At 31.1% G+C, this 109,137-nt stretch overlaps 7 protein-coding genes and 1 pseudogene across 7 annotated transcripts; 1 reads left to right on the forward strand and 7 right to left on the reverse strand.

Moving 5' to 3' along the window:
• Nucleotides 1–984: 984 nt before the first annotated feature.
• Nucleotides 985–2,478, reverse strand: LOC108488728 (probable 2-oxoglutarate-dependent dioxygenase AOP1). Its single transcript, XM_017793015.2, has 3 exons — nt 1,831–2,478; nt 1,428–1,749; nt 985–1,332 (listed from the first exon to the last, which is right to left on the reverse strand). Exons 1-3 carry the CDS (start codon nt 2,202–2,204, stop codon nt 1,084–1,086), a joined length of 945 nt encoding a protein of 314 aa, XP_017648504.2. The 5' UTR covers nt 2,205–2,478; the 3' UTR covers nt 985–1,083.
• A 4,891-nt stretch (nt 2,479–7,369) lies between these two features.
• Nucleotides 7,370–8,693, reverse strand: LOC108488996 (probable inactive 2-oxoglutarate-dependent dioxygenase AOP2). Its single transcript, XM_017793236.2, has 3 exons — nt 8,297–8,693; nt 7,888–8,212; nt 7,370–7,798 (listed from the first exon to the last, which is right to left on the reverse strand). Exons 1-3 carry the CDS (start codon nt 8,668–8,670, stop codon nt 7,556–7,558), a joined length of 942 nt encoding a protein of 313 aa, XP_017648725.1. The 5' UTR covers nt 8,671–8,693; the 3' UTR covers nt 7,370–7,555.
• A 6,299-nt stretch (nt 8,694–14,992) lies between these two features.
• LOC108489729 (pleiotropic drug resistance protein 1-like) lies at nt 14,993–22,295 on the reverse strand. Its single transcript, XM_017794439.2, has 24 exons — nt 21,577–22,295; nt 21,345–21,465; nt 21,159–21,247; nt 20,977–21,061; nt 20,699–20,858; nt 20,509–20,585; nt 20,268–20,321; nt 20,074–20,164; nt 19,682–19,983; nt 19,311–19,592; nt 18,908–19,224; nt 18,626–18,786; nt 18,422–18,525; nt 18,176–18,332; nt 18,006–18,074; nt 17,755–17,906; nt 17,331–17,663; nt 16,854–17,144; nt 16,684–16,767; nt 16,446–16,579; nt 16,125–16,352; nt 15,863–16,034; nt 15,507–15,761; nt 14,993–15,425 (listed from the first exon to the last, which is right to left on the reverse strand). Exons 1-24 carry the CDS (start codon nt 21,897–21,899, stop codon nt 15,168–15,170), a joined length of 4,299 nt encoding a protein of 1,432 aa, XP_017649928.1. The 5' UTR covers nt 21,900–22,295; the 3' UTR covers nt 14,993–15,167.
• Nucleotides 22,296–32,370: 10,075 nt separating this feature from the next.
• On the reverse strand, nt 32,371–36,148 carry LOC108489661 (uncharacterized). The gene is made up of 2 exons (XM_017794344.2): nt 35,951–36,148; nt 32,371–35,848 (listed from the first exon to the last, which is right to left on the reverse strand). The coding sequence occupies exon 2, from the start codon at nt 35,678–35,680 to the stop codon at nt 32,492–32,494; it is 3,189 nt and encodes a 1,062-aa protein (XP_017649833.1). The 5' UTR covers nt 35,681–35,848; nt 35,951–36,148; the 3' UTR covers nt 32,371–32,491.
• A 3,538-nt stretch (nt 36,149–39,686) lies between these two features.
• On the forward strand, nt 39,687–42,237 carry LOC128282003 (inactive disease susceptibility protein LOV1-like; annotated as a pseudogene).
• Nucleotides 42,238–43,276: 1,039 nt separating this feature from the next.
• LOC108489665 (molybdate transporter 2) lies at nt 43,277–45,302 on the reverse strand. Its single transcript, XM_017794348.2, has one exon. It carries the CDS (start codon nt 45,206–45,208, stop codon nt 43,790–43,792), a length of 1,419 nt encoding a protein of 472 aa, XP_017649837.1. The 5' UTR covers nt 45,209–45,302; the 3' UTR covers nt 43,277–43,789.
• A 20,810-nt stretch (nt 45,303–66,112) lies between these two features.
• On the reverse strand, nt 66,113–68,320 carry LOC108489102 (root phototropism protein 3-like). The gene is made up of 2 exons (XM_017793386.2): nt 67,269–68,320; nt 66,113–66,817 (listed from the first exon to the last, which is right to left on the reverse strand). The coding sequence occupies exons 1-2, from the start codon at nt 68,001–68,003 to the stop codon at nt 66,287–66,289; spliced, it is 1,266 nt and encodes a 421-aa protein (XP_017648875.1). The 5' UTR covers nt 68,004–68,320; the 3' UTR covers nt 66,113–66,286.
• A 651-nt stretch (nt 68,321–68,971) lies between these two features.
• Nucleotides 68,972–73,449, reverse strand: LOC108489101 (ADP,ATP carrier protein 1, chloroplastic). The gene is made up of 5 exons (XM_017793385.2): nt 72,332–73,449; nt 70,806–71,060; nt 70,099–70,242; nt 69,650–69,997; nt 68,972–69,561 (listed from the first exon to the last, which is right to left on the reverse strand). The coding sequence occupies exons 1-5, from the start codon at nt 73,082–73,084 to the stop codon at nt 69,223–69,225; spliced, it is 1,839 nt and encodes a 612-aa protein (XP_017648874.1). The 5' UTR covers nt 73,085–73,449; the 3' UTR covers nt 68,972–69,222.
• Nucleotides 73,450–109,137: the final 35,688 nt, after the last annotated feature.

Raw genomic sequence — 109,137 nt, forward strand, 5'->3', positions numbered from 1 at the left:
ATTCTACAATTCAATCCCTTTTCATTTCTAACTTAAAATTCTATCAATTTAGTCCTTATTACTTAAAATATTCAACATGGACAACATCTAAAATTTTAATAATTTCTAAAATTTCAACATAGGTTGTATAGGATTTAATGCGAATTCTAAAACATAAAAATTACAAAAAAAAAAAGAAAAACTAAGTTAACTAATCAATTGAGCTTAAAATCTTGAAACCCTAATTTTCCTTCTTTCTCCTTTTCTTTCCTTTTTCTTTCTTTCCTTCTCTGTTTCGTTTTTGCTTTGTTCTTTCAATTCTTTTCTTTCTTTTATTTTATTTAGTTATTCTTTAATTATTATTAATATAATATAATATAATATACTTAAATATTAAATATTTCATATATTATTATATATATGTATTTTATTTTACACATGTACACACAATCACCATACACTTGTTAATTAAGGTTTAATTTCTTATTTAGTCCTTTCATTTTTTCTCTAATTTATAATTAAACTTTTACTTTTTTGCAATTTAGCTCTTTTACCCAATTACTCTTAATTCAAGCTAATTCACCTAACCATAACCTAATTAACTAACCAACTAACTTCGTAATTATTTTAAATAAATATTTACGAATCCGTTTTACGAAAACAGAGACCTGAAAATATACTTTTCGATTACCTGTGACTATCGTGCCATTACAAGTTCACTTTATGTAACTGTTGAAAAGAGCAGATATATCTCATTGAGTAAGCTACGCACCTTTTTATATTATGTTTATTTGTTGTTTTCCGATTGGTGCTTGAAAGAGTCCCCACCATCTCAGACACTAATTTGATTGTGATGCTTCTGTTCTTAGCAACACCTTTTTTCCAACTATATTTGATTTTCAACTTTTATATATTTATGATGCTTTCAATTCATAATTGTTTGTTTATTTGGATTTTACACATTATAGTTTTTAACGGAAGCTCAATTTAAAAAAAGGAACAAGCTAAATTAACCCTTATTTCATCCCACAATTTGTTTATTTACCAAGGGTTTGATCATCGATATTAAACAAGTAAGAAACTATTGTAAAGAGAAATCAAATACTAGACACCACAAAAAACTTTAAGAGCAGATTCAGCTTTTTGACCAGCCTCCGTGTAGTAGAACCGCAAGAAGTCAACGTGATCGAAGGGCTTAAAGAGCAAAGGGTGTGCTTCATCCACTAGCTCATCTGGTGCCTTTATTATGTAACCTGCTTTCGGGACCGAAAACAGTCCGGCTGAGTACCTTGCCTTGTCCCCGGTCATCATGACACGATGATAAGGAGCGTGCAGTCGACCATTTAACCATGCCTGCAACATTCAAGGCACAAATTTTGATATGAACTTAATTAAATTTATTAACTTTTGTCGATGATCCAAATTAGTTAAAACTAGAAGAGACTTACATAGAGAGATTCCCCAATCATAACAGTGAAAGAGTGTTTGGAGGGTTTCACATTGATCCATTCTCCTTGTTTGCACAGAACCTCCAATCCATCAACCTCATTTTGGTACAATATTGTCACAATGTTTTTGTCGGTGTGACTGTTTAATCCAAGCTTTGTTTCAGTGGTTTTTGGCCCTTTATATTTCATTACCCTGAGCAGGTAGTTGGTTGAACCCATGTGTTCATCCATATATTTTTCAAGATCAAAACTCTCCAATATCATTCTTCTAACAATTTGATCTAACTCCGATAATTGTTCTGAGAAAGATTGTATAGTGTTGCTGTCAAGAAAGAGGAAACATTAGGTGACAAATTAAAAGCAAAAGTTAAGCCGAGTTTGGTTTAAAATTATTGGAAAGAACCTGAAACTTGAATTCCCTTGAGGCCATAAGGTAGTAGTCAGGGCTTCAACTTTTTCAGTAATGTTTGCATCATCAACGCCCATGCTTTCATATAATGGGACTTGAGGGTATTGGCCGACGTAACCATGATAAGGCTTATTGGAAACATTCCGAATTTTGGCTTGTAAAGGGAGATCGAAAAGCTCTTGCAAGGATCCGAATATTGCCTCTCGAAGGTGGAGAGGGATCTTGTCGAACAAAGCCTCGAAGCAACCGTACTCTTGAAGTGCTTGCTGGACTTGCCCTTTCACCAAATCCCACTCATTGCTGCCTGCTTTTAGGTCTGGCTTACTGAAATCAATGACTGGGAGCTTTAGAGGAGTTTGGGACCCCATTTCTGATCTAAACACAATTTTTTATGTATGTAGTACTATTAGGTTTGAAGAACTGTCTTGTAAGAATGAACCATTTATAGAGCTGAGCTGATGTTTGTATACTTAGGGGACAAATCAAAGATGATGATCAATTTCCATCCAACAATAAAATCAAATCTGAAAAAAGAATATTATCTCAATGAAATATTATTTTAGGTTTAAGAATCGGGAGAGAAAAGATTCCATCTTCGAACAATGTCCTGTCCTGGAAAGTTTACTCAATAAGAGATGAATAGATAAATAATATCTATGTACTATAAATTATTATTTTTCTCAGACAACTATTCCAAATTATACTATATATTCTTAAGCCTGATAGAGCCTTTGGGGGACCAAAGAAGAATGGGTTCAACTGGGGCACAAATAGAGGTGTTCATGGGCCGGGTCGGGCCGGGCCTATAAAAAATTTGACCCATTTTCAAGGCCCGGGCCAAAATATGGGCCTAGAAATTTGTCCAAGCCCGACCCGGGAAAAATAGTAGGCCCGATCCTAGCCGGGCCCGGCCCGGCCATATTAAAAATAATTTGCTTTTTTTTATTAAATAAAAACCCGCCATATTAAAAAAATTGCTTTTTTATTAAATAAAAACTTTAAAATATAATAAATCAAATACATTTAAAATATAAAAACAAATATTAAAACAAAAACAAATAAAAATAAGACTAAAATAATTCTTAAAATAATACATAAATTAAAAATAAAATAAAAAGTAATTATATTAAAATTGAAAAATTGAAACAAATTAAAATTAAATTAAGAACTAAATTATATTAATAACAAAAGTTTTACAATATTAAAATAACATTAAAAACAACAAAAAAGAGTAAAGTAAAATACTAAAGTTACTTAAAATTAAAAATAAATTTTTTTAAAAATAATTTAATATTAAAATAGGGCAGGGCCGGGCCAAAAAAATCTTACCCGAGGCCCGGCCCATTTTCTAAATGGGCCTCGTTTTTTGTCCAAGCCCATTTTTTTGTACCTATATTTTTACCCAAACCCTCCCATTTTTTGGGCGGGCCTTCGGGCCGGGTCGGGCCGCCCGGCCCATGCACACCTCTAGGCACAAAATGCAGGCCTAACCTATTAATTTAATCACCAATCAATCAAGTTAAAAAATAATGATGCCATCTCCGTTAGGATCAATTTTTACGATCAGCTAAGAAGGATTTATGGATATTGTACATAACAACATTGTATAGTTTAAGTAATATATATATATATATATGTAAAACTTGTGCTTTTTGCTAATATTATTTTGACAACTTTATAACTTTTTTTCAACATTAATTTATATTTAACTTAGTTTTAATTTAAAATATATCAATCATTTTTTTTAAATTTGTTGTAGAGTTAAAAAATGCCACGGCTAACTAATTTTTTAGCATAATTAGTTTTTTTAATTAAAACATATAACGGTATGATAGTTCAATTACCAAAACGAAATAAAAAATTTTAAATGTTAAAATGAGAAATTAAGTATGGTTCAGAGCCAAAATGAAATCTTTAGATTTCACAAATAGAGTTAGGGATTGACAAGTATTTTATAGTGTATAGTAATATATTTAAAAAAAAGACACATGACAAATTTTTATGATTTCATATGAAATAAAAAAATATATATTACCAATTTACCAAATACTAACTCTCTATATAAAAAGATTACTTATATTAGTCCAACATTCTTTTCAATGAAAGAGACAATCCTACACATACATCTTAACAAAAAAAAAAAAACTTGTTGGTGAATAGATTTGATGCTCTAAGTGTGAAACCTTTATGAAAGTCTAAAATCTATATTTTATAAACTTAATTTGAGTGGTTAAACTCAACAAGGTAATCTTTCACATATTAAAAGGATAAAGATGCATAATAATCCCTTAAAATCAATAATCTCATAATAAATCAACCATATTTTTATCTGTGAATAAATATATATATATATATATATTTATATATATATACATATATCTCACTAATTAAGGACTCTGTAATCTACTCCCTACTACAAATCAAATCACTTCATTTAGTGTCAATAAATCTTGAAATGGATAAACTACTAAAATAGTCACTTTTATTTATCTTAACTTACATTTTAGTCACTTCTGTTTAAAATCTTACGTTTTAATCACTTACGTTAACGTGTTGTAACATTTTAATCACTGGACTATTAATTGTCGTTAATGATGTAATGATAAGCTGATATGTCACGTTAAATCATCATTTCAAACAAAAATTTTAGAGTAAATCCCATATTTTTTCGTTTTGAGAAATTTAATTTTTTTTCTTTTATGTTCTTTTAACTTTCTTTTTTTTTCTTTATTTTCTATTCTCTTAAGCTTTTCCCTATATTCCCCTCCCTTCTCCATCTCTTTTAACATAGTTTTCCTATATTTTCCATTTGTTAGAACTTTTTTATTTTTATGAAGAAAGAAAAAGGTGAAAGCTTAAGCCAAAATAAAACTTGTTTCGTATATTCTCGCCCCACAATTATAAACCCTTATCGTCCATCATCTCTTTAATGAACCAATTTGGATATCTCAATGACCTAGTCCACAAGCTAGCCTCACTTGAAGACCTCGCCAGCTGTAACTTATGGCAATCTACCCTCAACAAAGTTTCTTGATCCCATTCTCTTAACCTCCTTACCAACCCCACGACCACCTTATCTATCTTACCTACAACATTCTCGCCCTCTTGGAACTACGTTGTTTCACAGATTCTTCAAACGAGCTCTACACTCTCAATGACTAAAACGACCACCATGCGAAACTTACCCTCAACTTTACCCAAACCAGTTTAGTTCCATGCTCTCTTTCTCTATCCGGTTCATCCGTGCTTGGCTTCCAATCAAGTTTGCTTGGGAATATCCAAGAAGGTTTAAATTAATTTTATCGTTTGCTTAATTTTATTCGTCAGAACATTTTTTTAAAAAAAAAAAAAGAAATGATCTACATAATTCTATAAAAGTTTGGAAACGAAAAAAAATTATTTTGAATATAAATAATTCAATTTATGTTTAGATTTGATTAAGGATATGATTTTTTTATATTGATTAATTAGATCCAATTTTAGTCTCAAAATTAGGTTGTATTCAAATTAAATTTGATTAAGAATTATTGCTATTCAGTTTTGAGTGAAATCCAATTTAAGAATCATGTGAAAGAAACAAGAACTTGGTTTATTTGGTGGGTAAAGATTATGTTTCTGAAGTGAAGAATATGAGAAGAGAGAAAAATAGACAGGAAGGAGAAAAGAAAAAAATAAAAATAAAAATTTAAATTGCTCAAAAAAATAAAAGTATAGAGAATGGTCATATAGAAAAACTAAATTAAAAGAAATTGAAAAGGGAGACAAACAGAGTGAGAAGGAAAAGAGAATGAAAAATAGTAATAAAAAAAAAAGAGGAAAGTTCAAATAACATAAAAGAAAAAATTAAATTTCTCAAAACGAAAAAAATATAGGGATCAATTGTATAATTTAACTTAAAATATTTGCTTGAAATGATAATTTAACGTGACGACAATTAATGTTCAATGACTAAAATGTCATAATACGATAACGTAAGTGACTAAAACGTAACATTTCAAACATAAATGACAAAAATATAACTTGAAACAAACAAAAATAACTATTTTAATAATTGATCTTATCTTGAAATATATTAAAAAATAAACACAAGTTAAAATTGCCGACATAATTATAACACTGTTGTGTTACATTAATTATTCTATAAAAAATTATTGTTATTGTAGTAGCAAGTCGCTATATAGCAAGCAATGCGGCAATATTTTGCATTAACATATACTTGTAAATTTAATATTGAAGCTGATCAATTATTTCATTAAACATAATTTGTAAATAATTATTAGTACCACGTTTTTAAAAAGTACAATGAAAAAGAATTAAACAATATCATATGAATTGATGGAAAACCAAACAACATTATTACATATTAATTTCGCTTTTCTCCATCTTTTTTTTTTTTTTAGTATTAACCGGTTAATGGTGATTAGGTAGAGAGTCATTGGGATAAAATGTTTTTAGAGGAAGAGTTAGGAAGAAGAAAAAGACATAGCGTGAGTTGTTGCATGAATTTTTTATGATCGGAGATCATATTTGATATGAGTTTAAAATTATTGATAATGAAATTTGATTTTGTTTCTTAATAATAATAGTGATGTGATATCTTAAGATATGATGTCTTAAGATAATTAGTAATTAATGACTCTAAATTTTTTTATGTCAACCTCATATATGCTTAGCAAAAATATGCGATACATATGAGATTTACTTAATTAAGGTTCAATGTTTAGCGAGTTAAATATGCGTGATTTATTGAGGTGTTAGTTTTATTGGAGGACACATGTTGAGTTTCTTAAGAGACACGTAATAAGATTCGAGTATAAGTGTAACACTTTTTTTTTTTAACATAAAAGACAAAATCTGATGATCACCCCTAAAAAAAAGAAAGGAAAATGTGATTCACAGCATGATTTTACCAGTAATTAGACATTACCGTGCCTTTGTTTTAAGTCTCTAATTTATGTTTCGTCTCGGCATATTTGTCAGTGGCACTGTATACCTTTTATTCTTTTGGGTCGCCTTTAGAAACCTTTATTTCAAATATATTACAACTTGTGTGGTAAATAAATTACACATAAATACTACTTATGATTATTTTAAAATGGTTTAATTTATAATTTAATTCTTATTTTTTATTACTTTAGCATTTAAACTTGTTTATCCCACTTTCATATTTAAATTATTATTTCTGTCTAAGTTATTCTTAAAATGAAAAAGTTATCATAACATCGATCGATAATTTTTAATAAAATAAAATGATGGTTGAAATACTAATACGAGAAAAGAAATATAATTGAAGGACCATATGTTTATTTGGTGATAAGTATGAAATTCTTCTTCAATTTTCAACTAGTTTGTGTATCACATGCATATAGGTTTTATATGTTCATGTTAAATCAAAATCTTTCAAATTTATTTTTTTTCCAACATATCAAAATTTTGCTGATAAATTCTTTATTATTTGTTACCTAGTTGAGAAGCAGAATAAAAGAAAAGAGAAAATAATGATAATCCATAACGGCAGTAAAAGTGAAGTCTACCAATTTTTTGAAGTCCTTTATTATTGCAATATAAAAGTTTACAAAGCCATTGCAGCATTCATACAAGTTTGAGGACATATGCGGAACCAGAGCCACACCTAGGAATTTACGAACTAGACATTAGAGATTTCACACGACAAAGTTCTATTATTACATCAACTATATCTATATATATATAAAGAAAATCAAACACCACAATAGGCTTTAATAGGACATTTGGAGTTGTATCCCTCGTCTGTGCGATAGAAGCGAAGGAGCCCCAAATGGTCGAAGGTATTATATTTGAGGGGATGTAGGTCGTCAACAAGCTCTTCAGGCACTTGAATTGTTCCATTGTTGAAGGCAAATAGCCCCAGTGAATATCTGTCTATGTTCCCGCTCATTACTACTTGGTGTCTTGGAGAAAGTACCCGGTCGTTACTCCATGCCTAAATTAATTAACACACCAAAAAGAATAATGATAATCAGTAGGAAGAGTAAGATTACAAGTAGCATATAATATGTTACGCAGACTCACCATGAGTGCATCGCCCGCAATGACCACAAAGGAGGAAGGAGATGAGAAGTCAACATTAATCCGATTCCCATCCCTTGTTTCAACCTCTAAAGCATTGACTTGGTTTTGATGAAGTATCGTCGTAAAACTCTTGTCAGTATGAGTAATAAACCCTAGAGTAGGCTCACTTTGCTGTGGAGCTCGATTCTTCAGCAGCCGTAGAAGGTAGGTTGTTGTATCAGTATAAGCATCATGGTATCTCTCCACACCATAACTCTCAAATATCATTCTGGTCACCATTTGATCCAACCCCGCTACTACCTTTGCATACTTGGAAATATATTCACTAAGTAGCAATGCAATAAAGAGAAAACCCAATTAGTAACAAATCAAAACATACTTGAGAGAGAGAAAAATTTTTGATGAATACCAGAAACGATCATTTCCTTGGGGCCACATTAAATTGGTGAAGAACCGAGTTCCCTCTATAGAAGTAGCGTTATCGATGCCCAAGCTTTCATGGAGAGGTAGCTTGGGGATTTGTCCGACATAGCCATTCAAGGGCTTTTCGTATCGGTTCTTCATTTTCGTTTCTGTTGGGAGAAGGAACAGTTCTTCCAAGAGGGAAAACACTTGATTGTGAAGTTGTAATGGAAATTTATCGTATTCTATTATAAAACAACCATACTGTTCAAGTGCATGTGTAACCTTTTTGCATGCTACCAACCAAGAATCTGTTCCAGGCTTCAATTCTGCATTGGAGAAATCTAGAATTGGAAGAGTGGGCGTTGATTCGGAACCCATAATTAATGCCTTCAAACCCAGATAAGATTAAGATTTCTTCAAGTTTCATGATTCTTATAAAGGACCATAGGTGTTAATAAAAAAACAAACAAATTAATAAAATTCTAGCAAATCCTTGAATGTACTAAGTACCGGTAGGTAATGTTTTTTTTTTTTCCCCCATTTTTTACCTAAACTATTATTTTATTATATGCATTTTTAAGGTTAAATTATACATATAGTCACTTAATTATCAAAAACTTTTATTTTAGACACCAAAAATAAAAAAAGTTTGCAATTTAAGCACCCACATTACATAATTCGGTCATTTTGATCACTCTTATTAAAATTATTACGTGACAGTTAAAAAAATCAATATAATAACAAATTTAACTCTCAACTTATATCTGTTTAGTGCCATGTAATATTTTTAACTCTATATAAAATGAAAAGTTAATTTTATAACTTTTAAATTAAATAATATATATATATATGTGTATGGTTAACTGGTTATATCTATAACTTATAACGTAGATAATATAATATTACATGTAGATGTGGTTGAAAAGATGGAAATGGGGGAAATCTTTCTAGTTTAAAAGATGAACTCCCTGGGAAGTTAAGGAGAGGTTCTTTTACAAGCATAAGCAAGGAACAGTTAAAAGGGGTGAGGGCATTTTTTTTGTACCAAAGAGGAGAACTTAGCATCTTCGTCTCTAGACTTTAAAACGCAACGATGCAAAGGGAACCTTTGAGCCGTGTAAAAATGTAACAGTCCAAGTTTTCAAATTTAACTCCTCTACAAGCATTTACCGTCTCACTCTTTTGTTTTTTATGTTGTGACTTGGCTACTTGATGTTTTTTTAAGATATTTTAATGCTTTAATATTAAAGTGTGATTTCATGTTAATGCATGTATCTTCATAGGCATAGCCCTTGTATCTCAATATTTTAATGGTTTTTTTCTTAGGTCTCAACCAAATTATACTCTCATACCATCCCTCTATTTCCATTTAGCTTTAAACATTGTATTTTATCCTTTTTTTTTTAATAGGAAGAAAAATCTGATTTGTCATTCTCCTATTCAAAAAGGATAAAGATGACGTAGAATTACAGTTTCATACAACTTCTTCTCTTCATTGCAATACTAATAAACACACCATAAAATAAAAACAATTACTTTCTTTTCTTTTCTTTTTTTTTGAAATATAGTCGAGTTTAATGATATTTGTTATTTATTTGGAGCTATTAAGTTTGTATGTATTTAATCGCAAAGTTAAGCATATTCATTAAATATTTTTATTTGTTTTCAAATAAGGCAACATGTCAATATAAAAAAAACTTAAGCAGGTCATTATCAAAATTATTAGAAGATGATAATATTGATTGTTTTAAACGATATAATGTGTTTTCCAAACTCAAGTGAATAAAAATATCTTCATTAATTTGTATTCATTCTAATTAATTAAACTCAATCTTGTTTTATTAATCAAAATTTGAAATTTAGCGAGGAGCAGGTTCAATTTATCATTTTAGGCGTAAATATAATTAAAAGGATGTTAATCATGTGTTTTGTTTTTAATAATTTTAATCGTTGTACAAAGAATAAAGTTTGTTGAAACAAACTAATTAAATTTCTCTCCATTTCATCAATCTTGTCTATGACTCATCTTTCACCATACATAATGATCTGGCGAAAACAACCAAATAGTACATGTTGCACAACTACAAAACATATTCTTCTTCTTTTAAATCTTATTTTATAAATTTTATATACAAAAATTTCTCCATAATAATATTTAGGCTCCGTTTGTTTCATGAAAATAATTTCTTGTTTGGATGAATCATGTAAAATATTTTTGTTGTTTGGTAGATTTCTTAAAGATATTTCATAAAAGTTGTTAAACATACATTTGAGATTTTCTTTTTTTTCATTGTTTAATTGAATTTACTTTTATCTATAATTTTATATTTTACATTGTTTTTGCATTTATTAAAATATTATGTTAAATTCAGATTCATTACAACATCATTTTTAATTGCATGACTACTAAGTGAGTATTTTTATTTAAAAATATGACATCAACAAAAATTGACCAAAAAATTAATGATGTCAACAATTGGACTTGATTTTCAAATTTGAAAAGTACAGGACTAAATTCTTGAAAATAAAAGTACAAAGACTAAATTACAAATTTGTGAAGTGTACATAGACATATGACATATTTTAAACTTTATACTACAAAACATTTATTATTAATATATTTATAATTGTAATAAACATTTATTATTAAAATATTAATATTAAATATTTTCAATAATATGTGAATAATATTATTTAAAATTATTATTTTTAAAATTTATTATTAAAATAAAATTTAAATATTAAATAATTTATTAAAATAATAAATTATATTTATTATATTAATAATTTATTATAAGACTAAATATAAATAATTAAATATGTTTGTTTAATAATATTAAAAAATATAATATTTTAAATATTTTAAAAATAAAAATAAAATTTATTATCAATATAATAATTTTAAGCTTGATTTAAGTTAATTTTTATAAAAATAAAATAAAATTATCTATAGATGAGCTCTTTTCCGGAAAATGACTTACGCTTTTCGAAGGGTAAGTCATTTGACAGGAAAAAGAGCTTATTTTACCTTGACCTATAAGTCATTTTTCATTGACCAAACTATTTTTTGTGAAACAAACACAGAAAAATGCAGAAAATATTTTTCGTAAAATCTTTTACATGTAAACAAACGGACCCTTATTGAATGTTTAAGTGAGGTCGAATTTACTTGTGATACTAATTTTGTCATACATTTAAGTAATATAAATAAATTACAAGATTTAGATTAATAAGATTAATAAATGATCAATATATTAACAAATAATTAAAAAGATTGCATTGACATATTAATACTATTGTAATAAATAATGAATGTCATAGATAATAATTTATGTTAAGGCAGTTATGGGACGAGTGTCACGAGCAGTACTTAGTAAGATAGTTAGTATCGCATTGATGGACGCACCATTTTTTTATTAGAATTTATAGGTATCGAGATCGTTTTATTTCAATGTATCATTTCAAATCTCTTGACATTTTAAAAATATTTACAAATATTAAATAAGTGATATTGACTAAATTTTTAATATGAAATATCCATCAATAATATAAAATATTCATCAATAGACTCTACAAATAAAAATTATCATTCAATAAATTCAAAATTAACAAGAAAAAAAATTCAATGGGTAAGAGGATTTTTCAATAAATGAAATGAATGATGAGTGATGATTTTTTTCCTTTGATAACCAGGTGATTGGGTTATTTTATTATATTTTTATTTTTATATTTTAAATGTAAAAGTATATAACGTTAATTTTTTTTCTTGTGTAATCTTTTTTATTAGTCAATTCCTTCCAATTACGTTTTAGCATAATAATAAATAGTTAAGAATTTTATATTTTTAATATTATTTATGCATTGACCGATACATCATGTTCCACCCGATCGAGTACCAACCAAACTTTCACCGGTCTGAGAAAGGAGTGTTGCTTGTTCTCTTTTAGCACTAGAACAATGTGCACCAGTCAATATGACCAGAACCGATACAAAATTTACTACCATGGTGCCCATTAGAGGTGATAATGAATCAGGTCGAGTCAGGCCTAAATATGATATTAACATACTTTGTACTTGTCCAAACTCGCCCATATTTGCAAAAAGCTAACCCAAGCCTATTTTAGACCCTCTCATATTATTTTTATTTTTAAAAAATATTAATATTATATTATATTATATTAATGTTTAATAATTTTCTACATTTTTTATTTCTTTGAAATTTTTATCTGATCATCTTAACATTATTTTAATCTTTACATTAGAATAGTATTATATATTTAGTATAGATTTATCTTTTTAATGTGTTCTAAATTACATAATATATAAAAATAATATAATATAAAGTATTATAAACTTAAAACAAGCCGGGTCAGGCCGAGCTCAAGCCTTGAATGTTCAAGCCCGAGCCTAGCTTATATTTTTAATGGGTCTAATTTTTTTGTCCAAGCTCATTTTTTTTAGCCTAATAATTTTGCCCAAACCCTCCTAAATTTCAGGCTTGGTGGGTAGCTCGACCAATGAACAAGTCTAGTGCCCACTACATCTAGCACTGCTTAGCCTCATAACTTGCCATATTTACAAATTGACAATTTTTGTAAACAAAACCTGAGTTGTGATCTTTGCTAATATTTTCAGTGTGTGCAAGCTCATCTATGATGTCCAAACTGTTTATAGAAATATAACTTAAAGATTGCGTTGGATTGGATCAAGAAAATTGACTTCACTGCTTTAAGAGATTGGATTGGATCGAATCGGGTAACTTGGTAACATATCTAGAAGATTTGAAGACTTATCCTAGACTTATTGAAGATATTCTCCGTGTTGATTATCTTCCTACTTTCCAATGAAGATTGATTGTAATTAATATAGTATGTTAGTAAGTTGAAAGTAGTTTAAATATTTGAGATTTGTATAAGTTTTCTATAGAGAGTTTTAGCACTTATACATTCATTAAGGAACTTATAATCGACAGTGCATTGAATGCTAAAACGAGCAAATTTACTTGGTTTTCAAGCTATGTTTGTAATAGGAAAACTTAGAAGAGAGATCCAGATCTTTGATAACAAAGTGAAGTTGCTAATTTGGTGAGTTGGGTCACTTGTTGTAAAAGGTATGGAACTTGGCATCGAATGAAACATATTGTTGTGGAGTTTCACTTCAGTTGCAATTTGGTCTTTTGTATGCTACTTGTGGGGTGTACTTTGTATATTCAGCCGAATAGACGATGACGTCACGAGGAGAAGTTTCCCGATGTTGTGATAACATGAATGGGGACGTTGCAACATGTTCCCCCACATAAATCAGGTTTCTTCTCCCAGTTAAACTCTGCTATTTTTCTCAGTTAAACTCTAATTACTCTAAGGATATTTTAGAATGATTAGACCTCTAATCTTAGTCTATTTGAAGGGGTCTTGTATCCTTACTTTGTGATGCCAATTAAAAAGGCCATTAGTAGTACTGTAGAGCTTTTTTTTTTTGGGGGGGGGGGGGGGAAGGGGGAGGCAACAAGATGTAATCGCAGATAAGTTTTGGCAAGAGTTTTTTGTAATAAATATTGAGGGAATTTTATACTCCTTTTTGGAGAACTCTATAAGAGTTAGAGTTTTGTTTCCGGGGTCTGGATTTGTATGTTTAGTACATTTAAGTTTATTTTTTCTATATTATACTATTGTTTGTTTATTCATTTAGTGAAAAGCTGAAACTTTCTTTACCCATGATTTTTATCCTCTTCGGAAGAGTTTTTTATGTAAAATTTGTGTTCGATCTTCTCCACATTTTCTATTTTGTTGTTTATACTTGTTGATCCCCAACAAGCTGATCAGTTAATAGATACATTCACCAAGCTACTTGAGAAACCAGCATTTGATCGCCATCTATTCAAGCTAGACATTGCCGCATACTAAGCATCTTGAGGGGGGGCATATTGGTGTAGACCAAGTCTTTGAATGCAAGATCTCTTGAACCTGTTCTACAGCTGATGTTAATTGTCGTTTGAGATTGCTTTTTATTTTATATTATTATTTTCTATTAAGCTTTTTATAATCATCTCATTTTCTATCCAACTCCATCAATAATAAGTCCATTAAAAAGATATAATTTTAATTTTTGACCTGTTATTTTATTTTTATTTTTGATAATTGTGATGGAAAATAAATTGTTTGGGGTTCAACCCAAATTATTATATTTAAAACATAATATTCTTAAAAATGTTGATATTAGTTTTAATATTTCTACTTTTTCATTTAAAATAAAGCCTCATTTTTATATATAAATATATTTGTTAAATAATTTATTTTGGGTGTAGCATAATTTTATAAATAATATCAATTAATAAATACACAATTATCAGATTGAAAAGTGAACATTATGATGAATATTTGGTCAAATAATTAACAAGTACAAAATTTTCTTTTAAATTCATTTAAAAATTTCATCAATATAATTATTTAAGTATAAATTATTATAAAAATCAACTGATCTCAGAACTGAGTCAAATTCAAATTATTAAACTTTTTGGATTCGAATTTTTTTTTCTTTTTTGAAACCTTAATCAAAGGTTTACCGATAAATTTGGATTTGATCATAATTGGACAAGACAGTTCTCATAGCAATAAAAAGAATCTTCAGCCATGAAGTTGCTTCTTTTATCATTTACAAATACAGAAATGAAAAAAAAAAAAAAGAATAAGACTGCATTGGATTTGTTAAATAAAAACAAAAGAACTTTTAATCATGGATTAATGGTATACATATGTCACAATGGAAGTAAGAAATTGTAGCTTGTAATGAAAAAAATGTGTAGACATGCTTCTTTTCTAATATCTTAGCATTATAAAGATGGATCTGCTAAACACTAGAAAGATTGAAAGAAAACTCTAGCGTATTTGGAAATTAAACAACCTTACGGAGACAGTGAAGATTGCACCAAAGAGTATTGTGAAAGCAATAATTATAACTGCTACAATTCCAATGAATTCATGTTTGAAGCCCAAATAATTTCTCAAGTATTGTTCGACCGTCTGACCATTCTCAAGGACATCCTGAATATCTCCAAATTGTGAAACAACCAACCCATACAAGGTCCAAGATACTGGGCAAATATAGTAGTACCATCTCCACCATATAGGAATTCTCTATAAATTAAGGAGTGGGGAAAAAGTTAGTTATCCGGAAAATGAGTGAATATATTAAGAACTTGAGAAAACAACACTTACCGGGCGTGGGATGACGAATCCAGAGAAGACATTCCATATTCCATAGAATGCTGAGGAAACTATGCCTGCAATGTGGTGATTTGGAGTGACAGCCACTGCCATCATGCCGTAGAAGGTGAAGTACAATAAGGTGAAGTACATGAAGAAGAGATACCACAAGAACTTGGCAGCAGTCCATTCGAACCCAATCATCACATACACTATAAGGCCATACACAACAGCTTGAACAAAAATATAAGGTATCTCGATTAAAACCTGCAGTTGCAAGATGTGAAAGTCAATTCTAATGCACCTATTTTTAAACAATTTTCTTTCCAGAGTGAGAACTCTTCAACTAAAAAAGGAAAAAGACTTACCTGAGCAATTGCATATGGCATGGCAGAATACATTCCAGCAGCTTTTTCTCTATAAAAGACTGTCCTTTCAACAGCCACCACGGGCTGCACGGATGCAGCATTTTGGATACCAAGGAAAAGAACAGCAGCATACATTGAACCCATTGCATTGGCCAGATCTTGCCTTTTTCTCCTGTAAATTTACAATATGACAATAGATATATGAATATGATAAAAGTCCAACGATGAAGCTGAGCATTTGTACTTGCTTGTTATAGCTTACGTTTTAGTGCCGAGGTCCCAGAATAGTGTCCCAAACATCAATGCTATGACAGTAGTAAAAAGTAATCTCACAGCAGTATAAGCGGGGTTGCGCCAATATGACCACCGTTGCTTCCATAAGCAAGCAGCACACTGAGTCAAGAATGGCTGAGAGAACTGAGTTGGAAAATAGAGTTCCTTTGAACCAGGAGCCGGTTTGCTTAAATCTTTAATAAGAGTTTTGTTTCTCCTAAACAATTGACATTCATCAGTTTTAAATTCAAGCTCATATAATCTTATGTTGAGTTAAAAGTAAACAGATTCTTGCAGTGTTGATTATTACTTGTATAACTCTGACTTTTTGTAGGTATCAGCAAAATCAACACCTAAAGCTAATTCCTGTGCTGTTGTGCTAACTTCCAACATCCATGTTGCTGGATTGTAGCTATCTTTGATTTTGCTAACTCCTTGAATTCCCTGAAGTAGGTGAACATATATCAAGTTATAGATATAGTAAATATGAACAGGGAAATGACTACGTTAACAAACTTTGTAATTTTTGGTATTTCATTTTATCTCACCTCAAAATAATCAATAAGATGTTTGGAATGGTGTCCTAATGGCCCCACATATATCTCTTGTCCTCCCCGCTTCATAAGGAATAGCTGCAATGGCATGTTTTCTCAGTAATACAATTAAGCAAAGAACCAACTTATTTTCAAACTAATATTTCATAGTTCTCACTTCTCACCTCATCAAATGCTTCAAATATGTCGATACTTGGTTGATGAATGGTGCAGACAACTGTTCTTCCAGTGTCCACTGTGTTCCTAACTGTCCTCATAACAATTGCAGCTGCTCTTGCATCAAGCCCTGAAGTTGGCTCATCCATGAAGATGATAGAGGGGTTAGCCACAAGCTCAACAGCTATAGTAAGCCTTTTCCTCTGCTCGGTTGATAAACCATTTACACCAGGTAAACCGACTTGTGCTTGCTTTAATGGATTCAGTTCCACAAGATCCATGACTTCATCTATAAACATCTAATAACACAAGGTGAAATAAAACATCAATATAATTCAAGCCAAAGTAATCATTAGGAAAATGCGTTATTTCGTTTGCCTCTGCTCTTAGGATCATTAATGTGTTATTGCCTCAGTAAAAACCTCTAACTTGTAACAAAGTAGAGTAAGAGACTTGAAAAGGCTTAGGATGCAATGAATGCCAACCTTTCTGGTTTCAGCGTTGACCTTTTTCGGTAGTCGAAGCCAAGCAGAATAGAGCAAGGATTCATACACAGTGACATGAGGAGAGTGAATGTCATTTTGCTCGCAATATCCAGATACTCGAGCAAATGTTTCTTGCTTCTTTGGAAAACCTGAAACAGTGATGTTCCCCTCGATATAACCACTAGTTTTTCTGCCAGCAAGCACATCCATCAGAGTGGTTTTGCCAGCACCACTAACACCCATGAGAGCTGTGAGAACTCCTGGTCTAAAAGAACCACTAACACCCTTTAATAGCACCAATTTATCTTCATTGACACCTTGTTCTTTTATTTCCTGTATAGTTTCAATCCAATCAAATACACTCTTTTATTAGGACATAAAATGAACAAACATATGATATTCATACATTGGAAGTTTATGTTACCTGTGGCATATCAACTGAATAGATAATGTCATCAAATGTGATGGAATGGGGTTCAAATGGGAGAACCATTCCTTTTTTCTTGTTCCCAGTGGTTACTTCATCCATAGACGATGACTTGGATGAGATGCTTGTTTTAGTGTCATCTTGAACCTCTGCATTTCAATTATATTTAGAACAAACACATCAACTTGTACACAAACACAAGGATGTAAAAACTAAATGAGCTCTAATACTTGAACTAGTTAAACCACCTGAGCTAATTTCGGCTTTCTCTTTTTCTTCTAGTTCTTCTGATATTAGAGGCTGAATCTTCTCAAAAGCTGCATATTTATTTGCAAAAACGAGTAAGAAAATAACACTTAATTTAAAAGAAATATAAGTTCTTAAGACTATAAGTAGCTGCCAATAAAGCTATACTCACGCTTTAAATAGGCAAGCGCCATAGTATAAAAGAAGTTGAACAATACTATGAATCCAAGCAATCCCCCTACTCCAAACCAATACCACCGTGGATCTCGGAAGAAACCCCTAGACTTTAAAATTGAAATTCCAAGTGGTTCATTTGAGCCCGGAAGAATCTTCAATATGAAAGAAAACATAAAATATCAATAGATTATTAGGAGATGAAATTCAGAAATCAGTAGACATTACAAATTCAAAACATTACTCTTCTCCATTGGTTTCCAAGGAATTCATTAACCATCAATGCATTTTGTCCATACATCATAGGGGAAATCCAGTAGCCCCATATCCACCATTTCTTTATATCCTCTGTGACATTGTGACATTGAACAAAGAAAATCAATTACAAATTCCATTTTCCATCAAAAGTTCAATCTTTTGAGCTATTTTTAGGACTTCTCATATGTACCTCGTGATAGGACAAAGCCACCTAATGCAAAAAGTATGAGCAAAGCAAAAGCTCCGAAAGTGTTAGCGACAACCATGTTTCTACCAGCTGCAGCAATAAATCGGAACAATCCTGAAGACATTTGGGTCACCAGAACAAGGATGAGGTATTGCCTAAACAACCTGTGCCAGACAAATCACTTTCACATAAATTTAGATCAGAGCTAATAAACAAACAACTATACTATAAATGGTACTAGTCAAGTTCTCCTCGATATTTTTATTGTCAATTCATTTTCTTTACCTTTCAACATTCGGATCAAATCCAATGACATAGTAGGTAAGAAACACCCATAAGGAAACTTCTAAAAATGAGATGGGGATCTTGAGTATACATGTTGGTAAAGCATATGCCCATGAAGGAAAGAATAGGAGGTCTCTCTGCTTGAAAAAGACAGGAAGCTTAGCAATGGTCATAGAAATCTCAGACATCCCATTAAACATGATTGCGATCAAGCCAAAAAACAAGGCCCCCATATAGATTCCTCCCCCTTCAATTGAATCATTTCTCATCTCAGTCCTAAGGAAGAGCGTCATAGTAATGAATGCCATTATTGATAGCTGGTAGCACAAAGAAAATAAAGTTAAAAGTCGTTGTTTCAACCTTGATAATTGTAGTACAAGAATCGAGTTTCATTAGTACATACTTGTATAAACTTGAAAATGTACACGAAAGAGTTTCTCTTCATCAGCAGATATTCCCTTGAGATGCAAGCTTCGAGCAACTCTTTCCTTCCAACACCATATTTTTTGGTTGTCAAAGCAGCTGGGTGGCTCTTTGTCTTTTCATATGGAACACCAAGTTCATCTCTAAGTTTCTTTCCCACATGAAATGATTGGAATGCCTCAGAGAATTCGTTGGCTGTGACAAACCTATAAGGTTGATCTTTATGTACCCAATACTGTTGTTGATCTTTCCTTGATGTAACCTGCAAATGAACAAAGTCAAGGTAAACGCGATAGAAGAGCAACTTGGTCCCAATGGAAAAAAAGGATCAAAACCTCCATCAAAACTTACTTCTTGCAAGAAGTCAGCCACTCCTTTTCTCTCCGGACACTTGAAGCCCATAGATTCAAAGAAGCTCAACACATGTTCACGAGGACCCTGATATACTATCTGGCCATCAGAAAGGAGAATGATGTCATCAAAAAGATTATAAGTCTCTGGAGCTGGTTGGAGAAGAGAGATGATTGCAGTTCCATTAAGGATGTGAACAGTTTGCTTGAGGGAGTTCACAATTTGGAAAGTTGTGGAGCTGTCCAGGCCAGTAGATATCTCATCCATAAACAGTACCTTTGCTGGTCCAACCAGCATTTCACCTAAATGGTTTAACAGATTCAAATTTCATGATAAAAAGTTTAGGGAAATTTACATATCGAATGAATGGATTAATTGATATCATGACTTACCAGTCGTGACACGCTTCCTCTGTCCTCCAGAGATACCCCTTAACATTTCATCTCCTACCATAATGTCTGCACATACTTCTAGTCCTAAAACCTATAAAATTTATAGCAAAGTACTCAATAAGTAATGAAATTTTCATTTATAACAGTGCTTCTTGCAAGTCTTTCAATATACTTCAAATTTTTATAACTCTTGCCTTTAGAACATAATCTGTGATTACATTTGCTTCCTGACCTTCTGTTGCTACTGCCTGAAATATTAGGAAAGACAAGTAAATGATGAAGAATACATGGTTCTCTCAAATATATGGAAATCCTTGTCATACAGATTCAATCTTAATTTAAATCCCAAATCTGATTATCAATCAACTCTTTCCTGTTGTCATGAATGAAAATGTCAATCCATAGTTTATAGTACAATGGCATTTTAGTTCTTACCTTCATGTAAACATCCATATCAGGATCAGGTTTAATGTTTGCTTGTTTCTCTCTTCTTGACAACTCCGCTAACAGCTCTGTAAACCCCCAAAACAACAAATTTTCAAGATTTAAAGTTTTAAAAAACAGCATTCATATTGTTCCAATAGTGGGAAAAAGATCAAAAGGGCTGGAAATCAATCAAACTTACCATAGCGGTCTCCAACCCCTTGGCATCTTGCAGAAAAGGCCAAAGTTTCCCTCACAGTCATTTCTCCATTGTGAAGATCATGTTGACTGATATAGGCAGCTGTTCTCTGTGGCACAAACTCATCCAAGCCATGCCCATTATATGTCACTTTCCCCGAACACTGCGAAAGAATTCCACTATCAAATTAGATATCAAAACAATGACAAAGAAGTTAACGCAAAAGGCAAGAAGCCAAGATAGGAAAGCGATTAAAAGAAAAAGGTAAATTTCTCAAGCACCTTGAGAGCAGGATCAAGTTTTCCAGCCAAAGCTAACAAAAGAGTGGTCTTCCCAGAACTTGGAGGACCCAAAAGCAATGTCAGCCTGTAATAAGTACATGAGAACAATGACAGAGTAAATCTAGAATCGCCACAACTTTTAATTTCATAATAAAAATAAAAATTAATATCACCATTGTTACCTGCTCGGCTTAATGATGCCACTGACATTATTGAGGATGGTCAGCTTTTTCTTTCTACTAGAAAGAATACCCACATCAATCAAGAAACCCTGTAATTTACAATACAAAGTGAAACTTGAGAAATGATCCTAAGAAAACAAAACTCTTAAATGGTAAAAAGTAGAGAGTATGTTTCCAGGTTGCTACCTCAAATAAACTAGTAATGAAATTAAGAATTGTTGGCAAAGCATTGGTCCCAACAAAAGCTTCAGCTTCAATATTTAGATGTTCAAACCGGACTTCAATTGTGGGAAAATCAATGCCAACCCTGAAAAAAAAGGACTCATTTCATACCGTTATCGTTACATGAGACTGGATCTTTAATTCTTTCCATTGCATTTTCCTAGTAACCAAACATTAAAAAGAAAAAGTTGTATACCTAGCTACACGGTTCTTGAGCTTCAACAAGAACTTCTCATTATCTTCCTCTGCTACTTTAACCAACCGCTCAAGCAAAGCCTTCCGTTCTACCCACCCAAGGTCATGAATATTGATTTCACTGGCACCACCTTCAGAACTAGTCAATATACCTTTCCTGAGACGAGAAACAGTAGGTAGTTTCTCAAGTACTGCCCACTTTAAAGCTTCTTCATCATCCTCTTCTCGAGAAGACCTTGAAAATACCTCCAGGTCATTGTTTATCCATGCCGAAGGACTCCTACGTAAACTACCACTAGCTCTATAAATATCAGCACCCTGCATTACCAAAATACGCTAACACCCTCCAAAACTTATCAAAAACTTCACGTTTTAGGAGCTCAAATCAAAGCAAAAAGAACGTAGTTTTAACCAAGAGAAAAACGAGAATTTAAATTGAGGAAAAACACTACAACTTTGAAAACTGAAACAACAAAAGAAAACAGAAACAGGATGTATGTTGTCAAAAAATTTTGTTAGTTCTTGCTATATATATATATATATTCAAAAGAAGTCTGTTAGTTTTTGTTATACATTTCTTCAATACTTCCCAACGTGTTTTCTTACGTATACTCATAAAACAAGGAATTTTCCCAAAAAACTTGTGAAAGTCCATGTGTCTGTCGCGTAATAAAAACACTGTGGAAACTGAAGAACCGCCCATCTTTGACTCATCTCTTTGCCACCACTCGATGGTTCATTTTTAACATTTATTACTCACTCAAAATCTTTATTTTAGTTGTTACTAGTAGAAACCAAAATAATTTAGTATGGCTAGCTGTAAATGTAATCTAATGTTTATAATTTTTAAATATTTTATTTAAAATAAAATATTTAAATAAAAATTTAAAACATAAAAAGATGTTTCTAATTTCTCTCGATTTCGATATTAAATAATAAAATTGATAATTATTGTATAATCAAAATTAAAATGAGGAATGTCTTCCTCTTATATATATATGGTAGTGTAGATATGCGATCTTGTCTTTTTCCAACATTTATCTTAAAATTGAAAATAAGAGGAACTATTTTATTTAAATAAATATTCATAATTTTATATAAGACACCAATTATTTATTTTTTATTTTAGTAAACCTTTAATCTTTAACTTAATACTTGAAGAAGTCCTAACATTTAATTTGCACTCAAACAAACTCCAAACTGATCTTAAGATAAATTAACCTTTTACTTGAAAATAATAAGGATTTATTAAGTATAGAAAATATATAAATACTTATTTAAACAAAGCAATATCTTTGAGGGACTTTTTTAAAATTTTACCCAAAATAAAAAGTCAAACTCTTTTGTACGATGACTGCCACCATGGGATGGTTTTAGTGGTACTAAATAAAGTTATACATTCACTTGTTCTAAAGTGCTATGTGCCATTCGAAATTTAAAATTTCCATAGATAATACATAAAATAAATTTTATTAATAAAAATAAAAGTATAATTAATATTTTATTTTATTTTTAAAAGCCACTAAAATGAATAATTAATTAGGATTTTTAACTAGTGAAATATTATATTTGAGCTCATATAAATTTGGACTAGGTTGTCTTCAAATTCAAATTATTTCGAGTTTCGATTAGCTCGGACTCGATTGTTTTTAGGCACAAATTTTTATCAGGGTCAAATTCTTTTCAAGCTCAAGTTTTTTCAAATTCAAGCCTTTTCAAATTTAGATTTTTTTAACCTTCGATTTTTTCAGATTCAGTTCAAGTTGAACAGGTAAACTTAAATAGATTCAAATAATTTTGATGTTTTATAAATTATATTTCAAACCTAATAACTACTTTTACTTTAACATTATGATAACACCTACAAATTCACTTCTTATAGATAAACAATTATATATATTATTGTAATAGAAAATTGTATATAACATAACTAAAAATATAAGATATAATAATTTTATAAACATAATTAATATTATTATATGATATGTATATGGACTTTTATGTAATATTTTTGTTTATTTGTAGGTAATATTTATGGTTATATGATACATATATAAATTTTATTTATTTGAATTATTATCTAGAATTTATATAAGGCACAAATTTGGATTTCGGTAAAATTTTTAAATTAACAAAAATAATCTTTATTATCTATTATATTACTAAATTCACATTTGAATTTTTTATTATTAAATTTTAAATATTGAAATATATTTATTATATTTAGTCTTAAGAGTTAAAGAATTTTTAATTTTTTTTAAAAATCAATTAAATTCATAAAAGATTCAAGTCAATTAAGCCTTTAATGATTAAAAAAAATTACGCCCTTCTGATAATGAAAACTGTCATTAATCGATTTAACTGTTAATAGACACATGCGATTGGCAAAATAAATTAGAAGCCAACATGTGGCATGCCACATACCATATATATTAAAAATTTTATAAGGAAAGAAATTAAAAAAATACACGTAGAATGAAACTGGAAGTTTATTTGAATATAGACATCTATTTGTTAGTTCATTGAAGATGTCCTTCAAGATATTATAAAAAATGCTAAAATTATTAAGAAGTTGCAACAAATTATTTAAAAATATAAAATTATCAAAATTATTAAATAATTATTAAAAATCATAATAATTATCAGTAATTAATAAAAAATTCTAACAAAAATCATAAAATGTTAAAATATGATAACAAATTGTCCAAATTTAGTCCATGTACCCTTTTATACCCCATTTTGTCTTGTTATAAAAGTTTTAGAAGCTACTAAAATGAATACAAAAGTCGTGTTCTTTGATCAGTTTCATAATTCAAATAATTTAATATTCATCAAAATATCTCAAATTAACAAGAAATATTATTTTAAGAGGGTTTCATGATATTTTTCATATGAATTATGGGTACAATAAATATATGCAAATTTTAATTTTCATTAACCCAAAGTTTAACAAATTTGGTAAGTAAATTTGATTTCATATATTAAGTTAATTTATTGGATCATTATATATTTTATGTAATAATTAAAATTAAATTTTGTAACTTTGAATATTTATTATGCATATATAATAATTGCTTTAGAATTTATTTTATATTCATTTTAAAATTTATTTTAATTTATAATTTAACACAAAGGATTTATTGTTAATTATAAATTTAAATATAATTATATAATATTTAAAATATATTTTGATAAATTAAATAGTTATCATTTTTTATTTTAAATATCATCATATAATTAGATTAATTATTAGGTTAAATAGGCTAGGAGTCCCTATCCGTTGTAAATTTATAATTTAGTCCTTGTTCTTTTTTTAGAAATTTAGTTCTACTTTTCAGATTTCAAAATTCAAGTTTAATCATTAAAATCATTTTGTTAAATTTAAATTCATTACAACATCACTTTTTAGTTACATGACTTACAAGTGAGTATTTTTTATTTCAAAATATCACATCAATAAAGTTAACAGAAAAATTTAACATGTTAATAATTAAACTTGAATTTTGAAATCTGAAAAGTATTAGACTAAATTATTGGAAATAAAAATATAATGACTAAATTTGAAATTTGTGAGAAGTACAAGGACTTATGACATATTTTAACCTAATTATTGATATTAATTTATTACAAATTCAGACTTTTTGAGTTTTAGATTGGATCTCTCTTGAGTTTGGGCTGAAATCAGTTGTAGACTTGAGGTCTCTTAAATTCAAATTTTCTCATATTCAAATCATTACAATATCAGATTAACATAAACGAAATTTCAGGCCGGTGCTTGTTTTGCCGTGATTATAGATAAAGAGAGATATATTTAAATGTTAATTTGTCCTTAGCTTCTACATCTTTACATACCTTTTCAAACGGCCTTACAAGTCACGTGAGCAGGTGATCATATCAATATGAACATTAAGAAAAAAACAACAAGAAAAGGTAGGAAATTAATGGAAAGCACAACCACTTCATTTTCTTTACTTTTATTTTCCTCCCAATTAATACTCCTTCCCAACTTCCATCTTGCAAATTAAATGGAAGTCTTCATAATTTATATTTTCTTTTTCATTTTTTGCATTTTTTTTCCATTTTCCATTTTATTTAATATAAATATTTTTTGGTATAATCACAAATATAGTTTTAGTTTTAATTTTAATTTTTTTTAAAAAAATATTTTTAATATATCTATATTTATTTATTTTTATACATAGAGAGGAATAATAAAAACAGGATTTGAACACTACGACGATGATGATACCGACAATGCCTTCTTGCAATGTAATTGATTTAACTTAACCGTCCTCCTCGTTATTCATGGGAGACGAAATTAAATTGTGGTTGTTTGGGAATTGCCATTTTGCCAACCCTTTAAATTTAAACTTTTAACTTTTAGGACTATATCAAATGCACCCAAATCCAACTCATCTTTCATCTAACATTATAAACTAATTATATAAGAATCGAATTTTTACGAAAGTGATTAAATGAAAGCTAAAGTTTTTAAAGTGTTCAAATAATTGTCAAATTTTTTTAAGTGTTTAAATAAGAGTTTTTCTAATGTAGTATATCATGTTTCAATTTATATTTATATTTTCTTTTTTTCTTTTAAAGTAATATATGATTTAGCTGTTATATATTTTATTTTAATTTAACTTTTAATGCATGAAAAGCCTTTATTTATGTAAAGAATTGAACTTTAAAAGTTTGGCCTTGTAAGTAACACCTAAAAAATTGGGTTCGCATTACCTTTTAACTTGTTAAAAGAAATTCAAACCCCACCCTTCTCTCATAAATTTAATTAGCTTGCACAACTATAAATTTTAACTATTTTTAAATATTTTAAATATTTAAAAGATTTATCGATACTATATGTGTAGTAGCTCAAATTTGACTGGGCTTAAACAGAAGAAAATAAATGGGCAAATAAATATTAATTTATTAAGAGTCCATTTACAAAGCACCAGAATACAACAGAGCCCAAACATTTAATCCGGTCGCTACCCGTGTACCCATTTACATCCGAAGCCCAAATATCTAAACACTACTGGCCCAAGTACTTAAAACCCAGCAACCCACTTGCGCTCGTGACCCAATTACATTACACGGCAGTTTTAACCCATCTATCAGACTAGCCCAAATTTAAAACAGCCCAAAAGGCCCAAAGGACTTAAGGGAAGCAGGAAACCCTAGGGTTTCCTAAACACTATGGCGCCGCAATAGGTTCTAGAGGATTCGAGGAGCGTCTGTTCAGTCTCCGAAATCGAGGCCGCCATTAATGCGCTGTCCCGAGGGCCTTCAATGCCCACCAGTGCCCCGGTCACCAGTCGTCCCTCTATCCAACCCCGAATCGCGTCACGAACAGCACGACCATCACCGAGATCTTCGAGGTACCTGCAAAATGGAAAAGGAAACACAACAAATACGAAAAAGCAGAGCAAGAAAAAGGAAACTAAGGCAAAGGAATCTCAGCAGATCACGGTCAAAGATACGGTGGATACAGCAGGCAAGAAATGGAAAGAAATTGCTTATGTAATGAAACACTGGCTATAAAGCCATCTTTGTAACCTGTAAAAGGGGATCCTTTTTAGAAAAAAACATACACATAGAGAGAAACAGACCACAAAGATATTGTACTCCAAATATTTTTGCAATAAAATATCAGAAGGATTTCGAGAGAAACGAAGGTGATCTATTGTTTCTACTTTTATTTTATTGCTTTACTGTAAATAACTTATATATAATACATTAAAATAGAGGAGAGAAAGATACCTTCGAGATTCGCCGAGAAAAGCGAAGCTTTTCGGATCCCGACTGCCGTGTGTGGCGGAGTTGGTGACGGCGCGTGAGGCTAAGCACAGAGGTCCGATGAACGGAGCAGACCGGCCTAGGGCCGGAGCTCAGAGGGCTGGGAAGAATTTCAGAGGATTTCTCTCTTTTTTTTTTCTAAACCAGGTGCTAAATGATTTTGAAGCTTAACATTTGGCTTATATAGCCTCTAACGAAACGACATCGTTTCTGCTTAATCTAATAAGCCCAAAACGGTGTCGTTCTAAAGCTTCCAAGGTTCGCGTGTTGACCCGATTACCCGGGGAGGATCAGCGTGTTTTCGTAAAGTGGGTTAATTGCCCAATTGGCCCTCTTATTTTTTAATTTTTATAATTTCATCTTATTTATTTTTAATTTAGCCCTAATTATTTAATTTTGTTTCAATTTAGTCCCCTCGATGTTTTTAAAACAGTATTCGAAAAACGGTGTAGTTTAGGACTAGGGCAAATTGCCTAGTGAGTCCTCTGAATTTAACGCGCATTTCAAATCAGGTCCAGAATTTTTATTATTATTTTGCAAATTAACCTTAGATTTTCTAATTAAATTCAAGTTTAATCCTTTTTATATTTTAATTTACTTTAAATACTTTATATATTTTTTATAAATATTAGCTATATATATTATTATTATTTTCCATTATTTTTTATTATCATATATTTTATCCATAAATTATATAATATTGTATATCTTATTTTATATATTTCTTTATATATTTTTTAAAATTGTATTATTATTTGCTAGATTTTTAAATGGCAAATAAATTTTTAAAAAATTATTAATAAATAATAGTATATATTATCCTTATTTATAATAGTATTCATATTCCATTTATATATATTACACCTTTTCTTTATATATTTTATATATTATTTATTTTATAATATTCTTATGAAAATTACTCATATTCTATTTATTGTTTTATATTTTACCTATAATACTGAGCTATACATTATATATTTTTAAATTCTATTATATGTTATACATTTTATATACTATGTTTCTATATGTAAAATATTTGTTACTTTATTATTATTATCGTATACCACGTTATATTTCATTATAATTATTTATTAATTTTTATTACGTACTATATTTTTATTATTTAATATTCCTTATAATATCTATCTTTCTTATATTTTTATATATTATTTATTTTGTTTTTTATACTATTTATTTTACCATATTTTTATATGCAAAATACTTATTATATTTTATTATTTTATATTATATTTCCTTATATTTTATTCATATTATATTATTATATATAGCTTATTTTAAACATTTTTAATTTATATTTTAGGTATTTTTTTATCAATAATTACTCACTTTATTTTATATTTTAATATATATATATTGAACCTTTCTTTATATTATGTCAATATATTAGATGTTGGTCTCATAATTTTATTAAATGTTGAGTGCTATTATTATTTTTATTGTATTTTTTTATGTGTCAAATTGTATATCATGCATCATTTTTATTATCAATATGTTTAAATATATGATGAATTACATGTTTATGTGTTTTACCTATTCTTCTTAAATATATATCGTGTTTTATGTATATTTTACTTATTTAAAATTTGCCATGTTTCTTATATGTATATGTTAGTTAATGTATGATATTATCCTATTGTGCTTTTATTTACCTATTATTATAACATGTTATCTCGTATGTTATGTTAATATGCTCCTTCATGCATCGATTTTAAAAAAACGAGACTCTAAAGTTTTCAAAAAAATAAAGGCAATACTTGGTGTTTGGAAATTTCGAGAAAAGTAGTGTCCTAACTTATTGGGTTGCAATTTTTCTCGTTGAGTTCAAATAGTCAAGCACCCTTCTAAGTTTTTTAAGGTTTTCAAAATACGAGCAACTGTCTTGGAATTTCAAAGCGTTGCGTCCTAACTTACTGGATGTGGCGTTTTGTCATTTTGAGATAGAGATTTTCAAAAAAGCTAGTTTAGTTTCGAATGTCTTAAAAATATTGTGTTCTAACTTACTGGATGAGATATTTTGATTCCTTTGATACAAGTGAACCCCAATTTTTCAAAATCAAAATATTCTAAAGAGGATTGCATCTTAAATTTTTTAAATTTCCGACCTTAAAGACATTTGATAATTAATTAGGTACCAATTTTTGGGCATTACGAGGGTGCTAATCCTTCCTCGTACGTAACCGATTCCCGAACCCGTTCTTTTTATTTCGTAAACCAAAACTAATGATTTATTGGTGATCTAATCACACCTAAAAAGATTGGTGGCGACTCCCGTTTTCGTTTTTCTTAAAGTCGATTCCCATTTTCGAAAACTTGATTTAAAAATGGTCTCGACAATATGTTTTACTGTTTATTAAATTTGTGTCACCTACTAAATTATAAAACTATTAAAATTATTTATGTTTTATAAAATAATAAATTTTATTTTGAGGTAGCATTCTTCTTTTATATTTTAATTTACTCAAAAGCATTTAAAACATATAAAATTTTAAGTTTATAATCTAGAAAATCTAGATAGATTGTGATGATTTTCAATGTTTTGGTTTTCAAAACTTATGTTTTCGGTAACTAATTTTAAGAAAACAATTTTCGAAGTTTTACTACTGTATTTAATTTTTAAATTCATTTTTATATTGTCGAAATATCAAATAAATTTTGAGTTTTAATGGTTTCAAGTAAGCTAAATAATCATGAAGTTTAAAATTTATAAAAATTTTTATTTTTAATTGTTTTTGTATTAAAATATATTTTATATATGTTTACAACATTACAGGGTACTTTGATTTTTCATGATTTTGAATTTGATCTAAATATGATATTTTCTCGCCCTATCAATAGGGTTAAATGTTAGCTATATTGACATGTATTTTGTGCTTAAAACTGGTTGCAACTATGTCATTGGTTTAAGATAATGGTTTTCAACCCACTAATACTAGGGTAAATTGTAGTTTTTGTTTCAACCTAGTGGTTTTCAACTCCTTTAAAAAGTTTGGCCTTGTAAGTAACACCTAAGTATTTCGAGGTTTCTTAACTTACAAAATTTATAAATGTTATATGAAATTATGGTTATAATTTCTTTTAAAATGTTTTAGTTATTATACTTCAGTCTAAGGCGTAACAATTTTATATAAAAAATATATGTGCTCGATAGAATCGTTATATTTATAAATTTAACTTCTGTTATTTAAAGTAAAGTCACATTTAATTTTTGTTTCAACTTTTTATAAATTTATTATATAGGCTTTTTTTTTATCCACTATAATCCAGTATTATTTATATCTATTTGGTTTGATTATCATATTGTGTATTCATAGGAGAATACAGAAGTTGTGAATTCATAGGAGAATTGTTGGCTTTGTATTAAGAATTGGAATGCATTTTGACTCTTCTACTAAAAAAAAGACAAATTAGTTATTGTATGTTAAATTAAAGAACAAATTAATTCTTCTGTTTAAAATTTCATTTATTTCTTCTATTAAAAATTAGTCTCTATAAGTCAGAATGAGGTAGACATGACGTTGGCATGCTACGTGTAATTTTCTGATTATTTTGTCAACCATGCTAATTTTTAACTATAAAAATGTTTAAAACTTTTTACATAAATGATCAATTTGTCCTTTGATCTAATATACAATGACTAATTTTTTGAATATAGGGGGCAAAATAAAATCTAACTCCTAGTAAAAGGACCTCAATGATACTTTTGCATAGAATTGTTTTCCTTTTTCTTTTCTTTATAGAATTGTCTTTTTTTTATTAGTTATACTTTTTTAAAAGGGTTAATATTTAATACAGTGTATTTTTAATTCCCAAAGAACTTAAAAAATTGCCATGTGTTTCTTCTTAAAAAATTATTTTTAATATTTGACTAAACTATTAACTTATCAACTTCCTAACCCTACTTGTGAAGTTTGCATCAAATAATTTTCCTTTTTAAAAATGTGTTTGTTATTTTGTATCATGATTGTGTTTATACTATTTTATATAAGGGAAATATTTAGTACACTACTAGTGGAATATTTAAACTTCACAAGTAGAATCAAAGTGTTAACAAGTGTTTTATAAAAGATATAATAAAATATTAAAAATAAATAAATATTAAAATATATAAAAATAATATTTTTTAATTCTATTTGTGGAATAAAGAAAATATATTTTCGCTATACTAAATATAAATTAATATAATTTCTTAAGTAGATTTTGACACATTTCCATATGAATGCTATATTTACGTTATTTTTCATTAATTTGCATAGCTTGTTGTGGTTAAATTTGAAAACTAATTTGTTTATTTTTTTGTGTTTGTGTTGTACTTATTGGTTACATGTTTTATATAATTTGTCATAGTAATTTAGTTTTGAGAATAGAGTTCTTTGAATTAAATAATTAGATTCACTTTCGTACATATATTTTTCTTTTAGATGATAATATGATATAATATTAATGTGTTATATCACTAAAATTTTATATTTTTCAAGTTCAAAGACCATTAAAATAGGTTTAATTGTCAAGTTTAGGTATCAAAAAGACAAAAAATAATAATAATATTAATATTTTTAAAACATTACATTATTTAATTTGAATTTGGATGGAAAAATGCCACCAAACCCATAAACTGGTTTATTCATGTCATGATTAATGATTTGTTTTAATTAAAATTTAATAAGTTTATTTTATGTTTGATGATAGATTTCGCTAAGTATAGCAAGTGATATTTGGGCTTACACATTGCAGTCTATCATAAAGCAAGTTTAGATTTCCAGAGAAACAGAATATATATGGATTAATTTTTTATAGAACACATTCACTGCCTGGAAAAAGTAACCATATCATCAACAATAGATCATAGCATAATAGGTTTCATATTGGATAGCATTTTAATTATTGTTAGATACAACTCCAAGTAGAATTTGCAAATACACCCTCAAAAGTGCAGCAATAATATGATGATATTAAACAAAAGATAAAAGGCAAGGTCAAGTTCAGAAAATTGTTCTTGATTTCTATTGATTAAAATATGCAGGATAGATGCCAACATGTTATACTTGGAAAACAAACACATTCACACATGTTTCTGTCAGTAATGTTGAGAAGGAATTTAACTATTCGTCATCATCCTCATCCTCTAGCTTTTTTGAGGTACTCTGGTTAACATCAGAGGCAAGCTCAGCTTCAAAAGGCTTCGAAGACAACCTCTCATAAGCTCTTGATCTTGCAGGAAGAAGCCTACATTGCCTGAAGGTCAGAATCTGGCTAAGCTGATCATAGTTCCACCTTTGCTGACAATAGATGACTGCTGCAAGCAAAACTGCTGTGATGGGAATGGCAACATCCCCAAAATTTGAGAAGAAGTCCAATGTCGGATTTACAAACTCGTACTCCTCTGCAAAGTAAGGATTGGGAACTGGAGCTCTTATATAGTCGTATAAATGAGGGAGAAGTCTGACCACTGTAATCCCAATGAAATAGAGTTTCCTCAGAGGTTTACAATCGATTTGCCACATCAAGTTACCAATGACTTGGGGGAGCAAGAAGAAATCTTGAACCAGGCCAATATACTCCTCTAGTTCAATTTGCCATTCCCGTAGTGTTCGGGAATGACCCCTTGAATCTATAAACCTATCGGTTTGAAGCGGCATCTGTCTGGTTTTAACAGCATGAATGATCAGAACAATTATGTACCCAATGCCGTGTATGGTAAGGGTTGCAATAAGTACTCGCTTGTCACTTGGGACACGATGTGATTCGAGTGGGGATCGTGAAAGTAATCTGATCCGAGATTTCCACACCTTCTGGCAGAGCCTCAGAGTCAAAAGGAACATCACCAGCTCAAGAAGCTTCACCGTGTAATCAATCAAATTCAACCACTGACTCTTCTCAAGGTCATAAGATTGCATTTCATAAGAATCAGAAGCCTCTCTTTTGAAGAGAGCTTCGGCACCAGTAATAAGAGGAAGACAATGCCCAAGGGCTTGGACACCCAGCATAACAAAGGAAATAAAAGGAGAGGAATCAACATCCTGATTGAGGTAAAACAGCTGACTAGAAATGCAAGCAACTGCAAATGAAAGAGTCAAAACACAGAGGATTCCCTCAATACCCCGCCTAGAGAGAATATCTTCCCTCTGCTTCCTGTACATAATTGGAAGAGTCTGAAGCTTAATCATTCCAAAATATAGTGGGTCATCTTCAGGTCTCTGACTAGATATGGAGATTCTTGCAGTTGGGTTGAACAACCACCGTGCAGTAGTTGGTGGGTAAGACACTATGACTTCGATCAAGCAATCCAACCCCGATTCTAGATCAATGGTCTGAGATAAGATCTTCCATGAAGCTCGAACATCCCTGCAGCCAACAAGATACATCCTTCCAAAATGCGGATCATAAAGACCCTCCAGAAAAAGAACAGAAAAATTGCTATAATCTTTTCCAATAATGGTTAGTTGAGCTGATACATTCAAAAGGAGCTGCTTTTCTGTGTACTCAGCTTTACTGAGGTAAGGTGTCTCTCCTGCAGTTGTTTCATTTCTTGAATACCAATAGCGCCCGAACAAAGGACCAATTGAGAAAATATCCATCTGAATATCAACTCTCAGAGGATGAGAATTTGAAAAAGGATCAGGAACTGCAGAAATTTGAAGGGTCAGATCTTCTGCAAGAAAAGAAAGACTGGATAAAAAGTCATCAGTGTCGTCTAGTTTAGGAAATTGCAGCAAGGATTTCTTGACTAGAGCTCCAAAACTGAAGGGCTCATTTTTTTCTAGGATTGCACCAGCTGATTGGATTTTTGAGTAACTATAATAAGGATGTGACACTCTGAAATAATTCCACAGCTCTGAGGGCCTCACTAACCTTTCAAATGATAAAGGGTAGTATAGCTTATTACTTCTATCAATACTCGAAATACTCCCAAAAATAATGCTTCGTTGCTTTAAGGAGAACGACAGAGGAACATACAAACATATACGAGAGTTACAGCTACTCCCTTCTGCATCTACTATGCCAAGACAACCAACCATGCAAAGCTGCCCGCTGGAAGAATTCCAGATTCCTTCAGCAGCTAGAGTCATGTTGCTAAGCCCAGACCTCCATTGCACTCTATACCGATCCTCCAATGCAGGAGTGGCCCGAAAAACTGCAGCAACTCTTGCCACACTATCATTTTGATGCCCACTAGTTGGCTTGCACCTGACATCCTGCATGTAAAGCATGACATCCTTGAAGCTCCCATTTGTGGCTTTAATCTCTTGATCTGATACAAAAGGACCCAGCTTACTACAGTAGTCATCTGCGCCATCGCATTTCCAGTTTGGCACAACAGTGAAAGGTCCACTATTAGTAACTTTCTCAAGAATTGCACAGAAACTACCTCCTTTGTAAACATTGATGCCAGAACTCATCAAGTTATCTCGATATGGATAAGGATCACATGCCTTGGATACAATCTTCTCAGACCCAAATTCATATTTTGTTGACTTGAGCATCTGTCCCAAAATGTGAACCTGATCAAAGTACTTAGCATTTGACTTTGGATTTAAACTTTTCAACTCCCCTCGTATCACCTTATTTGTCAAAGTATGTGTCAAGGGGTAGCGAAGAACAAGCAACATTTGATCATCTTGCAAAAGGGGTACCTGGTTGTTGTTTTGATCAGAGTCCTTCACCCATTCCCATGGATTGCTTGAGTCAGACTCCCGAGATGGCAACATTGCATCCCCTAACAAACAAATCACTCTTTCTCCACCATTCCGTTTGTTTTCCATATAAATCCCTTCGAATGAAATTGCAAGCTGAGTATGAGCAGGCCATATCTGAAATCGAGGACTACCCTTGTATGGCCTCTCCGCAAATGAAGTATCCAATGTTATGCCCAACATCAAAATGCCACTGACACTTACATACTTCTTAGTCCGATGTTTGTGATCGACATTTGTGATCCAGAAAGAAGATATATTAGAGGGAGGCTGTGACAAATTCTTAGGGATATCTCTATCATCAAATGGCATAATAGGAGCATCACCAACATCCTGCCACCAATCCCCATACCCGAAATTGAGCTCCTCTTTTATATCAGCTATCCTATTATCTTCAGCTTTGAATTCAGAAGCTGATGATAGAATTGGTTTACAATGTTTCTTTACCTCACCGATTCTTTCATAATTGTGTTCCACTTCCATAGAAGATTCTTTTTTAAACTCAAACTCCACTTCTGGAACATAATTTGTCAACCCTAAGATAAACATCTCGCACATTATACAAACAACAACAACAGTCACATATACACTCCTCATGGTTCCAAAAATTTTCAATAATCAATCTCTTTTCTCAGCTACCCACTTCCTAGAAACCATTAAAAATCAAAACCCAATTTCTCAAAGAACAAAACGAAGTTTACAAATACAGCAGTTTTGCTACGTCCGCATCAAAACTGAAGTTGTAGTCACTACATAAGCGTTGATCTACAGCAAGAGCATCGGATTCAAGCTTATAGCTTGGTGGGTGGTTTTGCAAATTCAATGAACAAAATTTAGTAGAATAAAAAGAAAAGAAAAAAAACAAACCTGAAATTTTGGTAGTAACAGTTAAAGCTGTTGCAAAGATTTGTGGGAAATTCAGTTGGTGAAACTTTGGATCTAAGAGAATGCTTAAAATGAAAGACTTGGAAAGTAGTTGTAGCGTAAGAGGTCAACTTCTATTTCTGTTTGTCTGTCTTTTTTTCTTTGTTTGCCTTCCATATTCATACTTCATACCCTATGTTGAATCATAAATGATATATATTTTAAATGCTTATATCTCACCAAAAAAATAATTAATTTCCTTTATTAAATTTCAAACATCTATCATTAATTAATTTTTCTCATTGATTATGTTAAAATAAATTTCTAGATCAGTAAGATGGTATCACTAGCTACTTTTTTTTGTTTAACCTAATATTTTTATCATAAAATTATTAAAAATCACAAAAATTATTAAAATATATAAAAGTAATCAAAAATTATAAAAAATTTAATATATATAAATTTATATAAACTTATAAATATTAAATAATAAAATGTATTTAAAATTTTATAAAAACATATTAAAATTCTATAAAATATTAAAATTATAAATGTATATATTAAAATTGATATAAACTTATAAAATTACTAAAAAACATAAAACTTGAATTGGATCGGATCGGATCATCGGTTGGACTGATCGATGTAAATTGACAAGGATATCAACCATTAGACCGGTTCAACTTCTCAATTCCCAAGTCAACCGGTCTAATGGCTTTCCCCAAACCGGTACCCTTGTCGATTTTGGGCTAACCGATCTAGTTCAAGTTTTAATATATTTTATAATTTTTACAATTTTATTATTTTAAAGAATTCTAATAAATTTTTTATTTTAAATAAATTTTATTAATTTTATATTTTATAATATTTATAAGTTTTTATATGTTTATAATTTTAATAAGTTTATATCAATTTTAATATTTTTAATAATGTTTCACGATTTTTATAACTTTTTGTTTTTTTTATTTTTATAATTTTTATGAGAAAAATATTAGATTAAACCAAAAGCTATCATGTGTCACCATGTGATTGGTCCGTCAATTTATTTTAACATCAACATGATCATGGTGAAAATCATTAACAACAGGACTTAATTGATTATTTTAATCAACAACAGGGGGTTTAATTAGGTACGAATTTGATACAAGAGTTTAATAGATTTTTTTTTTTTTACATTTTTAAGAACTTTATGACAAATAAGCCTATTTTTTAATAAAATTATAAAATTAAATAAATTTATAAATATATATATCAATCATCAAATTTAACTCTTTTTTTCTCATTGGGTTTTGAAAGTGGACAACAAATTTTAAAAACCCAATAACAAGAAAATTGAGCCCAAATTCAATCCCAAGCACCCTTTATCTCCAGCGTTAAATAATAAAGCTTAAATAGTAAAAAAGGCCTTCTAATATAATTAAAAAATAATCAAGCCTATGATTGAAAGCTACAATCAATTGAGTTATTGGTCAAAAGTTAGCAATTAATTGATCTCTTAAAATATAATTTTCTGATGAAGCTTTAGGTTGCTAAGTGATGATATGGCAGTTAACATAGAAAAAATAATGATGTAACGATTGACTTACCGTATGACAAGAAAAAAAGTTAACATGAAGAACTTAAAAGATATTTTAATAATTTTACTAGGGGTTAATTGATTCTTAAAGGAGCAACTCTTCATCAACAACAAGCTTCTGACACGTTCCAATATCATTTTCAATGAAGCCTCTTAAGGCTTTAGTGCCTTATTGGGCGTAGGCTTTCCAAAGGCCCTTTGTCGTTTTTTGGTGAAGCCTCTTAAGGCTCCAGTGCTTGTTCATCAAAGCCTCTAAAGGCTCTAGCACCCTATCATGCACCCGTGGCCTTTTAAGGCTTCGGCTTGCTAAAAAGCAACTGCTAGCTCAACTAGGCATAGCCTTTAAGATTTCAATGGATAACACAAAGCTCATTACATATCTACTTTTATGGAATTTACTCATTCGGGTAAATCCCTTCATCAGAGAGTTCATTATATATCTATTCTTTCAAAATTTAATCATTCAAATGAACCCCTTCATTGAATAGTTCACTACATATATCTATTCCTACGAAGATCATCATTTACTTATTTCATCTTTTTAGGCGAACATCTCAAGAGAGATTTCATGATATATATATATACCTCATTTATCTAGGCATACCCTTCTTAAGGAGACTCTCATTATATGTCTACATCATTTATTCAAGCGGACCTTTCTCAAGTATGACTTCATTATTTATGTACCCCTTACATATATCTAGTTCAACCATGCAAGACTATAGCTAAAAGGGGAGTTAGTCAGAAAAACATATCTGTGGACCTCCCTCTTGGATCAAATTCAAAAGAGGAATTCTACAACTAATAAAACTCCACCTAGATTGCATGTAAATCTCCTAAATAGCATGGAAACATCTTAGATCCTAAAAAAAATTATCATCTCTTGGCACCATCAGAGTGTGAACTATCCTATAACTTTTGACATTTTTCTTTCACGCTTGCCTCTAAGGTCTCATATTTCACCTTTATAGGAGTGCTTCGCCAAATTGGTCTTTAAGGTGTCTCATTGCTCCATATGTCAAAGGGATTGATAAGTACGGCCATATAACTATTAAGAAAGCAACTCTTCTTCAGCTAAAGTCTATTGAAGGCTCTAATGTCGCTCCTAGTGAAGCCTTTTGAGTTTCCAATTCCCCATCAAGTAAGGCCTCTTAAGACCTTAGTTTTGTTTCTAGCATATGCCTATTGAAGGGAGGCTTCACTAAATTTGCTCTCTAGGTATTTCTCAAGTAGAATGCAACTACATGTTATCACTAAAATCACATAATCATTTTCTTTTTAGGTATTTGTCAAGTTTAACTTCTTAAGACATTCATCATATCCCCAAATTTGTCTCTTAAGACCCCTAACGACTCGTCATAGCAATAAGGAAATCCTAAACCCTTATCAAGAAGCATCTTCTTGGGGAAGATCACTTTGTAATCTTCCCTTCAACTAGGATGCCGTTGTTATACCCATGCCTCTATAGTCACCTTAAATAGCAAGACCCACGTCAAAGCTCCCCCTCTATAAAAGCTCTCTCCATCACAAAAAGAAGTGGCTCTAGAATATCAGCCAATGTGGTACCAAATCTCTCCTAAAAAGCTTTCCAAGCTCATGAAATTTCTAGAAACCATTATTCTTAGTGGCTCTCTATATCATTTACAATGCGAACCGCCTCCAAATTAATAGTTCTCCACATCCCTTACGGTGTGAACTACCATGACAAGTCACTCCCAACTTTTGTGTTATAGCAAAATTAAATCACAAATCTCTAATTAAAAAAGAGTTGCCGATACGTACCATCATACTTTTGTAACAATAAAATAAATCACAATAAAAGTTTGTTTTCAATATAATATTATTTTTTAGTAATTCAAATGAACTAAATAACACAATAAATATGATGGAAAATCCATATATAAATATTCAGTATCTCAATTTTATTATTGAGTCAAAAGTTTCATTCACAATATATTATTAATTTATGAATTTATAAGTTATTGTTGAATTATAAGTGTTGTTACCTTGTAATTCGTTTATAATATATAGAGTATAGATATTATAGCATATAGTGTATAGATTTATGAATGGATAATGCATAAACAAATTTTGCATTAAAAAGAAGATGGAAAAAAGAAAGAAAACTGCAACTGGAGTCGTATGTTTATTATATACGTAATAATGGATGAGTACGTGCTTCATGTGGGAAACCGCCACCACCGGCATGGATCCAAAGCTTTCCTTGCAAAAGTAGATTGTTTAGTAAAGGGTGTGAAGAGACACCATGAAATAGCTTCAGAGATTCAAGATATCAAGACACGGGTATGTGAAATCCGGATAAGGAGCAAGCCTTACAGCTTCAACACCTTTGGAGGTGGTGCCGAGGATAAAACTTGGTGTGACAAATGGGGCTCCATTTCGTTGACAACAATGCACTTGTGGGGATTGATTATTTGAGAAAAGATTTGGGAAGAGAATCGATACATGGTGAATCTAATCGTACTGCGATTTCAGTGGTGGGCATGGGAGGAGTTGCCAGGACAACTCTGGCAAAGAAAGTTGCTGATGAACAGATCGCCACAGGGCACTTTGACTGCCATGCTTGTATTACTGTCTCAATCATACAAGGTGGAGGATCTACTAAAGACCATGATAAGGTAATTTTATAAGTCTAGGAAAGACCCTTGTCCCAGTGAGGTCAATGCAATGGACGGGGAAGAGCTGATTGGAAAATGCAGAAACTTTCTGCAGGAGAAGAGTATTTTGTTGTGTTCGATGATGTATGGAAAGAAGACTTGGGGAGAAGTACAATATGCATTGTTTGGTAATGACAAAAGCAGTAGAATTATGGTGACAACAAGGAACAGGAACGTTGCAGAGTTTTGCAAAACATCAGCACTTGTTCATGTTCGTGAGCTGAAACCTCTACCCTAGAGTTGGCACAAGAACTCTTATGCAGAACAGCATTTCAATTCGACCAAGAGAAGCAACATCCCTTGGAGTTGAAGGATTTGTCTTTTGATATCGCCAAAAAATGCGAAGGCTTACCACTTGCAAGTGTGGCCATTAGTGGACTGCTGTCAACTAAAGGCCGAGATGTTGTTGAATGGCAAAGCTTGAACGATAGCCTCAAGGCACAGCTATAAAACAACCATCTCACGCGGATCAAAACAATCCTTTCCTTAAGTAATCACGATTTGCCTTACCATCTCAAATCCTGTTTCTTGTTTCTTGGCATGTTCCCCGTAGATTATGTTGTCAATTGTGCAAGATTTATTCGGTTGTGGATTGCAGAGGGCTTTGTGAAACAGCAGCAACAACAACATGATGCAACAGCTGAAGATGTTGCGAGACAATCCTTGACTCAGCTCATAAACAAAAACTTGGTTCATGTTGAATTGGTCGATTTTGACGGCATGGTTAGAGAATGTCGAGTCCATGGTTTAATGCATGAGCTCATTCTTTCCAAGTCAGATGAACTTAACTTTTTCTTTCAAACTTCACCAACGCAATTAACAAATCTGAACCAGACAGCACGGCACATCTCAATCCAGAATATTGGTTCGAACAACTTGTCATCGACCATCCGTAGCTCAAAAGCTCATTCAATTATCTTTTTGCGGTAAAAGAATTCCCCAAATCCCTGCTCATGTCAATATTTGCCAATTTCAAACTCTTGAAAGAACTAGATTTTGAGGGAGCTCCATTGGATCGCTTGCCTGAGGAATTGCCGAATTGGGAAATCTGTTGCACCTGAAATACTTAAGTGTAAGAGATACAAACCAAAGTCCTTATCTGAGTTGCACAAACTAGAAACTTTGGATTTGAAACGTTCTCGTCTGCATCAGTTACCTTTTGATATCAATGAGCTTTCCAATCTGAAGTATTTTATAGCCTACTCCGATACCAATTTTCAGATTCGACAAGGGGTGAAAATACATGGCAATGTTCAAAGTTTAAAGTCCATAGAAAAGCTTTATCTTGTAGATGTGGATGCAGGAAAGAGCTTTGATTTAGTTAGCGAGTTGGGAAAGTTGAAGAATCTAAGAAAGTTGGGAATCACCAACCTGAAATCAGAAGGTGGGATGCTTTGTGCAATGCTATTGAGCAAATGTCCCTCCATCAATCACTACAGATTATCTCAGCAAAAGAGGAGGAACCTCTGCAATTGCAATCAATGACATCTCCTCTTCTTTTGTATTGCCTTCGGCTTCAAGGACGATTGGAAAAGTTGCCCCATTGGATTTCCGATCTCAAGTGCCTAGTTCGGATTCGACTACTTTGGTCGCAATTATCCAAGATTCCTCTCAACATTCTTGGTGAATTGCCCAAGTTGTTGGAACTTTTTCTTTATAAGGGATGCAATGGAACACAAGTTCATTTCGAGAGTGGATACTTTCCAGCACTCAAGATTTTAATCCTTGAGAAATTGGATAGGCTGAATAGATTGGCAATCGATGAAAATGCACTCCATCTTGTTGAACACCTCTTTATTGGGTCCTGTCAACAGTTGAAGATGCTGCCATCCGACATCTGCCATATCAAATGCCTTAGTGCGTTTGAAGTTAGTCTTATGTCCAAAGAATTTGTTAGAAGAATGCTACCAGGAGTTGATGAAGACCATTGGAAAGTTCAAAATATAGCAAATGTCCATGTCTACATCATCAACACTGAACAACAATATTTAGCCTACAAGCTTGGTGATTCTACCTTGTTAGACAGCTTAAATTAGAAGTAGAGGTACAACATTGCAGATTACATTTTTTAAATATTATTTTAATAGTGAATTATATCGCTACGCGTATGTAGGTGTGGTTCTTATCTACTAATCCATGATGGTTCAATGCCTGAAGAAATCAACCAAAAACAGTGGTCCTTTCTTTTCACATCAAGGCTGGCTGGATGTACACCTTGCTACTTGGCGATAATTTGTGCTTGTGTCTTGTATTTTAATGTATCGTAGTCATGTTTAATGCATTTTGTCTTAAACCAAAAGCCGCTCATTCACTTGCACAATAATTTTGTTGCATGTTATCCACATTGATTGGCATAGGTCGTTTATGGGTCTGGGATTTCTTTCTACTTGAATTCGATGCTTTATTTGTTAATTCCAGGTCTAGGTGCATAGAGTAAGCTGATGGCTTAAGTTCGTTTGCCCGCTCTCCCTTCTATTAATCTATTTTGATTTTACTTCAAAAAAAATACCTTTGATGTACAAACATGTTATGCATTCTTCTCTTGTAACATGTAATTTTATGGATCATGTATGTTCAGGCAGCTTTAAGGTCGCTATTCAATGAAGAAACTAGATTAGAAGATATCCAACTTAAAATTAATAAGCGGTAAATGGAAAGACCCAACTTGAAAAGGGCCACAAACAATGTAGAATCTAACCAATGTGAGATACATCCCAATACCATAATATAGAGCAGAAATGTAGCTTCAGGCAATGGCTTCCTTTGCCTTGATTTCCAGCTTCAATTATTTTACATCATACCACTTCAGCTTCAGCTTAACAGAGTTCAGAGCAATAATATGTTCAAACATAACCTATGGCTATAACTCAGCATGTTTGCCAACAAAAGCTAATAACTACATTATGCTCTCCATCAAGTCTCAGGAATCCCTGAATCTTGAAAACTTTTCACTTCATTTGTTGGTAAATTTCGTTGAATCTCATTCAATTCAGGTTCGCTTTCTAATGCCGCAGAAGCATCCCACAGAAAACTTAAAATTGATCCACTACAGAAAGTTCTACCATCATCTTTCACTTTTGGTAAAAAATTATTCATTCTTGTCACTTGAGATTTCTAATCAACACATTCATCTGAAAACAATATTCTTACCCTTTAAACTATTGGAAAAGCAGGTAGTCCCTATAGATTCTGAACTCCGGATTCAACAACATAGAAGCACATGCTCTGATACCTATGATTTCTATAAATAAAATGAAAAACTTCCCCTAGGATACAAGTTTTAAGAAACTTGGCTTACCTGAACTAGTTTTCCAAGGAAGGTGATACATTAAACTTCAATTATTGTCGCAACAGATCGGGCAATATGCACCAATAAAATAATGTACTAACTGCTAGGCCAGAATTAAATACATCACAGTGGTTTATATTCTATCATATGCTTCTGGTAGTATTTTGCTAGTCTAGAACATACATATCAAATCTGCACAGGAATCTACAATATGATCTTATACTTGCATTTGAAAGATCAAAATTACCCTGCATAGCTTCATCATCCGACATACAGCATCCTGCCCAAATAAATGCAGTTTAAGGAATTGAACTAGTTTCGGCATCAACGGTAGACTCAAACTTGAATTTGCTAAAACCAGGAGCAGAACCAGAATACTCCATTTTTCTTAGCTTCAGCAACAAAAACAGCAAAATCCCACACACGAACCCCAATGCAGCACTAGAACCTGTCAAAGACACAGCAGCACAAACCAACATGACAAAAGACTCCTCCTTTGAGTTCATATCCCTCGAGGCCATAGCCAACTCAATGCCGGCAAATAATAAAAGAACTCCAAGAATCCCTATAGGAAACTGATTCAAAATCCTAACAAAAGAGTTCCCAAATACCAAGCCAATTACCAACTTCCCTATCCCCAAATATACCACCGACCATCCACTCCTTGCCCCAAACCTATACTGACCAGCTAACCCACCCGCACCATGACACACTGGCATTGCCCCAAACCAACACCCCACCAAATTCATAACCCCTACACTCACTGAAACCTTGGCAGCAGACAGCTCTCTGTCTGGAAACAAATCACCAGACAACTTACAAACTGCAATAACTGAGTTCAATACAGACAGAGGAATTTGTGGCACTGCTCCTTTCAAAAACCCAACTTTCCAATCATTCCAAGTTATACTCAAAAATCCAATTTTTGATGGGCCGAACTTAATATCACCAAAAATTGAAGGATCGCGTATAAAACATAAAACCAACCCAAGTAGGAACACTATCAAAGCAGCTGGAATTGAACCCAAAATTCTCAACCTCTTTGAGTTTCTGCGACGGGGTTGGTCGTCATCAGATTCATTTCTATCATAATGATCCCCGGAGCCCGTGAAGATGACTAAAAAGAGGAGACTTGAAAGGGCCACAACAAGACCATCAAGACCCAACCAAGCCCGTGGGGCGGTAGCTTTAGAAGCTACGAAATCTTGATTGTAACGGATGTACTTGATGGCTGAGAAGGCAAAGGAGAGACCTTGAGAGAGCTGGATCCCGCGGACAACAGGGAGAGGGAGGAGACGGTAAAGGGTCGACATCAGACCGGTAGCCCCGAGAAGGAAGAGGACGGCTGCAGTAGAGGCACCAGCGGTGGCGATTTGGGAGGTGGTAAGGTGAGGGGTTTCGGAGACGGCAACGGCAGCTATGGATTTCATGGGTTGGACAGGCATGGGGATGTGGAAGAGTAGGCCAGTGGTTATGTTGTAAAGGGCAGTGAAGATGAGAGTTGTGGAGAGGTCTAAGTGGGAAACCAAGGTGAGAGTTAGGACAATTGGGATGAAAGTCCCCAAGTCTCCCACTGCTCCTGATAGTTCGGAGGAGAGGGAATTTTTCATGTGGAAATGACGACGCCACCATGGGTGATGTTGGGGGAGGAAAGGAGTGGTGCTGGTGGTGGTTGTGGTTGTGGTTGTGGAGGAGGAGGGAGGAGATTGTTGCTCCATAATCGAAGCACTAGCACTACTTCAGCGAGCTAGGACTGCTTGCGCTTTATCCCAAAATGAAATGCCTTTTCAAGTAGCGTAAACGACACCAATTACCATTAAAATTATATTTCAGTTATTCAACTTTGAAAATTACATAATTGTCGCTAAAATTATCAAATTATTATATTTTAGTCACTCATCAAATTAAATTTTGTTAAAAAATGAAGTTACACATTAATTTAAAGAATTAATTACCAATTTATCCCATGAACTATAACTAAAATATCAATTTCATACTTTTAAAATCTGTTTAATAATTCTAAAAATTTAAAGGCTAAACTATTCAGATTGTCACTGAAGTTTTAAAGTGTTCCTATTTTGTTCACCAGAATTTTTTGTTAATTTAGTCACCCCATTAATTGACATTTTTAGTTAGTCCACCATTAAAGGACATTGGTCACAAAAGAAAATGTTGACGTGACAATCTTTTGATTGTTATAATAACAAATTTAACCCTTAATAATTTACACATTCTGTAAATTTGGTCTTGGTTCTAAAAAACTAACAAATTTAACCCTCAATATTTATAAATTTTGTCAATCTAGTCTAAATTCAAAAAATTATAGTTTTAAAAACTTGAAAATATATAAATTTTATTATAAAAAGACAAAATATTAAATATTAAAATATATATAAAATTACATAAAGGCTTAAATATGAATTTAGTTGAGGGGTTAAAATTAATAATTCTTTAGTTTTAACAAAAAAATAGGGTTCAACAAATTTTAACTCTCAATTTTTCTTGAATTCTTTAAATCAATCTTTTCTCTCTCTTTTTTTTTTTTATTTAAACCCCGTCAAGCTAAATGAGCCACTTGAATTAATTGTTTGAGCCAATCACTACCAAATCCAACCAACACCATGATCAAACAACTAGTTTAAGGGATGCAAATCAAACAGCCTTTACTTATAGAAACATCTCTGGCTCCATTCCAATAGTAAATTGTAGGGCTTTAAGGGACTTAAATGCTTAAGGCTAAGCGGTGCTTCACTGATTGACTTTTTCTCATTAAAAGAAAATGCGAAATCTATTTTGGGTATGTCTGTAAAAAAACCAAATTTGAGTGTGGGTTTAATGGTGAGTGCTCAACAAACGGATGAATGTTTTTTTATGAAGTTTCTCTTTTGTTTGGTTGAATAAAAAATCTGGTAACGAGAATGAAAATTTTTTCTTGTAATTTTTTAACCACAATGTTGTGCGATTGCAATGGATTTTTCATGTTTTTGAATTATAACTAAGAAAACTTTACTTACTTTGATTTTTGGTTTTGATTGATTATTTTTGAATGTTTTATATTTTGAATATTTTATTTATATTTTTTGTGAATTTTAGAATTTGGACTAAATTGAAAAATATGTAAACATTAAGGGCTAAATTTATTGATTTTTTAGAATTAGGACTAAATGGAAATTAAGTCTTTATGTAATTATATATATTTATGTCTTTTTATAATAAGTTATATATATTTTCTAGTTTCTAAAATTATAAAATTTTTAATTTTTAGATTTGGACTAAATTGACAAGATGTGCAAACATTGAGAGTTAAATTTATTGAATTTCTCTAGAATTAGGATCAACTTTACAAAATGTGTAAAGCGTTAAAGGCTAAATTTGTTATTATACTAATCAAAAGACTGTTATGTTAGTATTTTATTCAATGACCAAAGCATTTGAACGGTAGAGTGACTAAAAATGACAGTTAATCTAATAGAAGTAACTAAATTAACAAAAAAAAAATTGATGACCAAAATAAAAACGCATTGAAGATTGGATAACTATATGAGTAGTTTATTTTTAAATTCTTTAAAATTATTATTAAGAAAAAATTAAAAAGTATCAATTAAATATTTTAGAGGCTAAATTAATTATTAACCTTTATCAAAATGATTAAAATATAACAATTTGATAATTTTAAAAATAATTATGTAAGTTTTGAAAATCTGAGAATTTATCCTTTCAACTAATGAAACGCTGGGAAATTGGAATAATTCGAGGGAATATGCGCATGGTAAGTTTTAACGAAACTCAAATAAATCAACACATAACACGTATATACTACGTATTATTCAAGTAAATTTTATTGTCTTGCTTTATTGAGATTTTATTTTTCTGTATAATTATATCTCATTCAAACCATGATTTTAAATTCCAACAAACTTTTTAATTCCTTATTCCATTTCTGTGGCCAAAATTTGCCTATTCCGCCAAAATGAGACGATCCGGAAGGTGTCACCTTCGATGTTATAATTACAAACTATAAATATATGTGTATATATTATTTAAAATTATTTATCAATAATAACACGTGAAATATGTAAAATATTACAAGAAAAATTAAATTATATTACAAGTAAAATGAAATTTAAACACATAAATACAATTACTTATTAAGATGTTGTCATCAACTTTAAATTAATAGTGAATTAATTTGTAATACCATCTTAATCATATCTATATCAGTGACAAAATTAAGGACCAGTAAGTCTGACCCCTAAAACTATAAAAATGAATTTTTGATAATCCCCGGCCCCCATGTTGCTGTTTGCCTCCCCTTCCAACTTTGAAGTTCTTCATACCTTATATGTTATTTTTTAAGCTTTAAATATTTATATAATATATTATATAATGGGTCCCAACAGTAAACAACTTTATTGTTTTTGGATAATAGTTGGTCACTTTTTAATTTAATATTAAATATGAATTTAGGTTAAAATTCAATTTGTTAACTAGTAAAAAATGTATCTTTTTATATTTCTATTAACATTTACTGTTATCAACGCCTTTCCTTCAAACGCGACATTGGGTTCATATTCTAAGTTTTTTTTTCATCTTTTTGCAACTTTATTAATGTTTTTATTGTGTTTTAAATTTTATAGTTTAATTTTAGTTTATAGTTATTAATTTTTTTATCTTTTAAGAAATTGTAGTTATGAAGTCGACAATAATTAATTTTTAAAAAAAGAAAAGTACACGACAACACAATCACCTCCAGAAATGTCACAAATTAAGGTACCACCTTCATCATTTGCTCCTTTAAGCTCTGATGCTCGTCCTTCTAGAATTCCTAGAGTTGAAGATGAAGCACTTGATTTGTCTAACTTAGAACGTGAACTGGGTCACATAAGCAAATATATGAATATCTAGTTAATATGTTGTTGGAAAAATTCGTTTCGAAAATGGTTTTCTTGCACAACAAAAAATTAAAAATTTAAAAACTGAGCTGGTTTATAATATTTATAGTAATAAACCTTTTACCATAATTGCACTTGTGTTTTCGGCGACAAGAATCCTTTTCGTTCCAAACTTTCAACCAAACGACCTTCTACGATATTCTCATACCACAAACTACTTCGAGTATGGGCTCAAACAAGTTTGAATCAAACACAGAACCATCAATGTCACATCCCAAATCGGGCAGATCCGAAAGTAAGGCATATAATTGTGAAGGTTATTTGTTTTGGCGCACTCTAATGGTAAGTCCGCCAATTTTTAAGCCTCTAAGGAAGTGATGTTGGGCGCATAGAGTATTTGCCCAAATAAGTATGTCAAAATTTAGTTCTCATAACAATCTCCATCTAAGAAGGAATAAGACGAGTGCAAAGAGCGTTTCAGAATTTTAGTGGAATATTACATGCCATATATAAGTTATCACCAAATGTATAGTACGTCTGGTTTGCTTAAGCATTGTGCTAAATGGATTTTTCCAATGGGATCTGGTTGGGAGCTAATGAGTTGACTGGTCAAATAGCATGTATAAGACTCTCATTTATATTTCTTTTAGTCGTTGTAGGCCAATTAAAGGACAATTACTGCATACAGTTGACACTTGTCAAAGTCCACTGAGAGAAGATGGGTGTATATATATATGGTGAGAAAAGAACATTGAGGACGGTTTTCCCTTCTTTCAATACTACTCTTTAGTTTTTCTTTTTAAACTTAAATGTTCTCTTTTCTTTGTAAAATGAAAACTAAGGATTTTGGCTTAATAAGTGAGTGTTTCGATCTTCTAGTAAGTATGGCATCTCTGCATATTAAATTTTTTGAAAGGGTAAGGAGGTTAGGAAGCGTATTAACAGTAAGCTATGAATAAGAAGTCCAGTATGGGGGTCATTTGTAGTTAAGCTATTAGCAATCTATCTATAAATGGGTTTTTGATAATGGTTCTATGTCCATGAAGCAGTTGCTGCTGATGGTTTGAGAAAGATGATCGAGTTTGGAACTCCAAGCTATGGTAAATGTGAGTATTAGGTGAGCCTCTATCCTAACTCTTACATGTGTATTGTACAAATAGAATTATATCTAAATAGAATTACAAGTAGATATTTTAAGGTGTAATGATGATGGGTAAAAGTGTAAAAATGGATGGCTTGAGGACTTATTAGCAAATTGACCATTTAATAAAAATGTGAGATATTTTTAGTGGAAATGTGTAGAAAAGTGGAGAAAAGATGAAAGATATCATCTTTTCCCAACACACCAAATCGTCACTCACCCCCCAAATCCATCCAACTTTTCTTTTATTTCCTTTCATGTCATTCCTCCATTATTGAACCATCCAAGCTTTAAACCTTCATTTTTCTTTAAAATTTCTTTAATAAAATCTAAAAAGAAGACTAATGAGAAACTTTATTTCATGAGGAAACTTGCATAGATGGGTTAAAGAGAGAAATACATGAGTTAGGGTTTTGGGTTTTCAAAGAGTTAAAGTAAGAATGATGGAAACTCTCATAACATACATGTTTATTTTCATAATCTAGCATAGAAAAGTTTATTTGATTTTAGTTTTAACTTATAAATGTTATATGTTGTTATGAAATTGAAGAAAAAGAGAAGTTTGAGGACAAAAGTGAAGGGAAAGGAAAAGAAATGGACAAGGAATAGAAGAGAAGAGAAAACCATCATCCAAATTTTGGTTGTAAGTACTTCAAGTAGTAATTTTGTTTAATTTATGTTAATTAAGCAGTTTATTTACTAAATTAATGATATCATAATAAGTTTTAGTAGGGTAAATAATGTAAATGTTATGAATTTTGACTTTGGTGTACCATTATAAGACGTATTGTGGTGATAATAAAAAAAGGACTAAATTGAAAGAAATTAAAATATGTTATGATATTATGAATATATGGAAAGTGAGTTTGAATGAAGTGATGTAAAAATTATAGTGTTGTGTGCAGTAAAAGTAAAGAGAATTTACAAGTTTTAGTGTTATTGTGATAAGGACTAAATCGTGAAAAATACAAAGTTATATTATTTTGTCAAGTGAATGAATGAAAAAATTTAATAATAAGAAAATCTCATGTAGACGAGTCCCGAACTATTAGGATACTGATGGCATAACATTAAGAAAAATTAGCGCGCTTATCGTATTATTTCGCACTTCAGTGCTTATCATTGTAAAAATTTGCACTTTAGTGCTTATCGTTATTATTTTGCACTTTGGTGCTTATCGTTATTTGCACTTTGTGCTTAGTGATATATGATATGCATTAACAATGCATTACCGATTTATTTTCGTATATCCTAAGTGTTCAACTAGTCTATATTGGGATACAGTGTCGTAACTCAACTATTATCAATTAATGGGTTAGTAAGTAATGGTAAGCACGATTTTAGAAAAATGTTGAACTCTAGGGACTAATTTGATATGAATTATATGTCTATAAAATGGATATAATTTTATTTTATATTTTCATTAGTAGTAGATTTTAAAAATCTTGAAGTACTTACTAAGTCTTCACAGGCTTACCGCGTTAATTCTCTAACGCGTAGATGCAGTAGATCTCGTTGGGCTAATATCGAGGTCGAGTGTATCCCATCTCATCACCTTTCCAAGAGGCAAGGTTTTATGTATGAATTTTGGGTTTAGTATGGCATGTACATAGGTTATTGGTATAGGTGAATGTTAGATGGACCAAAAATACAAACTTTGGAAACCTTGTTATTTTGGTCATCTAATAGCATATTTTTTTAGCTTTTGAAAGGAATTTATAATAGCTTAACATATTCATGCATATATGATGTTATTTCATGGATTTTGTGGTGAATTTTAATGAGTTTGAGGTAATTGAATTGGTTTGGAAGTGTTTGAATGTTTTAAGTTAGTGTAGCGAGCTTCTTAGCAAAATTTCCAACTATTTTTGTGTCATTATAACCCAAGGTATCGATACCACCCAAAATCAAAATTTGAGAAATAGAGAGCAATTTTGGTATCATTTTTTAGGAGGTATCGATATTAAAGCCTAGGTATTAGTACCTTCATCAAAACTTGAATTTTTGGAGTTCCAGAATGCTATTTTGGTATCGATTTTGTGCAATGGTATAGATACCTTTCATAAGGTATCGATATCTTTTGTTTAAGTATCGATAATTTGCCCCTATTTTGATTAAAAATAATTTTTAAATCATTTCCAAACGCAAACGAACATTCATTAATAATCTCGAATGTTTATATTAATAATTTTTGGGTTAAATAAGTTAATACATTATGTATGATTGATTGAATTATACAATGTCTAGCCAAAATCACTTTGGCACCAAATGTAATAGTCTTATACCGGGTCTATACAGCTGGATCGGGTATAGGGGCGTTACACTGCCCTTATGGTAAGTTCTGAATGTAACACCCCTCACCTATATCCAATGCCGGGACAAGGTTCGAGGCGTTATCGAGACGTTACTGGACTTAAACATTCATAACATGCAAAACCGGGCCACAAAATATTTGCCTAAAATTAAAACATCTCAAACACATGCATATCATCCCTTATACAGGCCTTCGAAGCCTATAACATACATCGGGGTGCTATCGGACTAAACTGAGAAGTTTGAAAATCTTTGGGCAACTTAACTAATTTTCTTGCTTTGGAGAGCCACACGCTTGTGTGGGTTGGGCCGTGTGGTCATACACGTCCATGTGGCTTGGGACACACCCGTGTCCTCAGCCCATGTAACTCTCTGTTTGTGACATCAACAACCGTTTAAGGGCACACGCCCGTGGTGAGAGGCCGTGTCCTCTACACGGATGAGACACACGGCCATGTCTCTGCCCGTTTGGTTAAAACTTAGGTTAATTTTCAAGCCTTTTTGTCATTTTCACATGCACACACATACATTTGACCTTGTCATCTTATTAATCACTTATATCATTATATTATGGTTATTAACTTATACATCAACATCCATGTTCAGGGCACTAATAACTTATTACCATATCACACAATCATTCCATGACCATGACCACCTCGAACGGTCCTAAGGCATTCATCGTGTACATATGTCATATACTTCTCATACATAGTGAACGAGCACAATCACAAGGCATTAACACTTATCATGGATAAATAGGCTTACAAGCCAAAATCAATATAAGCCACATCTCATGGCTTAAACAACAAATCAATATAAGCCAATACATTTGGCTAATCACAACAATTTTCATCATAGAAAAACTAAGTCCCTATACATGCCACTCACCTGAAAACATTTAACATACACATGTCAATATTCCAAGAGTAATGGCTCGATAGTGTGATGCTACCTCCAACTATCTCCAACCCTGAGCTGACCTGACAAAACTAAAAGAAATGGAAAGGAGTGAGTAAGCTTTGCGCTTAGTAAGCTCACATGAAAATAATAAGCAATGAGATAACATGTTATTTCCAAATTCTTCTATTTATTCAAATTCCAGCTAAGCTGTTTTTCTCGAGTCAGTCATTAAATCATTTATATCCAGAGTTACGAGACTCCAAATCAAGATCCGTTAATTTTTCCAAAAACTAGACTCATATCCCTTCCTACCATAAAATTTTCAGAATATTTTGTCTAGCCAATAAGTACAGTTTATTATTTAAACTCTCCCCTGTTTCGCTATCTGACAGCTTCAACCTCTATCCATTAAAAATCAAATATGTCATAGTACGAGACTCGGATAATGTTCCCGTCTCTTTCTCTTGAAAATGTACTCATTAAGGATTTCATTCATATTAATTTTAACTCATAATTATTTTTGTACAATTTTTAGTGATTTTTCCAAAGTTGAGACAGGGGAGTCCGAGATCACTCTGACCCTGTTTCACAAAAATTCCAAAATCTCATCATATAAGATTCCTTTACTTAAACCGTTTCCTCTATCAGAAACTAGACCCGATAAGATTTAATTCCATATTTTTTTTAGCTTCTAACTCAATTTCCATTATTTTAGTGGATTTTTAAAGTCGGACCACTGCTATTGTCCTAATCTGTCTTAGTGCAACATAATGATAACTAGAGGTGCTCATGGGCCGAGTTCGGGCCGGGATCAACTAAAAATTTAGGCCCATTCATTGGGATTGGGCCGGGTCGGGCCCAAAAAATGGGCCTAAAATTTTTTCCAAGCCAGAACCAAATAAAAATACTAAAACCAGGCCCGACCACCAGTATTATTTTTATATTATTTTATATAATTTTAAAAATATATATAATACATAAAAATACTAAAAAATCAAAATAAATATTTTCCAACAAATTGAAAATAAATTTTAAAAAATATGTAGACTTAAATAGCATTAAGATAGATGCAACTTAACAAGTAAATACCTCTAAAATAATAATAAAATTAACAAATTCCTTTAAAATAATAATAAACTTAATAATAAAATAAGTTTTATACAATATCCAAATAATTGCAACAAAATAGGAGAAACTAATAGTAATATGGTAGCAAAATAGGGAGAAAACAACGAGAAAATAACATTAAAAAACAAAACAAAAAAATAGCAGAATTTTTTTTTCATTTAGTGAATTCGGGCCGGGCCCGGGCCAAAAATACCTTACCCGAAGCCCGGCCTCTTTTTTAAAACGGCCTCATTTTTTTGTCCAAGCCCATTTTTTGGACCTATATTTTTGCCCAAACCCTCCCACATTTCGGGCGGGCCTTCGGGCCGGGCCGCACGAGCAGGTCTAATGATAACCATTACAAGTTTGTCATAGAAATTATTCTCATAAATATCACTCATTCATTTACACTCTTATCACAAGTACATTTCATTTCACATGTCAAACACATACTCATGGGTTTCGAGTATGTATCTGTGCTATCTCTTGGCACAACCACTCATCCAAACAAGACAATCATATGCATCATACTAGTATCAACTAAGCATAGATAATTTTATCATGCCATTTTTCTTTATATCACTATGTATGTCATTACCACTGAATTATTGAATTTCCGGTAGACCTTTCCTTTTCCAGTTGTACACTCGAGGTGTACGTTTCTTTCTGAGTGGTACACACAAAGTATACCTTTCCTTTTTATATGATATACACAAAGTATATCTAACCTTTCCAATTGTACACACAAAGTGTACATAACCTTTTCAAGTGTACATACAAAGTGTACATAACATTTTCAAATTGTACCATTTGGATACAGAAATCCTTTTCAAGTATTACCCTTTTGGGTTATATTCCTTTCCATAATGAGATCAAAAGATTACCCTTTTGAGACAACCTTTACTGCAACATATGCAGGACCTCATTTACACGGTAACCACCTCGGATCCAGAAACGGAAAATTACCATTTTAGTCTATAACCTTGTATTTTCCCGATTTAAGCCCGAATCTCAATTTCCTTGATAAATGAGCTTGGAAAGCTTGAAAAAAACCCTAGCCATGGTGGTCTTCAAAATTTCGGCCAAGGCATGAAAATAAAGAAGATGACATCTTTTTTTCATATTATTTTGTCTTTATTAGCCGAATTACTAAAATACCCTTAATGAAAAACAATTTAAAACATACCTAACCATGTCCATTTTTGTCCATAACTTAATTAATGGTATAATTACCACATAAGGACTCCTAATTTTAAATTTCATGACAATTGGACACCTCTAACATGTAGAACTCAACTTTTACACTTTTTACAACTTAGTTCTTTTTACTAAATTGAGTGCCCAAACATCGAAATTTTTGAACTAAATTTTCACGAAATCATTCTGCGAAATCGTATACCATAAAAATATAATAAAAATAAAATTTTCCACATCGAATTTGTGGTCTCAAAACCATTGTTCCGACTAGGCCCAAAATCGGGATGTTACACTGAATAAATTCTAAGTGTTATGTGTGTGATATTGCTATGATAAGGTTATGATTCATCTAACGTTAATTTTTTTGAATTAGATCAGTGATGTAATCGAATAAGTTTGAAAGGAAGTTCTTGAAAAGGTGTATTTGTATGTTCAAAAAGGGTATCCACTATAGTAATCTGTTAGTCTTGAATATGGGTGTATTCGTAGTTGTGAAAGATATAAGCAATTGACAATTTAAGTTTGTCTGCATTATGTAGTGCTGAAATTTGGGTATCTGGTATCTGTCATATCTAAATAGTATTATGTCTTACTCTGAAATCTTATGGAAACTGAGTTGTTTGCCATTGGGGGTGGATTTGCATTTTTGTAATAGATATGTAGGTAAGTATTCTAAATAATCTGGATAATTCATTATCAGTATAAGTATGTATTGAGTTTGAAGTAGAAAATGATTTGAGTTGGTAAACTGATGGTATTCAATTTATCATGGGAATTCGTCAAATGTGTAAGAATCTGCCAGTAAATACTATCTGTGAACAGTCGTTCTGAAATAAGAGTATGTGTGAAGAAATAGCCCATGTCAATTGGGCATTAAAGGTATATTCTTGTGAAAACTACATTTGTGGTTTTCAGAGAAAGAATACATTAATATAATATCTGGAAAGATCTTAAGTCAATCACGTAGTTAAGAGAGAACTGGTACACTAGAAGTATGGTAATTGGCGTGTAAGTGTAAGCCTAAATTGTGAAAGTACTCGGCCAACAAAAGTAAGATGTTAAGAAGGATAACTAGTGGATAGATGTTCAACATATTTTTAAAAGCACCACCCCAAAGGTATGTTGTCTTTAAGCTCACCAAGTTCTCTTGAACTTACAAGGTTTGTTATTGTTTCAGGTAGTGTGGTAAGAGAATACGCCAGGAGGGACAACACTAGGAATACGCCAAGAAAGCGGAAAACTGGGTTATTATGCATACAGTGGAAGTGGCGTATTGTAGGATTGCACCCTAAAGAGTCTGTCTTTAATAAATGTTTGTATTGTAAAAGTTTTAGTGACAAATCTAATGTAATATTTTATTTCTAAATACTTTCTTTAGTTTCTCTGTAGTTGTAACGTAAGAGGTCAACTTCTATTTCTGTTTGTTTGTCTTTTTTTTTTCTTTTTTTGCCTTCCATATTCATACTTCATGAGAAAAGATTGTATGAAACAGTGACGCTACGTTATCTGTATCCCTTTCCAATAGTTTTATGCCACATCAGTATTTTTATCCTGAATTTCAGGATTTTATCCTGAATTTTAGTCTTTTAATTTTGATTTGATTTTTTTCAGGATAAAATCTTAAAATTCAGGATAAAAATACTGATGTGGCATAAAACTATTAGAAAGGGATACAGATTACGTGGCGTCACTGTTTTATACAATCCTTTCTCCATACTTCATACCCTATGTTGAATCATAAATGATATATATTTTAAATGCTTATATCTCACCAAAAAAATTAATTAATTTTCTCTATCAAATTTCAACCATCTATCATTAATTAATTTTTCTCATTGATTATGTTAAAATAAATTTCTAGATCAGTAAGATGGTATCACTAGCTACTTTTTTTTTGTTAACCTAATATTTTTATCATAAAAATTATTAAAAATCACAAAATTATTAAAATATATAAATAGTAATAAAAAATTAACCAACTACTGCTGGTTACATCCTCAAGTTCACAAGCCGTAGGTATAATCTGTCGATATAAGAATATTATCGGTCGATGCTTGGACTTATCGGTCGATTGAGCCACTTTCTTCAATTCGCTGACCGAAAAAATTCAAACCCACGTCAATTCAAACCCACGTCAATCAGTCGATCTCAATGTAAGCCTTATTTTTCTTTTTTTGTCCTGAAACGTGCAGCCAATTTTTTAAGTAAAATATAAGAGCAACATTTGAAGCTCCCATCCTTAACAGTCAGTAGATTTAATCTCTCCATATGTTTGATGAAATATAGTAAAATATAGGAGCAGACAGGTGAGGCTGAGATCATGGGAGACAACTGGGAAAACGAGGATCAATTTCCAGGTATTTATCAAATATTTGTTTTACATTCTATTCATGACCAGCTGATGATAATTGATAAAATCCTTCGTATAAGTCTCTCTCTCTCATTTTTTATCTTCATATCATTCCATCTTAGATATATTATGATACAAAATGATCATTATTGAGTATTTCTCTTAAATGGTGAAGTTTGTATATTTATATAAAATATGTATTGTTTATTAATATGATATATTTGGTCGGTAAAATAAATTTTATACATGTCAAAATATTTCTTATTTTAGTTCTAACACATGTTCATGCGGCTTTATGCATAGGTTCACACATGACATCACAAAAAAATATAGGTACCTATTGTCTTGCGAGCTCGATCCGCGAGCTCGATCCATGAGCTCGATAAAATCCAGCCCAAAACCTGTATCATAACAACCATATATTTTGTATATTGACGAATTATTTTGATATTTAACAAATACACTCCATGTTCCCATAATAATTTCTCACACTTTACTTTCATTTCTCAAATTTATAAATATTACAATTATAGATTTCAGAAAATATAATTATTACATTATTTTATACGTAATTGTGTATTTGATCACACTACTAAATCGTAATTACAAGTTATAAAATTAAAAAATTTCAACTAATTATATTGTAGGAAATTATTTATATTAAATTAATGTTTTCTTTTTCTAATTATATACTTTAGTGAAGCCCTGGTCATTTGGGTTAAGTGATTCTCAATTCAAAACATTTTGAGTTTAACATTACATTAAATTTAAAGGGTAAATTATACTGACAGTCATTTTCGTTACTCAACTTTGATGCAGCTGTCTCGTTAAACCTATGACTGAAAATGTTAATGGGTAACTGATTTGTTATTTTTCAAAAATTAAGTGATTGAATTAAAACTAAAGTGTCTATTTTGTCAGCTACATCAAAATTAAATGAATGTTAGTGTAATTTACTTGAATTTAAATTATTTTTATTCACATCATTTCAATTAGATTGATTTAAATTATTGAATTTTTTTCAGAATAATAATAATATAACATTTGTAAAGGTCATCAATTCAAGATTAAACTTTTAATCAATAGTTAGAGTATGTATATGGGTCTACATGTTAAGAAACTGAAAATTGCTTGGTCAAATTTATTATTTGACCAATAAGTTTAATTTGAGTATAAAAATAAATATCCCGTAAAGATTAAAGTGTTAGATATAAAAATATCATAAATTTGAAACAATATTCAAATTAATTATAAAAATAATTAACTTAAATTATTGTGAATTGATTAAACTAATAAATTAAAGTATGAATTGACTGAAATAAGTCACCACTAATTTTTTTTAAAGATTTTTCAGTGAAAACATTTTATTAAACTATTTAGTACCAAAACATATTTTTAAAATATTATTTTTCAATAAACTGAATTTGTTAATGGGTCTTTACATATTTATATATTACTTGGGGATACTCACATTTGGCAAGGTCAAATCAAGGGCAAATTTAGAGGTTGTATCATTCTCAAAATGGAAAGTTTTTTTATTTTGAATCTTTAAAATTTTAAAATTTTTAATTTAATTTTTAAAAATTATATTTCTATTATCTTAAAATTACAATTTAGTTTCGACCTTAAAAATTTTAAAACTTCACCATAGGTCAAATTATTCTGAAACTATTTGTACATTAGAGGTGTTCATGGGCTGGACTACCCAGCCTGGCCCAAAGGCTTGCTCAAAATGTGGGAGAGTTTAGGCAAAAATATAGGCCCGAAAAATGAGCTTGGACAAAAAAATAAGGCCCGTTTAAAAAATAGGTTGGGCCTCAATTAAGGTATTTTTAGCCCGGGCCCGGCCCGAAAAAAAATTTACATTTTTTTTTATTTTTGAATGTTATTTTCTTGTTGTTTTCTCTCTATTTTGCTACCATTTTACTATTATGTTGCTACTATTTTATTGTTATTGTTTGGATATTGTATAAAATTTATTTTCTTGTTAATTTTCTTATTATTTTAAAGGCATTTATTAATTTTTATTATTATTTTAGAGGCATTTATTTGTTAAATTGCATCTATCTTAGTGTTATTTAAGTCTATATATTTTTTAAAATTTATTTTCAATTTATTGAAAAATATTTATTTTGATTTTTAGTATTTTTATGTATTATATATATTTAAAATAATATAAAAATAATATAAAAAATTAATACTACTTTGATCGAATTTTAGTATTTTTATTTGGGTTGGGCTTAAGTAAAATTTTAAGCCTTTTTTTACCAAGCCCAGCCCAAGCCCAATAAATAGACATAATTTTTTAGTTGAGTCCAACTGAACCCAACTTGACCCATAAACATCTCTAATTGTACATAATTAGATTACAATCTCTATTTCTCATTAAAATACACATACACCAAAACAATTATATATTATTTATTTAATTAGATAAAGTATTTTAAAAAAATAGATAAAGTAATGAGTTGTATGAAGGCGCATCGTTCAACTGTCCCTAATGGCCACCTAGTTTGCTTTTGTCATGTAACGATGACATGTTTTTATGGGTTAGGTTGAGTGGATATAATATTTTAGATTTGTTTTTAGGTTTGACTTTGGTTTAAAAAATGAGGTTAAAATTTTGTTAAAGTTAAATCCAGATATAAAATATTAAATTTGAGTTCACGCTCTCATATTATAAAAATTTATATTTATTTTTATTATAAAATAAATTTAAAAAATAATACATCAAATACACTAAAATATTAAATAAATATTTTTAACAAATTAAAAATATATTTAAAAAGTCTTTATATTTAAATAATATTAAAATAGTTGTAACTTAACAAACAAATATGTCTAAAATAATAGTAAAATTAATAATAAAAACAAGAGTTATATATTCTCTAAACAATAATAATTAAATAGTATCAATATAATAATAAAATGACAACAAAACAATATTAAAATAATAATGATAACAAATAAAACAATAATAATAAAAAATTAGGTAAATTCGGACTGAGAGTGAATTAACAAGTTTGAAATTTACAGAAATATTCAACCAACCATAATTATAACTAAACAAACTAATGGCATGGTTTAGAAAGAAAAATTGCAAACATTTTCTATGGTTTTGTTTTCTCACCCTCATATCTCATTTCAAGCAAATGGCATGTCCATGCTTTGGTTATCCTTAGCTTTCTCCATCTACTATGATCAAGTTCTCCAAGTCTTCTCCAATATGATGAGCGGCAACTTACTCAAAGCTACAAACGTTTAGAGTGTGTTTAAATAACTTCTAACTTTAAAAGTTGAAAATTTAAGTAATAAATTTTACCATTAATTTTATAAGTATTAAAATTATATTAAAAATTGTTTGGTAAATTAGTAAATATAAGTATTGAATATAATTATATTATTTAATAAAAGTAAATATTAATTTTAAAATATTATTTATTTTAATTTTAATCTTATTAATATAATATTTTATATTCTTTTGGATAGTTTTGGATAAAAATAAATATGATAATTTGAATATTTTATTTTTAACAAAAATAAAAATATATTAATTCTTTTAAAAATAAAATTATTTACATTAAGTGATAAGCTTTTTTATTCAATTTTTTGTTAAAAATTATATTAAATAAAAGAAATTAATTTATGACTTTGGGTGATATCTTGCATTGATAGACCAGCTAGTGGTCAGACCCTCAAGTTCAGAAGCCGTGGGTATAATGGTGATTCCCTGCAGCCAATTGAAGACGTTAGCCACCAACATTTAGGAATGTCCTCAAACAATGAAATTAATGTTGGTCGCTCTCTTTATCCTTGTCCTTTTGGACATTTTGTAATTCGCAATGATTTTTATTTAATCTGGTTCTGTACACCAAAACTGAACATATCGTGTAGTATGAACTCCAAAGCTACTAAAAGTGAACGAATAAAATATTTTAATTTTTAAATTTAATAAATTTATCTTATTTAAATATGTAATTTATTATTTAAAAATATAGTTCACATGATATATTAGATTATATTAAAATTAATAAAAATATTTATTTATTTATTTAAGGTAGAACTATTAAACTCTCTCTATAAAATTATGCAATTTTATTCCTTTTTAAACTTTAAATGAACTAAACATATGAAAATAAATTCAAGTACATTTAATTAGAATATAGCATATTAACGTACAAATAAGTAATTAAATTCTAAATTCTTATATTGGTCTTTTTCTAATAAGATTTGTTATGTTTTGGGCATTTTCATAATTTTTGGATAAAATTATAATAATTAAATACATAATAGATTCTTTTAGAAAATTTTACATAAGTCATTAATTATTAATTGATAAGATTTTTACACTGTAACAATATTATCTATTAAACATTGAAGTTTTAAATTACGATAACTCAATATAGTAATTTACGATTTAGAGTACATAACCAGTTTAAAATCCTTATTAAAATAAAATTATTAATAAAAATGTGTTATACGATATCTATAATATATATATATATAAAAAGCATGAGTTTAAATTTTTTAAATTAACGAGAATACCAGTTATTATTAATTATATTACCAAATTAGCATTAGAATAATAATTTATCAATATTATTATATGATAATAATAAAATAATATTAATTAATATAATAATATATTAACGTAAAATTAATTAATTTGATCATATCTTTTAAAAATTCTACTTAAAAATAGCATAATATATTATTAATTAATAAAATTTTAAATCTATAATATCATTATGTTAAAAATAATAAAACTTCAATTAAATAGATATAATTTAATAATGTTAAAATCATTTTTATAATTAATAAAATTTAAATGTGTCAGAATATAAAAAGATAATATCAATATATTAATAAATTAATAATACGCTTTTTACTAAATTGAACAGATTTTGATGATTAAGTAAATTTTAATAAACTTTTGCTTGGCATATAGCTTATAAATTTAATAATTTTTTAAATATTCGTACATGAATATCAAGGTGTAACCTATTAATCGAGTGTTGACTTATTTTAGAATTAATTTAAATTTGAATAGTGATTATACCAAAAAATAAAAGAAATTGATACAAGATTTATATACGTATCATATAATAATATGAATTTGAGCACAGCCCGCACCAACCCATCTATTTACCGCTATTTATAAGTAAATTATTTAATATCAACAAGCATTTGGTATTATGCAGCACAATCCGAGCAGGAATTGCAAAAACCACTAAGCAAAGATCAAAAGTACAGGAGGCGTCGCAAAGCAAAAGAGCAGTCCAAGGATCGTTACATCGAAATGCTGAACCAAGAAAATTTAAGGTTGAAAGGTGAAGTTGCTCACCTTACATCAGAGATTGAGAAGCTGAAACAAGAAATAACATTAATCCAGTACTATAACAACCTGCCCATGCTTTGAAGAAATGCTCCCATCTCTATTTGATCTAATCTCCTCTACTTTATGCAATTGGGATTCCGTTTTCTGCATTATTGCTTTTATGAATGTCATGATTTGGTACTTTTATTATCATTACCACATATTTTAGATGAGAAATTTATTACTTTTCCATTTTGGAAAAAGTGAACACTTAATCCCTCAACTTGAAATTCAATTCTAAAATATATTCAATTGTATTGATGAATTATTCATGGGAATTGGGGAATCGAGTATGTTATAGTGTTTACTGATGCAAATCTGGACTGGAGTGATAGAAACAATAACTCAAGTGTGTGAAATTGAAGAAGGGGATCAATGTGGGGTGCTAAATTTGCAGTGATCATTATTTATATTGCGGTCAAGCTGTTTTTATTATTTATGCAGACTTTAGGCTGGTCCTGATTCCCTCGCTCCTTACAAACACATTAATGGATGTTATTCCACACTTTATATTTTTTTTATAAATGTTTCCTATTATAAATTTTATATTGTTATTTATATAAGTTTTTATAGTGAAAGCTACATGAACCTAAATATTATGTATACGATACCATTTGAAAGAATAGAGACAAGCACCAGACATAACTCATTAATTTTTTAATTTGAGACATTTAAAATGTAGTTGAGAGAACATTTGTTGTTCCAAAAAAATAAAAAATTTTCATATTAACAACATCACCACAATATAGCATAAAAAAGGTAAAAAGACCTCTCCAGTCCTTCTCAATTTTCAAATTGAGTAAATCAGTCCTTCTTAAGAAAAAATTCAAAGCAATTTAACTCCTGCCAATTTTAAAAGTGAGCAACTAAAGATAATTAATCCCTAAATTAATATTTTTCATCAATTATACATGATTTTAATCGGTATAATAATAAGTTTAACCCTCAAAATTTACACATTATGTCATTTTGATCTTAATTTAACAAATTTATCCCATAGTATTTGTGTAAACGTGCAAATGTTGAGGCTAAATTTGTTTATTTTTTTAGAATTGAGGCCAAAATGACAAAATATATAAACATTGAAGGCTAAATTTGTTATTGTACCAATCAAATTTATGTACAATTGATGGAAGACATGGATTAACTTGTTTCAATTTTTTTAGAGGGGCTAATTTGCTTAATTTTGAAATTGAAAGGGATAGGATAGATCTTTTTATCCATAAAAAAACAATGTTAGATCATACTAGCATGTTACTTACTTCAAAACTTCATTCGTAAGTGAAATTGAAATTCTCCATACTTTGGAGAGTACAAAGAAGAAGAAGATTTTGGTAATCTTAATGATACAGATTTAGATTATGAATAACTCGATCAATGACCAATAAATGATGATAAGAAGTATATGTTAAGTGTTAAAGAGAGAATATCCCAACAACTACGGAATGTTAGTGCAATTCGATGAAATTACATATGATGTTCAATTTCTTTTTGTTATTTTATTAGTAATTGTATTATCGACTACTTTATTAGACTAGCATTTTACATATGATGGTTTAATTTTAATTTTGTTACTTGTTTAGAAATTTTATTGTAATTAATAAATTTTAAAAATATAAATTATATAACTGTGTAAGTACGATTTAACTATCAAACATGATATAGAAAATTACAATAAAATTACACTATATTAGCCAAACACGTGTAGAAATTACAATTTTTTATAATGACAAGAGAGTGTAATTATAACCCCAATAATTTCACTTTCATTTAATTACTTTATGTTGTCTAAATATGAAATGGGTTTCATATAATTTTAATTGGGTATATCTTTATCGTAGGGATTTTTAATAATTTCAGTCAAAAGATATGTTCAAGGGTGAAAATAAATTGATATTGTTCTGGAAAGAAGATCAAGTTTTATTCCAATCCCTTAAATTACTCTCCATGATTTGGCTATTGAATAAGAATTTCCCTAGTCTAGCAACGGTTTTTCTAAATATTCTTTGAAAAGGTCAAAGGAGTTTTCCAACCATTTACACTAGGTGGATACCTTAGTGGTTGGAACTAAACGTTGTGGTTGTGGTTAGTTTTTTGCTTCGGACATCAACTTCTAAAATCGATTTTCTTGCTCATATTAGGAAGGTATAATTTTGAACCTTTCTTACAACCCAGATTTGTTCCTCGTACATAAATTCATGGGTTGTGATTGTCGATTGTCTTCGTGCATAGTATTGTTTTGATATTTCCTTAACTGAGGTATTACAAGATTGTTACGCCTCTATAGTCTCTTAGTGATTTCCCCGTAGAGATGAGTGTGTTCCCACTAAAAGTGAGTGAACTAGAGGACGAGGTACTCGAGTGTGACCAACCAAGTGATATAAGATGGTAGGCCTTTGGATACTCTTCAAGTGGAGAGTTAAGTGTTGTGATGCGGAAGGCCACCCATGAATTTCTCTCTGGTAACTTCTCATGGTACCATGCATCCCAACCAAATAGGGGTATAACAATACTGAACCCTCTTCAAATTTAGAACATGATCTTTTTTTCCCTTTCATATCTTTCATCCACAGCCCATTCTTCCGCGCAAATCTGAAGCCCAAATTCTCCTACTGGACTCCAAAAACTATACAATCCCAATACCTCTCCCAGAAACCCTAGCCGAAACTTTGCAAAATTAGTAAGATTCAATCATTTTCTTGCATGGCAAGCATTGTACATAACCATATAGACTAATTATGCACAATGACATGCTATAATTCAATTCACTACACATGCCACATTGTTTTGATTCTTAAGATTGCATAACATTCAATGCTTATTGTGCTATGGGTTATTAGTAGATTGTTATGACTTGTAATATTTATTTCCTATCATTCAAGTCTTGCATAATTAGGACCGATGATTTAGTAATTTCATATGCTACATAGATTAGGATGCATATTTTATTTTGTTTGGATTGCATAATAACTATATCATCCAAGACAGTTCACGTATCTCTCTTTAGATGGCAGGTATGGCACAATGAAACATACAAACACACATACCCTCTTCCATCGACCGTTCTATATATGGCTTCCGTAGAAGTTCCAGTTTTCAATCTTCCCATAATTTTCAACTGGAAATTTATTAAAAATGTGTATACCATTAAATATAAAATCATAATTTAAACTGCAAAATTAGTTTGTATATATATATATATGCAACATTGAAATTGTTCACTTGCTACGCCTAAGGTTTGCAATTAAAAAGACATTTATTTGAACTCTATGTGATGACATGATAATTAAAAAAATTTTTACCGCCCTAAATGTAACTTGAATTTGAATCATACTAATCACGTTTATTGTTCGAGTTTTTTCTATTATTATAATTCACAAAACGAAAAACTACATTTATTTAATACGAATCTTATTATTGTTACATTATTATCGCGACATGGAACATAGAAAAGGAATATATATATAAAACATTAAATTTAGCAGCAAATTAATTAGGAACCCCTACATAATGAATTCAAGACATGGATTTTCTCCACTTGGGAGGACGAACAGGCTTAGATTTGATATCAATGGGGGTTTGCCTCCCAAAGTTAGCCTCTCTTTCTTCTTCAATCTTCTCAAATACACTCACGCTGCTCTTCAGCGACGGCATTATCCCCAGCTTCTTCCACCTGAAAAACCCTTTCTTCTTATCCACTAGTTTCTCCATTTGCATTTGCATCGCTACGCATTGGCTTTGGACCCTGAGCAGCTCTTCCTTCAGCTTCTTTATCTCCATTTGTTGAGCGTTCATTTCACGTTTCGACATGCACCGAACCGGGGCTTCGAGTCCTGCCGGGTTCGGACTCCGGGTTCCGTTGAACGACCCACTCCAATCAACATGTCGGTTGAGCTTGCTTTGCTCGCAGAACAACACTTGAATCACCGCCCGAACTGGCAAACGTTCGTTTTGTGCAGCGTGTAGGGATGCTTCTGGTGACAGCTTTCGACTGTCTATCAATCTGCATAGAACCTTCCTATCTTGCTTTGAAACACCTGGATGTGCCTGCATTAATTAATATACTGTTTTCTTAATTATTTAAAACAAGACAAGGTCATCGTCCCATGAATCGCTGCCCCTAAATTGCGTGCCGAAAGACTCCAAAACCTAGATATGTTTTGCAATTACATAATAGGCTTCACGAGACTACAGGACTAGAGATCGTGAAGAATCTTTTACTGTAGAACCTAACACTTTAAATTCTCATCATGAATGATCTTTTTACTGGTGAGTCGGTGACTAGTCATCGACAACCTCAATTTCTCTACGGGCCCATATGGCCTTGTTGTGTCCCTGGTATTTCCTTGTCCAATTATGTCACTGGAATTTGATTCTTGGACTTGTTGAAAAACAGTGAAAGAATGAACCAACTTCCAAAACATGAGATTTAATAGCTGAAGCTGATTTAACTACTGATATCATAAACAAGAAAGAATTGGGAATAATATGAACTTACTTTGAGATAAGTGTCAATGGCACGGTAGAGGCCATCATCCATGGCTCGGGCATGGCTAGGAAGAGCAGCACCAAGTGCAATAAAGTCCTCCAAACTCAGATTGGTATCCAAAGCTGCTTCTGCCAAGTAGCTATCCACAAGCTTAGCTACTTTAACCACCGCAATGCCGCTTCTAGTGCCTTCATCAAGGCTAGCAAATCTCTTAACCAGCCTTATAACAAGCTCAACGTCTAGCAGAGTACCACAAGTGTGACTAAACGATGGAATCATGAGTTCTTTCAATGATGCTTGGTCAAGCTGCCACGAAATTCTTTTCTCCAGCTCTGCTTTGTAGGAAGGCTCCACCCCAACCATGTTGGCCGTTCGGAGAAGGCGTAGGAGGAAGTTGCAGGGGATGGAATCTCTCTCAGGTGGCAAGATTCCCACCAAGGTTTCAACAAAGAACCTCTTTTTCATCCATGAAACCGTGACACTCTCCGGCGATGACTCTTGGAGGCTCATAGGACCCTTTTCGGTGTCATTGCCGGATAGATCAGGTAGCCATTTCGATGCATAATGTGCTATGATTGAGCCTACTAAGTCGGGACGAACACCCTTGGCCTTTATGCCTGAGATGGTCTTCACAAAGTAGTCCATGTCAAGGATGCATGCATCATCAAACCAGCATTCAGCTGTGGGTGGCATTGGCTTTCCTGGGAAAGTGCTGGACTCTGGCAAGGCTAGCTTATTCATCATAACCCTTCAACAGTAACAGAAGAGTGGAACCAAGGGGAAGCAGTTCTATGATGTTGCTTCAAATTGAGAAGATTAGAGGGGCTTGAGATTGAGGATTGATTCACTTTGGTGTCATTTGGGAGGCTGAGGCTGAGGCAGCAGATGGATAAGAGAGGTATAGAGTAGAGACAAATTTGCTTAAATGCTAAAATATGCCACATCAAGGGACAGTGTGACACCACATGAACTTATTCCCTGCTCCAGCCTAAGGAGAACAAAGTTAATTAATACCAATACCTTAAGAGTGAAAGTGACCTTAAACTGATATCCCTTATCATGGGTGTTTTGGGATGCAGCTGGATTATGTACGTAACACTCACGCCCTGTATGACATCAATCTCCGAACCTTCCCAATATCTACCATCATCCAACTGTAAACCATACCATTACCAATATGTCTAAATAATTTCTGGTATAGGAGAAAGGATTGTAAATATTCTTCGAACCTCAAACATGCTGCTGCATGAACCAATTAAATTAAGTTTCGGGGTCTTGAATTAATTAATAGGTTTTGTTTTCTATAGGAAGTGTTGGATATATGGAGATGATGAAGATGAATTGTGATCAGAATCCATTGGGTCTATATTTCTTAATGAAAATGATTAAAGCAAGCTAATATAGACGAAGGTGGAGGACCAAAAACAAAGAACCTTTTGCTGGGAAATAGTCCATATGTGATATGATGAGAATGAGACGTATACATGAGCCAAAGAACAAAGTTTTGTCTACTTTCTGCATATGGTAAAGTGAACACGTGAACCTTAGTTTTTATGCTTCCTTGGTTCTCGACAAATAGAAAACTGCAACTCTGCTTTGGGCATGTAAACCGATATGCAAAGGAAGCATAACTTTTCTCAGCTTTCACTCAAGGGCCAACAAATCAATCTTGGGCTTAATTCCCGCGTCTTCTAATGTATATATAAAAAGAATTTTGATCAAAAAAGGGTTTCAATTGGTGTGTATCCAAATGCAATTCTAAAGAGCACAATAACTAAACAAACACTAAGCTCAACATCTAAAGAAATGGAAGACTTATAATAAAGTCGAGCATTTACGTTTTTAGCTAATATCCTTTGTATGAACAAACGTAAATTCTAGAGCCAACAGTCGCCTAGCACTGGTTTCTTATCAGCTTCTTATTCTTCCTGTTGGCCACAAATGGAAGAATGTTTTTTTTTTCTTAGATATTGCTTGAAGTTGATGTTTCTGATGTTTCTGCTGTTTCTGCAGAACCGCTTGCAAGAGAGCCGTTTCCGCTTTCAGACATGACAGGGATCTTAACAGCTGCTCTTTCCATCTCTTTCTCGAGTTCTTCTTCCCTACGCAATTCTGTGAATTGTGTATCCAAAGACTTGGCTGCGGATAGCCATGCAAGAACAATCACCAGAAGTATCCCTCCAAGGTATGGGGTTGAATTCGCAAGTGATCCAAAGGTCAAGATCATAAACTGTTGAATCAAAGCACCCCCTGATTTTCCCAGTGGATTGCATACAACATCAATGGCTGCCTTCCCTTTAACCTAAAGAGAGTATCAAACAGGCTGCAAGTTAATGACCAGAAGTTGCATAAGAAATCAAAACTTCGAATTGTGAGCAAAGATTCCAAACCTTGGTGTCCTCATCCAAAGGAATATAAGCCATTTCTTTACAAGGATCGAATAAACTGTACTTTGCACTCTTGCTGAAAATGTTCTGCAGGGCACCCACATATACAGCTGCAAGAAGAGGAGTCATGCCGAACTTTGCAAGAGTTGGTCCAAGAGGACCACCAAATAGTATCAAGGAAAAGAAACCAACTCCAGACAGAAGTAGGACAGTGGGTGTAATTCCAGCAGCTACTCCCCATCCATATTTGTCAAATATAAATTGACTTAGTAGCATCATAGTGAATGTCGCAATTCCAGTGGCAGTTGAGAAATCACCCATGAAAGAGGAGTATTCATTCGGGCTTGGAAACTGCAATATGGAGCAAGAACCATTAATTACTAAGCCAGTTAAGGTATAGAAGATAGAAGAGCACGCAACAGAGAAGCAGAAAATTAATAAAAAAATGTTACCTGAGCTTTAAGCTTTGATTTCCAGGTAACTTCAACAAGGTTGATGCTGATACCATATGCAACCACCAAAGTGGCAAGATCCCTAATGTACTTTGAAGACAGCAAGAATTTCAAGCTCTCCATTGTTCCCATTTTAGGTTTTTCCTGCAAACCAATTGACAATAAAAAGAAACATGGCTTCATATATGTTTTGACCTAAACAACTTCACTCAAATATGTACACAACATAAGCATGGAGAACTCTCCTGTATGTGAAATGATACAGTTCCATGTACCAATTATCCAAAAGTAAAATAGATATGGTAGCAGGTATAATTTGTATATAAAACTACAAAAGCTTTTCTGCATAATAGACGTCACGCAATCAAAAGCAAATCTTGCTTGCCTGGCCCATGTTAAGAACTTATATGTCATGTTAAGACAAATGGATAATTGGTCCATCACAAATACAACGGCATGGAACCGAACAAATTAACCAGCTTAATAACCCAAACTGACTGAATTATGAAAATTATCTATTTAACGAACAATTTGATAGGTAAATCAGAAGACACTCGGTGAAAAGTTTTTTTCTTTTAAACTCATAATATGTCAACAACTCAAAAGGTTTGGGATGAACATTCGAGATTAAATAAGCAAATCCTGGAGCCTAAGAATCTAGGGAAACAAATATGCCAAACAAGAGAAATAGTTAAACAGTGGATTACCTTCTTCTTCTTGCTACGTGTGGGAAGAGGAACAAACTTATTCACCCACCAGTAGAGGAAACAGATGGCAAGCCCCATTAGCACCACAATGCTCATCATTCCCTTCAAGGAGATGGCCCAACCATCAACTCCAGGACCCAAATTTTGCCTCAAATTGGAAAAGTACTTAACAGTTCTACCAGAGAAAATGAGGGCTATATTGGCTCCAAGACCGAACAGAGGATAGAATCTTTTTGCTTCCTCTACAGTAGTTATCTGCACAAGTAAAATGCAACAGTGGGTAAACATCGCTTTAAGTCTCAAAATCAGGCGAAGATCATTTCAGAGAGATGCAACTAAAACAGATAAAATGCGCCAAAAGAAAGCAAAGAAATACAAGTAATAGGTTGCCACAATCATGACTGCTTGAGTTCTGAATAAGTGGCCAAATACAAGGTGCAAATTCAAATAAGACATTTGAAGTTTGGAATTTAGAAGTAATATTCAACTATCTTCTTGTTTGCCCTTGCTCTTTCTACAAGAGATGCCAAAAGAGCAATAATCTCACTAAAACTTGAAATACAGGCTACATGAAATTTCAGCTAGCTTTCTTATTTTTCTCAACTGTCTCATGGAACTTTCTTTTCCAATTCCTCATTTACAAAGAGCGGTCCAGCAAGTAGAAGTTTCAAATATAAGGTAGAATAATTTTACATATGGCACCGCTAAAGAATTAACCAAGATAAGATTATACTTAAAAAAATCCAAAGTTTCTAATGTGTACTTAATTCACTAAAAGATTAAATGGAAAGAAAGCTTCTTAGGTTACATGTTAGAATATGGAGAAAGAGCATGAATTTGACGAGGGAAAAAGGAACAGGATCTTCGATGTCCACTACTTTGTCCTAATAAAATCAGCATAACTATCGTCCATAATCATTTTCAATAAGCCAATGCTTAATTATATAGACAGCAAAACATTTAGATGATATTTTCTTATCTGCATCAACAAGCAAAAGTTATATGGCATAATGGCATTCATGAAATGTTGAACTTTAACAGAGTAAGGAGATTTAGAAAACAACTTTCGGAACATGCGCAGCTGATGTAGAAACGAAACGCAACCAAAACTAAAGAACTGAAACAAAACCTTTGATGCAAATTTGTCATTGAACATGCTAACTCGTTTTTGAAATACATTTATGCGAACATATCAATGAAGATGCTAACGAGTTTTGAAAAACAGAAAGCGAGCAAACTAGATGGCTAGATGTGTAGTGATACTGACAAAAGCTTAAACCAATATAAGAAATAGATGACTGAGATTATAACAAGTTCAAATTATCCCAACTTATGGATTAGGAATGATTTAAGGAGTCTCTATCATGAGATCTGCATGTTAAGGGATGAAAATAAAATCCTAGCCTATTAAAAATAACTAATTTCTGACACAAGAATCAACATATAGATAAAATCAACATGCTTATACAATCATATGCAGAATAAAAAAATTCAAACATTCAATTCCATAATATAATATAAATCACCTGATTGGCAAACCCCCAAAATAAAACAGAAATGACGACGCTGCCCCAAAGTTCAGCCATGACATAGAACAAACAGAAACTCCATATCCTCATAATAGCAAGAGGACCAAGAAATCTGGGTCCAAGCACCGCAAGAAGCTTATCAGCAACTGCTTCAGGGTGGATGTGATTGCTGAGAGGATACAATAGAAACCCAAATGCACCAAAAAAGGCTATAAAAGGAAGAATAACAGTGTAGAAAAGAGCCTTCTTTGACAACACATTAGCCAACTTTGTGTATAACAACATGAACCCAACAGCCATAGGCAAATTAACCCATGTCTTTAAAAATGGTATAATCTCTGCACTGCTTCCTTTAGCTGTCACGACCAACACATCTTTTGTATCCCTAAGGATTGTGTAATTGAAAAGGATGCAAAAGAACATTAACCCAAGTGGGATAATCTTCTTAAGAGTCACAAGCTCAATCCCCAAGAATTTTGGCGTCGGGGTTTCACCGAACAAAGGCTGCCCATCAGCTTCAGCAGCAGCCTCAGCCTTGCAAATAAAGCTCTTTTCTTTAGGGGATAAACCATTTGGTTTTGCTACGACGCTTGGAACTCTTTTATAAGAAAGAGATAACCCATTAAGGCCTAAGGGTTTTGAGGCAAAAAGCCTCTGCTTTAAGCCTTGTGATGGGTTCAAAAGGCTTCGGACTCTGGTTGGATGAGGTGGCAATGAAAGTAGCCCTCTGGTTTGTAAAACAGCTTCCATGTCCCTCTTAAGGTTCCTTCAAAAGAATTGAGAAATCAATCCCCAAAAAGAAGAGTTGAAATTTTTCAGAACATGAGAAATAAAAATTAAAAGAAAAAGAGAGAGGAAGGAAGATAAGAGGGATAAGGTGGGTAGCTAGAGAATGGGTACCAAAGGAGTACCCTTTTAAAATCAAATGATTATAAATGAAAGGGTAAAGAGAAGAGTTTAAATAATAACACAATTTGCAGATTAGAAGAAAGAGATGGAGAGTGATGGACAGACATATGAGGAACTGTGAAAAAAGAATCTTATACAATTACAATTTCCCCAACACGACTACCCAAGCTGTGTGCAGGCCAAGATTTGACCAACTTGCCATTTTTTATTAAAAATATCAATTTGGGTTTTTGAGAAATTTGAGATATTTCCACTTTTCCTCCCTTGCATTTCTAGACCACGTTATCATGTTTCCTTGCTGAGGTAAACTCCATTTCGTGGTTTTAAATATCACAAATATGTTGAATTTAATTTTTAAATAAGTTTGGTAATTCATATTAAAGCCTAAAAATTATAAAATAATATAGTAAACCATAAGTAGATAAAGAGTTAATTATCACTTTATAGATAATATTTTTATTTTTAATAATAATATACCAAATAAATTTTATAACTTAAATTCATATTTAATTTTTCAATACTTAATATTGCAATTTATCAAACAACATCATAATCAATTTTAGTTTTATATTTTTAAACTTTTAAAATTTCAGTCATTATCTAAACAATAATCATTAAATTGTTAGGTCGAAAGTTTATTATAAGTTGAGGTACTATGTCTAAGTTGTAGATTTAGTCTTTATTCTTCAATTTGATCATTTTTGGCCTTTATATTTTCAAAATTTTAAATTGCAAGATTGATCTAATCATAACGATTAAATCCGTTAGATAAAGTTTTGCTAATAGCTTATATAGTATGTGTAATTTGTAAATTTAGTCTCTAGTCTCCAACTTAATTTTTTTTAGTCCTTGTATTTTTTGACTTTTGAAATTTCACTCCTAATTCAAATGATATCTATTAAATACATCAACTAAAATGATAGGATTTTTTGTGATTATTATGTAAAAATAACCAGTTAAGATGGTATTACATATGTGATTATATGCTTGTAGAAGGATCTTCTTGATGCTTCATACAAACCAAGAAATACAACACCAGTAAAAGCCAAAATGCCTATTACAGTTGCTCAAAAGTGGTGTGGTAAATTCAAAAAATCCTTACAAATCAAGGGTGAAGTGGTAGTTAAAAGTCTGCCTCAAACAAATGCAAGGGCAAGAATAAGCCCATTCTACATGTTGTGTCGTTACTCATCTAGTGACCACCCAACACCACTAAAAATCCATACTTATAATGCACTGGTTGTAGACATCATAGAAGCAACATAGTCACCATCTCCTCTATTGTCATGGTTCACAATAAGCTTTCACCTTCCACTACGATATATCTATCAAAAAATTACCGACCATTTTAGAGAAAGAAGCATCAATTACAAAAGGAAAAAAAAAAGAAGAAGGTAAAAACCAATCGTGTAACAACCCGCAGTGATATCGGAAACAGTGATTTCAAGACCACCATTTCAATGAGTAAATTATTATTTTAATCTTATTTAGTGTCTACGGGATTATATTAAGGTCGTATTAAAATTTCAGTAAGAAATTTTGATGTTTAAATAGTTAATTAGGTAAAAAGGACTAAATCATAAAAAGTGTAAAAGTTGAGTTCTATTAGTTAAATGGGTCAAATGGCAATGAAAATTTATAGTAAATGGACTTAAATGGTAATTATACCATCCTTAATGTTCGTGGACAAATTTGTACACAATTATGTTAGTTTTAAGTTATATTATTAAGGGTAAATTAGTAAATATAAACTAAGAAAAGGTGTCATCTTCCTCACTTCTTCTTTGTTTTAACCAAAATTCAGAGAAAGAATAGCCATTGTTTGGGCTTAAAGGTTCGGCTAGCCTAGGTGTGTGCATGTAAGTGAATCCAATCCCCGTTTTTAATTATTTTTATGTTTTTGAGATCATTTTAGCTTAACCTAGCTAGCCCTGGGGTTAATTGTAAAACTATTAAAGGTTGAGGGATTTACCATGAATGCTTTTGAATGATTTTTTATGTTAATTGATAGATTATAAATCTTTGTTGAAAAATAAACAAGTTTTGTTAAGTGGTTTTTGATGAATTTTAGAATTAGGGATTAAATTGTTAAAAGTATAAATCTATAGGTTTTAAATGATTGTAAATTTGGGTTATATCAAGGTCCCTTGCATATATGGTTAACATGGATTTAGGTTAAAATGGTTAGATTTTAAGTTATGAGCTTAATAACTAAATTGTGAAAAGTTCAAATGTTAGGGCAAATTGGTATTTTTGCATAAATATGAAATATGGGTTAAATTGAATATTAGAAGTACTTAATTGATTGAAATTACTTATTTAGATCAAGATAAGTCATGTTCAGACTTAGATCGAGGAAAAGCTAAAGCTTCAACTAGTTCGATTTAATTTCTACACCCTTAGTCATCGAGGTAAGTTTGTATGAACTATATTCGGTTTAATGTTGTTTAAATTGAATACTTATTGTGTTGTTTTAATTTAAATCAATCAATATACAAATGTATCAATGCTATGATGAATTGACGAAAATTAAGTATCGGTTGAACCTTAGGAATTCTTAGGATACGAATGGTATGTCCTTAGGGATTCCATGTTTTGAGTATTGGTCTTGAGTGTCCTACCGATGGTTGAGGTCCTGCATTTGTTGCGGATACTCCATAGGTCGTGTGAGCAGCATCATGTAGCTTACATTCTGACCTACAGCTTGTGTAAGCATTGATGTAAAGGAAAGGTTACGGTTATATGTAAGGGCACACTTCGTTTGAGCATTGATGTAAAAGAAAGGTTACGATTATATGTAAAGGCACACTTCGTGTGAGCTTTCCCAAGTATTCAATGTAATTCTAGATAGTTCAACGGGTAAGAAAAATGAATGAATGGTAAGTATGAAAATGGATTAAATCATTACTTTATAAAAGGTTTTATGAACTTAATGATGTTTTGTTCATAAGGAAATTTATATGTTTTATGGTTGATTTCATTGATATCATGGACAAGCGTACTAACTTGTCAGTTGGTGATATTGTTTAGGCTTTTACTAAGCTTATGCCATTGGTAACAGTTTATACTTATTCTATAAATTGCATTCTTGAAATGGTAAGTTATGTTTTAAATTTATATGAGCTTACTAAACATTCATTACTTATGTAGTTATTTTTCTTATTCTTTTTTAGATCATTAGAAGCTCAATTTGATTGGAAGCTCGTCGGAAACCTATCACACTATCCAACAATCAATTCGGTAGTTTTTGAACATTTTGGATGAGGTTTATAATGGCATGTATAGTGTGGTTTATAATGGTGTTTTGATGAATATGTAAATGATAATTTGGTATATTTGTGTCCTGATGTTTATGCTTGGTTAATGGACTTATAATGCTTGTTTAGGTAAGTCCTTTTGGTCACTTTTTGATAATTGATGTATATGGCATTTTGGAACAAGATGTTGTCTTAGAAATGGTCAGTTATAATGCACATAATAGAATGAGGTCTTTATGCATAGAATTAGGTAATGTTAACATGTTTTGGTAAATGTTATTTTGTTAAAATTGTGGTGCCTTTGAATGACATATTGATTAATTGAATAAGGGTTTTGTAAATGGCATTTCTAGGTGTGCTTGATGATGTTTTGGTCCCTTGAAAGTGTACATAATTGGATTGAATGTTTATGCATGAAATGGTTTGATTTTAGGTAAATTTTGGGTTCACACATCTTAGGACATGGGCGTGTGACTCAGTCATGTAAGGCACACGGCCTGGCAACATGGCCAGGTGTCATCTGAGGATTTCAAAGGGTACGAGTTAGTGAGTTACACGGCCTAGCACACGGCCGTGTGAACCTACTCAGAGAGTTACACTAGTGAGGACACGGGCTGGGATATGACCGTGTGTCTCTGGTTCGAAAGTTACACAGCCTGAGGCTATGTCACACGGCCGTGTGACCCTTATTTCACAATTTTTGGATCTTTTCCTGAAATTTTCCAAACTATTTCAAATTAGTCTCGAATCGCTTCTAAGCTATTTTAGGGCCTCGTGGGCTCAATTTAGGGATGAAATGTATGAGAATGAATGGTTTATCATATATTTAGATTATTGAATGTTATGATGCTTAAATATTTTCGATTGTACAATAATGCTCCATAACCCTAATCCACGACGGAGACAAGTTAGGGGTGTTACAAATCGTGCAGTGAAAAATGACAACAAATGAAGAGAAAAATCAATAGATACCACACACCCTATTTATAGCCATTGAATTGGGAAAGTGAGTATATACTTCAAGCAAAATGATAGGTAATTGAAACAACACCTCCTCCCAACATCAATTAATGAAAACCATGTGTTCAAAAACAATCAAAGTGAAAGATGAGATTATCAAATGAATGATGTTGATACTTAAAAATGAAAGTCTTCTCGAAAGGTGACCATTACCTTCACTTGAAAAAACAGCTTAATCAAAACCACTTTATAACTTACCTTTCATCTAATGGGGACAATTGTTATATATCTACCTTAAACCTTCTTGCTAAACCTGTTGACCAACACAAAGACCTAACAATGCATAAAATCACTATAACTTCTTAGTTATGCCATCCTTATGGGACACACACAATTCCTAAAATATATATTAGGAAGAGTTCTTATAATATTTGTAACGACTTAATCTTGACCATTGTTAAAAAACACTATTTCGAACTTGAATTCCGTAAATTTAGCCAGTGAAATTATTAATGGATGGAATTACTTATTTAGTACGAAAATATATTATTAGATGGTCGAGTAATTAAGTTGAGAAAGCTGTTAATTATAATACGAGACTAAATTATAAAAATGTAATTGCTATAGAGTTTTCAATTTAGAAAAATGCAAAAAGACTTATATAGCAGACCAATTAAGGGTTTAATTACAATTTAACCACTATTAAAATGTGATTAACGGTTATTCATCATCCCAGCCGTCCATTTTCATTTATTTTAGCCAAAAATGAGATCATAGTCTTTCATTGAATTTTTACTTAGTTAATTATCATATATCACATGCTTGTATATATGTTAGTGGGAAAGAGAAGATACATTTTTTCTTCCATCAGTTCCTTCTTATCCAAAATCGATTCTATAAGAAAAGAAAAATACTTAAAGTTGCTTCCATGGTCAGCCACAATTCATGGTAATTGTAAGTTTTCTTTTTGGAAATTTTTTAGGATTTTTCAGGTAGAAACCTTGGTTAAACTAACCCATTGATTAATTTTGTCTATTGTGTGATTTAATTCAAGTAACCATTGATAGACGTTGTTGAGATTTAAGCTTGGTGGTAATGGATTTATGAAGGATGAGTTGAAATTATGTTAAGACTATATTAGAAAGTAGTGAAAAGTGTTGGTTTTAATTGGAATTAATCTAAGTTCTATAGTTGATTTTATATCATTAGGGTCTAAATTGAATAAAGTGAAAGTTTCTAAGAAATTATGTCAATAATTGAAAGTTTGGGGTCCCTAATGAAATAATATGAAATCGGATTTTTATTCGATATTGAACATCAAAAGTTAAGAGCATTTAAGATATTAAGGCTTAAAGGGACTAAATTGAATATATTACAATTTATGAATTAGTGGCATGTTTCAAGTGAAACTAATATTGTTTTTTATGACTGTATTTACCATAAGTAGCTAATGAAAAAGTCGGGACGTCGAGGAGTAAAGAAAATGTGAAGGTAGTGTCGAGTAGTCATAATTCAATTTTTTCTTTTATGACTTCTTTTTAATTCATAACTTGATTGAAAATTAAATTGAATAAGGTAATATTTAGTATCTTGTCTCATGAAAGGTAAGTTTTACTTATGACTTAGTATTTAATTGAAATTGTGATTTGATGAATTATTGAGTTATTGTGAGTATGTATTTGATTGAATTTATACTAAGATATAACAAAAGGTTATGATAAGTATTTGAATCAAACAAAGGTTATTAGATATTATGAGTGAATGATTATATTTTATAAGTAAGCATGTTAACGAAATGCATTTGAGAAGGAAATTAGTTATGTAATACTCCTTACAGGAAAACATGGCGTATAACATTCATCTAGACAAATCGCTCGAGGCATTATCGGTGGATTCAAACCTTTCGACTTGACTTAAATTTTTAGAAAAATAGTTTTGAATATTTCTCTTTTTATTAAAAACTATTACTTTTCTTTCATTTTGTAATGCATTTTTAAAGAAAATTATTAGGAATTATAAAAGAAAATTTTATTTTTCATCCGTTACTCAACTATGACATATACATATAGATGATAAAATTCATAATCAACAAATCACCAAAGTTAGGTGTACACTTTCAGAGTAAAGGGGTAATTCTTTTTAAATAGAAATAGAATAGTACAAATGATGAAGTTATTTTACACACGTTGAATACAAAACAAATTTATACGCCACCCGCCAAAATAGCCAAGTATGATACAAAATAAACAAGTGGCTCACTCACAAATGCAGCTCTGGCATAGTCCTCTTCAATTGATTTTTCTTCTACTATCAAAATGTCTGAGAAGGAAAAGTAAAGGAGTAAGTTCAATTGAACTTAGTGAGTTTCAAAAATAGAAACAAGTAACTTACAAGAATACCAATAATCAACAAGCATCAATACCCATAAGAAAAGAAAAATAAACTTTTTCGCGAGATTCTGTCACGCAGACACAAAATGCCTCTTTGGCATCCACAGTTCTCTAGTGGCAACACTTTGCCAATTTAACATAACATATACAATACCCAGGCAAACACATTACGCCAACTTATACATATCTCTCATAATCATGCATGTTACCAATGACCCATCATTATGCCATCCTCAGACTCATGTTTTCGAAATCAGAATCACATATCAGCCATATTCATTTCATATTCATAACTTCTCATAACATCCTTGTTAAGTTAAACAGTTGTTTTCCTATAAGGTACAGCTTGATTCGCCAGTCCAGTTTGCAATATAGCTGCTCTACTAAAAGAACCACAAACAGATCTTTTTTTCACACTTTCACATATTACAAATTGTTTGGTACTGGGCTCATGCAACAAGAAAGGTGTTTTTCATCGAAAATGGTTATACTCACGCATACAACATTGTTTTATTAGTCACATGTCCATACACAAGATATCGACCCATTTATAGTAGAGACAACTTACCGTGCACAACCCACATACCATGGAAGTTTCATAACTCAAAAGGAGTAAGAAGGAACTCACCAGCAAACTCCAGAATAGAATTTATTCTACTGGTCATTTGCCCCGATTACTCAAAACTTCACTAGCTATTTAAGCTAAATAAGAAACAATTATAACCATCAAACTATTTATCTACTAAAATTTAATCATGCATGCATGAATCGGTTGAATGCAACCCATAATTAGAAAGTCTCATTCCTTTCAAACCAGTTCTAAAAATCTATACATGCATTAGCACTAATGCAAAAATATAAATCCCCCTCGATAACAACCTAAAGGTTTTCCAGAAATTACTAGTAAGTTCGTACTTAACAATGAAGTCTTAACTAGCTACTAGAAACCTTCCTCGTCTTCTCTAACAAAGAACAAAGAACTTAAGAGCTTGCTCACAAACGTGCTTGCAAGGAATAAAAAAAACTGATTTTTTCTTCCTATTATCAAAGCAATACGTGACTTTTATAGACAATCTTTTCTACCAAACATAACTATTACCACTAATCACCCTAGTAAGTTGTGAACCATTACTTGTACACTAAAACAAGCCAATTAAACAAGTCATTCAGATACCTAAACGTATCAAGTTGTCATCTATAGTACTCTAAATCAATTCTAACTAGGTCTCAACTAAACTCTGACGATACTCATTGAGCCATCATTTTCATGTTAAAATACTGAAAACAAGTCTATCAATTCGTGAACTAACAAGTTCACCCAAAGCATTTGAGATTGGCGAATTGTCTCACAAAAAAGTTTGCCAAATGGCGAATTCTAACGATGCGCTCCTTATTTGGGCATACTATTGAATCCATGCTGTAATGACCCAAAATTCACAGGCACTGGAAAAGTGAGTTATAAGGCTTCGTCTTAGTGAATAAGTTCGAAAATAATTATTAGAAATATTTATGAGTTTAGTGGTGTGTCTAATTAGGTTTTAATTAGGTAAAATTAGCTTAATTTAGAATAATTAGTAAAAAGGACTAAATTGAATAAGGGGTAAAAGTTTAATTATAAAGTAATAGAAAATAGAAAGGCTAAAATGGGAATTGAGCCATTTGCAAAAGATGAGGCGGTCATATGTGTTAAAAAAAATCTAAGATTTTATTATTATTATTAATTATTAGTATGGTTTTATATTAAATTATTATTATTATTATTATGGTTTCATATTAAGTTATAATTATTTAATTGGTATTATTATTAAATAAATTAAATAGTAGACAATTGTATGGTAACAAAAATATACATGTGTAATAATATGTATGTGTACAAATGTAATATATTTAATTGATATTAAAATAGATATTTATTATTATTTTTATATTAAGTTAAAGATATTTATTAATTAAATAATTAATTTATGAAATTTTTATTTGACAAACAAATTGAATAATGACAATTGTAATAAAAATATTGGTACATTTGTAATAAATAGATATGTACACTTGTAATAAAATAACTAATTTACTTAATATTAAAGTAAAAGATATTTGTTAATTAAATAATTAAATTATTAGATTTTTGTGTGAAAAATAAAATAAATGGTGACAAATGTATGGTATTGATGGTGTACACTTGTGTGTATATGTTAAATACTTAATAGATATTTAAAATAAATATATTATAATATATGTTAATTAAATAAACAAAGTAAATAAAAGAATGAAAGAATGAAATAAAAAGAAACAAAGAAAAGAAAGAAACAGAGACATTCGAAACAGAGTAGGAAGAAAAGGGTAAAGAAAGGAAAAAGGAAAAACTAAGAGTTTAAGGTTTAAAGCTTTGATTGGTAAGTCATTTAAGTCCTTTCTATTTAATTTTGATGTTTCAGAAGCTTTAAAACAGGATTTTGATGAAAATAAGTTGATAGTTCAAGAGTTCACATGTTTCCAAATAGGGTTCATGTTGGACAAATTATGGAATTAGGGATTTAATTGAATGAATTCTAAGTTAGAATCGATTAAGGGATTAAATTGAAAACTAGGCTATAAGTTTTATGTTGTAGGGACTAAATTAAAGAAATTTCAAAATTAGGAAAATATGCTGGAAATTTTATAGTTAAATATGAGTTTAGACAAAATTTGAATAGAAAAAGAGAGTGAATTGGATTAAGAAAGTAAGTAAGTTTAGTTAGGATTAAATTGGGAATAAGGTAGGAATTGTTTAGAAATTTAATTATTTATTTTAATTAATGCTGTAAATAATAATGTAAATTACTATTATTTTCGTAGCCAACAAAGAACCTGAAGCATTGGCACGAAAAGGAAAGGAGAAAATTATCGAGGAGTAATCGTAAAATTCGGGTTTGTATTACTATAATTCAAATTATTTATTTATTCATTATATGTTTAATTTAATTTATGTATATGGTAAGTAAATTATAAGGTAAGTATATTTGTTGAATTGTATAAAAATTTAATTGAATGATGAATATGTATTGAAATTGAATTGCTTCTGGATTGAAATGGAAAAGTGTATTGAATTGAGTTGAAATTGAAATTGAAAAGTGATATGAAATACCCTATTAACTAGTCGGGCTGAGTCGGATATAATTGGCATGCAATAGGATCTAGAAGTGTATGGGACTTGCCGACTTTACTGATCAGGCACTTTATGTGTCGTATTTCAGGCACCTCGCTTGCCGTATCAGGCACTTCGTGTGTCGTTTTAGGCACTTTATGTGTCATATTCTGATCAGGTACTATGTACCGTTTTAGGCACAATGTGTCGTACCGGTGTGTTTGGGTTGGAATCCGTGTATCCGTCAAAGTCCGGGTCTGTTAATAGGGTGATCATCTAAAATGAGAAATTTAAAATAAATTGATTGATTATATTATTGAAATATTGAAAGAAATGAGAAAATTGAATTATGAATTGAAATGAAGATTGAAAATGAAAGGCATGAATTTAATATTCATGTAGTGATTGAAATTATTACATGTGATATGTGATAGAAATTGAAGAATAGTTAAAAATTGTATTGTTATTATTAATTAATGAAGTTTAAGAATGAATTGATATTTGAGAAATTGGATAGTTACATGTTCGGTAATTATAATTTTTTTATTGCTATTATAATTTGAATTATGGTAATACCACTGAGTATGGAATACTCAGCATGCGGTTGTTTCCGTACGCAGGTTAATAGGAGTCTAGTGTCTCGGTCCAACATCCGAACGATCCCGACTCCAGCAAAAAGATTTTTTGGTGATGATTTTCTTTCCTTAATTGGAAATGGCATGTACTAGGTGTTGTATAGGTTACATTGATATGCTTGTAATGTTGGTTGTAAGAATGGTATACCATATTTTGTTATTAGTTTAATAAAATAGTAAAGATTATATTATATAATTTGGTATTAAGTTAGAATGAAAAATGAATGAAATTACTATTTAAATTTTAATTAATATTATGAATGTTTAGTTACTAAATTACTATGTTAATGAATTGGTTATGATTTAGGTGTATTTAGGTTTAAATTATTTTGATTGTGCCATTGGTCTTGGATTAGTTGGTTTCTGATTTGAACTTGCAGGGGGTTTTATGTAAAAATAAGAAGAAATGCATCAAAATTTTTATTAAAAAAATTTTTGAATGATTGAAGTCAATTAGAAATAAAAACATAATTTATATGAATTTATGATTATACTATAATATATTTGTTGAATAATTAATTGTTTAATTATTTATTTATTAAGAATTATGTGTAATTTGTTTGATTTGTCTGGTAATGCCCCATAACCCTGTTCCGGCTACGATTTAGGGTTGAAGGGTATTACAAATGCAATATGCCACCCAACCATTTAATGAACAAATCACTAGTCTATCCCTTTTTCTACATTTGGCTTAATCGACTATACGCCACACAGTATATCGATACGGTCTATGTTGGATAGGCTGTTACATGTAAGTGAAAAGCATGATGAAGAAATGTAAATGATATGAAAATGCTATGTAATTGCATGCATATGTGTTTAGAAGAAAATTTAAGCATGAAATGAATAATAAGTGAAATGTGATACAATATATAAATGTAATGTGAAAGTAAGATATTGATATGCTAATGTTAATGTAATTAAAAGTGATATGAATGATATGTGGACATGTAACAGTCTTGAACAGAGTTAGGTATAATTGGCATGCCATAGGATTAATGTATGGGGTTTACTTCGATTTATATCGATGAGGCACAGAGCGCATATGCTAATGTTAATGTGATTAAAAGTGATATGAATGATATGTGGACATGTATGAATAGAATCATTGAATACTTTATTAAACAGTCTCGAACAGAGTCGCGTATAATTGGCATGTCATAAGATTAATGTATGGGGTTTACGTCGATTTATATCGATAAGGCACAGAGCGCATATTACTTCAAACATACCGATGAAGTGTTACACACATATATATTACTTCAGTTTATATCGATGAGGCGCGGATCGCATATTACTTCAGACGTACCAATAATGCACAGGATGCATATTATATTGATTTGATGTTTGGTCAATCCGTGTATTCATCTTGAGTCCGTGTTTGGTTAATAAAGAGTTATAAAATTGTGTAACATATGACTTATTATGATATTTGACATTGAATGTGGAACATAGCATATTGATTGAGTAATCTATAAATATGCTAAAATATTGAAAGATAGCATGTGAAAGATCATGCAATTTAGAATTTATGAGCCCGGAGGATCGATGATGTTATGTAACAAATCAATATATTCGATTGGGAAATGAAACAAAAATGCATATAGGAATGCCTTATGTATCATGAAATTTAGATATCAATAATGATATGGGAATGTCATATGGTTATAAAAAAATATTGAGTTGATATTGTTAATATGATTTAAATTCAAGTATAGCTAGTAAATATCAAGATATAAAGTCTTGAATGCAAAAAGATAAGTTGGCATTTAGAACTTAAATTGAATGGTGAATAATATGGTAACTTGAATAAAATGGTAATGAGACAAACAACTAATGATATGAGCATGTTACAAATGCTTTTAATGGCTAAATTATTTACTTGATTTGTTTATGCATTGCTTTCAAATTATGCTAGCACCACTGAGCTCTTTTGCTTAGCATGTGGATTTGTTTATTTTCGTACGTAGGTGACGTTTAGCTTTTGAGGATTTAGGAAAGTCAACAGCATTCAAGTTTCAATTCTCAGCTCAACAATGATGATTTACTACTTTTTGATGTTGTGGAAAAAATGTCATGCACCTAGTGTCAAAACTTGTATTTTGAGTCAATTATGATTCCTTGGTATTTTCTATGCTTGAAACTTGTAATGTAAGCTTGTTCTATAGGCATATAAGCATTTGATTAAATGGTTATGTGATTATGTTACAATGCGTGATTTCAAGTTAATGATTATGCTATGTTTCATTGTTGCAATCATGGCTTGAAGGTGAAATTGATGTTTTAAATTGGGAATGTTGTGACTATGATAGTAATATTAGGCTTGTATGTGTTTAAATATGCAAATATAAGGTTAAAAACATGTATTTGGTGTTTTATAATGCTTAGAATTGAAATGGTATTGTTTTCAGCCAAATTATGTGTGTTTTGGGGTCATTTTTGGGTCCTGGAAAACTTCTACCGGTAAAAGGGGTCATATGTATTAGTACAAGTAAGTCAGTTGTAAAAAATAAACAGTAGTATTGAATTTATAATAAAAGCTAGTTCAAGTTGCTTCAACAACGAATGTGGTGTCACGCATTCGGACTCATGGTAAACACTTTGTTAGCTCCAATAGTGCATTAGGTTGACACACCACCCTATCACTGCACCCATGGTAAATAACAGTGAACAACCTTACTCTATAAAAACTCATTGAAATCTCCTTAATATAGCGACTTTCCACACCCTTAAGATGTGAACTGCCATCATAAGTTACTTCTATATTATGTGTTGTAGCAATTATAAGACTTTGTTCTCTTTTTACCTACTGTTGATATTCTTAATTAATTTCATATAAAGTTGTAGTGATAATTTACAAATTGATATCAACTTAGCTTATCCTTTTTTTTTCTAATGAGTGTTTCTTGATTAATGCATAAAGGTATCGTAGGATATGATAGCAGGCTGTGTGTTCGCAGTGCAATTTAGTTAAGGAGTCGGTGCTTCATGTACTTTGAGATTGCATGTCCTCTCAAGGTGTGTGGCATTCGTTGTTACCATCATGACCGCAAGGTGCATTTTTTTTTATCTCTAGTTCCTTAAGTGAATTGGAATCTAAAGAATGAAGGCCACATTGAGGTTGAAGGCACGACTTGGTCTTATTTATTTGTTATATTATGTTGGCATCTTTGGAAATATAAGAATGGTTGGGTATTCAATAATGGTCGTGGATTTGTTCTGGAGATTCTAATGGGTAGTATAACTTGGACACATGATATCCAAAGATATGGTTGAAAGATAATGTGTCGATCCAATATGGATTACCGAATCGATGGCGGTTACCTCTAGCCGGGTGGGTGAAGTTGAATTTGGATGCTTCTGTTGGGATTTTTTGTAACAGTCCAATTTTCAGTGGTATCGAAAATAGTGGTTCGAGACCACTAAATCCAACAAGTGAGTTTGAAAATTTTAATATTTAATTATTATTTATGAGTCAAGTATGACTTTAGAAGACTTTTGAATCAGTAAATTTGTGATTTAAAAGAATAAATTAGGTTAAAAACGAGGAATCAATACCTCGATTTCATATTTATAAAAATATTTACTGAGTGTCATTGAGTTAGTATTAAAATATTTATAAAATATTTATAAAAATATAACGTTTTGATAGTTAATTAATTAAAAAGGACTAAATTAAAAAAGGTGCAAAACTTGTTAAAATGATTAAATGGCTTAAAAGGTAATTAAGGGAGAACCAAATAGGCAATTATACACTTATTATAGAGCTGGACGGCATGTGTGTCTAAGAAATAACAAAAATTAGTGTGAACAATGGGTAAAATTGAAAATTTTGTAAAATTAAGCTTAGAAATTGAATTTACAAGAGAATTCTAGACAAATTCTCTTAAAAAATTTCAGCAAAATGCCATGGAAGGTCCTTAAGAAGCTAATTTTTCATATTTTCACTTCATATCAAGAACCCGAAGAAAATTGTGAAAAAAGAAAATTAGCTGAATAGTTCCTCAATTACAACAAATTCTACAAATTGGTTTAGGTAAATTCATATGATTAAACTTTCACGATTAATTGTTAATTTAGGAATGATATAATGTATTATTTCATATTTTTGTTATTGAATTATGATTATTGTACAAATATGAAAATTGAATTGAAAGTTCAAATTAAGTGGAACGTAGGATTGAATACAATTGTTACGTGACACAAGATGAATTGACGGATAAGACCATGGTTGGACCATGGCAATGTTTGAATGTAAGACTATAGCTGGGCTATAGCACTTTAATGAAAAGACCATAACTGGGTTATGGCACCTTGAACATAAGACCATGGTTGGACTATAGCAGTATATGTATACGTGTAAAACTATAGCTGAGCTATGGCATCCTAATGATAAGACCATAACTAGGTTATGGCATTATGAGTGTAAGACCATGGCAGGGCCATGGCAATTGTGTAAGACCATAGTTGGACTATGGCATCAAGAAAATGATGTACTCAAATCAGTAAGACGTTTTCTAATTTGACAAGGATTGGTAAGTATTACATGGATTAATGTGAAAGAAATTAAATAGTTATTAATATTGAGCTCAATTATGTAAATTCATCAATCGAAGTTGTGGTTGGCAGGAAATGTTGTGAAATGCTTAATCTAAATGAACTATTTAGTATGTCCGTTAAGATTTATATTTAAAGCCTATGAACTTATTAAGGTTCATTAAGCTTACTCATGTTGTTTAATGTTCTTTGTAGATTAGCGTGAAGTCGGAGGATTAGATCAACACATCAAGCCACACTATCCAGATTAATTCAGTAGTTTTTGCAATGTAAATTTTGGTTTATATGGCATGTATAAGGTTAATTTAACAATGAAATAGATTGAAATATAGTTTTGAATCTTAAATGTTTAATGGTAAGTAGATAGTAATAGTACTTGATAAATTTATGTATGGAGTTAAATAGGTAAGTATAAGTAAATGAAGTGTTGGTGATGTTATGTCACATTGAGAATGTGTTTTGGCTTATTTTGATTGTTTGGTTGAGATACTAGTATATGAGAGTGTTGTATGCAGGTTGATATCTTAAAAGGGTGAGAAAAGTAGCCTTAAAATGACCTACTTTTGTCCACACGGACGTGTGTCTTAACCATGTGTGACACACGGCCTGACACATGTGTGTATGATCTAGCTGTGTGTCATTTGCACTTTAAAATTTCAAAACAAAATGTCCAGGTTTTTACACACGGCCTAGCACACGGGCGTGTGGCTTAGCCGTGTGACCCCTGCACTTTGCACACGACTTAGTACACGGGCGTGTGGTTGGCCGAGTGACACTAGTCAGAGAGTTACACGGGTAAGAATACGGGCTGAGACATGGCTGTGTGAGCCACACGGTCTGGCCACACGGGCATGGACATTTTGCGCAAAATTCTTGAAGTTTCTAGTCAAGTCCCGATTTTCTTCTAACACTTATCTTGGGCTTCGAGGGCACATATAAGGGACCATATGAGTGTTTTATGAATGAGTTATGATATATATATTAAAGATTATGAAATAATTGCAATTAATCCATAAAGTTCGGTAATGCTCCATAACCCTATTTCGGCAACGGATATAGGTTAGGGGGTGTTACATTCTTGATGGTGTTACTTCCATTGGAACGTTTGTACAAGAAGAAGCTGGACATTGGATTATTGGATATATGTAGAATATAGGTGATGCTAGTGTTTTTCGAGCAGAAATGAGGCTAATGTTGAAGGGGATGTTTTTGGCATGGTCGAGAAGGTATAAGGCAATGTAGGTGGAATATAAGGATGCAATGCTGATTGAATTGGTGCTTATTAGACATGAGGTGGCCAACTAGATATCAGAGGTTCAACAGATTTATGTCGTTGTAAGTGGAATTGGTAGATTTGGTTCCTACACGCAAGGTGAATGTTAAATAGTTGTGCGGACTACCTATCAAAGGCTGGGATGGGCTTTGAAATTTGGATTGTGGTACTTGATTAGCCAACTAATGGCTTGCGACCATTTTGGGCAGCAAACATTGGCACTTTACTTGTTAATGGTGCGAGTTAAATCTTAATTGCATGCTTAATATGCTTTATTATATATAAAAAGAAAATGAGACTTTGACTCAATAACAACGCCAATAACAAGGTTGAGACCTTTGGGATCTTTGAGGTCCCAAATTCTAGTCTTTACCTTATGTAAGAATGTGTGGATTCTCTTAGTTAGTTCGGTTTGTCATTTTTTTTCTTTTTTAAGTTCAGATAGTTTTACAACTTTTTTTTAGTAGAAATAATTTTACAACTTTTAATTCATAGACATATTTAAAGTAAAATATGAATATACAAATATGTAAAAATAAGAATCCGGAATAATTGTTCAGCCAAAGTCTAAAGCAAATATTTTGCCATTTTTGCTATATTCTAATCAAAGTTTAAATAGATATAAAATACATTAAATTCAAAAGAATATAAATACATGAGTTACTAAATTTAACATGAAATAATAGCCGTGAAATGCGAGACGGGTAAAGACAGTTATGTGAATCATATAATTAGTCTGGCTTTTGATGATGTGAGATGTCACATTAACATCCATGAGCCTACCTAACTAGCAGTCCACCAGCCACCAGCCTAAAATCTTTAATTTAATTAGTATTCTATCTTCAAACAATCATTCTTTTTCAAATAAATCCTTCATCTCATCTCAACCCTGTTTTTGTAAAAGTAAAAAAAAATCAAACTTGTGCATTATGGGTTTCTTTCAAGCTTGAGCTTCACATTTCAAAATGAACACCACCATTGTTGGTCAAAATAAGTGGCTTGCACGCAGTTTCACATTCCAAATTCTATGTCTTAGCCATCTCCATTCTAATTTCATTTCATTTACTTCACTCTAAGTATAATTTCAAAAAAGACTTTTATGATCTCAATTCATCTAGAAATTTGACATGATATTATTTTGTATTATATAAATTTGAATAAAATCAAAATATATAGAAATAATAATAATAATAATAATATAAGGAGAAGAACAAGGGAGTGACCTAAACCTAGGAACTCAAAAATATTAATAAAAACCCAGCAAAAGACCTGATTTCCAAAAAGAAAAACTCACCTGCTAAATTATTCTTTGGGACAAAAGATTTCATATAAATTCATTTCATCATTATAGGTGATTTGGTCAACTACCCTCCTTACATCCCCTTTTACTATTTAATATGAATAAAAGTCTGGGAATATGAATAAAAGTTAGAGATTCGAAAACTATTTGTTTGCTCCTTTTTTTTAAGTAGAGGGATTTGTTTGCTTCATTATTGATAATATAAGGACTTTTGAGGTAGAAAAATTATGGATGGAATATTAGTTCAATGGGTTACAACATTACTGAAATGAGTGTATAAGGTTAAAATTTGTGAAATATGCAGCCTCTCCATAACAATCACTCTTATAATCCAAACGAAATGCAAGCATTTTGCTTGTTTTAGACAGTTGATGTGATAAACTACAAGTTTACTGAAAGAGAAAAATAAAAGAGTTTAGAGAAGGCACGGGTGTTGTCCCACTCAATGTTCCAAGGCAAGCAAGTTACAGCCCTCCATAACTTGTCTGCCTGCCTCTGGGACATGATCTCCTTTGCTAGGCGGGCCCCATTGGAACTTTTATTATTTTCAATTAAATGATTAAATTGCAATTTTTTTCAATTTTTTGGGGACGAAGACTCTTCTTCCCCGCGTTTAAATAAATGTATACGCAACACGTGACTGAAGAAGCAGAAGCTTCAAAGAAGAAATAAAAGTGCAAATTTCAAAGCAACTTTTCCACTTCAAAATAGGGTGGACGGTGATGGCACAATGAAGTGGGATGGGCAATGGCAACGCCGAATAAGGCTCCCTGTCGCACTCCAAAGTTGTTGTGGTCACGGACGCAACGCCGCCCTTTTGTAGCTATGCCTATTAGTTCGTTGCTTAAGGTTAATGGTCACCGCTGACTGTGACGCCCCACGCCCACCCCCCCTCGTTATTATCGTACTCGTTTGTCCAGCTTTTCGTAAGATTTATTAAATGTGATAAAAGAGGGAAAAATAAATAGAGTCAACCGCAGATATTTTCCTAATAAATGGGAAATCATACTTTGAATTTAGATTTTTTTTAAATTATTTTAGTTAAAATATATCATAAGTACATAAATTTTTATTTTCAATAATTTGATTTTTTCTATTTTGTAGATTTTAATTTTTAATCTTAATTTTAATATGCATTTTATATTATTTTTAATTTGAATATTGAGTAAATTAATTTTTATAAAAAATATAATAATTTAATTTTCATTAATTTTGAAAATAAAAAATAACGATATTAATAATTTCAGCATGGCAATAAAAAATGGAAGTTAAACATCAAATATATGTGGAACATATAAATTTCATCTGAAATAAAACATGGGTTCAACTAAATTTAAAACCCAAAACACGTATTCCCAATCTTCATTTTCTCAACTTCTTTCCATTCCTCGTTTTCCATACCAAAAATTTGCCAACATCGTAGAAAACCCTCGTCTTCCTTTTAACTTTTTAATTTCTAATTTCATGAATAAAATTTAGTATATAACAGTGAATAAGATTATATCCATATATAACTTTATTTCTTAAATATGATTGGGTTTTAAAAATTTCAAAACTTAAAATTAAATTTAAAATTTAGAAAGAAGGCAACAATTAAAATTGACAGCAAATTTATTGGGATCAATATAAAATTTTCATTTTATTATCAATACGAAAATATAAATTGGTTGCCAACAGGGGTGAATCTGAAGGGAAGTAAGCAAGGGTCTTGACCCACACTTTGACCCCCCAAAAGAAGAAAATTATGTTTGATCCCTTCAAAAATGATGAAAATAATAAATTAATACATTATGTTTTAATCTTTTAAAAATCTAATTATTCAATTTTTATCCCCTCTAAAATAAATTTCTAGATTCACCCCCCAATTGTCAACGTCGTGCCCAGCAATTTATCTCTCCTTACTTTGTCAATAACCAAAAGGAAGCTTATTGAAATTATTCCTCTTATTAATAAACAACGCTATAACTTCATGCTTAAAATTTAGCTTACTAATAGCATTAAGAACGAGAGAAGTCTAATTCTAACCAACAAATACACAAAAGCGAGATTCATTTAGATTATATCGCATGCCCACGTAACATTAATTGTAGACATAGTTTATACTCAATCATGTTATTCATCACAAGTATTATAATCAATTAAAAACTAAAAATTTAACTATTTTAATTGACGAGAAAAATATTTAATATTATAAGCAATACTCAACATACATGAGTATTTGTAATTAAAAAACACAAACTTTTAGAATCAAACTTGGAAACCCCTTTGACTAGAAAAATAGTTCAACAATCCAAAAAATAAAGAAAAGACAAAAACCAAATAATACTTAAAGTAGTTATATAGATATAGATAGGTGAATGTACGTATGAGGTTCCGCCATTATAGGAACTAATCAAATTAGTACCTATACTATTAAATGGATCAATTTAGTTCTATACTATTAAAAGAATCAAATAAGATCGAATTAGAATAGAGTTAACATTTGTTGTTTAAAAATATCATTTACTATTTAATTGAGTTAATAGTTTTAAGTTTTTATAGTTCGTAAATGAAGTCTTTTATTTGGAGTTGAATTGTGATTGAAAAAATAATTTTAAGACATTTTTATATAATAAATATTAATTCTATTATAATTTAGATTCCTTTGATTATTTTAATAATATATGGGATAAATTAATTTATCTAATAATGGACTGACTAATTTCATATAATCCGTATAATGCAAATACCTCTCATATACTTTAGCCGATATAGGTGTATAGCATGTCTTTGTTTAAGATTTTACATGTATTGTAAACAAGATTATTTCAGGCATTGGGTTTAAATATTTTATGTAAATAAGACGTGACATGAAATTTTAGATTTGATGTAATTTGACACAAAAAATTTTGCTCTCGGTTCAATTTTCATAAACCACTAATATTAGGTAAAAGTATTATAGAGGTTCTTGTAGTAAAAGTTAGATTGTATTTTGCTTTCTCTACTTAAAAAATGGGTACATTAGTCTCTGTACATTAGATCAAAAGCAAATTAATCATTTTTATTAAAATTTCATCCATTTATATTGTTAAAAACTGGTATAGTTGACGGAATAACCATAAAATAACATGTAGCACATGTATTTAATGTAAACATATAAAGACCATTTTGTAACAAAAAAAACCAGATTGTTTTTTTATCTAACAGATTATTTTGTCTTTTTTAGTAAAATGTGTAAAATATTATCCAACTCTTAATCACTTTCCCATGATAAATGGTGGGAAAACTGTTTTCACATGTAGATTGGAAAGTTAAAAAAAATCAAGACAAAATTAATCCTATTTTATATTAGTTTAGGTTATTAATTTATTAATAGACATAAAAAAAAAGCTATCACCTCTCTCCGCTTTCCTACTACTTGATTTTCTCTATTTCTTATTAGATTTTTTGCAAATAGTTTTTTCTTAATTTTTTTCGAGCTACAAATTTGATATAATACTTATATTTGTATGAAGTACTTTTTTTATTATAAAATATGGGTAGAATTGTTCCATTTAAGTTGTATAGGAATTGTGGGTTAGACCGCCTATAATTTTACATTTCTATAATTTAATTATTTGTAGTTTTGCTAAAAGCAATGTGTAGAATCAATTATTTATTTATTAGCTAAAACAAAATGTAATTTCAAGTTTTTGTTTTAATTTCCCAAATAAGTTTTATATATCCATAATTTTATATATGCATTAATATATTTAGAAAAATAGGCAAGAAAAAATTAAAATAAATTTTCTTTTAATTAAAATTGTCAATTAAAAATAATTTAAAATAATCAATTAAATTTTATTATTAAAATATTTAATCCAAATATTTGTTAAGAATAAAGTTTATTATAAAAATTAAATAAAAGGATATTATCTTTTATTTAATAAAGGTAAATTCATAAATTATCATTATATCATTAGGAAAGTACTTAGTGAATCAAATATGATAATGTAATTTTTTCGAGATTTCAATCAATACCTTATTATATATACCAAAATTGTAAAATAATTTTTCCGGTAATCATATTTTAAAGGATTGCATTCTATTGTAATCATATTATGAAAAATTACCAAACGTTACTTAATATCATTTTTATGTTAGATTTATTTTACTTTTTAAACATGTTAATTCTACATTTTACTTTTGTATATGAGACTCATAAACTCAATACATTTCTTTTATATTAAAGCCAACGGTTTATCCCATTGGGACTTGCACTTGTAACATTTAACGGCAGAAATTGAAGCTAAAACATTTGAATTCAAAAAAGCAACTCTAAGGGCCCCTAAGTACCAGCCAAACCATACCCAACTTCCACGCTAATAAAATCAAAGGGATGGAAATGGAGGCTACAAGTTGATATGAAGGGTCCCTCCCTCCCAACCAGAAAGCCATTCTGAAACCACCGACTGAGGCTGACAGTCCATATTACCAAAATTCCCAGTGCAAACCAGCGATGCTGCTCCATCCACGTTGCTAAAAAGTGGCAGATTGGCAATGACAGCGACGGCTACGGCATTTGGCAAATATCATGGGGGCCTTGATATTTTAAACCGCGATGCCCAATCCACTCACCTCTAAAACACCGCAAACGTCACTCCGGCTGTTTTACTAATTTTGTTGCACTCTCCATCCAACCAATCAATCTTCCCCTCTCTCATCATTAAAAAGGGCATTTGGCCTACCTCTCTGCGCCTGTGCTTTTTGGCTCTTTACACCTTTAAGATTTTGTCATCTCACTTTCATGGACCCCCTCCCCTTCTTTTTCTTTCTTGTGGGATATTTATTCTCATTTTCTCTGCACCTTGGAAGATGGCTTGTTTCAGACACAAGTCTTTTAATTGATATTTTCACCAAGGGTTCTTTTAGGTATGGTCTCCAATATAACATGTAGCACAAAGAAATATTTCTCTTTCGTCCTAATCCATTTCATTTAGGTTGACAAAATCAAAGATGGTGTAGTAAATATCTTAATATTTTATTCTTCTATTCATATCAATTTTAAATTTACAATTTTATCCTCTACTATTATTAAAAATATACTTCACTTAATATCCACAAACATTTTAAAGGGAAGGATAAAAGAACTCAAAACAGTAAAAATTATGGAAAATGTTCAATACACTCTAAATAAAAATTTTAAACTTCACAAGTAATATAAAAAATTGATAAATACCTTGTATGAATATAATAAAATATTTAAAAACGCATATTAATTTTTTAAGGTAACTTAAAATTATTAGGAGTTAAGGATTAGTTATTTTACCTCGAAAACTAGTTTTAAAATTTTGTCCAAACTCAATAGGATAAAAATGCTAAACTCGAAGCTTGGCGCTTGTATTAATTTTTTTTATAAACAAGTTTAAAAAATATAATACATCAAATACACTAAAAATATTAACCAACAAACTGAAAATACATTTAAAAAAGTTTTATACTTAAATAACACTAAGATAGTTGTAACTTAACAAACAAATGTCTTTAAAATAGTAACAAAATCAATAATAAAATAAGAGTTATACAATATCTAAACGATAATAACAAAATAGTAACAATATAATAGCAAATGATAACAAAACAACATCAAAATGATAGTAAAAAACAGTAAAAAAAAATTAGGCAAATTCGAGCCAAGTAAGGTCAGGGCCAAAAAATCTTACCTGAAGTTCGGTCTGTTTAGAAAATGAGTCTTTTTTTGTCCAAACCCATTTTTTAAACTTATATTTTTACTTAGACCCTCACACTTTCTGAATAAATCTTTGAGTTTTAATAAGTGGCCCGACAAATGAAGTTTATTATGCCAAGCCTACTGGTAAGGATATTTGTAATTAAAGGCTCAAGTTACTATTTGACATTAAAAAAGTAGCTTTTATTTAAATTAATTATAAAAATGTATTAATAAAAGTATAATTTTTAAAATAAAATAACGGTTTATAGATAATAATTTGGGCTTAATTTCGGGCCCAAACCAAATTTGAGGAAAATAAATTGTCAACCGTCCCCCCCTCGAAGAAAGGAAAAAAAAAAAACATCATTACAAACTTACTTTTCTTTTTCCTCTTCATCAAACTTTGTGGCTTCAAATAATAAGCTGGTATCTCTTTGTCCTTTTTATTTTAGCATGGTAGTGGTTCCTATTGTTCTTTTTAGCAAGCAGGCTGAATATCTTAGGTTGGGTTCATAGTTCAAAGTCAAAGCAGAGGAAAAGTATCCATATATTAGCCACAATCATTTTTTGAACATTCAGAATTTAGAAACTTATTGGTCACATTATTCTAATTTCTAACCCAAATGGACCACGTTTCTTGAATATATATATATACATTGAAGCCCAACCCTTGATGAGAAATTTAGCCCAATTTCTACCATCATCACTTTTAGATATTTGAACTTATGAGTGATTTAAACAATGTTGGGTAATAAAAACTTCAACCTCAACAAGAAGCATCAAATTAGTACGTTCAACTACTTTGTACCAAACCCAGCCCATTAGACTACTCTTTCCCCAAGTGTACAACAAAAAGCCTCACTTTGCTAGACGCCTACAACCACATTTTTGTGAATGCATAGTAGATTTGGTGATAACAGATAAGAAACGGTCACATAATATACAAATACAATATAAAGGAGAAGAAATTTAAATATAGCACAAATACGACACAATAATACAAATATGATATGAATATATCAAAATTTATATAAATATAATATGGTACGATGAATAATAATATGTGAAAGATGAGGGTAGAGAAATACATGTATTAGAACTTCAACATTATACAATTATTAACCTTTTTATGAATGATGATACATTATTTTCTAAGGTTTCTTCTCAAATTTACACATTGAAATACTAACATTACATTTACATTCTAAATCCACGCCACCAAGCAACACATACCTCTCAACAACCCCATTCCCAAGGACAAAACCTTTCCATCATTTATGCTTTTTCACAAACTTTGCATCACTTCAAATCAACCCCATTAGGAGGGGGAATGGAAACCCTAGAGTGCAAGGTTTTGCTTTTGATGGTGCAAAATGTGTTGGAATTTTCTTTCTAATGGGACTATAAAAATGGGTGAAAACCACGCAACAAAAGATCTTCATAAAGGACAATATAATAAAACAAAATCTTAACCACTGTTCATAGTCAAGCTTTATTGCCTTTGTCAAGAAGCACATATGTCCCATTGAAATTAGAAAATAGATTTCAATATTGATACATAAAGTAAAATTAAATATTAATAATGATAAAATAAGAAAGAAAAATAAAACACAAAGAAATTATATAGAAATTCTTTTAGGGAAAAACTACGGGCAGGGGAGAAGAAAATTGACTAGTGTTAAAAAATCGAATGATATAAGAAAAGTTCCAACTACATCTATTTAAAGACTGAAAAACCTTATTCTAATCAAAGTCAAATAAAAGAAGCGTAGTACTATACAAATTCTACTTATGCAACATATAGCGTAGTTCTACATCTATATACTTCGGCCATCGGCCTTAAGCCCACCACAGATCCCCTAACTTTACCATTATATTATTTCTTTAGCAAGAATTCGGATCACACAACTCTAACATATATTGATAATTTCTTCTTATTCCCAATAAGAGATATTTCATTTTTTTTTCAAAGATTTTCATTTTTCAACCCCCTCTTTTTTATGCTATGATTTTTTATTGAGTTTTTCATAATTTTTAGTACTTTTCATTTTTCAAATGCACCGTTTTGTCATTTTATAAAATAAAAGGGACCTATAACTTAACTAAATAAAACATTGATTGATGGTGGGTATTAATATTTATATAATTTCTATGAATCTAGATGTCAATATAAGGTACTTCTTTTAGTCCATCTAAAATTTTAAATATAACGGCTATCTTATGTAAATATAAAAGAATTTAATGACATTTAATAAAATAGTTTTTAATGAAGTAATGATTTAAGGTTAGGTATATATGAATGGGAGAATTTTTATCAATCACCAAAATAAGAGATTCTCGTGTCAAATTAGAATATAAAAGCCTGTGTTTGTGGGTCATACGACCATGGCAACTAGGAATATGATTCATTCATTGCAAGAATGATAGTCCATGCTGTAGAAAGTTAGACATTGTTTTGGTACTTAATTCATAATTATTTAGTTTCCAAAGAGTGCAGTAGATATGTTCTCTGTGCGATGCTTGTCCATATTATCAAGGTTGGTGGAAGGACAGTCCATAATTCCAATGAAAGAGTCAAGTTGCTAACATTTTAATACTTATCAAATTATAAGAAAAGAAAATAAAAGAAAAAACCTCCCAATTTTTTTAATTTTAGTTTATGCAATTATTTGTCAAAAATGATATCTACCCATTTTATGATTTGACTCTCTATTTACTTTATTTATTAAAAAAATGGGAAATGAAAGAGTTAAACATTTGGTAGGGTAATGATTAGAGGGAATAATGTTGTATTACACTTTTTCTTCCACATGCATAAAGTAGGCCTATCTGGTCTCAACTACTTATTGGACAGCAGTTTTGGATTAATGACCAAATTTATGACACCTCACACTTGTAGGTTTCCTAGCTGTATAGCTTTAACCAGATTTAAGAGAGAAAAAAATCATAATGTATTATTTCCTGTTAAAATTGTAATACTAATATTTAAAATAATTTTATACAATGGTTATATATTAAAGAGATAATTTTTTAATTTCTAAAAAATATTTATATGAAAAATCCAATAAAAATGTTATAACACTTATTGATTGTTTTATTTACTTAAAAATTAATATAAAAATACTTTAAATAATATCCGAAAATCATAAAATGGAATTTATTTTTATAAAACATTTAAAATTAGCATAAAAAGCCGAAGAAACTAAATTATTATAAAATATACGAAAATTTTAAAGAATTCTAATCCAACCAAATTAAACTCACCCCTACTTTCCATTTTCATTTGGGAAAATATTCGTTTTCTTGCAAAAGATTTGACATAAAGGCTTTTTTTTTTCTTTTTTCTAGAAAAAAGAAATCCACAAATAATAGAGAAGTGAAAATTCCATGCTGGCATTGCAATTGAGCGCCTTGAAAAGATGAATTTGAACTTGAATCCAAATTTCAAATTTCATACCTTTTTTCCTTAATGGAGTGTTCTACGTTGCAAAATTCCAAATTTATTACACCTTTTCATCATTTCCACCCTTATTTTAAAGCTATTTCTCGTCCCAATGTTGAAATTGAAACACTATTCTCTTTTTCTTTTTTCTTTTTTTTTAAAAAATAAATTTATTATATTAGAGATGGGTGATACGATTTAAATCAGTATTAAATGAATATTTAACAATAACTTTAATCATCATTTTAATATAAGAACTTAAAATAAAAGTCTGGTTAATTAACATTAAATATTATATAATAATTTATTTTATATTTAATAAATTAAAACTATCCATTAATTATCCACCAAAATTTTACATCTTTTAACTATAAAATAGATTATATATATTTATTTGTAGATATTGTGGTTCTAAGACTTAGGTTTAGTTTGGATGGACAATGCATTTATCTGCAAATGAACTACAATCTTAAACCCAATGAATAACAAAGTGTCATGTAAGAGCTAGAACTACAGATTAATACAAGGTACATACATGTACTAAAAAAATATTACATACGATAATCTCAAAGTACGCAGTTCAGAGAAAAACAGATATGATAAAACATTTAGGGGAAAATAATCATGATAAAATGAAAAATTAGCATAGGCAATTAAACTAAACCAATATTGATGCTCATAAATTAATCATTGTATTGAGATATATACATGATGGCGGGAATTCTTACGGTGTCCACCTAAATGCAACCCAGTATTAGCAAGCATTTTGTAAAGGAAATTGGTGAAATTTTCGGTTGATTCAAATGGACATACCATTGAATACATTTAAAAATAGTTATTGCCTAATTGCTCTATATAAGCCATGGCATATTTAAGCTGGGATATGTAAAGATAAAAAAGAACGAGAACCAAATTTATTTTTAAAACAAAATACCACTTAAAATACTGTAAATTTAAGTAAATTAAGACCTCATCAAACTATTTAAACAAACATATCAAAATTAAAACTTAAATATTAATTTAGCTTTTGAAAATAATGTTCACCAACAACATAATTTCATTAAAAAAATTTCAAATTTTAACACTATCAAAAGTTTTAAAATTTTAATACTTTAAAATAAAAAACCTTTTGGTAATATAATTGTATATCTATTAGGAAGATTTAAAATAACTTGAAAATTGTATCAAACTTGTTATTTTATTTTAAAATAAATCTCATTTTAAAGATAAAAACAAGTACCAAAAATCTAAATTTAATAAAGACGCTTTTAGAAATGTGACACCAAGTTCATGATAATAAATTATATTTATATTTAAAATATATATGATTCCCATTTTTTTCTGAATAACTCTAGGATAGTTAGGTGCATATTTGTCAAAGTTAATGGCAAATTGACTATCATAATAACTGGCAAATGTGTATATATATATATATTAACTAAACTTGATTTTGAATACGTAAAACATACCTTGGGTTTGAGGTTTGCTAGTGGTTGAAGATCAATTGCTTCGACAGTTTATTCCGAATTGGTGATGATGATGTGGGATCATGCATTTATCTCATATGATGTAAAATGATGAAATTTTCATCGTCGATAGAAGAAACTATCACTTTGATCAAGACTGTGTTGGTAACGTTTTATAAAACTAAAACGAATACAAATATTAAGAAAGAAAGACAGACAAATGAATAAAAGATGATTAAACTTTCACTTAGGATGTATATAAGCTTGTACATGCCCTCTATTTATAGGGCTTTAAAAACTATAAGTTACAAGGCATTAAGGATCAATATATAAGGTACCCTATAAATGATTTAAGGGTTATAACATAATAAATTTATGGGGTTATGGACATTCATTACAATAGGATGGAATTGTGGGTTATGGACATCCATTTTATCAAATGATTTACAACAAATATAGCTTATTGATTAAACTGAATAAGTTAAATTATAATGAAAGTGCAATTGAAGATGGAGCTTATTATGAGTTTGAATAAAGGCAAAATTACAACTCTATCTTGAAAGTTTTTTTTTTTTAATTAAAAGATTTGACTGGAATTAATAAAAAGAACTAATTACACATAATCATAATAGGGCTAAAGTCCATTAGCCCAAACCTAAAAGAAGAAAAGAAAATCTAAAAGCCTACTAAAAAGAGGAGCCAATTTAAAACATTTAAAACTAGCCCAATTCGTTTGAATGTAACTACAACTAAATAGTGAAATAAAACAAATCCTAACCCAGTCAAATCAACAGCTGGATGCCAATGGTCTCTGTCCTTTCACATCACTGACCCAGCCATAATGATAGCGGTTTTCAAAAAAAAAAAAGATATTTAATTTACCTACTATCCTTTCTAGAGATTTCTATCTTCATTTCCTCTCAGTCCGGATGTCTTGGTTGATACTTCTCTAGAGCTTGACGAACGTGTTCTGGAATCCCTCCCACCAGGTAACAGCTTTCTCTCCTCTTTAGAGCCTCATTCGCAATAACATGAGCATAAATATTCTCTGTTTTAGGGATAAAGTGAAACCTATCTCTTGAAATCTGTCTTTTATGCTTTGAATGTCTCTAATAATTGCTTCAATGGCTGATTTGTCAATCTCGAAACTTTGGCATTTCTTTATAACAGTTTTTGAGTCACCTATTACCTCTATTTTGTTTAATCCCGTGAAGATTCCTAATTTCATTACTTGTAACCCTACTTGAGCCTCTGCCATGAACGGAGTAGCTATATCAGAATGAGTGACCATTTTCGATGCTAAGATCTTCCCCTCTTCATTTCGTACAAGCAAGCCCGAAGCCGATCTGGAATGTTGTTGGTCATAAGCTGCGTCAAAATAAACTGTAACCCTTGCTCTGCGAACATGCTGTGAAAGCTTCTATTGGACTGGTATGTGAGTTTTTTCTCTTTTGTCCCATTGAACTCTGAGATGAAACTTTGGATCTGTTTTGCTATGTCTTTTCCTGTCGCTGTTCTCTTTTCATATACTAACCTATTCCTGTTGAACCAGATTAACCAGAGTCCACAATAAAAAAAATCTGATCTGTTCACTAGTCCCCTGTTCAAAGACCCAAGTAAACCACTCCCACGTAGTCTGAATATCATTATTCAGTACCCAAGACAGATTTAAGTGATTCCAAGTCTCAACAGTTGTAGGACACTGGCAAAAAACGTAGTTACTGTTCTCTTCATCTTGATGACATCGAGGGCATTGTGTGTCCACCACCACTTTCTTTTGCTTGAGGTTAACAAGGGAAGGAATAAAATTCCAAGAGATTCTCCAAACTGTCAATGTAACTTTTGAGGGGATGTATAATTTCCATAGCTTCTTATAGAAATTTTTTATTTCGGTTTGTATAAAGTAATTATTAGGATCCATGTTAGACTCCTGTAATAGTTTATAGGCGCTTCTGACTTAGAACTCACCGGACAGTTCACCTCGCCATACTTGAAAGTCTTCGTATTCTGTTTTTGCCAGTGGAATCTGCATGATTTTCCCTACAATATCCATACTAACGGTATTCATAATAACATTTGTTTTCCAAGTTCTAGTAGTGGCCTCTATTAGATCCGAAACTAACCTGATATTTTTATTACTTTCTTGGTTTTGTAATCTGTCTGCTTCATCCCCTGATATCCAAAAATCATCCCAGATGGAAATATGGTTCCCTTTTCCAACTCTCCAGCATATACCTTTCTCTAGAAGCCCTCTTGCTGCCCAGACACTCTTCCAAGTAAGTGAAGGTAACGTTCCTAACTGAGCATTGTAGAAATCTGAGTTAGAATAATATTTTACCTTCAAAACACGAGCTAATAACGAATTTGGAAAATTAATAAGGCACCAACCCTGCTTTGCTAACAACGCAACATTAAATTTTGCAAGATTTCGAAAACCAAGTCCCCTATCTTCTTTCAATGAGCATAGTTCTTTCCAAGCGCTCCAATGAATGCCTTTTTTGTCATGACTTTTCTACCACCAAAATTTAGCTATAATATCCTCCAATTCAAAACATAGAGACTTAGGAAGAAGAAAGCAAGCCATAGTGTAAGTAGGGATGGATTGGAGAACTGCTTTTATGAAAACTTCTTTACCCCCTTGAGAGAGGTGTCTTATGCTCCAATTGTCGATTCGTTTTTTAAATCTGTCCTTCAAAACTTGAAATGACGATCTCTTCTTTCTTCCCACCATATTAGGAAGCCCTAAATACCGTTCTGGATCAGTTGACCTTCTTACTCCAAGTACATTAGAGACTGCGATCATTTCCCTATCTTGCGTATTTGAACTGAAAAATACTATTGACTTGTCATAATTAATACACTGGCCAAACACTTTTCATATTCATTCAAAATCTATTTTAAGGAATGCGCTGCTCCTTCAGTAGCTTCTGCGAATAGAATGCAATCATCTGCAAAGAGTAAATGTGAGATAGATGGCCCACTTCAACTAGCTTTTACTCTTTTAAGTATTCTTCCTCCAGTTGCAATCCTCATAAGACTTGAGAGGCCTTCCTCGCAGAATAAAAACAAAAACGGACTTAGAGGATCTCCTTGTTTTAAACCTCTACTGGGATGAAACACTTCCCCTAACTTTCAATTGAACACCACTGAGTACGATACTGTAGACACACATTTCATAATCGAATCAACCCATCTTGGATCAAAACCCATTTTCTTCATTGTCATCTCCACAAACTTCCATTCAACTCTATCGTATGCCTTACTCATGTCTAATTTCACCGCCATAAACCCTTTTTTTTCAGTCTTCTTATGCTTCAAAGTATGTAAAATTTCATAAGCCAGTAACACATTATTAGAAATAAACCTCTCTGGTACGAAAGCACTCTGTGCTAAATCTATACATTTATTAATCACTACCTTAAGTCGATTTGCGATGACCTTACTATCAATTTATAAATCATATTACATAAGCTAATTGGTCTAAATTTAGTAATATTGGAAGGATTTGAAATCTTGGGTATTAGCACAATATTTTTTTTGATAATCGAACTCATTTGTATACCTTCATTCAGTCTTTGAAGGCAAAAATCTAAAACCTCCTCTCTGATGATCGACCAACATTTTTGGTAAAATAATGCTGGAAAATCGTCGACTCCTAGTACCTTAGTGGGACCCAACTCCGTTAAAGCTTCTCGTATCTCTTCCTTAGTGTATCTTTCATTTAGTCGACAATTGTCATCTTCAGTAATGCAGCAATCCATTCCTGATAATATTCGATCGTAATTATCTTGTCTTCCCGCTGAAAATAGCTTCTAGAAATATGATCTGGCAATTCCTTCCATTTCCTTATCCTCATTCGTCTCCCTGCCATCTTCATATTGCATTTTGTCGATAAAATTCCTCATTCTCCTTTGTGTTGCTTGCTTATGAAAAACGTTGTATTTCTATCTCCAAATTTCAACCTGTTTATTCGAGCTCTCTGTTCCCAATAACATTCATCCTTATCTATCTCAAAATTCAATTAAATCATTGTGTCAATAAGTTCTGCCATATTTTCGTCACTTCTCTCAGACTCAATCAGCCTTGTCAATTTTGAATTTAAAATATCTTTCTTTATTTTCTTGCTTTGGCAAATTTTCCTAGCCCATCTTCCTAGTCCTTTCCTCATATTTTCTAGCTTATTCAATAAATCCCCTGCGGAATTTTCCCAAATTGCACAAACCTCCTCCATAAACATTTCCTCCAAGATCCACCATGCTTCAAACTTAAAACTTTTATTTAGTTGCCTTCTCGCTACACCCTCTGTAGTAATAGGTAAAGGACAATGATCTGAAAAAGAATGCGTGAGGTGTTGAATTAAGGAATCTGGGAATAAAGAGATCCACTCTTCAGTTACTACACATTTATCAAGTTTTTCTTGTATATTCGTTTTTGGCAAGTTACCTCTCTCCCAAGTGAACCAATTTCCTGAGTATCCCACATCCACCAATCGAAAATCTTCTAACGCCTTTCGAAAAGCTTTCATCATTCTCTCCTCTTGAGGTAGTCCTTCTTTCTTTTCAAAACCATACAGAATTTCGTTAAAATCCCCACAAACCAGCCATAGAAGCTCTCCAATAGTTTGTAGATGCCGTAACAGATTCCATGATTATTCTCTATTATGTGAACAAGGAGAACCATAAAACCTTGTAAATCTTCACTTCTTCCTATCACTTGAATCCTCAATTAAAACATCAATATGACAACTTGAAAAGCTTTGAAGTGTGACATTGACATCCCCTCTCTATGCAAGTCATAATCTTCCTCTCGAACCAATCGCATCCACATCAATACCGTAATGAAACCCACAACTTCGTCTAACTTTTTCCATCTGACTTTTATTGATTTTTGTCTCCATGAAGAAGACTACTTGGGTATATTGTGACCTCAGCAAATGCCGAAATCTGTGAACTGCCCGTAGATTCCCCAAACCACGGATGTTCCAACTTATGATTTTCATTGCGCCCGGTCGGCTTGTTTCATGGCAGCCGTCGATGAAAAGTGATTAATTTTTGACAACCTCCTATTTCTAAGGATCACATTGTTGCTTTCTTCAATATCTCCTCTAGCCCTCTTTTTTCCTTCCTCACCTATTACCATATCATCTTCCAGGTTATGATCCATTGCATTCTGTATTTGACCAGTTAATTAATTTTCACCCACTTGCTGTGACGTCGGCCTTCTTCCTTCCAGGTTAAATCCCAAAATAAGATCAATATCCTTTAGACACCCTGTTCTTTTATATGTTTCTTACTCACTATTTCCTTGGAATTGGTCGCCTGGATTGGTACCACCCATTACTCTACCATCCTCCCTTAACCAAACGCTAGTTTGGGCTCTTCTTGATTATGCTCTTAAAGATAAATCCCAACCCATCTCAGTAATTTCTACCCCTACTACCATCTTAGCTGCACAAAAAGAATCACTATGACCTAATCGACCACAATAAAAACAAAATAAGGATAATCTTTCATACTTAAACTTAACATAAGAGCAAATACCACAAAACATGATTTGTTTCTTCCTTTTAAGAGGACATCGAATGTCTATTTAGACCTGAATTCTCATAAAATTTTTGTTTTCTTTTCCCAAGGTTGAGCCATCATATTCCAGAAAATTCCCTATAAAATTCCCCAGTTGTAAGGCTAAATTTTCAGAGTAAAACCCTATAAGAACATCATGAACCTGTACTTAGAAGGGTGTTGAAATCAACGGAACCTTTAATGGATCTTCTCTCCATTGTAACTTATAAAGAATCAATAGATGGTTATTAAAGGTTCATGATGACCCCTTTAAAACCCTTTCTAAATCCATATTATGGAAAAATTGAAATAAATACCTTTTTTCCCCCAAATCCCTAATTTGAACACCCCTAACAAGATGCCATAAGTTAGCCATAGTACTTTTCATTGCTGGGAAGTGAATAACACTGGCCGTTAAGAAACATCCTACCAATCTAAAAGCTCCTTCTTCCTTATCTTTAGTCGGATCTACTTGTATTTGCAAAACTGCTTCTTCTTCTTCATTGAGGGTTAATCCTGCAAAATCTGTTTCCATGGATCCAGGGAAAGAATCAGTAGCGTGGAAACTTTGCCTAAAGGCTTGGATGTGGTTGTGGAAGTGGCTGTCACTAACAAAGAGACAATACAAAAAACCTAAAAGCTTGCCAAAGGACAGACAGTTGCATGCTAGGGTAGCAGACTGAGATTCAACTTTCGAGTTTCTATTCTCTATCTTGAAAGTTTATGTAAATGTCTTAAAGATTAAATTTCAAAAAAAAAATTGAGAATTGGGAACGGATTTTGTTTTAATTTGGATGTTTACACCCATAATAGATAAAATTAATTATGTTTTTAATGTATTAAAATTATCAAAATTAAATGTAATATTAAAACATTAAAATTTTTTTAGTTTTAATATTAAAACTAGTTTTAATGTTTTATATTTAATTTTTTCTAATTTAAAGTCATATAATAATGTTATTAATTAAAAAGTAAATTCAAATTATATCAATTTTATAATAGTTTATTTTCATAAGTGAAACAACTATTGAGATTATTAATTCATTTAATTTGTATTATAAAGTTATGAAATAAATTAAAATAATCTAAAAACTTCAACTTCCTAATTAAAATAAAAGTATATTTAGAAAAATTAGAATAACATATAATTTTAAAATAAATACTAATAATATTACAAATATATTTTTTTTATTTTTGCATAGAAAACGATATTCATTTAATAGGTGTTTGGCTCAAGAAAGTCTGACATATTAACACACTATAGAGAAATGAAAAGATGTAAAATCAAAAGACCAACCATCAAAGCAAAATAAAGCACGCGGAAAGCAAAAAACCATTAACTCTAGAAAAACACCCCAAACCAAACACTAAAAAAACTCATTAGAGAATACCAACCATTATCCTCATCTTCCACAACAACTACTCTGTATAGCCAAACCGGAAGAAAGATATTGCCTTGAAAACCAAGCATAGAGATTCCTCTGAACCTTCTCCATCTTCAGAGCTTAACAAAGATTTCTCAGCGGTGTTGAAGTCAAGTAGTCCAGTCCTCGTCTACCACCTTTTCAACCGAATCTGGAGCCTCATCAACCCAGAACCAAGATGTGTGGCGTCAACGTCCTTCCAGTGCCAGATTATGTGCCGCCCTGTTAGCTTCTCTTAGAACAAAATGGTAAGTAACTTTCAGAAAGTGACTTTCTAAGAGTCGAATGCTTTGAGAAATCGGTCTAAGAGTGGATCTATCCTCCTTATCTAACTTGAGTTTTTTAATGATCGACAGATAATCCCCTTCTAGAAGTATACTCCTAAAACCCATGTCAATCGCAAACAGCAAAGCCCTTTTACAGGCCCTAGCTTCTACAACAAAGGCATCTACAACTCCCTCATATGGGTAAGTGCACGCTCCTATGATTTTTCCTTTGTTATTTCGAGCTAAAACTGCTGCAATAGAGGTTTTAGAATCACCTTGAAAAGAAACATCAAAATTTAATTTAATAATACCAGGATTAGGGGGTCGCCACAACTCTTTCATTGTAGTTCTAAATGAGGAAAAAGAGACTCAATTCAAAATTATCTCTTGTATATAACCTCGAATAAAACCCAAAAGTTCCTGCATGGATATCTTAAGACCTTCATGTATCATTTTATTTATTCTATGCCACAAAGCCCAAAAGGAAATACTTAAAAGGTGTCTGGTACTTTCATCTACTGCATTAAAAATATTTACAAACCGGTCTTTG

This window comes from Gossypium arboreum, chromosome 10, assembly GCF_025698485.1.
Source record: "Gossypium arboreum isolate Shixiya-1 chromosome 10, ASM2569848v2, whole genome shotgun sequence".
Taxonomy (NCBI): domain Eukaryota; kingdom Viridiplantae; phylum Streptophyta; class Magnoliopsida; order Malvales; family Malvaceae; genus Gossypium; species Gossypium arboreum.

What these genes read in the sequence shown, in the direction of transcription:
- LOC108488728 (XM_017793015.2), bottom strand. Translation starts at nt 2,204, where the DNA reads ATGGGGTCCCAAACTCCTCTAAAGCTCCCAGTCATTGATTTCAGTAAG. An exon ending in CAAGGGAATTCAAGTTTCAG is followed by an intron (nt 1,750 to 1,830) that starts GTTCTTTCCAAT and finishes CTTTCTTGACAG; the next exon opens with CAACACTATACAATCTTTCT. An exon ending in TGATTGGGGAATCTCTCTAT is followed by an intron (nt 1,333 to 1,427) that starts GTAAGTCTCTTC and finishes TGAATGTTGCAG; the next exon opens with GCATGGTTAAATGGTCGACT.
- LOC108488996 (XM_017793236.2), bottom strand. Translation starts at nt 8,670, where the DNA reads ATGGGTTCCGAATCAACGCCCACTCTTCCAATTCTAGATTTCTCCAAT. An exon ending in CAAGGAAATGATCGTTTCTG is followed by an intron (nt 8,213 to 8,296) that starts GTATTCATCAAA and finishes ATTGCTACTTAG; the next exon opens with TGAATATATTTCCAAGTATG. An exon ending in TTGCGGGCGATGCACTCATG is followed by an intron (nt 7,799 to 7,887) that starts GTGAGTCTGCGT and finishes TAATTAATTTAG; the next exon opens with GCATGGAGTAACGACCGGGT.
- LOC108489665 (XM_017794348.2), bottom strand. Translation starts at nt 45,208, where the DNA reads ATGGAGCAACAATCTCCTCCCTCCTCCTCCACAACCACAACCACAACC.
- LOC108489101 (XM_017793385.2), bottom strand. Translation starts at nt 73,084, where the DNA reads ATGGAAGCTGTTTTACAAACCAGAGGGCTACTTTCATTGCCACCTCAT. An exon ending in TTTGGGGGTTTGCCAATCAG is followed by an intron (nt 71,061 to 72,331) that starts GTGATTTATATT and finishes TTACTTGTGCAG; the next exon opens with ATAACTACTGTAGAGGAAGC. An exon ending in CACGTAGCAAGAAGAAGAAG is followed by an intron (nt 70,243 to 70,805) that starts GTAATCCACTGT and finishes ATTGGTTTGCAG; the next exon opens with GAAAAACCTAAAATGGGAAC.
- LOC108489661 (XM_017794344.2), bottom strand. Translation starts at nt 35,680, where the DNA reads ATGAGGAGTGTATATGTGACTGTTGTTGTTGTTTGTATAATGTGCGAG.
- LOC108489729 (XM_017794439.2), bottom strand. Translation starts at nt 21,899, where the DNA reads ATGCAGGGTGCTGATATTTATAGAGCTAGTGGTAGTTTACGTAGGAGT. An exon ending in ACATTTTCAAGTTTATACAA is followed by an intron (nt 19,225 to 19,310) that starts GTATGTACTAAT and finishes TTGTGCTACCAG; the next exon opens with CTATCAATAATGGCATTCAT. An exon ending in GATTCGTCATCCCACGCCCG is followed by an intron (nt 15,426 to 15,506) that starts GTAAGTGTTGTT and finishes CTTAATTTATAG; the next exon opens with AGAATTCCTATATGGTGGAG.
- LOC108489102 (XM_017793386.2), bottom strand. Translation starts at nt 68,003, where the DNA reads ATGATGAATAAGCTAGCCTTGCCAGAGTCCAGCACTTTCCCAGGAAAG. An exon ending in CCATTGACACTTATCTCAAA is followed by an intron (nt 66,818 to 67,268) that starts GTAAGTTCATAT and finishes TAATTAATGCAG; the next exon opens with GCACATCCAGGTGTTTCAAA.